Below are 144179 nucleotides of genomic sequence, written 5' to 3'. Positions count from 1 at the left end.
TGAGAACTTAACAAAAGAGAAATCGAGTTTTGAAAATGAAAAACCAAGCACTTCCTGTAAATATGTGCCACCAAAGAAAACCTCATTTTCCCAAAAATACAAACTATAACAATAGTTCTCAATATTATGATCAGGTTTAAAATGACTATTACCATTCTCAACAGAATCCTAGACATTCAAACTATTTTGCTTCAAACTTTTCAAATGTTCATCATTATTAGACAGATACAGGTTACAGACATGTTAACCCTACTACATCACCTTATCCCACATATCTCAGTGACCAAGATATCTATAACTGCAACCAAAGAAAATGTTGCTTTGTTTGTGGCAATCCGGCTCATCTTGCAAGACATTGCAAAAACTGGCATAAGCAACGAAGAGACTTCAATAGTAAGTTTGGTAAACATTTCCTAAGTTTCCTGCTCAAACTAAGAAAATGTCTAACCAAACTTATACTTCAGCCAGTGAGATGGATTTCAGACCCAAAATAACTGAGAAACCCAAGAAACCTTTCTGGCTAACCCCAAGGGAAAGGAAGAGGTTAGCGAAGGGGTCTGAAGCTGAAAACCCCAAGAACCCTTCAAAGGTTTTCACTAAGGCTAGTCAAGAAGATTTTGTGGTTAAGCCTAAACTAAAAAGAAGGCAATCCAGAAAACCGTTTCAAAACCAAGGAAATTATAATTCAAATTCCTAAAGGGATTGCTCTTCAGATTCTGACTCACCAAAGGACTATATTTTCAGAAATCATAAAATTAAACTTGGTGATTTTGTGTTTAATTTTCCCGCTACAAGTGCGTCTCGGGAAACCCTCTACTAACTAGTTGTTCGTGTCTGTAGGGTCAGCCCAGAAGGCTTGCCAACAGTATTTGGTACTTAGACAGTGGCTGCACCCGACACATGACAGGAGACGAGTCACTGTTGTTTGACATCAAACCATTCGACGGCGGGCACATTTCCTTTGCTGGTGACGTAGGAGGAGAGATAACGAAACAAGGCAAGGTCTCCAATGGTACTTTGACCTTTGATGATGTCAATCTGGTGGAACAGCTCAACCACAACCTGCTCAGTGTATCTCAAATTTGTGATAAGAAATTCTCATCCATGTTCACAGAAAATGAATGTCTTATATTGAAACCAGGTTTTAAAGTTTCTGAAGAGTGGATCATGTTGCGTACTCCGCGGCACAATGATGCCTCCATTCTGGACATGAGAAGCAATTATTCCATGCGTTCTGCTTCTTGTTTGATGTCCAAGGTCTCGAAGAATGATTCATCTTTATGGCTTCGACGTTTGGGTCACGTCAACTTTAAGAACTTGAATAAGTTGGTTAAAGGTGACCACGTGAGGGTGATGTGTGTCTAATAACCCTATAATAATGACCCTCATAACTAAGCTTTAATATTAAAACGAAAATCCTAAAACCACACACAACCGGCAAGTGTACCGATCGCAAGTAGTATAGACCTAGGAAGTCCGAGTATCGAACACGTGGACACGTAAGACGCTAACAATTACTAACCCTAGACTAGACCTACCTTAGAATAATATTTAATTGATTTTTGATTTCTTTTAACTTAACTGAACTAACCTAACTAACTGACAAAACTTACCAAAAATAGAAAACTTAACGGAAAACTAACTGTGTTAACTTAGAATGGAGAAAGACGTTTACCTAGGTCTGAATAAAATTGTAGGCCTAACAAGCTAATGGATTGAATGACTTCAAGACACCTGTCCCTAAAGATGACACGACTAAGGATCACTCGGGCTCACTGGATCACCTCTCGGTCTCACTCAACAAGCCTAAACTACTCAAAATCGCCTAAAACGACCAAACCGGAAAACAATTGCTAACGTGTTCTAATGAAGGATCACCTCTCGGTCTCTCCAACACTCGACCCTAATGAAAATGAATACTACACAACCAAGGATAGAGGAACAATTCAACTTAAACTAAAATAGATCAACTAGTCGCTCAAAACACCTAAACCTGACAAGAAACAAACTCGCTCTCGCGCAATCCTTATTCTAGCATGCAAAGGCAATGAGACAACCCTAACTTCCTATCACCTCTCGGTCTCAAAGAAGGTGTTTAACCGCTGTACTTAATCCAAATAATCACGCAACAAAACCCTACGGTGGTACCTACCGCAAACAAACCCTAAACACAAAGTTTAGAATCAAACAATGCACCGATCAATCAATACAAAACTAATCAACCGACACACAAGGTTTATGCAACGAATCACCAATATTTCTAGCCCTTAAACACAACCTATTTCATGTCTAAATCAAACTTTACAATGGCAATTCAAGTCTATCAATCAAACAATCCATAAAACCTATCAAACACTAACAATAATCATCATCCCTAGGTAGAACTAACAAGTTTAGCCGAACATATTATTTGGACAGCAGCATATACTCAATAAAAACACCATAAAACTCATACCAATCATCTCAAAAATCATTCAACAATCAATCCTACTCATAAACACTTCAATCTTTCAATCAATCGCAAAACTAGTAATCAATTGAACAAGTATAAAAAGATGATGAACAATGTTATGAAAAGAAAGGATATGGATGAATTCCGGGCTGTTCTTGGCTGCTACAACTGATGAGAAACGTCCCCGAGGCTTGGTTCTTGTGTCTTCTTCCTTCACTAGCCGTCACACGATCAAAACCTAAGCCGAAAAAACTTTTTCTCTCTTCCTCCCTTCTGCTCCTGCTGCGATCGGCCAGGTAGTAGGCTGTTAGGGTTTTTTTAATTTTTTTATGTTATAATATTGTAAGTAATGGGCCTCCATGATGCATATGGGTCGGGCTTTGAGCCTTGTCTTGAACTTGTATGAGTAAAAGGCTCGTAGAATGCTCGAAAAGCCCGGTTTCCTCTTCCTTGTAACCCATAACCTACAATATGAACAAACTTATGTAAAACCTAAATAAAACGAGTTAAAACACATAAGATATAATATATTACGTAGATAAAAGGTGCGGAAAATACGTGTGTTTTACAACACATCAGAAGGGTTTACCTATAAAATCTTTTCATTGTGCAGGAAAATGTATATCTTGTTCTAAATGCAAACAGTACAAGCTCCCTCACAGACCCAAGACTGTCAATTCCATAAACTCCACTCTCCAACTGTTGCACATGGACCTCTTTGGTCCAATTTAACCATTGGCAATAGGTCGAAAAACCTATTGTCTGGTTATTACTGACGACTTTTCGTGTTTCAGTTGGACATTTTATTTAGGGCATAAGGATAAGACTTCACAATTTCTGCTCAGGTTTATCGTGCTGGTTGAAAATCAAACTGACAAAAGAGTGAAGTGTATCAGGAGTGACAATGGCACAGAATTATGCAACAAATTGGTGAATGAGTTCTGCAACAACAAGGGAATCCTTCGTCATTTCAGTGCACCTTACACTCCCGAACAAAATGGGGTGGCTGAACGACGAAACCGGACGTTGATTGAAGCCGCTCGAACAATGCTGTCATATTCCAAACTACCATTGATCTTCTGGAGTGAAGCCATCAACGCAACTTGCTTTACCCAGAATCGTGTGCTTCTGAACAAAAGACTAAACAAGACTCTGTATGAAGTCTTCTATGGAACGAAGCCAAGGGTGAATTTCTTCAGACCGTTTGGATGTCCCTGTACCATACTCCAAACCAATGCTGGAACAACCTCCAAGTTTGCTGAAAAGGCGGATGAGTGCTATTTTGTTGGTTATTCTGCTGACAAAAGTGCTTATCGGGTATACAACAAGAAAACTAGAGTAATCTTGGAGTCTTTCAACATTGATTGGCAAGAATTAAACCCTACTGATGCACACAACGATCCTGACTGGATGTTTGACTATGAAAGTTTGTTCAAGCAGTTTCGTGGGATGAATGTGACACCTGTAGTACTAATAGTTTCTCTTGTTGTTTCTACACCAGTTCAACCTGCTGATGATCAATCTATCTTGATGCAAGCTGTATTGAGAGGACTTGAAGATGTTAATATAGTTGCTCCTGCACCTGCACTTAATGTACCGCCTATGGCTAATCAACCAGCCCGGTCAATAACGTGCAGCCCTTTGCTGACACCACCGAGATGCCCGTTGTTAAAGACATCACTGATTCAGATACTGATTTATATGTGTCAGCTGGCAACGAACAAAATGTTTAAGTCGAACATGCAGAGCCACCTCATGCAGAACCTAGTATGGTGGAATCCGTCCCCACACCTCACTTAGAAGAAGATAATCAAGGTCCTGCATTGGAGGTTGATGCATCAAATGTGCAAGTTGATCCAACTATGAACCAAGCTTCTGATAACACCAACTCAACCTCTGTTCCAGCCATTGTTGTCCCATTCTATGACAACCTATGGGAAGGTCCCATTGCTCCAGAACACTTGGTTGATCAAGAAGAAGGTGAAATTGATCCTCAATCAAGTGCTTCTGTCCCTGCAACCACCGTTTTCCATCCCATAGAGAGCTTGACTATTCAGCTAGAGGCAACACCAGTCAAGCATGTCGAGCAAATTCCACAGTTACCGATCCATCTTCGACATCCGACTAAGAACATATTTGGAGATCCGTCCACTGGCATTCAAACAAGCAGCACCACTGTTCCTATTAACAAATGTCTTTTTTCTTGTTTTATTTCACAAGTGGAGCCCAAGGATTACAAGGTTGCATTGAAAGAAAATTCCTGGGTGGAAGCCTTGCAAGAGGATCTGTTACAGTTAAAGAAGCTAAATGTTTGGAGGCTAGTGAAGAATCCAGAACATAAGAAGCCGATCAGAACAAAATGGGTGTTCCGAAATAAGAAAGATGACAAGGGAGTAATCATTAGAAATAAAGCCCGGCTTATTGTGCAAGGTTTTTGGCAATGTGAAGGACTTGATTACGATGAAGTCTATGCACCGGTAGCGAGCAATTAGCATCCTTTTGGCATATGCCTTGTACATGAACTTCAAAGTGTATCAAATGGATGTGAAGACTGCTTTCTTGTACGGGAAGGTAAAAGAAGAAATTTATGTTAGTCAGCCTCCAGGTTTTGAAGATCCAGACATCCTGATCATGTTTACCGACTTGCAAGGCACTTTATGGTCTCCACCACGCACCTCGTGCCTGATATGCCACACTGGTAGACCATTTGGTGAAGAATGGTCACAAAAGAGGAATCGTCGATCAGACTCTCTTTGTCAAGAAAGTTAAGGGTGACCTGATTCTGGTCCAACTGTATGTTGATGATATTATCTTCGGGTCAACGAATGAGGATCTATGCAAGGAGTTTTGAGAGGTTATGCATCAGCGATTTGAGATGGGTTCCTTGGGAGAAATGACTTTCTTCCTGGGTTTACAAGTTGAACAAAAGAAGGACGAGACTTTGATTCATCAGGAAAAGTACGTTCATGACATTGTTCAGAAGTTCGAGTTTAAGGACTCATCTGCTCCCATGACACCAATCGCAACGTGACCTGTTCTCGCTCCTGATCCATCAGGAAAACCAGTCGATCAACACCTGTATCGGTCCATGATTGGTTCACTGATGTATCTCACTGCAAGCAGACCGGACATCATGTTCCCTGTTTGTCAGTGTGCCAGATATCAGTCAGACCCAAGAGAATCCCACATGACGGCTGTCAAGCGTATTTTCAGATACTTGAAGGGTAGACCACGTTTGGGTCTTTGGTATCCAAAGGAATCTCCCTTGGAACTTCATGCTTACACCGACAGTGATTATGGGGGATGCAACTTGGACAGAAAATCAACATCTGGCGGATGTCAATTACTGGGAAATCGGTTGATCTTGTGGCAGTGCAAGAAACAAGTCACTTTGTCCACCTCCATAGCAGAAGCCGAGTACATTGCCGCATTCAGCTGCTGCTCTCAAGTGATATGGATCAAGCATCAGCTGCTGGATTACAGTTTGAATTTCTATAGAACCACGCTCAAATGTGATAATGAGGTGGCCGTTGCTATTGTTAAAAACCCGATCCAGCACTCAAAGACTATGCACATCAACATCCGAATACACTTTATTCGTGATTGTTATAATCGTAAGCTTGTCGATATAAAAAGGGTCCATACTGACTTTAACTTTGCAGATCTCTTTACCAAAGCTTTTAATCGTGCCCGATTTTTGTTTCTCATCGAGTCATTGGGCATGATTTCTTTTGAGTAAATTTTATCTTTATTTTTAAAATTGTAAATATTTTTCAAATATGTCACAATTTTAGAGGGAGAAAAATGAGTTAACTTTAACTCACCAAAAATATTTTCTATTTACTTTAGAAAAACCAAAATCAAGTCACTTGACTTAACAAAAAAGATTTTTATTTTTATATATAATATTAATTTCATCTTTACTCCTATTTAAGAAAAATCTCAAAAAATTCAAATAGTATTTTTCCCGTTTAGAGGGAGCTCCTGCGTATAGGGAGTCGGATATTTAAAATCTTTTCAATTAAGAATTTGATCCGACCATATGGAAAGTGATAGTACATTGGTATGTAATGATTCTAGCGCGTTAAAAGAGTAGAACAAAAGGCTACAAAGTCATTCATCGATGTGTAGATAGGCTTGACAAACAAGTAAGTGTTGAGTGATATAAACCAAAACTCTTGTCGATACTAGTGGCTATACGTTTATGAAGTGGTTGCATGGTTCCGTTAAAGTCATATCAATGAAGGAAGAAATGTAATTACACATGTCATACCCAAGCCTCTCTTTACCTGATCACAGTTGTCTTATGAAATAAGTGTCAATTTTTAATTTTATTTGAGTCAAGTAAAGCCTCACAGAAAGACAAGAAAAAGAAAAACAAAAGAGTCAAGAAAAGAAAAAGAAAAACAGAAAAACAAAATGAAAAATCTAGAAAAACAGTCATTTAGGATTTTAAATTCTGCTTTATTTCTTCATTTATTTTGATTCAAGCCTTGGACTTTCTCTGTTTGTAGTCATACAAGATCTGATTGTTAAGGCCCTGAATCTTCTGCTTTATTTTAATCTTTCTAGATCGAGTCAAGTGTGCAAAGCACAAAGTGTCGAGTGTACAAAGTTCAATAAGTCAAGTATGTTAATAAGAATACTGTGATCAACTAAGAAAGGTTTAAGTCAAGTTGAGGTGATATGTCAACACAAACTAGTCTCGAGATATGATGGAATCAGCAACATGTCTAATTAAGTGGGGACCACATGCGTATCGTGCTTAACTGAACCTTAAATGTATCACGTTAACACCAAAACACTTGTCAAGTTAAACATGTGGACAATATCTGTAGTTGATGATGAATTTGTGTCATAATAATTTCAAAATGGAAACGCGATCTAGGGCTTTGCAAACCAATATGATTCCATGTCGCGATCGTTCTTTGAAAATTAACCTAAGAAAAGATCTATGTAAATTAATTCAATATTAGGTTTAACTTCAAAATGTTTTATTTTTTCTTTTATTTTAGTTTTATTTTTGTTTTGTTTTCTAAAATATTAAGCACTTGTATAATTTAATATTTTAAGTTTTAATTTTAATTTTAATTTTTATCTTTATTTTTACTTTATTTTTATCTTTATTTTTTTTATTGTTTTTGTTTATTTTGTTTTATGTTTTTGTTTTGTCAAGGAGATCGTTAGTGCAATAGTTAACAGTAACGAACCAACAAAAGAAAATTAAGAAAAATAAACAAGTGCTTGGATTCGGTGGGTAAATATTTTTCGGGTTTGAAAATGCAAATTTTTTTAAAGATCGAGCACCGAGAGTGTATTTTTAGGTGAATACTCGCGATGTTTTGACCTTATCGCGAGATAGGCTGACCCTCTATATATGGTTTACCAAAAATATCTTTCACTATTCACCTAACACTTTTCACTTTTCTCTCTCACTTTCTCTCTCTTGCTTTACTCTCTCAAACCCTAATCTCTTCTTCAAATTTTCAATGATCCGGCCTATATTATCACGATTTGATGTTGAATCCAGATCCAACTCCGTCGGTATAATATCATAACACCGTCAATCCTTTCATCTTACTGTTTCTGGGTTCACGGAGATCGAGGCGGCGGTTCCAATGAACCGTCGGCTAGATCTGGAAATAGATCTTCGTGATATCTGTTGTGTTTATGTTCATAAACTGTCATTAGGCCTTTAAGATCTTGTTTATCATCATTAAATTTTAGTTTTAGGTTTGTTTGTGTACAGTTTGTAGATCTAAGGTTGTTCAAAGGTTCTGGGGTCCGATTGACCATGTAAACGTAAGGGGTTTTGACCCAAACTTTCCAGAAACATAATTCGGGTCTTGGCGACCATGATGAAAGGAAAAAGATTGAAAAATAGCCAAGGTTGGGTTTTTCGCATGCAAAAAGGTTTTTGCTTCGCATGGTATCATGCGAAGCGAAACATCCTTCTGTTTCGCTTCGCTTGATCTCATGCGAAGCGAAACATCTTTCTGTTTCGCTTCGGTTGATCTCATGCGAAGCGAAAGAGATGTCTGTTTCGCTTTGCTTGATCTCATGCGAAGCGAATTAGATTTCTGTTTCGCTTCGTTTGACCTCATGCGAAGCGAAACATATCTTCTACTTCTCTTCGCTTAGGCTCTTGCGAGGCGAATGGATTGTCTGTTTCGCTTTGCATGACTCTATGCAAAGCGAAATAAGACTTCATGCGAAAAACTTATACTTAGCAAATTTTTCAAAAGTATGAGACTGAAGCTACTGGTGTAACACCCTGAAACCGTAGCGGAAACGTAAACGGGATGCCACAAATACATCTGATATCAACCACATTGTTTATAAAGAAAACTAAATACATTAATATACTTCAAATTACATTATCTCGTATTTCATTACCGTCTAGGTGATACACACATCATACCATACGATACATAATTCTATGTAATATAATGTATCCTAACATCCCACACGCAAATCTTACACACATCAAGCACTTAGCACGTAAGCAATCACTTCATCTTAGTTGTACCTGAAAAGCATGTGAGAAAACGGGTCAACTACGAATAGTTGGTGAGTTTCACAATTTGAGTAAAACTTGATAAATCAATATCATAATATAATATTATCTAGGGACACTGTTAACCCAGTACTGTACCCTTTCCGGGGGCAATGTTAACCCAGAAACACCTCTTTGGACATCTGGGGACACTGTTAACCCAGTACTGTACCCATTCCGGGGGCAATGTTAACCCAGAAACACTTCTAGAGACATCTGGGGACACTGTTAACCCAGTACTATACCCATTCCGTACGATTCCCGTACAATCAAATATTTATAAATACACGCAAATCCATGCGTTCAGCATGTACTTAAACATTTCAATAGTAACATGCTTCCACCCCGGGAAAATATTTGAAAATAATTCAGAAAAAGGGGCTCGTGAAACTCACCTTAGCACATGCAAGCAGGTAACAACAATCATTATCAGTTAACACGTCCAATCTGTAATATGATCCCTACGATCGTTACTATACACTCATTATTAATATAACTTTAACCAAGTTAACCGGTACATCTGGGGACACTGTTAACCCAGCACTGTACCCGTTCTGGGGGCAATGTTAACCCAGAAACACTTCTCCGGACTCAGATTGTGATATCGTTTAGAGTTCACTGGTCAAAATTATTATTAGTCGTTTTTCCCGTTTTGCGTGCCTAGCACGGTTATCCGTTTTTACGTTTCAAAAATGAGTTTGGTCACACACGACCCGAAAATAGTTGTTGACTGATAATTTAGTTAAAGTTGTGAAATTAGAGCTCGGTTTAGACGCCCCGATTGGCCGCGGGACCCGTTTCCGTCTTTGGCGTACCGGAAACTGTTAAATCGGTTAAAAATACCCAAATCATCCGAATTACTTTCGGATGATTCATTTTTACTTGTTTAACTCTATTATATGAAAATAGTTCATTTTTAGGGTTTTTATACACCAGTCAGTTCGTTTAGACGAACTTTACCGGTTTATGCGTTTTAGACTTTAAAAGTTTGTTTTTATCTTCTTTTTAGCACAAATAATTATCCGTTTAGTCTCGGATCTTGAAATTTTGCACAAATCACTTTTTGACAGTGGGGAATTTTATAAAATATTTCCAGAATTAATTTTTATAATTAAAATTTATTTATCTATTTTTAAACACCATTTAAACACTAAATATGTCGTAAATACCAAACGATCTTAGAAAAATCCCAAATTTCTCCTGGATGTCCCCTGCCATCCACATAGTCCCCTGTAATTTTTCCAGAACCAAAATCTTCCTTTACATGCCATTTTCACTAAAACCGAGCTAGAAAACCCTAGAACTCGTTTAACCGAAAAGCCTACTTAGACTTCTCCAACTGACCTAAACTTTTGTGTGTGACTTATTCATGATATAAAAAGCTTATCTGAAATTTTCCAGAATTTTTCATGATATTTAACTATTTTTCATCATTTTTGGCCAAAACCGAGCATTAAATTCACCAAATATTCTTTATCCAAAAATTACCAAAAATTCACAGAACTCATATTTTCATGTGTAGATAATCCCTGTGAAATTTCGTGACCTAACTCTAAACCATCAACAATCTGTCCAAAAACTCCAAAACCGAACACAAACCGAATATACCTTTCGTTTTCCGCCACTACAAGCTACAAACTCGTCTTTCCGCCTTATCTACCACTAAATACAGAACCTACAACCAACATACCACAATACCAAGCAAGTTACACTCACGATCAAGCCATTTCTTTCATGGTTTCTGTTATGATTCAAAAACAAAGATTTAACCGTAAAAATTCGTTTTTGATTCGTTTAATTCCTTTCTTGGACCAAGATCCATTGTATAACCCGTATACATCACTTGATCATGCAAGAATCGGTTTTCATCATTGAAACCTCATTTTCTTGCAAATAAACTCAAGAAACGAAGATGGAAACATGATTAACTCTATTCTTTACCTTGTTTTCTTGCTACAAAATCTCGGTTTTGGATCATGATCTTGAGAGGAAGAGATGGATGTTGATTTGTTGGATGAAAAAAAAGAAATAAAGGGCTATGGGGTTTTCCCCAATCCGATCGGAACTCTTAGGGGGGTGGGGTGGGACCCACCTCTCTATTCTAGGCCACATGTTTGGATTTCGGATATCCGGATAATGTTTTGGATAATCTGGTTCAGTTCGTTTTTCGGTTAAATGTCTAATTCGGCTTAAAACGAGGTTAAAACGGTCGTTTTTCGGCTTAAAACTGAAATTTATATAAAACCGATTTAAAAACTTTAAAAACTTAAACCATGACGTTTATTAACTTAAAACATCATATCATTAGTTATCGCGCATCTTTTTCGGCTTGATTGATCATCTCTTGCTCGGTCTGGTATTAAAGGTTTCGTTTAATGTACCGACGTACCATTAAATCGAAATTCTTTTTCTGTGCTTTAATTCACTTATCCCGAAGCTTTAATACTTCGTAAACATCACTAAATATCATATATCTCGTCTATAATTGAACCCTCGATTCGTTCGGGTTTCAATAACTATCGATCGATTAATCGCATATTCAATACGATGAATTATATATTCACGTACGATCAATACAGTGAACCATGTATTCTCGTATAATTACTATGGTAACTCATGTACCCGATATTAAATATGACGTAACTATTGTCTACCGGTTAGGGTATCGCTGGTTTCTTCGGAATCGTTACATTCTCCCCCCGTTAAGAAATTTCGTCCTCGAAATTTTACACGCCTACTATTCCCTTCCGAGAGAAGGGTGGGGGGTTTTTCCTTCAGAATTCACCCTCGCGTTATCAGGTATAATCTGGTCCTCGCTGTGAATTCCACTTAATCTTAATCAATAAAGCTTGGTGTGTCCAAACTGTTTAGTTTTCCCGTCTACTATCTCAACGGAATTATTTATGATATCAAGTATGTCTTCTATGAGTACTTCCGTTACTAGTACTTTCGTTGCCTCATCGCTTAGGTACTTTTCAATCCGTATACATGGCAAAACATCATGTATAATACTTAGCCCCTGGAGTACTTTAATCGATAAACTAAATGACCAATCATAGAGATAGTCTCATGAGGTCCAATATATTAAGGAGCTATTTTCAGTTTTGGCAAACCTCATATCACCTCTCTAAGGTGATGCCTTAAAAATTCCTTGTCACCTCTTTCCAATGACAATGGTTTCCTATGAATGTTGGCATAAATCCTTTGCCAATCTCGCGCTGCTTTCAACTCATCTTAAATATTATAAATCCGATTGGTTATTTCCCGAATCAATTCAAATCTTATGGCTTGATTGACACCCATTTTCAATTTAACAAATTGGTGATAATTACTTCACCCATAGAAAGCTTCAAGCTCTCGATGCTTCCTTCCCCGCCTTCCAATAATAGAAGTAGGATGCTATTTCGATCTGAGATAATTGAAAATGGTACTCCATGACAAGATACCATTTCACCATCATGAATTTGGGCGAGAATTCATCGTGGTAATCGTCATAGATTGGGATGAAATGCGAGGATTGGTTAATCGATCCGCGATTACCCAAATTGCATCGTGTCTTTGATATATCTTGGGAATTTGAGTCCCGAAACCCATTATAATTTATTCCCACTATCATTGGCAAATTTTCTGTCGTTGTGGCGTTCCCTAGGGTTTTTGGTGTGCAGCCTTATCTCTTGCATAACTTAAATATTCACCAAAATACGTAACCATATCTTTCTCCAAACTCGGCCATTAATGAAATCCTTTCAGGTATTCGTATCATCAATAGTCAAATCCGATCCCAGATGTATGGAATATTTCGATCTATGCGCTTCGTCCATGATTAAATCACGAAGGTCATGGAGGGTCGGGATCCAAACCCGATTTTTGAAATAGAGAATTTCGTCCACGCGCTGTTCGAAATTCTTCTCATTGCCGTGAAATCCCTCCTTTTCCAATTGTTCCTCTTTTAACGCCTCACGTTGAGCGACTCGAATCAGGTCCGAAAGGTTCGACTGGACTATCATCCCCAGCGCTCGCACTCGCAATGGCTTAACCCGATCTTTCCTACTCAAGGCATTGGCTACGACGTTAGCCTTGCCGGGGTGATAACGGATGTCACAGTCATAATCGTTTAACAACTCGACCCATCTTCGTTGCCTCATATTCAGTTCTTTCTGATCGAATATATGCTGCAAACTTTTATGATCGGTGAAGATGGTGCACTTCGTACCGTAGAGATAATGTCTCCAGATTTTAAGTGCGAAGATAACCGCTCCCAGTTCTAAGTCGTGAGTAGTGTAATTTTTCTCGTGTACTTTTAACTGTCGGGAAGCATAGGCTATAACCTTATTATTCTGCATCAACACGCATCCTAACCCTCTACGCGATGCGTCACAATACGCGACAAAACCATCGTCTCCATCGGGGGACTTAAAATCGGCGCTTGGCACAATTTTAATGGTTTCTATCTTATTTGGATCTTTGTGAAATCCTTGTTGCTTTACAACATGACCAAGGGATTATGCCTTCTTTATTCAAAATCACATTTCGAGAACTTCGCGTATAGCTCCTCTTGCTTTAACACTTCCACAATTTTCGTTAACCGTCGTTCGTGCTCTTCTTTACGTTGCGAATATATCAAAATATCATCAATGAATGTTATGACAAATTTGTCTAAATAAAGTTTACAAACTTGGTTCATGAGTTCCATGAATGCTGCCGGCGCATTTGTTAGCCCGAAAGGCATAACTAAGAATTCATAATGGCCGTAGCGAATCCGAAACGCTGTTGTTGCAACGTCCTCCTCTTGGATTTTTCATTTGGTGATAACTATATCTAAGACCAATTTTTCTAAAAATAAATCGCCCTTTGCAGTTGGTTAAACAGATCATTTACTTCGAAAAAGTGAATACCTATTCTTGTTCGTCACTTTATTCAATTCTCCCTAATCAATACATATCCTAACACTTCCGTCCTTCATTTCCCAAATAACACTGGTGCACCCCATGGCGACTAACTAGGTCGTATAAAACCTTTATCCAATAATTCTTGCATTTCAGTTGGCGCAAGTCGGTAAGATGCTTTAGCAACAGGGCCAGCTTGAGGTATTAAATCGATTCTGAATTCGACCTGTCGGGTTGGCGGTAATCCAGGAAGTTCTTCTGGGAAAACTTCTGGATATTTAAGTATCACTGAAACATCTTCTATATGTTTTCTTTTAAATACTTTGGCAATCGCGTTTGTTAAATACACCACGTCTTCTTATCGTAAATATTATAACATCTCAAGATGAGATTAGAGTGGTAACATAATACCGTACACTTTTCTCTGTATCTAATCGCTTCATCGTCCGAAGGAGAGCTTCTAATCATCTTCTTTTCATATTTGATTTCAGCTTCATGTTGAGTTAGCCAATCCATGTTAACTATTACGTCAAATATTCTTAACTTTACTGGTCGTAGGTCAATAAGGAAAGGATTAATCATTCAGAGTAATAGGACAATTCCGAACAATTTAGTTAACCATTAGGGATTTACCGTTAGAGATTCTACCGTATGGGGTTCTATAGTTTCACTAATCGGTATCTTTCCAAATGATAGGAGGTTAGCAGGAACTAACTTCTATCGACGACCGTAAAAATATCGCTGAAGCCCATTGATTTAAAACTACAACATACTTAATACCACCTTTGGATCATGACGTGCTTTATTCGAATTACTCACAAAAGCACGGCTCCTTGCTTGATCCGAGGTTGATGCTTGTCTTGAGGTTCGTCTTCCAACGACACCTTGGTTCAACTTTGGGCAATTTCTCTTGAAACGTTCTGTACTGCCACATTCATAGCAAGTCCAACTGTTTGGCATAATTTGATTTCTTTGGATGGATTGTTATTGAGGTTGTTGGGTTCGGAGTGGTTGTACACGAATGGGTTGGGGTTGCCGGTCCACATGGCTTCAGTTGGTTCTACAATTGGGGCGTTACGTCCATCTTTACCATACATGTGGCCTACTATCACCCGACATTCTTCTTTCTGCCGATAACTATATTTTCCACATTTAAGGAAGGACCCTTTATGCGGTTCATGTTTTCACACCAGAACTAGTCTTAGTATAATTCTGGGTTGTAGGACATACCTACTTATTCACAAGTCTATCTTGCACTATACCTTTATCATTTCCCTTCTTTAACACTCGACGTTTCACCTAACGTCCTTCCATTCCGCTTCCCATAGAATCAAATATATCAATGCTGGCTTGTGACACAACCCTTCCAAAGGTTGTATATTTTACAGGGTTGACTATACTCTTTATCGATGGAGTTAGCTTCCAATATAGCGCTCACTTCGCTTAATTTCAGGAGTAATTAGCCATGTTACCAGACATGACAATTCCTTCAAACGATTAGCGTGTTCTAAGTGATCAGCACACAACATTTCTATCTTTCATAGCTCAGTTTCCAATCTCTGAGTTTAATTACTTGAATAAAAGTGCTCTAGCACAAGAATTTTAAATCCTGACCATATCATCTGAGCAATAATTTTCTAACTATAATTTTGTACCATCGTGTTCCATCACGATACAACATAATCTACAAACATATCTGTAGCATATTTCACTACACAATGTTCTAGACTCTTACCAATATCCTTAACCATTTCGATCTTTTCTATCCACTCGCTAATCTATTCCTCCCTTTACCATCAGTAAACTATTAATATTCCCCTTAACACAACCGATAAACATATCCTTCATACCGGATCTAATTCATTACGACTACTATTCATGTTTAGTTTATAACTAATACTTGTAGTCATAATAGTATTCGGTGGGACATTAACACTCTTAGTAATAACACTAAGAATTGAAATATTCATAATCATGTGATTGTTCGATCTATAAGTCTGCGATCACATTTGCATCAACACTAGCAGTGATCTGTGATACGACATTCGGTATCATCATCTGCTATCCTTGAGCAATCAACTGAATCATATCAATCTCCATCATTGGAGTTACTCATTTTATGTAATTCTGCCGTACTCATCCCGTACGCAGTAATCAATACTAATCTCACCATATAACTCGTTACCAGCTCAATCATAACAGCAGGTACACATACACACCAAATATTATCATACATATTACACATACCAGTATCTAGTATATATATGTCCCACAAATATAATAACACATGGACTTAACCTGACGTCGGTTAACGTTTAAATATGTTTCATAACCCTTGTCACCAACTGACATATAGATCTTTCTCAATAAGGATTAATGTTTTAATATGCTTGATTTCAATATCCTTCTGCATGTCAGCATAACCGATACATGCTCACCGTGAGCACCAACGATTACGTACCACGGAGTTATACTATCCGTGTCTATTTGTATAACCGGCATACACGGTATACCACCTACGAACGAACAACCAACTATGCTATAATGATTCCCACACCTCTTTGTGTACGGGTAATCATTCTATTCGAGAATACATAGGTATAGACATCTAACGGATGTAAGGATAACATAGGGAGTTACAAGGTTCAAGGTAATCGCGCAACATGGGTTGCCTTCAAATATTATCAATTATTATTATGGGAAACTCTATCACTTGTGTTGGTGCATGTTTTGTAACAGATGATCTTTTGTGCTTGTTAGAATTGAGAGCAACGGTCAAAGGGGAGACTGTTGGTGCATTTTGTGACCGTCGCTATGCAATTCTGATCAGCGGAACGCCACAGGCGAAGTTAGCACAACTTCGCCTTAGGCGAAGTTAGAACAACTTCGCCAACGGCGAAGTTAGGACAACTTCACCTTAGGCGAAGTTATCACAACTTCGCCATAGGCGAAGTTATGAACAACTTCGCCTACTGAAGCCCAGGCCCGAGAATGTTTTATATATATACGTGTGTCTTGTTTAGTTTTAGTAATCCAGTAATTCAGAGAGTTGTGTGTTACAGTTCGAGTGTCGAGAGAGAACAAACAGAGAGAGAGTGTCGTTAGGGACGACCCGAGGTAGAGCTCACCTCGGGTCGGACGTGTTTCTGTTTATGTTACGGTATGTAACGTGTTTGTTTAATTATTATTATAAAGAATCTGCAGATTTGTTTATCCCGTTCTTGTATTTGTTCGTGTACGTGTTTGTGTTGTTCATCTTGTACACCATTAACGAGTCTAGGAGGATTCCGCACTCCTAGACATCGTGCGGATCTCGTATCGATCGGCGACGCCCCCTGGGGGGACCTACATGTGGTATCAGAGCCTTAGGCTCTTATGCTATGGTTCGAGATCTGCGTTTTGGTGTTTCTGGCACGTTTCTGTGCGTTTCTGGCCGAACAGCGCCGCAGGCGAAGTTATTGTTCATCAGGCGAAGTTGCCGTCACTGTTCGTAGGGTTTAGGCGAAGATATAAGGTTAAGCGAAGTTATCCACAACTTCGCCTACCTCACAAGTTCGCTTATCAGCCAGGCGAAGTTATGGACAGGGGAAGTTAAGGAGGAGCGATGTTAACTTTAGGCGAAGTTAACAAGTTTAAAAAAAAAAAAAGTATTTTGGTGTTTTCTTCTGTATGGCCAGGTGTACACGATTATTGTGAGACCGGAGATGCTGTTCCGTCAACGAGTGAAACTTGTTATCTCTGGGTCTTACGTGTGAACAAATACGTGTCAACTCTGGATATGGAGTTGAGTTTGTGAATGGGATATTGATTGAAACTGGATATTGACACATATTTGGGTGTTTGTGGGCAATGAAATTGTTGTTGTTCGAGGTTGACCAACTGAAGAAAGTCAAATTGAACTGAAGGTTTTCGTCATTACTGGATTGCGGTCAGAGCATATTATTTATGTTATTTTCAAGGCGTTCGAGAATTGGATCCTGAAACGTGATGCTCATTTATTAGAGTGAAAATTCTGGAACAAGTTGGATTTAATCGGGAATTAAAGTGTTTATGTTCTTGATCGTTATCCCTGGTGATTGAAGATGCTTCAGATTAATTAATGGTCATGTGTTAGATTATGTCAAGGTGGTTTTGTGATGAAATTGATCACTTGATGTTGAGTAGTTGAAGATTAAACCTTATCATATGCCGACGAGTTGGTGAAGTTGTGGAGGACGCCCAACTTCACGTGTTGGTGAAGTCAGATGGACTCACGTGATTGGTTGAGATGATCTATTGGCACGAGGATGCATGCATTTCAAAGACCTCAATCATTATAGTCGGAGAAGCTTACACTGTAGGGGAGATCTGATATGGAAGACGCTGGGTGATTGGGTGATTTGTGAAGCTACAGGACAGTTTCAGACACGGCTGGTTGATGAGCAAATAGAAGATCATCAGTTAAGAGGGAGTCTGTTGGTGCATGTTTTGTAACAGATGATCTTTTGTGTTTGTTAGAATTGAGAGCAACGGTCAAAGGGGAGACTGTTGGTGCATTTTGTGACCGTCGCTATGCAATTCTGATCAGCGGAACGCCACAGGCGAAGTTAGCACAACTTCGCCTTAGGCGAAGTTAGAACAACTTCGCCAACGGCGAAGTTAGGAAAACTTCACCTTAGGCGAAGTTATCACAACTTCGCCATAGGCGAAGTTATGAACAACTTCTCCTACTGAAGCCCAGGCCCGAGAATGTTTTATATATATACGTGTGTCTTGTTTAGTTTTAGTAATCCAGTAATTCAGAGAGTTGTGTGTTACAGTTTGAGTGTCGAGAGAGAACAAACAGAGAGAGAGTGTCGTTAGGGACGACCCGAGGTAGAGCTCACCTCGGGTCGGACGTGTTTCTGTTTATGTTACGGTATGTAACGTGTTTGTTTAATTATTATTATAAAGAATCTGCAGATTTGTTTATCCCGTTCTTGTATTTGTTCGTGTATTTGTTCGTGTACGTGTTTGTGTTGTTCATCTTGTACACCATTAACGAGTCTAGGAGGATTCCGCACTCCTAGACCTCGTGCGGATCTCGTATCGATCGGCGACGCCCCCGGGGGGACCTACAACTTGCTCAGTCAATGTCCTCAGGCGTTCTAGGTTCGCAAAAATCGGTAATTCTCGATCTGGAGGTGGTATGTCTCCTATGTTTGAGAGTGAGAATTACATATATATTTCTATATATTATTTTTATCTGCTCATTTATTATCAATTTTTTTTTAACGGAATAAGAATAGGTTCACGTACAGGTCCGTCCGTACGTGAGGGTTGGCGGTTCGGGTGAACATAGGGGGTTATTAGGATATACGGTACCGGTGTTGGTAGGGTAAGGGATTTATCAATTTTGGTTGGGAGTGACGGTTACTAGATATTTCTGGTTAATGTCAAACGGGATATCTAACTTGGTACTATCATAACTATGGCCCGATAAGTCAGACTCATTATCAACCGATGCTCTAGAAATTTCAGCATCCTCGGTACTTTTATTATTTCATCCCCCGGTTCCTTATCCGGGTCCCATTTCTCAATACATGTACCCACAAGATATGTACATATATATATATATATACACATTAGCACGTATAAATAATATTATATACTTTACACATATGTTGCCATTTTTACCTATTAATGTACCCAGTGACTTCCCCTGAATTCCATCGTGCAGACAAGTCTGTTATTATGTTCCGGACCATAATAACTCACTTGTCCATTCAAGTTCATCCAGATCCCGTCACTATATATTATTAGTTGATATTCAGATTCTATAATACTTGAGCTACTGGTTATATTTTAGGTATCTTTTAAAGACATCCTAAATCTTTATAACCAATGGCTCTGATACCAACTTTTGTAACACCCTGAAACCGCAGCGGAAACGTAAACGGGATGCCACAGACACATCTGATATCAACCACATTGTTTATAAAGAAAACTAAATACATTAATATACTTCAAATTACATTATCTCGTATTTCATTACCGTCTAGGTTATACACACATCATACCATACGATACATAATTCTATGTAATATAATGTATCCTAACATCCCACACGCAAATCTTACACACATCAAGCACTTAGCACGTAAGCAATCACTTCATCTTAGTCGTACCTGAAAAGCATGTGAGAAAACGGGTCAACTACGAATAGTTGGTGAGTTTCACAATTTGAGTAAACCTTGATAAATCAATATCATAATATAATATTATCTGGGGACACTGTTAACCCAGTACTGTACCCTTTCCGGGGGCAATGTTAACCCAGAAACACCTCTTTGGACATCTGGGGATACTGTTAACCCAGTACTGTACCCATTCCGGGGGCAATGTTAACCCAGAAACACTTCTAGAGACATCTGGGGACACTGTTAACCCAGTACTATACCCATTCCGTACGATTCCCGTACAATCAAATATTTATAAATACACGCAAATCCATGCGTTCAGCATGTACTTAAACATTTCAATAGTAACATGCTTCCACCCCGGGAAAATATTTGAAAATAATTCAGAAAAAGGGGCTCGTGAAACTCACCTTAGCACATGCAAGCAGGTAACAACAATCATTATCAGTTAACACGTCCAATCTGTAATATGATCCCTACGATCGTTACTATACACTCATTATTAATATAACTTTAACCAAGTTAACCGGTACATCTGGGGACACTGTTAACCCAGCACTGTACCCGTTTTGGGGGCAATGTTAACCCAGAAACACTTCTCCGGACTCAGATTGTGATATCGTTTAGAGTTCACTGGTCAAAATTATTATTAGTCGTTTTTCCCGTTTTGCGTGCCTAGCACGGTTATCCGTTTTTACGTTCCAAAAATGAGTTTGGTCACACACGACCCGAAATAGTTGTTGACTGATAATTTAGTTAAAGTTGTGAAATTAGAGCTCGGTTTAGACGCCCCGATTGGCCGCGGGACCTGTTTCCGTTTTTGGCGTACTGGAAACTGTTAAATCGGTTAAAAATACCCAAATCATCCGAATTACTTTCGGATGATTCATTTTTACTTGTTTAACTCTATTATATGAAAATAGTTCATTTTTAGGGTTTTTATACACCAGTCAGTTCGTTTAGACGAACTTTACCGGTTTATGCGTTTTAGACTTTAAAAGTTTGTTTTTATCTTCTTTTTAGCACAAATAATTATCCGTTTAGTCTCGGATCTTGAAATTTTGCACAAATCACTTTTTGACAGTGGGGAATTTTATAAAAATATTTCCAGAATTAATTTTTATAATTAAAATTTATTTATCTATTTTTAAACACCATTTAAACACTAAATATGTCGTAAATACCAAACGATCTTAGAAAAATCCCAAATTTCTCCTGGATGTCCCCTGCCATCCACATAGTCCCCTGTAATTTTTCCAGAACCAAAATCTTCCTTTACATGCCATTTTCACTAAAACCGAGCTAGAAAGCCTTAGAACTCGTTTAACCGAAAAGCCTACTTAGACTTCTCCAACTGACCTAAACTTCTGTGTGTGACTTATTCATGATATAAAAAGCTTATCTGAAATTTTCCAGAATTTTTCATGATATTTAACTATTTTTCATCATTTTTGGCCAAAACCGAGCATTAAATTCACCAAATATTCTTTATCCAAAAATTACCAAAAATTCACAGAACTCATATTTTCATGTGTAGATAATCCCTGTGAAATTTTGTGACCTAACTCTAAACCATCAACAATCTGTCCAAAAACTCCAAAACCGAACATAAACCGAATATACCTTTCGTTTTCCACCACTACAAGCTACAAACTCGTCTTTCCGCCTTATCTACCACTAAATACAGAACCTACAACCAACATACCACAATACCAAGCAAGTTACACTCACGATCAAGCCATTTCTTTCATGGTTTCTGTTATGATTCAAAAACAAAGATTTAACCGTAAAAATTCGTTTTTGATTCGTTTAATTCCTTTCTTGGACCAAGATCCCTTGTATAACCCGTATACATCACTTGATCATGCAAGAATCGGTTTTCATCATTAAAACCTCATTTTCTTGCAAATAAACTCAAGAAACGAAGATGGAAACATGATTAACTCGATTCTTTACCTTGTTTTCTTGCTACAAAATCTCGGTTTTGGATCATGATCTTGAGAGAGAGAGATGGATGTTGATTTGTTGGATGAAAAAAAAGAAATAAAGGGCTATGGGGTTTTCCCCAATCCGATCGGAACTCTTAGGGGGGTGGGGTGGGACCCACCTCTCTATTCTAGGCCACATGTTTGGATTTCGGATATCCGGATAATGTTTTGGATAATCTGGTTCAGTTCGTTTTTCGGTTAAATGTCTAATTCGGCTTAAAACGAGGTTAAAACGGTCGTTTTTCGGCTTAAAACTGAAATTTATATAAAACCGATTTAAAAACTTTAAAAACTTAAACCATGACGTTTATTAACTTAAAACATCATATCATTAGTTATCGCGCATCTTTTTCGGCTTGATTGATCATCTCTTGCTCGGTCTGGTATTAAAGGTTTCGTTTAATGTACCGACGTACCATTAAATCGAAATTCTTTTTCTGTGCTTTAATTCACTTATCCCGAAGCTTTAATACTTCGTAAACATCACTAAATATCATATATCTCGTCTATAATTGAACCCTCGATTCGTTCGGGTTTCAATAACTATCGATCGATTAATCGCATATTCAATACGATGAATTATATATTCACGTACGATCAATACAGTGAACCATGTATTCTCGTATAATTACTATGGTAACTCATGTACCCGACATTAAATATGACGTAACTATTGTCTACCGGTTAGGGTATCGCTGGTTTCGTCGGAATCGTTACAACTGGACTGTTTCTGGATAAATGGATTGTTTGGACTACTAGACTGTTTTGGACTTAATCTTTGTACATATTGGACTAAGTAACTTATAAATAAACTTAAATCAACTTTGTACACATTAAAACAACAAATGAAAAAACTTATATAAAATTAATCAACTATATAAAATCAATTAAGTTAATTAATATGTAAATACTTAATTCATATATAAATAACTGATTTTGTTTTGCTTTTATTTTAATGATGATTCTCATGATCTTATGGTCTGATTTTAGAGTCACAATCTGTTTTCTGCTCTCGGGTTACCAAAGGCCAAAGATGATAAAGTTTTCATGTCAATGGTCAAGGGGCTTAAGCAATCACCCCTTGCACATGCTATCACAGCCAACCCAGCTATTTATTAGTGGATTCTGGATTTCTGGGCATTTGCCAAGGTTGCTGATGATGCTCTATCATTTACAACAAAGGTTGCCGTGAAGGAGTTGACCATTACTGAAGGGGATATTTGAAGGGTGTTGAAGATTGCTGATGAGCCAGATTATACATATGAAAAGGGAGACAGGAAGAAGCTGGTTGAGTTCGTGACACAAATGGGGTATGATACTGAGTGGAAGAGCCTAGAGAAGAAACACCTCCCACTATACTGGAGGTTTCTCTTTCACATAGTCACCCATTACTTTGCTGACATTCGTGGAGGTTATGACAGCATGAGGATCATGTACGCCTTGACGACACGGGAGAAGTTTAACTACTCTCGGAGTATATTTCTATGTATGATTGTAAATATCAAGAGTGAGGAAACATGGCTTATGTACCCAAGGTTTGTACAGATGATACTAGATGATTTGATTCCAGATGTTCCAAGGCCGGGGTCAAAGAAAGCCAAAGACAAGAAATCCCTTCCAGAGCCCTATCACGTTAATGAGATCAAGACATCGATTTTTGGTGTGTTGTTAAGCACCAAGGGCAGGGGACACCAGTATGTGGGACCGAGACCGGGGCCGAAGTTTGGTTTGTTTGAAGAGGTTGAACCTGCTGGAGACGAGGCAGAGGAAGAAAGTGGGGAGATAAGAGAGTCTGAGCCAGAGGTTGAGGCTGAGCAAGCTGACTCGTCTGATGAACTTGCTGAGGGCAGAACCAAGGCTAGGCATGACTTAAAAAGGAAGGCTACTGACAATCCTTCTGTTGATGGCACTTCTGGGAATGACAAGGAAGTAGAGGAAGAAGAGGAGCAACAGCCCTTGAAGCGTATCAAGAGACTTGGGGACTCCAAGAAGGCTCCATAGGTCATTGTCAAGATTCCCTTTAAAGGTAAACCCTCTGAACCACCCTTGGTCACAAAAGAAACCCTAGCCAAAGTCCAACAAGACCTAGACGTAGCCAAAATCAAAATTCCAACCTATAGGAAACCCAAATATAGAAAGAAAGCCAAGGCCAAGAAAACCAAAAACTTACTTCATGACTCATCCGACTCATCACCAGAATCCCTACAAATGGACCAACCCATATCCACCTTCCTACCTCAAATACCACCCTCACCACCTCTAGACCAACCTCAAACCTCACCACCACAATCACAGCCACAACCAATAACTCCAACCAAACAACCAATTCAAACCGAACCCGAGCCATCCCAAATCACACCACCACCCATACAAATTACCACTGAACCCACCTTCACTTCAATATTCGCATCGTCCATTTTCAGTTCACCCATCCAATCAACAAGCCTTTGGAGCCAAACTGTTATCACTTCCCCACCTACAAAATCTCCACCAGCATTAAACCTAGAACCCATACCAACCCAATCACCACTCACTTCAACACCTACCACCTTCACAGCCTCACCAGTACCTACCCAATCAATCATCGTACCTTTCCAAATCACCTACGTCCATAACCCCACCTTCCACAGTCTTCTCACCGAAACCCATTACCCGAGGGAACTCTTCGACACCTCCATTATACGCCGATCCTATCCTTGATAGGATCGTCGCACTGGAGGAATCAAATGCAAAGAGGGCAGAACGTGAAATGGTGCTCCTCTCATTTATCAAAGACATGAAGAAGAAAGGGGTTGAGGACGAGAAGGAGAAAGAACAATTAAGGGCAAGGGTTCAGACTCTGGAGGAGGAGAAAGAATTGAATGAGGCTAAAATTGAGAGTCAATGCCTCCTGATCAACACTCTCCACACGCAAATCCAGAATCTGCATGTACTAATGAATCATGAGTCTTCTGAGAGTGCTAATCTGAGGGCAGACCACTCTAAGCTTGGTGATAGAGTGGCTACACTTGAGAGGAACCTACCCGCTGCCACTATTCTAGAAGAAAGATTGTTCAAGAAAGTTGATGACACGGTAACTAAGTGGGACATCAAAAAAGAAGCTACCAACTCTTGAGTCTCTCTGCTTGAAGGTCAGCTTGCCTCCTCTGCCTCTCTCGGGACACTTATGACAGAAAATGCATCTTTCAGAACCGAGATAGATGCTATCAATGCAAAGATCAAGGAGCACGACCGTCTTAACGAACTACAGTTGAAGACTAATGAGGAGTTCGTAAGCAAGCACCTGGCCACCTCAGATCTTATGGGTATTCACGAGGATGATTTTCACGGTCTAGAGGATCGACTTGATGCTGTGTTTAGGGGGTGGAGAAGGTCTGGTGAGAATTCTCAGATTGGTGGATCACAGCCCACCATAGGACCAAGTGTGGCCCTGCGAGGAGTTCAGGTTGTTGGTTTGGAGGGCGAGGCAACTGTTGGTCGTATTGTACAACAGGGTTGCCAAGTCGTCAATGGTGTTAGCACCATCTTGGGTCCTCAACATGTTGAACAACCACAAGCCCAAGCTAGTGGTGTTGAGGAAGAAGATGATGATGAAGACAGTGATGATGATGAGGACGACGATGATGTGGATGACAATGTTCACGATAGCTTTGTGAAGATGATGATGATAATGACGGTGGAGACGCTGGAGCCAGTGCAGCAGGAGGTGGAGGTGGAGTTAACACTCAATCACCTCCACATAATCAAGAACATGTACAAGACCCTGTTGCACATGACTCCGCCAGCAAAGTCAGGGAACACGATTCATGAATTGACAGCATGTATAAAGAATTGTTTCCTGAAGATGATTTTGCAGGTACTATGGATGAGTTTATTGAAGCTGGGAAGGGCCTGTAGACTTACTTGCAGGAACGGAGGAGGCAGTAGACACAACTGACGACTACCTCAATTACTCGCCAAATCCTGACACGCCGCCAGATCAAGTTTCAGAGGCCCATGCTACAGAGCCCATAACTGATCCAGCCGCCGATTTGACACACGAACCACCAAAGAAGAAGAGAAAGACGCACATTGTGTCAAGTCGTGCATGTGCCCGCGTGCTCAACTACCCTTATCATGACGATTCGCTGATTGTTTATGCGAAGTATGATAAGAGGAACAGTGTTTGGGCCATCAAAAGATACAGCGGAGACCTTATTTATCTCGACCACCACCAGCTGAAGATGTTACCAAAGCTTGATATGAATTATCTTCGAAAAGCTATAGGCTGTGGTGAGTATGAGGATACATTGGAGGGCTGGGTCAAGACTCACTTACATCGTCAATCTGACTGGGATACAAGAATTTTGGAGTCAATAAGGGTCGACATTTCAAGAACCCAAGGGAGATTGACCCAACCACCGGAGAGCTACGTACTATGTGGAGGTACAGGGCACCAAAAGACTGTCACGAGATTTATCATGGCGAGCCCTATCTTCCCAACACTCTTCGAGATTTCATTGGTTGGGAATTTGATAATAAAACCGATGAGGCCGTCATCCACTGCCGTGATATGTACGAGATTCGAGTGTTTGATGAGCATGAGCTAATGGGATTACACATTGAAGATGTGAAGAAGCTCTACAACGCACCGTTAGGGACCGTTGAGGATTTGGGTCGTCAGAATACAGACCGGATAGTTGAAGCCTTCAACAAGTTCGTCCGTAGACTTGTTGAACTTCCACTAACCGATGATGAATGTTTGGTCTACGACACCGACGGATATCAATACTAAAGACTAGAGGAGATTGTTAGGCCCCTTTTTGTTTTACTAAGTCTTTTGTATTGATTTTGTTTCTCTTGGACTTTAAATGTTTATGTGTATATGCATGAAGCCCAAGGGAAATGTAAACAAGCCCACTGGGCATTTGGAAATAAAACTATTTCTCATGCATGTTCCTCTATAAATAGGGAGCATTGTTGGTGCATGATGTCAGTAGTTCAGTGTCGAGTGTCTGTAATCGTGTTAGTTAGATTTGAGTTTTGTATGTAAGCGAAGTTACTAACAAGTTCGCTTATATGGGCGAACTTGTTAGACAAGCGAAGTTAGGGACAACTTCGCCTGAACATGCCAGGCGAAGTTGTCGTGTCTATATAAGCTGTTTGTTATGGCTTATTCAAATAGATTAAGAGTTTATTCGTGTATTCGAGTTAGAGAGTTTGTAATCAGTGATCATAGTATCACGTGTTTACGGTTGGAATACAACGTGTGTTTGGTTATCATATCGTGTGTTTGCTCGTATTGTTTTCTATACTCGTAACGTCTTACGTAGGGATTCCGCACCTACGTAGAACGCGATATCTCGTGTATATCCGGCTGGGAACCTACAATTGGTATCAGAGATTTTGCTCGATTGTGTGGTTCGGGATTATCACGCGGGTGTAGAAATCGTTCCGTTCGACTATTCGCGGGACGAGTTTTCTGAGTTTTTGTGCTATACTCTCCTCCTACAATCATAAACAACCCATAACACCTTCACAAACCTCGAAAAACCCAGAAATCTAATCTGCAGAAAGTTCGTGTTCATCAGGCGAAGTTGCCGTCACTGTTAGTAGGGTTTCGGCGAAGATATAAGGTTAAGCGAAGTTATCCACAACTTCGCCTACCTCTTCAAGTTCGCTTACCTCAAGCGAAGTTACCCACAACTTTGCCTACCTCCCAAGTTCGCTCAACTTAAGCGAAGTTATTCTCAAGTTCGCCAATCCGGCGAATTTAAGTAAGTGAGCGAAGTTACAATTTCACGCGAAGTTAAATTTTAAGCGAATTTATCCACAACTTCGCCTATAGTGCTGTTTGAAAATAAATTTTTTTATTTTCGGATTTCATTGAGTTTTGAGAAAATGTCTTCGATAAACATTACCGAACTGGTAAAGATGGAAGTAGAAGCGGGTTCGGCTACAAAGGCACCTAAGATGCTTAAGAAAACTGATTATGTAGCGTGGAAAGATCGTTTTGAACAATATTTCAAGTATCAAGATGCCAAAATGTGGGTGTGCATACAAGATGGTTACATTCCACCTACTGCTGAGTATGAGGGTTGTGATCAGATCAAAAAATACAAAGAGATGGAAGAAGAGGAGAAGAAAATGTATGAGGCAGAAAGCAAAGCTCATGCAGCAATTACAATGGCTCTTCCACAAGAGATACTTCACACCTTCCGAAAGTATAAAACTACTAGAGAGCTTTGGGAAGCACTTGAGAACCAGTTTAGGGCAATGTGGGAATTCGTGCCTCGAAAATTAAACTTCTAAAAACCCAATTCTCGGTCTTCAAGTATCTGAAGAATGAATCACTTATTGATATCATCACTAGATATTATCATCTGATGACTGAACTCAGCAACTATTCAATTGCTTACAAAGAAGATGAGATAGTTGAAAAGCTTCTTGATGCTCTCCCACCGAAATGGGAGATGTATACTGTGTTGATGAGAGAAGACAAAGACTTTGCTGACTATGACCTGGAGACAGCAGTTAACAAGCTAAGAACGTTTGAACTGAACATGGTACGAAAGGAGACACCTACCGATCAGGTTCAAGATCCGGGTATGTATGGTGCAAAGGTTAACTCTGGATCAAGTTCGAAAACTGAATCATCTGCTTATTACTCTAAGGGAGAGTCAGGCGCTAGCTCAACACACGAAGGACATGTATCTCTCAACATGAACGGTGATGTGTGCTTTGTAGCTGGAGGATCAAATGCTTCTCAACCTCAAGCGACAAAGAGTAGTTTCCCAAGTGTGTCAAACAACAACTACTCGAAAATGCCCATGAGTGTTAAATCTGTTGAACAGCAATTTGCTCTCTATGCATCTTTTATTGCTTCGTATGAGAACTACATTCAGGGTAAGATTGTTGATCCTGCAATTTTGGATGAAGATTATGATCAGATCGATGCTGATGATCTGGAGGAGATGGATCTGCAGTGGCAGATGGCTATGATTGTCAGAAGAGTTAAGAGGTTCATGAAGAAGACTGGCAGGAAGTTTGTCGGAGAGAGGCCAGGGTTTGATAAATCGAAGGTACGCTGTTACAACTGTCAGCAGAATGGCCACTTTGCAAAATAATGCAAAAATGAACGTGTAGAACGCAGTCAAAACAGATCTACACAGCAAAGTGGTAGTGGTAATGACTATAGAGCCATGTTTTCCAGACAGAATGAGGAGTCCAACTGGAATCTGCATGTTGAAGAAGTATTTGAACAGGCCAATTTGGCAAACATCGAAACTACAGATAGTGAGAAGAAGGGAACTGGTGAAAATGAAGCTTACATGGCAGATGTAGCAGACCAGCTCTCCGAGGTAAGTACCGAACTCCCTTGTACTAAGTGTGAACATCTGTCTGAACAACTGACAACTATAACTGATCAGTTTGTTAGTTTGGATGCGCAATTTAAAACTTTAAAAGAAGATCATCATTTCACTAAAGCTAGAGAAAATAGTTACAAAGTAAAAATTAAAGCTAGTGAGAAGGATATTAAAAGTCTTAAAGCAAAGCTTGCTGAAAAAATTCAAGTGATTGATCTTAGCTATGAGGTTCTAGAAGAGAAAACCAAAATAATAGCTGAAAGGGAAAAACAGATAGCTGATCACCAGGTAAAAGTGGTGGAACTTAACAGGAAACTGGAGCAATTCTGAAATTCCTCCGCTATACTTGATCACCTCGTTAGTGATCAAGGTTCCCCAAAAAGGGGAGGAATTGGTTATCATGAAGTTACACCACCTTTCAATCATAATTACACTTATGACCCTAGTAATCAGAAATCTGTTGATGTTGACTATGGTCAGACAGTTCCAGTTCAAGTTACTACTAAAGAACCAGAAGTTAGTAAGCCTGTTGCAAGTGTTAAGATTTCTGCTCCGAGTCCTGTCTCATCTAACTCAGACAAGTCCTCTGAGTCGTATGAGACAAAACAAGAGGAAGTGTTACCGAAAAGTGGAGAGAAAAATAAAACACCTGAAAAGAAGTCTCCACTAAACCCGTATGTCCCACCATATGTGAGACAAACGGGCAGTAATACAGCCTCAACATCTAAGACAACTATTGATAAGAAAGTTGAACACAGGAGTTGTTTTAGATGTAATCAAATAGGACACCTTGTTGCTGATTGCCCTCTGAAGCAGAAATTCAGAGGTGTGAGGACTTCAAAATCTGAGAAAAGAACTAACGCTAATCAATACAATGGTAAAAATGAAAACCCATCAAATTTCAGAAAATGGACTAATCTAGGTTTTCAAAAAAATAGATCTCAGTTTTACACTGCTAACAACCAAACCTTAAGTAATAATTCTCTTAATTCACGAAGGTTTGGATGGCCTCATAGTCAATCCACAAGAAGGTATCCTGTTAGGACTCACAGAAATTATTATGATACTAACTTTGGACAGCCAAGGTACGGAATGTATCGACCCAAGACCAATCGGTCTTGGGTCCCCAGATTTTAATCATTTGCTTTAATCGTGCAGGAACAGTTGAACAGGGCTGCCAACAATCAATGGGTTGTGGATAGCGGCTGTTCCCGGCACATGACGGGTAACAAGAAATTGTTACACGACTTGAAACCTGTTCAAGGAGGGAGAGTGAGTTTCGCAGGAGAGAGCGGTGGAAGGATTACAGGAATAGGGACGGTGTCGAATGGAAAGATGACTTTGGAGAAAGTAAATTTTGTTGAAGAACTGAAGCACAATCTGCTGAGTGTTTCGCAGATTTGTGACAAAGACTACACCGTACATTTTACAAAGAATGAAGCGATTGTGTTGTATCCTGGTTTTAAGATACCAGAGGATTGGATTGTTATGAAGGCTCCAAGAGTGAAGAATACGTATATCATGGATATGAGATCGACTGAGATGGCCACAGAAGAATCGTGTCTTCTGTCAAAAGCAACTGAATCGGAGTCCGAGTTGTGGCATAGGAGAATGGGGCACATTCATCTTCGGAAAATGAACTACCTTGTCTAAAATGGGCTTGTGCTGGGTGTTCCCTTGAAGAATTTCAACTTTGAAGACAAATGTTTATCATGCAAAAAAGGAAAGCAACACAAGAAATTCCATCACACCAAGAAGGTCAATTCAATTGTCAGTACCCTAGAATTACTTCACATGGATCTCTTCGGTCCCGTGAATGTAAGAAGTCTAGGTGGAACATCGTATTGCTTGGTGATCACTGATGATTTCTCTCGATATTCCTGTGTATATTTCCTGAAGTCAAAGGATGAAACAGTGCAGATGGTAAAGAATTTGATTACCAAGGTTGAGAATATCATGGGGAAACGGGTTAAATTCATCAGGAGGGACAATGGAACTGAGTTCAAGAACTATGAGATGGAGATCTTCTGCTTACAGAAGGGGATAGAACACCAATACAGCGCACCGTATACACCGCAACAAAATGGAGTGGCTGAGAGGAAGAACGGAACCTTAATTGAAGGAGCCAGAACCATGCTGGCTGATTCGAAACTTACCGTGGTGTTCTGGGCTGAAGCTGTTGCAACAGCTTGTTATATCCTTAATAGAGTGTTCACTGTTAAAAGATTAAATAAAACCTGTTATGAACTTATGCATGGGAGAAAGCCAAACTTGAGTGATCTTGAACCATTCGGTTCCCCGTGTTCGATATTAAAGACCAATTCTAAATTTGGTGAAGTAGCCGACGAAGGAATCTTAGTTGGATACGTTGTTGGGACTCCCAACAGACGGGTCTTGAATACATCGAACAGCAAGGTTGAGGTGGTGTGTAACACTGATATCACAAGTTACAAATCACCAAAACCAAGCTCGGGACCCGCTGGGGTTTTCGACTATGATAGACTTTTTAAATCTTTTAACATACCTTATCTGGATTTTGCAGAAGTTGAGGAAAGAATTGCTACGAAGATGATATGCGATGAGGAAGACACTTTGGTGCAACGACCACAGTATGATGAATGTCAGCCTTCCTCGTCAAATACTGTCAATACCCCTGCTGCCTCTACTAAAGAGGAATTCATCAATCCGTTTCACTCTCAACATCAATCACCCATTGATGAGCTATCTTCGAACTTGGAAGATAATCTGAATGTTAGTTCGGTTCTGACTACGAGAATTCACAAAGATCATCCTTTGGAGAATGTGATAGGTGATCTGTCCGCCGGTGTACAAACAAGACAAAGCTTGAATGAGCACACCTGTGTTTGCACAAGCATTAAAGAATCAGGCATAATCAACGAGTGCTTGTACACCTGCTTTATCAGCCAGATTGAACCAAAGAACTATCAAATGGCTCTTAAGGACAGCTCGTGGGTCGAAGCCATGCAAGAAGAGTTAGCTCAGTTTAAGAAAATGGAAGTATGGAACTTGGTTGCAAAACCAAGAAATGTGCATGCGATAGGCACGAAATGGGTCTTCAAATGTAAGAGAGATGAGAAAGGGATTGTTATCAGGAACAAGGCGAGGCTGGTTGTTAAAGGCTTTAATCAACAAGAGGGATTGATTACAATGAGGTGTTTGCTCCTGTAGCAAGATTGGAAGCCATTCGTTTGTTTTTGGCATTTGCTGCTCATAAGGAGATGAAGGTCTTTCAGTTGGATGTGAAGAGTGCGTTCCTAAACGGTAAAGTCGATGAGGTTGTGTATGTTGAGCAACCTCCGGGTTTTCCTGACCCTGACTTTCCCGATCACGTGTACAAGCTAAGTAAAGCGCTGTATGGACTACATCAGGCACCTCATGCCTGGTATTCAACCTTATCAGATTACTTGCTTGAGAATGAGTTTGAAAGAGGTAAAATTGATAGCACATTGTTCTTCAAGAGAAAGGGGAGCGACTTCCTACTGGTGCAAGTCTACGTGGACGACATTATCTTTGCTGCATCAAAGGTCGCCATGTGTCAGGAGTTTGAGGCCGTCATGAAGAAGAGATTTGAAATGAGTGCTATGGGTGAACTAACTTTCTTTTTAGGATTGCAGGTTGATCAGAAGAAAGACGGGATGTTTATTCATCAGACGAAGTATGTCCATGATGTTCTCAAACGCTTCAAGATGGAGGACAGCACTCCATATGATACTCCAGTCTGCATCAATCACAAATTGGGTGCTGATTCAGACAACGATGTAGACGTGGACCCAACCCAATATCGGGCTATAATAGGTTCTTTAATGTACTTAACTGCTTCTAGGCCTGATATAATGTTTGTTGTTTGTCTTTGTGCACGCTTTCAGGCAAACCCAAAAGAATCTCATTTGAAGGGTGCGAAGAGGATACTGCGATATCTCAAAGGCAAGCTGAAGCTGGGGTTGTGGTACTCGAGAAGAGGAGACTTGGAGCTAGTCGCTTACACAGATTATATTATTGAGGGTGCAATCAGAGTCGGAAGTCTACAACTGGTGGTTGTCAGTTTCTTGGTGGCAGACTAGTGTCGTGGCAATGCAAGAAGCAGACCTCAGTCGCAATTTCAACCTGTGAAGCAGAATACATGGCAGCATCCAACTGCTGCTCCCAGGTTCTTTGGATTCAACAACAGTTGCACGATTATGGTCTGAATTTCTCACTTACTCCTATTTGCATTGATAACACTGCTGCTATCTCAGTAACTAACAATCCCGTAAAGCACAGTAAAACTAAACATATTGACATACGTCATCATTTTATACGGGATTGTGCCGAGAAGAAACTGATTGAGCTCGAAAAGGTTGACACGTTAGAAAATTTCGCTGACTTGTTCACGAAAGCGTTTGACAAAACTAGATTTCAAAACCTTGTTGAGCTGAATGGGATGATCAATCCCGAGTAACCATGTCATATGTTTGTGTGCAAAAAAAAAAAAAAAAAAAAAAAAAAAAAAAAAAAAACGTCACTATCGCTTAGAATTATGTCGGTTGCCTCAGTTTGAAGGACATGTCTTCAGGATATGTTTGGTCCTCATTTCTACTTGTAGAAAATGAGGATAGCCATTAACCAGATGACTGAAAGTGACCGGGGCGGTTTATGATGAGTTTTCATTCTTTCGCTGAAAATTAGTCGATCATACTTAGTTAGAAGGACACATACTAGTATGTGGTCGGTCCAGCTGATCCATTGGATCTTTGGGATAGCCGTTCACCTGAAGACTTTGATTTGGTCGGGGCGATTGATGTTAAAATTTTTTTTCTTTTCGGGAGATGAAATTATTTTTCAAGTCTACTACTTCGTAAGAAGTTACTTTACTATGATTAACAGAAAATTGATTCAACCTTGGAAAATGATAGATATACTGTTTCTGTGTGCTTAACCAGTGAAGTTATTAGGCCTAAAAGACTTTAGGACAGTCATTATATGTCATGGTAGCTTTCTATGGTGCGTAAAAGTAGAAGTGATACTAACTAAATCTACTCAATTTTATGTGGAAACTCCTTAAGAGTTGTGCATGTCTTCATACATATCTTTCCGAATGATAGGCAGAAAAGCGATTACCAAGTCATACACGAGCCCGTGAGTTTTCTGATTCCCGTGAAGATAGCGTGTCAAGACGCTGCAGTGATCCAGATTCGGGACTTGCAGTTATTTTCTACTTGAAGTTGTGTATATACATGTTAGGTTAAAAAAAAAAGTAATTCTAAAATTCATAATGATAATGATTATCAATCAAGACACAAGAAGGTGAACGTGAAGCAGAGTCTAAGATCGAAGAGTAATTACTACTTAATCAGACACTACGGGTTGAGGTCAATTCGGGGTGACTTGGGGAAAGCCTAATACGCCTTGAGAATAGATAGGAGGCATCATAATCTCTGAGTTGTTGCCCACTTAAGTTTTGAGCTTAATTGAACCTAACTCGTATCATAGAAACGATGAAAACCATTTTAAGTAGATTACCTGCTTACAACCTGTTTCTTTATGTCATAATACAGCTGAACACGGATCTGTGTGACAGTCACGAAATTAGTATGATTCCTGTTCGGATCTTTTCTAAAACATGGTAGTCCCTGTCGAGACTGAAATTTGATCCCGTGTACTTTAATTTTTCAAATTTTTGTTACTTTTGTAATTGTTTGATTTTATACCTGGTTACTTGGTCTTGATCGTATCATTTAACGCTTTAAAGGATGTTTTTAAAACTTTATTGAAAATTGTAAAAAGTATAGGGGTTTGTTTTGTAAATACAGGCGAACTTGTTTATAACTTCGCCTGGAATAGGCGAAGTTATTGATAACTTCGCCTGTACTAACTTTGACCCTATATAAAGGAATTTAAAGGTCAAACAGTTTCATTATTTCAAAATCTCAGCGAACTTATCCTCCGAAACCTTAGCGAACTTATCGATCTAAAGCGTCTGTGTTCTTATTTCGATTCCGATCCTTGATTCAAGGTGTGTAGGGTTTGTTTATCATATTATCAATGTCTTTTGAGGTTAATCATCGGTCGTTTCGACTCGATTCTCGACCTCGTCTTTCGAAACCTTAAACACCCGATTTCAAACTTGTTATTACGTGATAGTAAACTACTAGAACGTCTAAAACTTCATAAAATCATGTATTTCGGAGTCCTCGATCTCCGAAATCATTATCTACACGTCGTTCGTAAATCCTAACTGTTGCCGATTCAAATTCGGCGAAGTTACCGTTTAAGCGAAGTTATCCGTAACTTCGCCTGAGGTTTAACTTCGCCTGATTATTGATTTTGAAACAGTTTAAGAGGCGATGTTGTGATTAGGCGAAGTTATCCGTAACTTCGCCTGGACCATTTTACTTAACTATTATCAGACGAAGTTCAAGTTGAAGCGAAGTTGTTTCCCAACTTCGCCTCACCTTTAACTTCGCCTATACAGAATTGATCACAACTTCGCTCATGGTAACAGGCGAACTTGTGATTCGCTTTGAAGTTTATCTAACTTAACCTGTTTGTTGCAAATATGGCTGCTGTTGCTGGAGCAGGTGGTGCAGGCGGTGATGACGGAGGTGATCACCAGAGACAGTTCTTCCCGGGTCACAACATGTACATAACATTAGACCCGGAGGCGAGCGGAGTTGATGATTTCCGCGAAATCATCACATTTCTTTTACGCTCGAGGATATTCCACGCGATTACAACAACTCTGCCAATATCCTTACCCAATATTGAGGATTTCTGGCAGACAGTGGAATACGACTGTAGAGTCGAGCCCCCGGTGATGCGCGCAACAGTCAACAATCAGATTGTTCAGTTCTCTTCTGAACAAATCCGGGCGGCTTTACAATTTGGGAACGAGACAAGGGATGACCCAACAGAGTTTGTAGCTCCTTTCCGTGATGGAGCGTTTTTGAGGATGGGATACTCTGGTCCCTTGGGGGATACGCAGAGGAGGAAAGGCTTTTTACTTGACCAGTGGCGCTTTCTCATGCATGTTATGATCGTTTGCATGTCAGGGAGAAAGGCGGGCACTGATGGCATGGGCACGACCATGCAGTCAGCGATGACTGCTCTGACTTACAACAAGCGATTCAGCTTTAGTCAGATGGTCTTTTATGAGATTGATCGTCAAAGAAGAGCGATGGCGCGTGAGCAATTCATCATGTATCCAAGATTCCTACAAATGATCTTGAATCATGTTGCTCCAACGCTTCCTCAGCGCCGTCCGATCCGATACGTTGAGAGTGTGAACAAACGGATCTTCGCCGAATGTAGATCCTCCAGTGCAAGGAGCAAACCTGAGCTCCGTCCTCGACATACTCCACTCTTTGGGTACTTGATCAACCCAGGGTATGTGCCTGCTCAAGGGGACGAGTTTAGGGACCCGGCACCACAACAGGCAGGAGCACCTCAAGCTATACCTGCTGCTCCTGTTGTGTCACCGGAGGAGAACGTGGACCTTGATGCAGAATTTGGTTGTCAAGGCTTCTTTGATATGGATCGGGTGGATCTAGAGGAGAACGTTCAGGTTCCGGTTGAACGTACTTCGATTGTGAATGTTACTAGGGCAGCTACAACGGTGGCTGGCTCAGATTCTGATGATGAAGTGGCAGAGGCAAGAAGGATTATGGTAACTCGAGAAAGACTACATGGGAAGAGAAAGAGAACTGTTGATGACAGCGAGTCTGATTATGAGGAAGAGGTCAACAGTTGATCCGGAGGTCAAAAAGGGAACGGATAGGTGCAGGATCAGGAGCCGGTGAGAGCTCTAGGGTGGTACGTTTCACTCCACCAGCACTATCCGGTATGACAATGGTTCCCTCATCACTACAGGTTACGAGGCCAAGCGCTACGGTTGTTCCCGTGGTGGCTACCTCGTCTACATTTGGCCTCCCACCCACTACTTTCCAACTTTAGACTCCTGAGATCGTTTCATTGCCGCCTCCGACCGTTACTCCATCGGAGGTCGTGGCACAATTTATAGAGTCGACTGTGGTGGCCACTGCAGGTCTATCGGTGACGATACCACCTGCGGTTACGTCTATTTCTACTTCTGAGGTCCCGGTGACATCGGAAATCCCTCCTCAGTACACTCAAGATATATCACATATGAGGTTCGATTTCGATGCAACCCTATCAGACTCTGAATGAATAGCAGCACTGAAACGGGTTGTGGCTGAGCAGTCAAGGATTAATCTTATCCAGACCCAGGCTATTCAGCGCCTAGTTGCAGAGAATCAGATGCAGTCGTCCCTGCTGGTACAACATGGTAAAATCATAGATGCTTTCAAGGAGTTCTTGGCATCTCAGGGGGAGACGAGCTGTAAAGGCGACGAGTTGAGGACCAAGAGACGAAATGATAGAGACGATGATCCCAATGCATCAAAAGATGCAGGTGGTGAGTTGCCAAGAACTGATCAAGTTCTTGGAACTTCCACAACTCAGGGGGAGTCGACAACTGCAGCTGGTGGTGATGATGTGGTGGTGGTGGATGTAGAAGAGATGGATGATGTTTTGGTTGGTGATGATGATGTACTACCGAGTGATGTGATAGAGAAGATTGGTGAAGAGATTGTGATTGATACAGATATAGAAGAGGGAGAGATAGTTGAGGAAAATATTGAGCATGACATTCCAGATGTTGAGAAAGCAGATATGAGTAAAGAGATGGCAAGTGATGAGTCTGAATGGGAAGAGCAGCCTAGATGGAGGGAAGGCTATGCTCAGTGGTTCGTCAAAACGAAGAAACCGGCGGTCCCTACAATGTTTAAGAAGAGTTACAACATTAAAGGCCATGCTAAAGCGAAGAAAGGGATTATTTGCTGGATATATGATGAGCAGTTGAGGCTCTTCGTGATTAAAAGGTATGACGGTGTTCAGTACTTTAGAAGGATGTTAAGATCATTGAATACACTGCCAAATGTGAAGTGAAAGACTTAGCCAGATTGGGATTGATAAACAGAAGTGACGATAATATGGCTAGAGTCATTGGGAAAATTGTGTGGAAAGAGAGTATAAAAGAGAAGAAATTTGGGCTGTTGAAGCCACAAAAGGGAAAACTTGTTGAAGACAAGGATAGAGGTTTGAGAGCTGATGGAAAGCCTTGGATGATCATGAAGTATAAACCGATCCGGTGTTTGAAAGAAGTACCGATGAAGCTAATGCCCAAGGATGTACTTAAATACATGAAGTGGTGGTTTGTATATTGTGAGACACCTGAGGCAGTGATGGAAGACGAAGATGAACAAGAGGTTCTTAGAGTGTACGATCCGATGCACTTGGTAAACTTATCGCAAGCTGATTTGCAGGTGTTGAATGACAAGAAGATATTTTATATTCCTGCTTGGAAAGACGAAGCGAGGAAATATCAAAGAGTTGTCTCGGTTTGTGTTCGAGAAGGAGTACATGCTTGAAGATAGAAGATTGAAGATTACAAGACACGTGTTTGAAGCTAAAGAGATGAAGCTACTGCCAAGGGGGAGTCTGTTGGTGCATGATGTCAGTAGTTCAGTGTCGAGTGTCTGTAATCGTGTTAGTTAGATTTGAGTTTTGTATGTAAGCGAAGTTACTAACAAGTTCGCTTATATGGGCGAACTTGTTAGACAAGCGATGTTAGGGACAACTTCGCCTGAACATGCCAGGCGAAGTTGTCGTGTCTATATAAGCTGTTTGTTACGGCTTATTCAAATAGATTAAGAGTTTATTCGTGTATTCGAGTTAGAGAGTTTGTAATCAGTGATCATAGTATCACGTGTTTACGGTTGGAATACAACGTGTGTTTGGTTATCGTATCGTGTGTTTGCTCGTATTGTTTTCTATACTCGTAACGTCTTACGTAGGGATTCCGCACCTACGTAGAACGCGATATCTCGTGTAGATCCGGCTGGGAACCTACAAGCATGGCATGAGAAAGAAGAACCTTTTGCCAAATTCTTTAACTTCTCATACTCTTATTTTCTCTCTAGTTCTCTTACTCTCTCTCTCTCTCTCTAAAACCCGAAAATAAATCACAAGATCCGAGACCTCTTAGGTTGCTTAGTGTGATTTCCGCTAGCACTAAGTTAGGTTGATCCAAGAACGTTGTTTGATCCACCCGCCAAGGGACCTACAGATCCATCTGTTGTATGCTATATATAAAACCAGCTTTTGTTAATCGGAAAGTGGTTAGAAATTGTTTTAGAGCATCTTCTTTGATCTAAAGATCTAACGTACATCTCGATCCATGGTGTGCTAGAGGTTGGGTTTACAAATGCAATATTGTTAGGAGTAAAAAAATATAATAAAAGAATATTATTTTTTATTTTATGTATATGAATATATTTAAAAGATAACAAAGTTTATTTTTTTAAAAACGAACAATTTGGCTCGCAAGCCAGCTCAGGCCCACGTTTATAAATGAGCTGCACCCGAGCCCACGTTTTGAGCACGTTAAGATATAAGAGCCGGCTCGGTTTTTAAATGATCAGCCGAGAGCCCGAACCCAGCTCGTTTACAGCCCTACTTAAAAGGAAAATCTGGCAAATCTTCTTCAGTGAAAGCATGGTAGGAGGCCAAGCATGGTATATTTGCAGGTCACAACCCTATAAATATAAAACTTAACATCTCTGTCAAAATGGTGGATGATTCTGAAATAAAAAAAGAAAAAAAAATCCATGTAGAATGTATGGTGATTAAAGAAAATGTATTGGATGTGTGATTGGTTATAAACTCTTTGAATTCAGCAAGTTGTAATCCGGATCATTTTAATATTATCATATGTTAATTAAAATAATTGCAATATATTATTTGTTTACCATTTTAATTACAGTATTTATACCCCGACACTGGAAATCTATACTCACCTCTTTAGCTTGCTTTCTTTCTTTCTTAACAACACCCACTGTTCTTAGATCTTGTCCACTGTTTTACAGGTACAAAGATCTCAATCTAATATTGTAGGGCTCGAATTTTTTTATTTTTGGCTCTTATAAATTGAGTATTTTGCAAACATTTTCATTTTGGTATTGAATAACCTCAAAATCAGTAAGTTTAAATAATATTTATAACTTCATCAACTAGCTGGCCAAAACTGTTGGAACAAGGCAACAAGCCTTAAAAGTAACAGCAATAATTAACTAACCAATAATTTCATTTCATGTCACCAGTTCTAAACAATGTCAGCAGCAGCCGCCACTTCTCCTACCAGGAAATCCAAATCCATACTGTCCTTATCCGGTCAGTTTCATTTATTATATCAATCATATATGGTCATTTGTATCGGAATATTTTTGTCTGCCTCTGAAACATTTGTTATCTCCAGGAATCTTGAAGGTATTACTACTTGTCATCGTTGCGAAGTTTTCATCATGGGTTTATGAAGCAGCTCTTCCACCATCTCCAAAAATGTGTGGATCTCCAGGTGGCCCGCCGATTACATCACCAAGGATACAGCTTCACGATGGAAGACATATATCATATGTAGAATCTGGTGTCCCGAAGGATGTAGCCAAATCAAAATTATTATATGTCCATTGCTTCGACTGTTGCAAGCACCTTAATCCTTTTGCCATAGCCTCACCGGTATGGGCCTCTTTTCCATATAGAAATAAGTTATGGGTCATCTATATACACGCCGTCTACTATACTATTTCAAGCAGCCATCCAGATAGAGGTGGATGACCGTTTTAATAAAAAAAATTTCAAAATTTGGTCGTCTATGGTCAGAGCAATTGTGTGTATTGGCCTAACGATCGTTTCCAACAATAGTTTAAATTTTGACACTCAATGGTCAGGGCAGCCGTACAAATATTATTCAAATGACCGTTAAGACTAATAATTTTAAAAATTTGACTTTTTTGGTCAAGTCATCTTGTGTTTTGTGGATGACTGTTTGATGACATGAAATCAGAAGAGGTCTGTGTAGCTATAGCATGATCAAGTTAATTATTGTAATATTATAAGTCTTACAAACAGGAGGCTTTTACAGGAACTTGTTGAAGAACTAGGAGTGTACATTGTTGCAATAGATCGGCCTGGCTATGGAGAGAGCGACCCAGACCCTAAGCGAACTGTGAAAAGCTTAGCATTGGACATCGAGGAGTTTGCCAATAAATTGAACCTGGGACAAAAATTTTATGTGGCTGGATTCTCTATGGGTGGGCAAGTCGTATGGTCTTGTCTTAAATATATCCCTCATAGGTCTGTTATAAATCTTGATAGTCTTATAAGTTTTAAAGCGTCATTACACTACCTGTTTTGGTATACTTAATTACAAGATTCGCTAAACAGACTTGCAGGAGCGATTCTTATTTCTCCTGTTGTCAATTACTGGTGGCACAACCTACCCTCAAACTTAACCAAAGAAGTATACTCTAGACAACTTCGACAGGATCGATGGACTTACCGTGTTGCTCACTATTTACCATTCTTGACCTACTGGTATAATAGTCAGAAATGGTTTTATGCATTCTCTATTATTGGTGGAAACCCTGAAATTTTATCATTCTCTGACATGATAGTCGTATCTAAGTTGTTAGCTACCATGGATCCAAATCAGGTACTTGCTCTTATTTACATGAATATGAACAAAACAATCACATATGCCATCTCTCACGATTATTATTATTATTATTATTATTATTATTATTATTATTATTATTAAAGTTAGCCCAAATAGAATAGAATATATAGAGTTTCTCTTGTTTTGCATAATGGGATGGATTATTTGTTTTTAAATACATATAGGCCATTTGATAGCCTTTTAATAATTTTATTTAAAGGCTATCTTAAAGTATTTTTGGTTTATTAAAAAGACATCTCTTAATATATAGTTCATAAAGCCACTTAATAGTTAAGTTTCAAAGACATGCTCAATGATCTAGAGATTACCTCTTAATCAGTTAGACATCTTAATAATTCAGAACAAGATTGTAAAACACAAGATAAATCTTTCTATTATTACATGTTGAGGATTAAATGCTAGACTAGAATGCTTTCATGTGTGTTCTTTTAAATTGGCAAGAGATTTTATATTAAAACACTAATTAACTTTGTATGAATGTTATATAATGTGTTAATGCTAATTAAGGGATTAAATGATTTGTAATAGTTAAAATTGTTTCTCATAGACCATTTAATCTTTTCATTTCTATTAAGTTCTTGTTTATTTAACTTCATGTATACGTTTCATCGTATTTAATTGAAGATTGAAAAGTTGGACTTTAATAATCTATGTTTTTTTTTTCTTTTTTTTTTCCAGTTAGGTTGATAATAATCTCATCTAGGAATATTCTTGTCATTAATGTCACCTTTTATACTATTTTTTCTCATCTCAGTTAATTTTTATTTGAATTTTAAACTGAAATTTTAGGGCTTTTGATGGGGGATACGAGTCGATTAAACTTTCCTTGAAAAGGTGCTCAAACAACTAAACGCTGCTTCAATTAGGTTGTTTAAATTTACAATTAGGATAAATCAAGCCGTTTGGAGCATGGTTTTCAAATAAGTTTTACATAAATTGACTCGTATCTCCTTCTCATCAAAAACCTTAAAGCATCAGTTTGAAATTCAAATTCCGTTAAGTTCTTTTTAACGAGTGTGGCAAAAATATTCCCAGGTACGATTATAATTAGCCAACTGCATAAGGGTCAGATTACTAAAATACAATATGATTTTTAAAATTATGAAATCTAATTTAAGCAGGAGGTTATATATTCTACCTAATTGATTGTTTTGGTGTTTTAAAGTTAAAATGGCTGAAATCACAACCAAAACAACAAGGAGAGTTCGATTCCGTCCATCTTGACTTGAATATTGGATTCGGGAAATGGGACTTTGATCCATTGGACCTTGAAAATCCGTTTCCAAATAATAATGGATCTGTTCACTTATGGACGGGTGATGAAGACCGCATTGTGCCAACGACATTGAACCGTTATATAGCTCAACAACTTGGATGGGTCAATTACCATGAGGTCGCTGGAGGAGGACATTTCAATGCTTTTGGAGATGGGATTCATGATGATATTCTAAAAACACTTCTTAAGAAATAACTATTAGCACTACCGAAGACTAGTTTGTCAGCTTTTATTTCTTGCTTGTTGAATTTCGTATCAGTATTTTAATTCGAACTACAAATTTTGTCTTTATAAATTTGATAGATTTTATTCTAAATATATTTTACGTTATTTTAGTTATAAAAGGGGTTGTGAAAGAGCATTTATGGTGTAACACACACTATATCTAATTCGACTAAGGCAAACGTGTCAATTACAAAATTCCAATTATTCGTGCTTTCGAAACTCTGAACTTTAAAATGTTTAAACTTGTAAATTTTGTTACTTTAAATCAAATTCAATAAAACATATACAAAACATTTCGAGGCACATGCTAAAACGTATCCAAATGGCTTAATCAAGAAAATGATTTTATCTTAACTTTTGAATCAGCAAGCTAAAAGATTTACAGTGTTAATCAAATTATTAAAAGACTACTGAGCAAAACAACCAAACCCTACTTATAATAGCAACTCCAAAATTCAACTAGTAAACAAGACGTACGTCCTGAAAGGGTGGATCTAACAACAATCTTGGATCAACCAAACACTGTGCTAGCGGAATATCACACCGAGTCACCTTGGTCTCGGATCTTGGAGTTTTATGTTTGGCTTTTGCGTATGAGAACTAGAGAGAATAAGAAGAAGATAAGAATTTTTATGAAAGCTTGTTTATTCTCATGACATGCTTCCTATTTATAGGGAAGCATGCATGAGAATGGTTTCATTATAAAATGCCCAATGGGCTTATGTACAAGGCCTTGGGCCCAATATGATTACAAAGACAAGCCCAATACACTACCAATACAAAAGACTTATAATAAACAAAATGAGGCCCAACAATCTCCCTCTAGTCTTTAGTATTGGAAGCCATCAATGTCGTACTCCAGAACCTTATCTTCAGAGAGTGGAATCTCAACAAGTCTCTTGACAAACTTGTTGAAGGCTTCAACTATCTTGTCAGTGTTCTAACGGCCGATGTCTTCAACAGTGGGCAGGGGCAAGTTATAAAGCTTCAGGATGTCTTCTTTGCTAAGCCCCATCAACTCGTGCTCGTCATACACTCGCAAGTCTTCCATCGTTTTGCAGTGAATGACGGCTTCACTTGTTGTATTGTCAAACTCCCAACTGATGAAATCATGAAGAAGGTTTGGAGGAAACGATTCTCCATGATAAATGATCTGACTGTCTTTGGGAGCTGCATACCTCCACATCAATCTTCTTTTCCCAGTGACTTGGTCAATCTCTCTCGGATTCTTGTATCTCCGGCCTTTATTCACCTCAAAGTTGGCGTAATCCAACTTTGATTCCCGATGCAGATGACGCTTAAGCCAGCCATCGAGATTCTTTTCACCAACCCCATCTCCCACTGCCTTTCTGAAGTAGTTTATATCCAGCTCGGGCAGAGAATGCAACAGTTTCGAGGATAGGAAGATGAGGTCTCCGCTTGCCCGTCGTATAGCCCAACTACTACTTTCCCAGTGATACCTGGCGTACACAATCAGAGAATCATCATGATATTGGTAGTTAAGTGAGTGAGAACTTGCACGGATTTCCACATAATGAGCCTTCTTCTTTTGCTTCACAGCTGTTTGTGACGAGCCTGCAGTTTGCGCAACAACGGGTTCAACTTCTGGTGCAGACATGGCTTAACTTGAGTTGGAGGTGTATCTGGATTAGGCGAGTAATTGATGTAGTCATCGTCTTGAGTCTTCTCAGCCTGAACAGATGTGACTGGATCAAGTGTAGCTCCCATCTCTATGAAAGAATCCAGCATACCTGCAAAAGTGTCTGCAACAAACAACTCATTAAAAAGTTCGTCAATTCCAGCATCATCTTGTCAAACTTTCTTTGAGGCCTCGTGTGCGGTGGGGTCTTCATGTTGTTCTTGAACGTGTGGAGGTGATTGAGTGTTACCTCCACCTCCACCCGCCGCACCAGCTCAGCTGTCTCCTCCATTACCTCCTTCGTCATCACCATTGTCATCATCAAAACTATCGTGGACATTGTCATCCACGTCATCCTTATCTTCATCATCCTCGCCATCATCATCTTCACTGTCGTCGTCGTCATCCTCTTCTTCAACGCCTCCACCAGCTCCAGCACTTGATCCTCTAATGTTTACTGGTGCTGAGCTGGTACCGACCACACTTGCTGCTTAGCCAATAAGTGGTACCATAAGACCCAATGTTGCCTCGCCTTCAGAACCCACAACCTACTCTACATGTACCGCCACACTTGGATCAGCAGCCACCCATCTGTGACGTCTGCCCTGATTTCCTCCAACTTCCAAAAACTTAGTCAAGGCGAGCCTCGAGCGTGGCAAAGTCGTCATCACGCATTCTGATAAGCTCGGAGGCTGCCTTGTATTTGCTTACCATTTCCTCATTAGCCTTCAATCGGAGCTCATTCAGACGCTCCAGATTAGCAATCTTCGTCTTTATCTCCTTTATCTCGGTTCTGAATTGAGAGTTTTCAACAATAAGGGTACTGAGAGTAGAGGAGGAGGCTAACTGATCTTCTACCATTGAAACACGAGAATTGGTGGCCTCTTGACCTGTGAACCACTTGTACTCGATCTGCCACTTTGGAGCTTTCAGCACGATGAGAAGCGAGCGACAATGCTTCATTGTTAAGCAATTGTTGCTGGTTGTCCACTCGCTTCTGGAGATGTTGAATCCAGGACCTGTGACTATCTATCAACGCCCCTGCAAATCACGGGATTCCTCCAAAATCCCAATCTGGTTTACCAACGCCGCCTTCTTTTTTGCATTCTTGAGCTCCTTTTGTTTTTGTGTCTTGCTATACCCGAGCAATACACGTTCACGCTCAGCCCGTTTGGCGTTTGATTCCTCCAGTGCGATGATCCTATCGAGGATAGGATCAGCGTATACTGGAGGTTTCGAAGATTTCCCGGTGGTTATGGGCTTGGTTGAGAAGACTGTTGACTTGGAGATGGTGGGTGGTGTGTCAGAGAGGATTGGTGGGTGAGGTGGATTGTAGGGCTAAGGTTGTGGTTTGGGTAGGTTGTGGAGATATATAATAAGGGGAAAGTAGGATCTGCTTTCAATATATGTATAGATGAAAGCAACTATTTTAAATCCCAGCCACGTTAAACTACACTTATATGGAAGTGACATTCTCATTGCTTCAAGAAGCCATGGTATTTGAGTGCTTGCATAGTCTCTAAAAACCTGTAATCATTAACCAAATATATCATTTTCTTATAATCAATTGCATCAGCTCGACTTGCTGGTGTTGTTTTGGTTTTGGTTTGGCTTTGGTGGATGTTTTGTTGGGATGGCTCCTTGCTAGTTTGTGTTTTTTATATAATCTTTGTTGGTCTTTCAAAAAAAAATATGAGGAAACAAAATTGATCTATGTGGTTCCTTGGAACGCATCAGGCAGGCGTTTTATGAACAAACTCTGAACACCAACTTCTTTTCCTTGTGTCTCCACATTCACCAGATGCATTCCTTTTTTGTAGAATTGTTGGTTTCAATATCCTACATATGTTATTGCCATACAGTGTATCGATGGTCACATCTTGGCTCTTTAAGAACCTGCCTGAAAGCCTACAACCCACATATCCCTTTATTGCAATCAAAATATAAATAATGTTTTTTGATTACAAAATGCAAGTATATTGTGAACTCCTACTTCTGCTGGAACAAATCATCCCTACTTCTGCTAGAACAAGTCATTCGCTAATTTAAGTTTATGTAATGTTTGGAACAAAAGTTTCATTCTTGAATACAATCTTACCTTACAACCAGCTTTGCCTAAAATTAGAGCAATAATGAAATAAGATTTGTACAATCTAACCTTGAAAAAGTTTAAGTCATGAATAACAACAGGAGTTTCTACCGTTTCTCTTGCTTCAACATTTACTTGTTGAGTAGCAGCCACATGAGCTTTTATACCTACAAGAAACATTACAATAATGAATTTACATGTGTATTCAAATTAGATCATATATATCACAAGAAACCACAAAAGTGCCAAAGAACCTTGTTGGAACCAGTAACACACCAAAAACGTGTCACTAGAAGCTTCCACTAAAGCCTTTTAGTGACACCTTTTTTCTTGCCAATACAAACTTTTGGAATTTTAGTGGCATTATTCGTTTGTCACTAAAACTTTTTGGTCTTTTAATGACATTTTTTCGTCTTCTGCTATAGACTCTGGGACTTTTAGTGGCACTTTTTTATGTTCGCCACTACAAACTTTCTAGGTTTTTAGTGGCACTTTTTCATATGCCACAACAAGCTTTGTGTGCTTTAATGGCACTTTTTTTGTTTACCACAACAAAATTTATGGGCTTTAATGACACGCTTTTTTATTTGCCACCAACTTCTTAGACTTACAGTGATACATTTTTATCTATCACTAAAAACCTTTGGATTTTTAGTGACACTAAATGCTTTCTGGGCATTTTTGGCATTTTTTTCGTATGCCAACATGCAACTACAAACTTTTTAGACTTATAGTGACCACTTTTTAATCTGCCACTATAAAACCTTTGGATTTTATATTATTTAAAATATAAATTTAAATAGAAACCATAAAATATGGAAATTATAATATCTTCATCACATTTAAAAGTCTGATCATATGCCAAATACATACCAAATGTCTAATAATTCTCAAGTTAAGTCTAAATATCGTCCATGTAAAAAAGAAAGCTAACAAATATCTAAATATATAAAAACTGAAAACTTCATTGCGTTCATGAACCTCTATTACCATCTTCAATCTTCATGCCATTCTATCTTTCACAAATTAATCTTGCAAACTTAATCAAGTTCCACTTTAACCAAATTCTCACTTTCAACTAATTCTAATTCTTCTTAGTGAAGTGAAGTAAATTCATATAAGATAATAATAAGTCACAATAACCTGTCATTGACCCGTTACTTCATCCCACCCGACTAGAATTCTGGAATAAAACATTTGATGAACTCACCGCAACTAAAATGTTTTTAGCATACTCATACTCATATTGTGCCTTGAACAACCTCGATCACTTGACGCGAAATATGAATAATTTAAGTTTTTAAACTAATTAAATAACATATAATAAAGGGAAAGTAGGATCTACATTGAACTTGTGTATAGATGAATGCAACTGTTATAAATCCTAGCACATTAAACTACACTTACATGGAAGTGACATCCTCGTTGCTTCAAGAACCCATGGTAATTGTAATGCTTAGATAGTCTCCAAAAACCTGTAATCAATAACCAAATATTATCACTTTCTTGTAATCAATTGCATCAACTCGACTTGCTAAAGTATATGAGGAAATAAAATTGATCTATCTATTTCTTGGAACGCATCAGACAGACGTTTTATGAACAAACTCTGAACACCAACTTCCTTTCCTCGTGTCTACACATTCACCAGATGCATTCCTTTTTCGTAGAAATGAGATCGTTGGTTTCAATATACCACATACGTTGTCGCCATACGGTGTATTGATGGTCACATCTTGGCTCTTTAAGAACCCGCCTGAAAGCCTGCAACCCGCATATCCCTTTATTGCAACCAAAAAAGAAATGTTGTTTTGATTACAAAATGCATGAATATTGTAAACTTCAACTTCTATTGGAGCAAATCATTCCTACTTCTGCTGGAACAATTCATTCGCTAATTTAAGTTTATGTAATGTTTGGAACAAAAGTTTCATTCTTGAATACAATATTACCATACAACCAGCTTTGCCTAAATTAGAGGAATAATGAATTATGATTTATACAATCTAACCTTGAAAAAGTTTTAGTCATGAATAACAGCATGAGTTTCTACCGTTTCTATCGCTTCAGCATTTGGAGAATAATGAATTCAGATGTGTATTCAAATTAGATCATATATCCCATACATAAGGAAGCCTAGTTTCTAAAACTTATTAGGCCTATTATGCCTATACCTCAGACTAGGGTTCAGCTAAATATTATAATCACTAAAGCGATATAGGTTATCGTAAATTAAGGTTTATACTACTAAGTGAGTCTGACATAACCTTCACAATGAGAATTAGAGTTTGGAAACTCATTTACGACTTCTGATCAGAGCGTTGGGACATCGTCTAGGAACAGAATAGGATAATTGATGGCACTAATATCGATGTAAGTTTAGGCAGGGATGGATTGAAATGGCTGCAGGTGGCAACTATTTGTAGCTGAGCTTGAACACCCACGACAGACCGCCTTGAATCGGCCGCGTATTTACGCCGCCTCTTTCCACGTGTCATTCCGCGTCTATAGAATATGATGATTTTGATGATCCTTTCCTTATTTATCGTTATGTATTTGCTTTTATACCTTTGGCTATTCTAGTTTTGAAAGTGAGAACGAATAAAATATCTACCGAATTCTTTATGGTATCGGAGCGGGCATCCCACCGCTCGAACATACCCAAACCCTAACACTTTCCGCCGCTGCCGCTGCCGGAGCTCCGGCCGCCACACAACTGGTTGCTTCAAGATTGGCAGCCACGCAGACCCTCTCCTTCTCTTACCGTTATCTATAACCATCACATTGTTGTCGCTGCAAAAACCTTAATCAACACAAAGCTGCCACCGACATTGTCCCTTTGGAAAAACCTAGATCTGATTTGACCTCAACATTCAAGACATAGATTGTTGCTTCTTTGTGAAGTTTTTCTTTCTTCAAACCAAACCACAAGTCTGCTAATCTTGAGAATAGGTGATAGGTGGGAGAGAAGAATCACAATAATTGAATCCATGGAGGTGTTGCCTTTTGTCAGAGTTTAATGGATATAATTGTTTACTCTATTTTGTTTCAGAAAATAAAAACAAAAAGAAACAAATAGTTTAAAAACAAAAGGGTTATGTTAAACAAAATGATGTCAGACAAGGAAGTTGAAAATAGTCCTATTTCTGGTTTAAACAACAAACAATACCAACAGTTTCTTGGAATATTTGCTACTAAAGATGATTCGGCTAAAACCGAAGCTCCGCCTGTCATCAACATACAAGGTAAATTTGACACCATTAGTAAGTGGGTTGTGGATTCGGGTGCTACAGATTACATAACGCATAGACTTGATTGGTTTGATAATGATCTGAGGAAAACATGTGAGTTGCCTGTTACTATACCTAACGGTTCATCCATTCCAGTGGAAGGAAGAGGGTCATGCATCCTACCCAATGGAATACTAATTAACAATGTTTTACATGTTCCAACATTTACTTGCAATCTGTTATCTGTCAGTCGTTTGGCGAATGATTTGCAGTGTGCTGTAACATTTTTCCCAGCATTTTGTGTTATGTATGCCTTAAACTCGAGGAAGTTAATTGGGGTAGGTAAGTGCAAGCAAGGGCTCTATCAGATGAGCATGGTGGGAAGCGCGAGAAAAGCTATGACAACTGTTAGTGATTTATGGCATAAGCGCCTTGGACTTGCTTCGCATGGGAAACTATGTCTTTTGGACTTTGTTTAAAATGACTCTTTGGGAACAAACGGTACGTTTTGTGATTCTTGCACTAGGGCCAAATTTACCAGATTACCTTTTCCAATAAGTTCAATAAAAACCCAAAGTTGTTTTGAGCTTTTACATTGTGATATTTGGGGAAAATATAGAACTCCTTCACTCACAGGTGCCAACTATTTCTTAACCGTAGTTGATGATTTTAGTCGGTTTGTGTGGGTGTTCCTTTTAAAACACAAGTTGGAAGCGAGTGATTGCTTAATTGGTTTTCACAAAATGATTAATACACAGTTTAATAAAGTAGTCAAAAGAATTAGAAGTGACAATAGAGGTGAGTTTACCTCAAACAGAATGCTCAACTTTTATACTGAGCATGGTATTATTCTAGAGACTACATGCCCACATAACCCACAACAAAACAGAGTGGTGGAGCAAAAACACCGTCATCTCCTTGAAACGGTAAGGGCTATGAAATTTGAAGCTAAGTTTCCCACGCGTTTTTGGGGAGAATGCATCATGACAGCAGCCTACATAATAAATCGGCTTCCTTCAGAAGTCATGGAAAACAAGACCCCTTATGAGATCGTTTATGGACAAAAACCCGATTATGAAAGTTTAAAGGTTTTTGGGTGTCTTGCATATTATCGTAGCACTGAAACGAAGGGTGAAAAGTTTGAAGAACGGGGGAGATCGGGAATATTTTTGGGTTATCCAATGGGCACCAAGGGTCATAAGATTTATGATGTTAAGAATGGCAAGATGATTGTGTCTAGAGACGTGAGGTTTGTTGAAAACACATTTCCTCGTGACTCTGATCAAGAACAAAACGAAGAACCGGAAATTTTTGAGTTTCCACCATGGTATTATGATGATCAGAAGCCACACAAAAACACAAGCAATATACATGAAATGAGCATGCCAGAAATCGATAGCCCAAACAATAATATGAACAAGAATATGCATGAAGGTGATGTTGTCATGCAAAATGATGCAAACTTTGGCAATGTAGCACAAAATGAAGGGCCGGCCCAAGTAGCGGAACCCATGGCCCAGACTGAAGACATTGGGCAAGCCAATGAGGCTGAACCCATGACTCAAACAAAAATTGAAAATGAAGAGCCAACCAGGGAAAAACGAACTAGAACTCGTCCTGCTCGACTCAATGATTATGTTGTGAATCTCCCACCATCTATCGATCAAGCTTCACCAGAGTCTAGTCAACAGTCCTCTACGGTATACCCTATTGCCAATTTTATTTTTTATGATAAATTTTCTGATTTGCATAAAGCTTTTTTAACGGCCATCAGTTTAAATGATGAGCTAAAGACTTTTAAGCAAGCAGCTCAAGATGAAATTGGAGAGAAGCAATGAAGAAAGAAATAAAGGCACTTGAGACTAATGGTACCTGGACCCTTGAGGATCTACCGGAGGGGAAAAAAGCCATAGATTCAAAGTGGGTATACAAATTAAAATACAAACCAAACGGAGAGATAGAAAGATACAAAGAAAGGTTGGTAGCAAAAGGCTTTACTCAGATGGAAGGAATTGACTTCCATGACACATTCGCCCCCGTAGCGAAACTTGTCACCGTTCATACACTCTTGGCAGTTGCAGTAAAGAAGAACTGGATAATTCATCAGTTGGATCTCAATAATGCATTTTTGCATGGTGACCTGGACGAAGAAATTTACATGAAGATCCCACAAGGTTTTGATAAAGGAAAAGAAAAGAAGGTTTGCAAGCTAAAGAAATCCCTCTATGGGCTGAAACAGGCATCCAAGAGTTGGTATCAAAAGTTCGCATCTACCTTGCATGAGTTTGGCTTTGAACAATCCAAGCCCGATCACTCACGTTTTATATTTAAAACAGCAAGTACATTTGTGGCGGCTCTTATTTATGTTGATGATGTTATCATAGTGGGTAAAAACTCGAAGAAAATTGAAGAAACAAAGAGTTTTCTTGATAGAAAATTCAGTATCAAAGATCTCGGTGTTCTGAAATATTTTCTGGGAATCGAAGTTGCATGGACAAAAGATAGCCTTGTCCTCAGTCAAATAAAGTATGTGATGGATATTTTGGAAGATGTGTTATGTTGGGTTGTAAACCAAGTGCTTTTCCTATGGAGCAGAAGACCAAACTTGGTAGGGATGATGAAGCAGTGCCTGTTGATGCTTGTTGATGCTGGCACGTATAGACTATTAGTGGGCCGACTTCTTTATTTACAAGCCACTAGACCCGACATTACTTATTCCGTCAATGTTTTTAGTCAGTTCGTTGCTGATCCTCGACATAATCATATGGAAGCAGCTATAAGAGTTCTCAGATACTTGAAGTCCAGTCCTGGTTAAGGTATTTGTAGGTCCCTATTCGGGTGGATCTAACAACGTCTTTGGATCAACCTAACTTAGTGCTAGCCGAAATCGCACTAAGCAACCAAGAGGTCTCGGATCTTGAGTTTATTTTCGGTCAAGGAAATAAGAGGTTAGAGAGAGAGAGAGAAAGTGATAGAGTTCTTGCAAAAGGTTTTCTTTTTGTATATTAAACTTCAACAACCTTGCTTCTCATGGCATGCTTCCTATTTATAGGGAAGCATGCATGAGAAGTAAAGTACTTCTAATGCCCAATGGGCTTCTTTACAAAGGACCAAGGCCCAAACAATGTACAAAATGACCCATTGGCCCAAATACATAACTTAATCAATAAAAAAGACTAACTATATAAAATGGGGCCCAACAATCTCTCTCTAGTCTTTAGTATTGAAACCCGTCGGTGTCGTGTATCAGGCATTCGTCCTCCGTCAGTGGAAGTTCAACAAGTCTACGCATGAACTTGTTGAAGGCTTCCACTATCCGGTCGGTATTCTGACGACCTCGATCCTCGACGGTTCCCAGCGGCTTGTTGTAGAGCTTCTTTACATCTTCAACGTGTAGTCCCATAAGCTCATGCTCGTCAAACACTCTGATCTCGTGCATACCACAGCAGTGAATAACGGCCTCGCCGGTTGTGTTATCGAACTCCCAATCTATGAAGTCTCGGAGAGTGTTGGGAGGATAAGGCTCGCCATGATAAATCTCGTGACATTCTTTCGGCACCTTGTATCTCCACATAGTGCGAGGCTCTCCGGTAGCAGGGTTTATCTCTCTTGGATTCTTGTACCTGCGTCCCTTATTCGGCTCAAAGTCCTTGTAGTTGACTCTTGATTGTCGCTGCAGATAAGTCGGGACCCAACTTTCCAGCGTACTTCCAGTAGCACCAGGACCTAGAGCTTTCTGAAGATAATTCAGATCAAGCTCAAGTAGAGTCTTCAGCTCATGATGACTAAGATAAATGAGATCCCTGCTGTAGCGTCTGATGGCCCAAACTTTGTTTCGCTGATCATACCTAGCATATACGATCAGCGAGTTATCGTGATATGGATAGTTGAGCACGCGGGCAGACGCACAGCTTGTGACAATGTGTGTCTTTCGCTTCTTCTTTGGTGGTTGTACAATGACAGGATCTGTTGCAGGAGCCTCTGAAGCTTGAGTGGGAGGAGTATCCGGATTTGGCGAGTAGTTAATGTCATCGTCTTGTTCAATCACTGCCTTCTCCGTTTCCGTTCCCTCGATGAACTCTTCAAAGCTCATACCTGCATTAATAAAGTCAGCGATCACACCTGTATTGTCAGTCGGAGAGATGATATCTTTGTATAAGCTGTCAAGTATTGAATCATCCTCTCTGACTTTGCTGGCTGAGCCGGGGTTAGCAGGGTCTTGAGTATCTTGTTGAGAGTGTGGAGGTGATTGAGTGTTAGCTCCACCTCCACCTCCTGCCGTCCCGACCCCTCCATCTCCACCACCACCGTTGCCACCATCGTCATCATCATCGTCAAAGCTGTCATGAACTTCATCGTCGTCGTCATCTTCTTCATCATCATCATCATCATCTTGATCTCCATCATCCTCTTCATCACCACCAATACCGCTAGATTAGCCGCCCTGTTGTACCAACCGACCAACAGTCACCTCTCCTTCTGACACAGCAACCTGTACGCCTCGCATGGTCACAGAAGGACAGGTTGCAAACCACCAACTTGAGAAGTCTCACCGGACCTTCTCCAAGTTCTAAACACGGCATCAAGTCTATTCTCCAGACCATGAAATTCGTCTTCTTGAATGCCCATGAGGTCTGAGGCCGCTTGGTACTTGCTAACCATCTCTTCGTTTGTCTTGAACTGAAGCTCATTCAGACGGGCCTGTTCTATGATTCTTTCTTTGATGGCTTCCATGTCTGATCTGAGCAAATCGAGAGAGGTGGAGGAAGCGAGTTGATTTTCCGGATCAGCAACTTGTGAGTTTGTAGCTTCCTTCTCAACATCCCACCTTCTTGTAGCATCTTCCATTTTCTTGTTTAAGCTCGATCTGAGAGCACTAGCACTTGGTAAGTCTCTTTCAAGTATGGCCAATCTATCTCCAAGTCTAGTATGATCGGCTGGATTAGCGTTCTCAGATGCCTCATGATTCATCAATGTTTGAAGATTTTGGATGCGGGTGTGGAAGGTGTTGGTCAATAACCGTTGATTTTTAGCAGCTTCATCACTTGCTGCCCTCTGGTCTTCCAACACCCGTATCCTTTCTCTCAGGTCCGCCTTTTCTTTTTCATCCTCAAGCACCTTTTGCTTCATTTCTTTGATAAGCTTGAGGAGGGCAATCTCTCATTCCGCTCTTTTGGCTTTTGATTCCTCCAGTGCGACGATCCTATCGAGGATAGGATCAACGTACACCGGAGGGGTCGCAGACATCCCTCGTGAGATTGGTTTGGGAGAGATAATGGTGGATGGTGGGGTGGTGGTTGTTATGGGTGGTGAGGTGGTTGGTAAAGGTAGGGTGATGGCTTGAGTGAGGACTTGTGAGGGTGGTGGGTGGTGTTGGTAGTATTGTAGTTGGTGTGACGGTTTGGGTTGGGGAAGTAAGGATGGTTTTTCTCCATAAGCTTGTAGTTTGTACTGGGGAGCTAAAAACTGAGGAAGTGAATATGGATGAGGTTGGTTGTGCAGGTGGTGTTGAGGCTTGGGTAGGTTCAGGTTGAGATTGTTGTTGAGGTGGTGAGTGTGGTAAGGAAGGTATTTGGGGTAGGAAAGTTGAAATTGGTTGGTCTGTAGGTGAGGGTTCAGGTGAGGATTCAGGTGAGTCATGGAGTAGGGTCTTGGTTTTCTTGGCTTTGGATTTCTTTCTGGTTTTTGGTGGTTTGAGGGCAGGGATTTGTATTTTGGTCACATCTAGGGTTTTGAGGGCTTGGGCTAGGGCTTCTTTGGTAATTTTTGGTTGGTCTGTGGGCTTGTCTTGTGAGGGAGACTTGACATGAGACTTGGTTGACTTCTGGGAGTCTCCATGTCTCCTCAAACGCTTTAAGGGCGGCTGGTCTTCTTCCTCCTCCTCAAGCTCTATCACTTTGCCCTTTTCTGCCAACTTTCCCTTCAAATCGTGTTTGGCCTTGGTTCTATCTTCGGCCGGCTCATCGGACAAATCTTGACTACCTCCAGCTACAAGTTCTTCATCACTTTCTCCTTCACCAGACGCCTCTACTCCAGCAGGCTCTGTCTCTTCAAACAATCCAAACTTGGGCCCAGGTCGTGGTCCTGTGTACTGATGACCTCAGCCTTTGGTGCTCAACAGCACATCAAAAATTCATTTCTTAATCTCATGAACGTGAAATGGCTCGGGGTGTGACTTCTTGTCTTTTGCCTTCTTGTATCCTGGCCTTTGAACGTCTGGGATCATATCATCTAATAACATCTGCACAAATCTTGGGTACATCAACCATGTGGCTCCACTCTTGATGTTCTCGAGCATGCACAGAAATATTCGTCTTGAGTAGTTAAACTTCTCTTTGTTGGTCAATGCGTACATGACTCGAACCCAGTCTGTGCTCATGCTGTCAAAACCGCCTCGAATATCTGTGAAGCAATGAGTAATAATATGGAAGAGAAATATTCAATATGGTGATAGATGGCTCTTTTCTAGGCTCTTCCATTCTGTGTCATACCCTATTTGTGCAACAAACCCTTCCAGCATCTTTTTGATTCCTCTCTCGTACTTGTAATCGGGCTGGTCGTCGATCTTTAACACCCTTCTGATGTCATCTTCGGTGATAGTTAATTCTTGTCTTGTAACAGTCGTGGTGAAGGACATAGAATCGTCAGCAATTTTGGCGAAGGCCCAAAAATCTAAGATACACTTATAGTAGATGGCTGGATCTGCAGTGATGGCATATGCAAGGGGCGATTGCCTGAGCCCCTTGACCATAGGAATGAACACCTTGTCAGCCTTTGCCTTAGGCAACGCTAGAGAACAAAAGTTGTTATGACCCTGAAATTGAAAATCAAAAGATCATGAGAATCAACATTTAGTCAAACCAAAACAAACAAGATATGTATATTGACATGAAGAATTTACATAGTAGATAACTTATATTTAATACTTCCATTATGTACATTTTAGATGTAATAAGTTAATAAGTTAATTTTAGACAATCTATAAGTCAATTGGATCACAATGTACGATGATCAAGTTCAAAACAGTCCACAATTCCAAATAGTGTGTTTAAGTAAAAACAGATAAGTTGCATTGTTTTCTTGAGTTTCTGAAAAATTGGCTAAGTATGAGTTTTTCGCATGAGAAAGTGTTTCGCTACGCATGGTCAAGCGAAGCGAAAGACTTCTTTCATGCGAAAACCTGTACTTAGCCCTTTTTATCCACTTCTTTCTTTACTCAAGATCGCCTTTATGTGAATTAGGTTTCTGGAAGGATTGAACTTGAAGCTCCTATGATTACTAGGTCAATTTGTCCTTAGAACAGATGAACAGAAACTTAAATCTACAAACTTTGTACAAACAACCCTAATGCTAATAATTAATGATGATACTCAAGATTTATAAGTCCAAAAACAGATTATTCATAACATATGAACCAATTTCATATGAAGATCAATTATGAATCGACCCGACGGCTCATCTGAACCGTCATCTCGATCCACGAGAAACCAGAAGACCTGAAGATGAAAGATTTATGAAGTTTTGATGTTATACCGAAGGTGAATACTCTGGATTCAACGGCATATTTGTGATTATGAGGGCCGGATGCTTTGAAGATTTGAAGAAAATCTGGGTTTTGAGTTTGAAGATTTGAGAGAGGAAAGAGTGAAAACTTAAAAGATTTTGGTGAATAGTGAAAGATATTTTAGGTTTCCCTTATATATAGGGTCAACCTATCTCGCGATAAGTTCAAAACATCGTGAGTATTCACCGAAAATACACTCTCAGTCCTCGGTCTTTAAAAATATTTGCATTTTCAAACCCGAAAAACATTTACCCACCGAATCCAAGCACTTGATTGTTTCTAATATTTTCTTTTGTTGGTCCGTAACTGTTAACATTTGCACGGTCAATCTCTTTTGTCAAAACAAAACATAATAAGAGAAGACACTAAAATAAAAAAAAATAAAATTAAAATTAAAATTAAGGATGAGATAAAATAAATAAAAAGTTAAAAAAACTTAAAGTTAAAAGTAATAAAATTAAATTAATTTACATAGAATTTTCTTTGATTAATTTTCAAAGAATGATCACGATATGGAATCATATTGATTTGCAAAGCTCTACATCGCGTTTCCATTTTGAAATTATTGTGACACAAGTTCATCAATGACTGTAGATATTGTCCTCCTTTTTAACTTGACAAATGTTTTGATGCCAAAAGTGATACATTTAGGGTATTATTAGGCACGGTGCGTATGTGGTCCCCACTTAATCGGACATGTTACTGATTCCATCATATCTCAGGCCTACTTTGTGTTAACATATCATCTCAACTTGACTTAGACCTTTCTTAGTTGATCACAGTACACTTATTGACAGACTGACTTACTGTACACATAACACTTTGTGCATTGCACACTTGACTCGATCTAGAAAGATTAAAATAAAGCAGAAGTTTAGGCCATAACAATTAGGTCGGATAATACCATATTATTGGGCAGAGAAAGTCCAAAGCTTGAACAAAAGAAAGAAAATAAAACAAAGCAGAACACTCAGGGCCTTAACAATCAGATCTTGTATGACTACAAACGTAGAAAGTCCAAGGCTTGAGTCGAAAATAAATGAAGAAATAAAGCAGAAGTTAAAATTCCTAGGACTGACTCTTTTTCTGACTTCTTTTCTTTTTCTTTTCTGACTCTGTTTTTTTTTTTTTACTTGACTCAATGAAAATTCACACTGACTTTCATAAGACGACTGTGATCAGGTAAAGAGAGGCTTGGGTATGACATGTGTAGTTACATTTTTACCTTCATTAATATGACTTAACGGAATCATGAAACCGCTTCATAATTGTATATCCACTTGTACCGGCATTAGTTTAAGTTTATATCACTGGACACTTACTTGTTTGTCAAGCCTACCTACACTTCAATGAGTGACCTTGTAGCCTTTTGTTATATTTTTTTAACGCGCTAGAGTCATTACAAACCAATGGACTATCACTTTCCAATTAGTCAGTTCAAATTCTCAAAATTTGAAAATTAAATTATCCGACTCCCTATAAGCAGGAGCTCCCTCTAAACGGGACAATTCTTTTTGAATTTTCTTGAAATATAAAAATAAAATCTTTTTGTTAAGTCAAATGACTTGGCTTTGTTTTACTGAAAGTAAATTTAAAATCTTTTTGGTGAGTTAAAGTTAACTCATTTTCTCCCTCTAAAAGTGTGACATATTTGAAGAATATTTACAGTTTTAAACTAAAAGATAGACGATAAAAATTTACTGAAAGGAAATCATGCCCAAAGACTCAACGAGAAACAAAAATCGGGCACGACTGAAAGCTTTTGTAAAGAGATCTGCAAAGTTAAAATCAGTATGGACCCGTTTTTTGTCGACAAGCTTGCGATCATAACAATCACGAATAAAATGTATCCGGATGTCAATGTGCTTAGTCTTTGAGTGCTGGACCGGGTTTTTGACAATAGCAACGGCCGCCTCATTATCACATTTGATCGTTGATCCATAAAAGTTCAAACCGTAATCCAGCAGCTGATGCTGGATCCATATCACTTGTGAGCAGCAGCTGGATGCGGCGATGTACTCGGCTTCGGCTGTGGATGTAGACACAGTGACCTGTTTCTTGCACTGCCATGAGATCAACTGATCTCCCCGGAATTGACATCCACCAGATGTGGATTTTCGGTCCAAGTTGCATCCCCCATAATCACTGTCGGTGTAAGCATGAAGTTCCAAGGGAGAGTCTTTTGGATACCAAAGACCCAAACGTGGTCTCCCTTTCAAGTATCTAAATATACGCTTGACAGCAATCATGTGGGATTCTCTTGGGTCAGACTGATATCTGGCACATTGACAAACAGGGAGCATGATGTCTGGTCTGCTTGCAGTGAGATACATCAAGGAACCAATCATTGACCTATAAAGGTGTTGATCGACTGGTTTTCCTGATGGATCAGGAGCGAGAACAGGACGCGTAGCGATTGGTGTCATGAAAGCAGTTGAGTCCTTAAAACCAAATTTTCGGACAATGTCATGAACAAACTTTTCTTGGTGAATCAAAGTCCCGTCCTTCTTTTGCTCAACTTGTAAGCCCAGGAAGAAAGTCATCTCCCGTAAGGAACTTATTTCAAATCGCCTCTGCATGATCTCAGAAAACTCTTTGCACAGAGTCTCATTCGTGGACCCGAAGATAATATCATCAACATACACTTGAACGAGAATCAAATCATCCTTCACTTTATTGACAAAGAGAGTTTGATCAGCAATGCCTCTTTTGTATACATTCTTTACTAAATGATAAGCCAGTGTGGCATACCAAGCACGGGGAGCTTGGTGAAGACCATAAAGTGCTTTGTCAAGTTGGTAAACATAGGCAGCATAATTTGGGTCTTCAAAACCTGGTGGTTGGCTCACATAAATTTCTTCTTTTACTTTCCCGTACAAGAAAGCAGTCTTCACATCCATCTGATATACTTTGAAATTCATGTACGAGGCATAGGCCAAAAAGATACGAATTGCTTCCAATCTGGCCACCGGTGCATAAACTTCATCGTAATCAAGTCCTTCTCGTTGCCAAAAACCATACACGACCAACCGGGCTTTATTTCTTATAATCACTCCCTTGTCATCTTTCTTGTTACGGAACACCCATTTTGTTCCGATTGGCTTCTTGTGATCTGGTTTCTTCACTAGCCTCCAAACGTTTAGCTTCTTGAACTGCAACAGTTCTTCTTGCATTGCTTCAACCCAAGAGTTTTCCTTCAAAGCAACTCTGTAGTCCTTGGGCTCAACCTGTGAAATGAAACAGGCAAAAAGACATCTGTTAATTTTACCAGAGGTGCTGCGCGTTTGGATGCCAGCGGTTGGATCTCCAATGATGTTCTCAGTCGGATGTCGGCGATGTATCGGTAATTATGGAATTTGTTCGACACGCTCGACTGGTGTTGCCTCAAGCTCAATGGTTAGGCTCTCTATGGGATGAAAGACCGTGGTCACATCGACAGCGGCATTTGGTTGGGGATCTCTTGCATTTTCTTCTTGATCAACCAAATGATTCTGAGCGATGGTGCCTTCCCATAGGTTGTTGTAGAAAGGTACGACGACAGCAGGTACCGATGATGAGTCAGTGGTGCGAGAAGTTCCAACAGGAACGGTGTCATTCTGCACATTCTCTTGAATAGCTTCCTCAGCAGATCCATGAACGTCTTCTTCAGAGGAAGGTGTAGGAACTGATTCAACTATACTTGGATTATGAGCTGGGGAAGTTTCCAATTGGTGGGTTTGTTGATCCGCCACTTGAATGGTCTGGTCGTTTCCCACATTGTCAGCTGACATAAATGAGTCGGTGTCTGAATCATCTGTGTCTTCGACAGCGGGCATTGCTGTAGATTCTGCAGATGTTTGCATATTCACTTCCAGGACAGGTTGATTAGCCCCGTGTGGACAATTGAGTACGGGTACGGGTGCAGCAATCTGAATATCCGTCAAACCTTTCACAACGGCGTGCATCAAGATTGATTGATCAACAATTGTCGGAGATGGTGCAGGAACAACAGGAGACATCACTGGTGCAGACGGTGGTACATACATTCCTCGAAACTGCCTAAACAAGCCTTCATAATCAAACATCCAATCAGGACCATGGTGTGCATCGGTAGGGTTCAGTTCTTGCCAATCAATATTGTAGGACTCCAAAATCACTCGGGATTTCTTGTTGAACACACGATAAGCACTTTTGTCAGTGGAATAGCCAACAAAATAGCACTCATCCGACTTTTCAGCAAACTTTGAAGTTGTAGCAACATTTGGCTGAAGAACTGTGCAAGGACATCCGAATGTCTTGAAGAAATTAACCCTTAGCTTGTTTCCATAAAAGACTTCATAAGGTGTCTTATTCAGTTTTTTGTTCAGCAGCACATGATTCTGAGTGTAGTAAGCAGTGTTAATGGCTTCCCACCAGAAGAATAAAGGGAGTTTGGAGCATGACAGCATGGTTCTTGCAGCTTCAACCAGTGTACGATTTCGTCGCTCAGCCACTCCATTTTGTTCAGGAGTGTAGGGTGCACTGAATTGACGAAGAACCCCCTTGTTGTGACAGAATTCGTTGACGGCTTTGTTGCAGAATTTTGTTCCATTGTCACTTCTGATGCACTTGACTCATTTATCCGTATGATTCTCAACCAACACGATGAATCTGATAAGAAACTGAGATGTCTCATCCTTGTGACCTAGCATAAAAGTCCAACTGAAACGCGAGTAATCATCAGTAATAACCAGACAATAGGCTTTTCGACCTATTGCCATTGGTTGAACGGGACCAAAAAGATCCATATGCAGCAGTTGAAGAGTGGAGTTTATGGAATTGACAGACTTGGAGGGTGAGGGAGTTTGTGCTGTTTGCACTTAGAGCAAGATAAACATTTTTCAGCACAATGAAAAGATTTTACGGGCAAGCCCCTCACATGGTCACCTTTAACCAACTTATTTAAGTTATTAAAGTTGACATGCCCTAGACGTCGATGCCATAAGGATGAGTCGTTCTCCGAGGCCTTGGACAATAAACAAGAAGCAGTCTGCACGGAATAATTGCTTCTCATGTCCAGAATGTAAGCGTCATTGTGCCTCGGAGTACGCAACATAATCCACTCTTCCGGGACTTTGAAGCCTGGTTTAAGAATAAGACATTCATTTTCAGTGAAAAGAGTTGAAAATTTCTTATCGTAGACTTGAGAGACACTGAGTAAGTTGTGGTTGAGTTGTTCCACAAGATTGACTTCGTCGAAGGTCAATGTGCCATTAGAGACCTTACCTTGTTTCGTGATTTCTCCTCCTATGTCACCAGCAAAAGAAACATGTCCACCATCGAATGGTTTAATGTCAAACAACAGGGACTCATCTCCTGTCATGTGTCGGGTACAGCCACTGTCCAAGTACCAAATACTGTTGACAGGCCTTCCGGGCTGACCCTACACACATGAGCAGCTAGTTAGTAGAAGGGCCCCGAGACGAACTTGTCTCGGGAAAAGCAAACAAAAAGTCACCCAGTTTTATTTTATGATTCTTGAAAATTTAATCTTTTGGAGAATCTGAATCTGAAGTGCAATCACTCGAGGAACTTGTGTTAAGATTCCCTCGGTCCTGAAAAGGTTTTCTTGATTTCCTTCGTTTTGGTTTGGGTTTGATTAACAATTCTTCTATGTTTGCTTTTGAAAATGGTTTAGAGGGGTTTTTAGGGTTTTCAGCTTCTGACCTTTTGGCTAACCGCTTTCTTTCCCTTTGTGTTAGCCAGAAGATTTTCTTTGGTTTGTCGGTTCTTTTAATTCTTGAATCCGTCTCATTAGCTGAGGTACAAGTTTAATAAGACATTTTCTTAGGTTGAACACTTAACTCAGTAAATGTCTGACCAAACTTACTGTTGGCGTCTCTTTGTTGCTTATGTCAGTTCTTGCAGTGTCTCGCAAGATGAGAAGGATTCCCACACACAAAACAACATTTTCTTTTGTTACAATCATAGACGTGTTGATCACTGAAGTATGTGGAGTGAGGTGATGTGGTAGAGTTAATGTATTGATAACCTCTATCTGTGAACACATTTGAATGATTCGATGCAAAGTAATTTGACTGCCTAGGTTTATGACAAGAGTAGTAATAGGTACTATCAGGTTGATCATAAAATTGAGAACTATTTCTATTAGTAGTATTTTGTGAAAATGAAGTTTTCTTTGAATGCACATTTTTACACGACGTGCTTGGTTTTTCATTTTCAAAGACATTCTTGTTTTCGTAAGTCCTCTGATCAGTTGACGAGCAACTAGAATTTGTCTGTTCATCAACTTTAGCCACATTTGTTTCATCAAAAACAGTTTCACACTCAGAATCAGACGAAGAACATTCACTTTCATTACACACTTCTTCACAATTTTCTTCACAATTGGTTTCACAAAATACAGGTTTTGATTCCGACATTAAACATTCCAACATGGATTCACAAACTTTGTTACAGGCAGGGTTATTAATACTTTTGGTTAGACCCACACATGACCCAAAACATGGTTCTAATCCTCCATTTTGCTTAAGACCCTGATTAACTTTCCCACAATCACCATTGTTTATATCACCTGCTTCACAAGACACATTGACGTTAGATATATCAAATGATTGAATTGGAGCAGCAGTTTGAGATGCTGCGGGAACAAATGTCACAGGTTTTGGTATCCTACCAACACCGTATGCCATTTCTTCATCAGGAGAAGTATTATAACTAAAATGGGGCAAACTGGTGTAGTTATCATTGAATGGTGGTGGTACGGCAGTGTAGTCGTACCCCAACCCCGTTTTAACTTTAGTACTTCTCTGGGCTCCAATAAGATCATCTAACTTCTCAGATGACGCCTCAAACCTTTCGACTTGTTTTTCCTTTTCTTTCTTATTAGTAACTTCGAGTTTTAATTTCTTAATCTATTCTTTTAAATCATTGATTATGTCCTTATAGTAAATGACATTATGTTTTTCTCGAAAAATTTCAAGTCTAAGATTGGCTACATCATCGTGATGAGTTTTGATCTTTTCAATGTAGATCTTATCGGCTTTTACATATTCAGTGTTCAACTGACGAAGTTTTGCATTTTTTTTCAAAACTTCGTCGTGTAAGTATCTATAGTATGTAACCTTGTTAACACATGCTTCCGTGCAAAGATTTCGTTTTACCTCATCAAGGTGTGATGCACTAGAACCGGCAGCAGAAGATGAAGAGGCTTCATTGTTTGCAGTGAAAGCCATGCTAGCCATATTCAGCGGATTCTGCAGCTCTTGAAACTGTTCGTCCCAATCCATACCGGTGTGAACTTCTGTTTGAGAAAAAAGGGCTCTTGAGTTTGAGCTTGAGCTGCCCTTGTGTGGACGATTCCCGATTCTTGGAGAGCCTTTTGATCCTCAGCCTCTTTCCAGCAGCTTTTGCATTCTCTTCATCAGTTACTTCTGTGACCTGTATATCGTTTGCTGGTTTGGGAGGATTTGTGCATTCTCTGGCAAAGTGATCCATCTCTGCACAATTGTAGCATCGAAGCTTGCTCTTGTCAAAACCAATTCGCTTTCGATCAGAATCGTTGAAGCTGTCTTTTCCGTAGGTTTTGATGAAGTTGGTGGCCCTTTGCACAGCCATGGCCATCTGATACTTGATGTCCATTTTCTCAAGATCCTTTTGATTGATGTCTTTCAAATCACCTATCTCAAACTGAGCCGGTAATAGATTCCCTTGCAATAGCTCTTCATGACAAGACAGAAAAGCTTTAACGAGTGTCACATTTGAATCATTCAGCATGGGAATGGCTTCACAATAGCTGGAATGCTTGTTTGCTTGAGGTTTTGTTGCAGAAATTCCATGTGCCTTCAGAGCTTGAACAACTGCACTGTCAACTGCTTTTTGAAACGAACTTGCACTGGATGGTGTTGATGGGTTGCTGGTGGAGATAAAAGCTATTGATTGCGATGGAAAAGTTGGTGAGTACTTGGGATTGGTCACGGGATATACAATTTGTTGGGTTTTGCTGACAAAAGCTGTTGGCACACTTGAAGATGTAGTGCTTACTCCGGCTTGATTCAGAGAATTCATGTGATTGTTCATCCTCATCTGTTCATCCATTTCGAATGATTTGATAGTGGATGTTAGTTCACCGTTAGTCATCCCATTCAGATTTGTGGTTCTCTTGATAGTTATTGTGTTTACACTCCAACTGTAAGGCAAAGAGTTCATCAACTTGTGATTCACCTCAGTGTTGGGAATGTTAATACCTACAGCTCTTACTTTGACCATGAGCTTCTCAAACCTCTTCACTAAGTCTAGCACAGCCTCACCCTGACGATGGTTGAACATGTTGAATTCTTCCTTCAACAGTGCTTTCTTGTTTTCTCTAATTTCAGCATTTCCTTTAACCATCTCAACAAGAGCTTCCCATAATCCCTTGGCACTTCTGTGTTCCCGTAGTGTCTCTGTGATTTCATTTGAGAGACAAACTGTCAGCAACAGAAACGCTTTCTTGTCTTGTGCTAACTTATCCATATCATCTTGATCATAATTCTCAGGTGCCTTTGGTTGTTCGCCAGCATCAGTGCGAGTTACTGGAACGTAAGGACCCTCTTCAAAACATCTCATCAATTCAGTTTCAGTTAATGAGATGAAATTCATGAACCCCCATTTGAAATCAATAAAATTATCATCTAAGGTCATAAACTTAGAAGGTTTTTGAGGTGTTCCCACTTGATTTTCTAATAGCAAATAACCCTTCAACAATTCTGAATCAGTACTAGCCATGGTGTAAATCTTCAACAAAGTTTAATCTTCAAAACAGTTAACGTTTTCACTTAAACAGCTTCAAGCGAAGCGAAATGGCTTCAAGCGAAGCGAAAGCATCCCAAGTGAAGCGAAAGAACCCAAGCGAAGCGAAAGGATTCCAAGCGAAGCGAAAGAATCCTAAGCGAAGCGAAATTTTTACTTTTCAAACTAACAAACTTGAAACCCGTAAACACCACTTTTAACACTTAAGACTTTCACCAAGAACATTTCTAAGACATATTATGAAGTTTTTTTTTTTAATTCTTTTTTTTTATTTATGATAATTTTCTTTGTCAAGAACACTTGAACACTTATTTTCTTCTTTTCAAGATCAAAACCCAAGGTTGTGATCCAAAAACCCTCAACTAGTGAGCCGAAGCTCTGATACCAATTGTAGGTCCCTATTCGGGTGGATCTAACAACGTCTTTGGATCAACCTAACATAGTGCTAGCGGAAATCGCACTAAGCAACCAAGAGGTCTCGGATCTTGAGTTTATTTTCGGTCAAGGAAATGAGAGCTTAGAGAGAGAGAAAGTGATAGAGTTCTTGCAAAAGGTTTTCTTTTTGTATATTAAACTTCAACAACCTTGCTTCTCATGGCATGCTTCCTATTTATAGGGAAGCATGCATGAGAAGTAAAGTACTTCTAATGCCCAATGGGCTTCTTTACAAAGGACCAAGGCCCAAACAATGTACAAAATGACCCATCGGCCCAAATACATAAATTAATCAATACAAAAGACTAATTATATAAAACGGGGCCAAACAGTATTTTACTTCCGAATAGTGGTGGGGTGAATCTCATTGGGTATACCGATTCGGATTGGCTTGGTTGCCAAGATACAAGACGATCACGAACCGGTTATGTTTTACTTCTAGGAGGGGCTCCTATTTCGTGGAAATCAAAAAGGCAATCAGTTGTATCCAGGTCTTCCGCTGAAGCTGAATATCGGGCTAGACAGTCAGTGAAATTTTATGGGTTCGATGGCTCTTGAATCATTTAGATGTCTCCCAGACCGGCCCAACACAATTATTTTGTGATAATATAGCTGTCAAACATATTGCAAATAATCCAATTTTTCATGAGCGCACAAAGCATGTCGAAATGGATTGCTATTTCTTCAGAGAACGTGTGGAGTCGAAGGATATTAAGCCATTATATATTGACACTAAGGAACAAATTGCTGACTTGTTCACGAAAGCTCTTGGTGCTAGACAGTTGCGATTTCTACTCAACAAGTTGGGCATTTGTGACCTCCATACTCCAACTTGCGGGGGAGTGATGATTTTGATGATCCTTTCCTTATTTATCGTTATGTATTTGCTTTTATACCTTTGACTATTCTAGTTTTGAAAGTGAGAACGAATAAAATATCTACCAAATTCTTTAGCGTCGATTGGTCACTAGCCACGTGGCATTTGTTGATTCATTTCCTTTACGAGCACGCAATAGTCTTCTATATTTCTGGCGGGCCGTCGACTATCTAACGCCTGTCTGTCGGGATTTCCTTTACAAAATTTTTAAGTTTAGTCTCTGGACTTACTTTGGTAAAATGAACAAATGGCCATTCTACTTTCAAAGTTGTCAAAATTGGCACGGAATTTTTTCCAGGATGCTACAAACTTATGAACAAAAGGGTAAGAAAAAGATTGTTTTTATACCTACCGCAGTAATCACCTGAGCATGTCCTCGAATAAACACTTAATGATCCCTAACTTCGTGGGAAACCAACTGCAACGTAAGCAAGAGGTTGAAAGGGCGGAACGAAAAATGATAACTCAAATTATTTGTAAATAGAAGGAAAGCGCGGAGCAAGAGGATACAAGTATACAACACCACGTGCGAAGTAAATCAAATGGCAAGAGGCTGCTTTATTAAGTTACAAAGATGGCTTTAAAAGTTGTAAATCCTTGCTACAGTGTTTTATGTGAGATAAAAATGCTTTTTAATATATAAATATAACATAATAACGTTATTGCTTCGAATGCAAAGAAATTATATACTTATGTATTATAGGATTAAGTTTTATTAACTATTGTAACCCTTTATTGAAACATTCCATTCATTTTGGCTCTTTTTAAATGAATAATGATCTTGTTTGAAAAGCAAAGGTTTCCATCAAATTCATTGCGATGTTGTTTATTTTTTCTCTAAACAAGCGACCTTAAGATCCTAAAACTGATTGTGTTTTTAGGTACAACTACTCTATATAAAAACTTAAACTTATAAAGCAAGTCGTTGCAAAAAGGACAACTACATTAAAAATTTCGTCACTGCAGTATCATGCAGGTTACTTGCTAGTGTGTATATATTATTATATTATAATCTTTATAGTAAGTTAAGCCTCCATGTTTGCTTATATATTTGATTAATTTAGAATGAAATTGTCTATCAAAATTAAGGATGAGCAAATGGTATCCTCTTGCTCTGATTTATTTAGAATGAAATTGTCTAGCAAATTGTCTCCAATTTGGTGCCCACTTTTGACATTTTTCGGGATCGGTACCGAGCACTCTTGTAATTATTAGTATTGGTACACATTTTGGTGATATCGTTTTAGCATATCGATACTTTTGGTAAGAGTATTGTTTTTTTAAGGACGACTCACACGCTTCTATTCCTAAATTACGTTAATAATATACATCATTTAAAGAGTTGAACTATAAGAGCCTATATTACCAAGCTTAGACTGTAATGTCAAAAATTATCATGTGATAACCTTCAGAATTATCGACGAATGATAATTATCTTATATATTTATAGGAGCTTATTGATGTATTATTACAACCTTAATATTTTTTATTCCATAATTTTATTGAATAAAACTAGAAAGTATAATTAAATTGAAGAAGAAAACAAACAGATAACAAGTTGCGACGTCACTTTTTTTAAATTGCAAAATCTAATTGATCTTTTAGAAACATGGAATATTACTTTGCAAAACCCAATCGATCTTTGAAAAACATATGAAATATTACTTATCGGTTTTAATTTACAAAGGCCACAAATGATTCCTTCACCAACAACTAAAATACAAATTCAATAATATCCTATGCACTTTCTCTCATGCCGTTCCAAAAAGAAAGAAAAAAAATTATTCTCTCCTTTATTAATGCATGTTCGTGAAACATGCCATGCATATCCACACCTATAGTAAACCGATTGATGTTAAAAAGGACGATCGTCCCACATAATAGACTAGGGCTGACCTCATCAACATACAATAATACGACGGATGCTGGATACTTTACAAAAAAAAAGTTGTTCTTCAGAGTCAAAACGACAGTACGGTTCACACTGATTGGTGGTTCTTATTTTCTAGATGAACGTCAATTTTATACGACGGTCAATTTTACATGGCATAAACTGTTCGACATAGACATACTCGAACGGTGGGTTTCCTTCTTTTCTGTTTAAAAATCATTTTTTCGTTACTTTTTAATTAAATTTGTTTACGGTTGCTTTGTGCATCATGATTTGGAATTCGATCCATTGAAACATCCATAGAGCGTAAGTCGAAAGGATATGACCACAATATGCACTTATTGATAAAACTAGCTTCACTTTATACCTTGCAAAACAATCTATTGGATGAACATATTGATCACACATGTCTTACAACCATTTAATCCAAACGCTTCTCAGTATCTAGTTCTGTAGCATTATTTTGTACCAATCCAACAAAACGAACAGCATCTGTTACAACCCCTAGGAACACTTCCTTATATTCATGTAAAGATATTCTACCTTCAAAGAACAATGAGATCCAGTATCCTGTGGGTAGAATGGGCTTCTAAATAGTTTAAGATGCCATGCTTCATTTTATGGTGTCCGAAGTCTTTTTGTATTCTTGGTGGCTGTAAAAAGTAAATGGTAACGATCTATGAGGAATTGCCAATAAACAACTTCTCTCAGAAGTTAGTGTTTAATTTGTTATATACTCATGCAAAATTTGGACAGACTCTTCGGCATTATTAATTTTTCTGTATTGCTTATAACACCTCCTTGTTGGCACAATTGTTGTTTGGCCCAAGTGTGAGGCCCAGGCCAAGAATTATTAGGGTTTTATTATATTTGGTAATGTCTTGGCTAGTAAGTTTGGTTAGTCAATATAAGCCGAGTTATGGTTAGACATTAGAAAAAGAGAAGTTGGTGCAACCGAATTTGGGTTCATCAAGAGTCAAACCGAGTTAGGGTTTGAGAGTTGTAATCAGTTTTTTGAGTTATATTTTCTGATTAATATAAACGAGAGTTAGTCGTTTAAGTTCGTGTTTGATTATCGATCTGGGACTTGAATTGGTATCAAAGCCAAGTTCAAGAAATCGATAATCGAGTTAACTTTGATCGGCGGTGAGGCGGATCACCGGCACAGTGATCGGAGGCGAGCTGGGTTTTCTAATCGGAGTTCGGAAACCAGCGACGAGTTTACGAGCGGAAGAGGGTAAGTCGGACCTGCAGCGTCTTTGTTTATTGTTTGGAGGCAAAGATTTGAAGAACAAGAAGATCTGGTGATCGGGGTTTTTTTTTTTTTTTTTTGTTGATATTGGGTTCTGCAAATCTTACGAAAAGGTGATTTAAGGAAAAAAAAAAAGGTGTTTTTGACTTTTACTCCTCACGTATCTTTCTTTGAAGGTTTGTAGAAAAAGGAATTGATTCCTTTTTGGTTTATTTGCTGATCAAAAGAAAATAATAAGCTGGTTTATTATTATAGTTTTTTTTTTTTTTCAAGAAGGTTGTGTGTAATTGTTATTCGGGTTGAACGAGTTTGGTTCTAACCAAGTTTTTCACGGATCAAAGTGGTGATTCAGTTTTCGAGAGGTATACATAACCGGGTTTTTGTGAGCAAACGCGGTCGGTTTTGAAAAGTTGTTCAGACTTTTTGGTTTATATTTGCTCCAACGAAGTGGAGCAAAAAGGGTTCTACGTCAATGGCAGGTGACGAAGAAAGACCGGTAATCTAACCTAAAGAAAGTGGGGGGATTTCGTTACAGGTTCCAAAGCTGAATGGAATTAATTACATCACATGGGTGATTGTGGTGGAAGCGATATTGGATGATCAATACCTATGGGAAGTTGTTCAACCAGAAGAGGGTACGGCTATTGATGCGAAGAAGAATAAAACGGCAAGATCGTTTTTGTTTCAAGTGGTGGATTGTGACATTCTTCTTCAGATTTCTCAATACAAGAATGCTCGAGATATATATGGACGGCTTTGAAGGCAAGGTATGTAGGGGCTGAGTGAGTTCAAAAGGCTCGACTACCAACGTTGAAAAGTGAATTTGAGAAACTCAAGATGGCAGAAAACAAGACAGTTGACGAGTTTGCAGGAAAAATAACAAGTATGGTTTCAAAGGCAACGAGTCTAGGTCACGTGTTTGAGCAAGATGTCTTGGTGAAGAAGTTGTTGGATGCGGTTCCAGATAAGTACTTTCAACTCATAGCCTCAATCGAGCAAAGTGTTGATCTTGATAGTTTGATGTTTAAAAATGCTATTGGAAGACTTAAGGAATTTGAGGAATGTCTACGAGGGAGAGAGCGCACTTCAAATTCGCAAGGCCAGTTACTTTTTAATTGATCGGAAAGTAGTTATAAAGGCAAGTCATATGATAAGCACGGTAGCCGAGGTAAGGGTTGGTCGAGTTCACAAGGGCGTGGAAGAGGCCGTGAAACCGGAGGTCAAGATCGAGACAATGAGGACCAAGATGGTTGCAAAAACCGAGGTGGTCAAGATCGTGGATTGGGTCATAAGGGACAGAGAAGAACGAATGATCGTCAAAGGGGTAGAAAGGATACATCACAGGTTCAGTGTTACCGTTATGATGAGTTTGGTCACTTTGCGACTATGTGCCCGGAATGTATGAAGAAAAAGGAAGAATCTAATTTGAACAAAGTTAATGATTTTGATTCATCTTTATTTATGATTAAAGGTAATCAAAAGACAGTTTTACTGAATGAAGGCGGAGTGATTCCAAAGCGTTTCGAAACCGAGCTGATGGAGAAAGATGTTTGGTATCTCGACAACGGAGTATCGAATCACATGAAGGGAAATAAAGCGTACTTTTATGAATTGAATGAACAAGAAACGGGAACGGTGAAGTTCGGAGATGAATCTTGTATTGATATTCGCGGAAAAGGGTCAGTCTTAATTGAAGGGAAAACGGGGGAGCAGCGCCTATTGATCAATGTCTACTACATCCCGAGCTTACAGTACAATATCATAAGTCTTGGTCAAGCAACGGAAGGTGGATGCGAAATTCACATGAAAAACGATTTGCTAACCATTAAAGATGATACAGGTAAGCTTTTGATGAAGGTGACAAGGACCAAGGACCGATTATACAAGATTATCCTCAAGATAACAAGTCCCGATAAACGAGCTATCATTGGAATGAAGACTCCTCTCGCATGACTTCCATGAAACCCCTAACAATATTTCTACTACTACTACAATTGATTTCAAATGAGAAAATAGAAACTATGTATGAATCAAGATGAATACGTACAAGACGGAGTTATTATGTTCTAAAGCATTTGTAGCCTCAAAAACACAAACTCCTATTAAAATAAACATTATGTTAAATGTCATAATACATAGATTCACAAGGATAAATATGAACAAGCGCACCTATATTAAACGTGCTTCTTGAAGAACCACAAAGGGTGGAATCTCTACAGCATGAACGCGTTAAAGACATCTTTTTCTGGCAAACTCAAAGAGTCTCAAATTAAAGGAGTATCTCAATAACTCTGTTTGAGAGTATATTTTCTAATCAGAAGATCCAAAATCTTCCATCTGTTGTATGCTATAAAAGCTGGCTTTTGTAAACCGGACAGTGATTAGAAATTGTGTCAGAGCATATTCTTTGATCTAAAGATCCAAAATCTCAATCCGATCTTTTGTATTTAAACACCCTGAACCCAAAGGTGTGTTAGAGGTTGGGCTTACAAATGCAATATTACAATTTTCTTGTAATTATTTCAATGAGTTAGGACTAAAAAATATAATAAAACGATATTATTTTTTATTTTTATGTATATGAACATATGTAAAAGATAAGAAAGTTTATTTTTTTAAAAATGAACAAGTTGGCTCACAAGCCGACTCAGGCTCATCTCGTTTATAAACGAGCTGAACCCGAGCCTACGTTTTCAGCATGTTAAGATAAAAGAGCCGGCTTGGTTTTTAAATGGTCAGCTGAGCCCGAACACAACTCATTTACACCCCTACTTAAAAGGAAAATCGTGCAAATCTTCTTCAGTGAAAGCATGGTAAGTATGGTATATTTTCAGGTCATAGCCCTATAAATTTAAAACTTTAACATCTCTGTCAAAATGATGGATAATTCTGAAAACACAAAAGAAAAGAGAAAAAAGAAAAAAGTATCCATGTGGAATGTATGATGATTAAAGAAAATGTATTGGATGTGTGATTGGTTATAAACCCTTTGAATTCAGCAAGTTGTAATCCGGATCATTTTAATATTCTCACATGTTAATTAAAATAATTGCAATATATTATTTGTTTATCATTTTAATTACAGTATTTATACCCCGACAATGGAAATCTATACTCACCTCTTTTGGTTCTTAATTTCTTTCTTAACAACATCCACCGTTCTTAGATCTTGTCCATTGTTCTTCACTGTTTTCCAGGTATATATATATATTTTGGCTCTCATATTTTGAGTATTGTGCAAACATTTTCATTTTGGTCTTCAATAACCTCAAAATTAGTAAGTTTGAATAATATTTATAACTTCATCAACTAGCTAGCTGGCCAAGCCTTAAAAGTAACAGCAATAATTAACTAACCAATAATTTCATTTCATGTCGCCAGTCCTAAACAATGTCAGCAGCAGCCGCCGCAGCCGCCACTTCTCCTACCAGGAAATCCAAATCCATACTGTCCTTATCTGGTCAGTTTCATTTATTAAGTCAATCATGTTCATATGTATCCGAATATTTGTGTGTGCCTCTGAATGTATCATTTGTTATCTCCAGGAATCTTGAAGCTATTACTACTTGTCATCGTTGCGAAGTTTTCATCATGGGTTTATGAAACAGCTCTTCCACCATCTCCAAAAACGTGTGGATCTCCAGGTGGCCCGCCGATTACATCACCAAGGATACAGCTTCATGACGGAAGATATATGTCATATGAAGAATCTGGTGTCCCAAAGGATGTAGCCAAATCAAAATTAATATATGTCCATTGCTTCGACTGTAGCAAGCACCTCAATCCCTTTGCCGTAGCCTCACCGGTATGGTCCTCTTTCCCATATAGAAAAAAGTTATGGGTCATCTATATACACACCGTCTACTATACTATTTCAAACAGCCATCCAAATAGAGTTGGCCTAACAATTATGGTCAGAACGGTTGTGTGAATATTGGCCTAACGATTGTTTCCGACAATGGTATAAAGTTATGGTCGACAACCGTACAAATATTATTTAAACGACTATTAAGACTAATAATTTTCAAAGTTTGACTCCTTTGGTCAAGTCGTCTTGTGTTTTGTGGATGACCGTTTGATGGCATGAAATCAGAAGAAGATGGTGTAGCTATAGCATGATCCAGTTAATTATTATAATATCAAAAGTGTTTAGATACAACGTTTAACAAAGCTGTAGCTTAGGTCTTACAAAAAGGAGGGTTTTACAGGAACTTGTTGAAGAACTAGGAGTGTATATTGTTGCAATAGATCGGCCTGGTTATGGAGAGAGCGACCCAGACCCTAAGCGAACAGTGAAAAGCTTAGCATTGGACATCGAGGAGTTTGCCGATAAATTGAACCTGGGACCAAAATTTTACGTGACTGGATTCTCTATGGGTGGGCAAGTCATATGGTCTTGTCTTAAGTATATCCCTCATAGGTCTGTTTTAAATCTTGATAGTCTTATAAGTTTTAACGCATCGTTACACTTTTTTTTGGTATACTTAATTACAAGATGTGTAAATTAACAGACTCGCAGGATCGGTTCTTATTTCTCCCGCTGTTAATTACTGGTGGCATAACCTACCTTCGAACTTAACCAACGAAGCATACTCTAGACAACTTCGACAGGATCAATGGACTTACCGTGTTGCTCACTATTTTCCATTGTTGACCTATTGGTATAATAGTCAGAAATGGTTTTATGCATTCTCTATTATTGGTGGAAACCCTGAAATTTTATCATTCTCGGACATGATAGTTGTATCTAAGTTATTAGCTACCATGGATCCAAATCAGGTACCTGCTCTTGTTTACATCAATATGAACAAAACAATCACATATATATACCATCTCTCACGATGCCTATTATTATTATTATTATTATTATTATTATTATTATTATTATTATTACATGAAGGAATATTAAAAGACTTAGCCCGAATAGAATAGAATATATATAGTTTCTCTTCCTTTGTGAGTGGGATTATTTGTTTTTAAGTACAAATAAGCTATTTGGTAGCCTCTTAATGATTTTATTAAAAACTATCTAAGTGTGTGTTTGGTTCATTAAAAGGCATCTTCTAACTGTTCATTAACCACTTAATAGTTAAGTTTCAAAATGCTCAGTGATACAAGTGATATAGAGATTAATTCTTAATCAGTTAGACATCTTAATTATTTAGAACAAGATTGTAAATCATCTAGTGTAGGTCCTGAAACCGGATCCGATAACGAACAGCTTTGTTCTTAATAAGTGCTCGAGACGGGTGCGGTAAATCAAACGACCGAACATAAATAATGCAGAGATAAGATATAAAGAACGACCTCGTTGTCGGTTAAAAGATTTATATATTAAACTAGAACCGACCCCACCCAACCCCCTTGGGTGGTTGTTTACACACTAGAAAAGCACACACATAAAAGTAAACAAATGTTCTCTATTTATAACTAAACACAAATCTTCTAGAAGCTTTCTCCATTGAAGTTCAACGCGTGCATTGAAGCTCTCGTCTTGTGGCCGGACGTCTCGCCGACATTAATTATTATCTGGACTGTGAATAAATGATGGCTTTCGTAATTTGATATCGCAATTCACAAATATTGGCCTTACAATCACTTCCTTGACTTGTGATCTCAAAACATCGTCGAACCGTGTCTCGCATTTACGCAAATCATCCAGATAACCGAAGCTTCTTCAATCACCCCCTCAAGGTATGATCCACCTAATTCATTCATGAAGAAGTTCTCGCTTTTTTATCCATCGCGGATCTTAAGCAATATAGGTTCAGAAGAGCTTGACGAAATACCGGGGACAATGATAAAATGATAAAGCTTATTATTTCCGTGAATGAAGTTATTTAAGTAACTCACCCCTGATAAATAAATATACTAGATACTCACATCCCACATTTTCAGGTTAAGAGCTTAAATAAATTAAATTCCCTATCAAATCCAACTTTTTCAAAAATTATCACCTTAATAAATAAGCATCTCGGATGCTCGTAGTCACGTTTTTAAGATGCAATTCTCAAACGCCTTGAACATAACATATAAATAATAGCATGCTTTAAACACGATCCAACAATAACCTTAAACCCGATTAATTTTGACTTTCTTCAGTTTGATCAAACCGGATCACAATGCTTTCTCTCCCCCAAGAAAAAGTCACGTAATCAGCCCAAAAGTAATCAGCTGGTCTATATAGAATTGAGTTTTAGCAGCCAAAAAAGAATTGTATGATTCATATTAGTCAGCCAAAAATGATAAACTTAGCTGGCCAGAACATGATTTAAAATAAGCATACTAGGCCCAAATCACCATCCATTTCAGCCCACAAAAAATAAACTAAAAACATAGTCTAGAGAAGTGAGAACTCAAACCCTAGCATGCCATTATGTCAGCCGTCATCTTACCAAGACCACTGCTGGAAAACACGTCGGAGCTCCGGCACCCATTTCCGGCACCGTCTGAAATTATGGACCGCTGCAACCTTCGACGTTTGAACTCCAGATTTAGTCTTTATTTCTTCAAGCATTCATATTTTCCAAAACAAACAAACAAATCTGTTCCCATCGGAAAAACGAGATCCAACGACACACCCGCTACACAGCCGTCAACTGATAGACCACCCAGCCGTCGCCGTCTTCCACCATAAATCGCTAGAAAAAAAAACGTTCTGACCACCTTTCACAACCACCAACAAAGACATGAAACTACCAAACCGGAAAACCATATTCCAGCCAATCACCTGCTACTCAACATCTGTTGCCATCATTCGTTGGAAAAACGAGCACCGATCATCACCCTTAAAAGTGTCGGTGAATCCAGATCTACGAACAAGACGAGCTTCAAATACCTTTTTTTTTCTCATATCTTCAAACTTTATTTCTAAACTTCTAACTTTATTTTCTAAACTTCAACGGAATTAACGTCTCGGTTCGGGTAATAGCGGAAATAGAACCCGAATATCAAGAGCAAAGTTGAATCAGTTGATTCGACCCACTCTGATACCAATTGTAGGTCCCAAAACCGATCCGATAACGAACGGCTTTGTTCTTGATAAGTGCTCGAGACGGGTGCGGTAAATCAAACGACCGAACATAAATAATGTAGAGATAAGATATAAAGAACGATCTCGCTGTCAATTAAAAGATTTATATATTAAACCAGAACCGACCCTACCCAAGGTGAGCTCCCCTTAGGTGGTTGTTAACACACTAGAAAAACACAAACATAAAAGTAAAATATAGTTAGACTAAGACACAAGATAAATCTTTTTATTATTATATGTTGAGAATTAAATGCTTGACTAGATTGCTTTTAGTGTGTGTACTTTTAAATTGGCAAGGGATTTTATATTGAAACACTGATTAACTTTGTATGAATGTTATATAACGTATGAATGCTAATTGAGGGATTAAATGAATTGTAGTAGTTAAAAATTTGTTTTTCATAGGCCATAAATTTTTCATTTCCATTACCTTCTTGTTTGTTTAACTTCATGTATATGTTTCATCAAATTTAATTGTAGATTGGAAAGTTGGATTTTAACAGTTGGTTAATGTTATTGTCATAAATGTCACCTTTTACACTATTTCTTCTCATCTCAGTTAATTTTTATTTGAATTTTAAACTAAAATTTTATGGCTTTTGATCGGAGAGGAGGATACGAGTCGATTAAACTTTCCTTAAAAAGGTGCTCAAATAACTAAATGGTGTTTCAATTCGGTTGTTTAAAATTCCAATTAACATAAATCATGCTGTTTGGAGCACTGTTTGAAAGTAAGTTTTACATAAATAGACTTGTATCCTCCTCATCAAAAACCTTAAAGCATTAGTTTGAAATTCAGATATTCTGTTAAGTTCTTTTTAATGAAGGCGTAACGAGGGTGGCAAAAATATTCTCCGACAGGATTATAATTAGCCAACTGCATAAGAATGCGATTACTAAAATACAATTTTCCAAAAAAATTGAATATGATTTTTTTAAAATTTTGAAATCTGATTTAAGCATGAGGTGATATATTTTACCTAATTGATTGTTTTGGTGTATTAAAGTTAAAATGGCTGAAATCACAACCAAGACAACAAGGAGAGTTCGAATCCGTCCATCTTGACTTGAATATTGGATTCGGGAAATGGGACTTTGATCCATTGGACCTTGAAAATCCGTTTCCAAATAATAATGGATCTGTTCATTTATGGGCGGGTGATGAAGACCGCATTGTCCCGACGACATTGAACCGTTATATAGCTCAACAGCTTCGATGGGTCAATTACCATGAGGTCGCCAGAGGAGGGCATTTATATGCTTTTGGAAATGGGATTCATGATGATATTCTAAAAACACTTCTTACAAAATAACCTATTAGCACTCTCGAAGACTAGTTTGTCAACTTTTATTTCTTGTTTGTTGAATTTTGTTTCCGTATTTTAATTCAAAGTACAACTTTTGTCTTCATAAATTCGATAGATTTTATTCTAAATCTATTTTACGTTATTTTAGTTCTAAAAGGAGTTCCGAAAGAGCAGCTATGGTGTAAGTAACGCACGTCATTTCTAACTCGACTAGGCAAACGCGTCAATTACAAAATTCCAATTATTCTTGCCATTAAACTTTAAAATGTTTAAACTTGTAAATTAATTGTTACTTTAAAACAAATTCGATAAAACATATACAAAACATTTCTAGGAACATGCTGAAACGTATTCAGATGGCTTAATCAAGAAAATGATTTTATTTGAACTTTTGAATCAGCAATCTAAAAGATTTACAGTGTTTATCAAATTATTAAAAGACTACTAAACAATACAACCAAAACCCTACTTATAATAGCAACTCCAAAATTCAACTAGTAAACAAGGTAAACAAGTACTAAAAGATATAACAAAGTTATGGAAAGTCTTCTTCCGGCTTCTCCTCCATCTCGAATCTCCAATCGGCTCACATTGTCACCCTTCGAGCCCAACCTTGTTTTCCAGAGTACTACAAGAAATGAACCTAAAAGCCACCAACCGACAACATTTGATCGTCACTATAAATCCAGTTTTCTCAAAGACATTTCGTCAAGATAGGGTATATAACCTGAAAATTAGTCGTCTGCATTCCTACATCGATGACATCTCGTGGAAATGATTTTTTGGAGGAATTCATGAAAAAGCGCGGGCCAGGTGAAAACCTTATTCTTATTTACATCCGTTGATGAATTAAATAAAAAGGGCACAGCATCATCTAGAGAACCCTATTTTGACGACATGTCGTTGAGATACGGTTTTTAATTTTTTCTTATCTTTTTTGTTTCTTTAATTGGTTAAATCAAGAAGCCAATGCTTAGGGTGGGCTATCTCATCTGCATGTCCCCGAGACATGCGTCAATGATATTTTACCTCCATATCATCATCATGAGATTCTTATTGATGTTTGAGAATTATTATTTATTGTATGGAGATCTTTCACATAATTGGGTTTTAAATTTATTGAAATGTTTTCGCCTCAAAATTAAAACACACAAAAATAGGCAAGTATATCTATCCATAGAATATACTATTGGTAAGAACTAAATATCGATCTACGTACATGGTAGATTTTAATACTAAACATTTGCCAATGTCTAGATTATTAATCAAAACTTGGTGTTTTTAAATAGACTGAAATGCCCAATAAAAATAACTATTAAAACACTCTTAACGCCGAAGAAAATAATTCAAAGGAAGATATCCGTTTAATCTCGAATCCACTTAACTCTTGTTGATGACAAAATTCACAAGCATGTTATATACCCACTTATAAATAAAAATAGAATAATCTCTAATATTCAGAGATGATCAATCTCATGACTTTTTAGAAAAATGGCATGAATTCTTATAAACTAATCACCAAGATGCCATACAAATATGAGTGAGATAATTATGTGAAGCATAAAATGTTTAGATTCTATTTCCACATTGAACATCAAATCTAACAATCTTTCAGGAAGACTACGAACAACATATAATCCACCTAAAACTAATTGATTAGTTTATTCAATATTCATGCCTTCTTTTAACTTATAATTATTTGTCACACCCCGACTAGCACAATACGGAAGCGTAAAACGGGAATGTAACAGACACCTCTGGCATCAACACATTGTTTATAAAGAAACATTACAAACTAATTTACAATATATTACATTTCTTTGTTCTATCATTGTTTTACAGTCTAGGTGATACAAACCAAATTAATTTGTTAACTATACGATCTTACTACTAACACCCTTGCCTCTATTCACATAGCATCAATCACACATCTTGGGCAAGTAACAGATCACCAAATCATTCCGATTTAGGTACACATGAAAAGCAGTTTAAAACGGGTCAACTACTAGAGTTGGTGAGTTTCATGAGTTTCAAGAAAACAGTAATGAGTATTCACAAGTCAACACTTGTAATCATGAAATAAATATGTATGTATGTAAATGATGTAATTATGTTAAGCTACAGTGAAGCCTTGACTGTATGTGCTGCGTGCATCCATTTTCCACGCTCCATCAACCACTGTGGCCCCTTTCCGCCCACAACATGCCCCGATAGCTATGTCTAACATTACATAGCCTGTTTGTATAAATATGGTCATGTGCAAACGGCGCTATGTGACACAACAACCAGGCCGATTCTGTTTGGGTTTGTCAAACCAATAGTACTATTCACAAGCCACCGGCTCGAAGTTAATCACTGTGTTAGTGGGGACTTTCGTGTGTTAGCACTTAGATAATTCACATCAATACATGTTTCAGGTATGTATATGTAATCAAACATGCTTTTCACCCCAAAAGTTTGTAAAACTGTTTAAAGAGTGGGGTCATGAAACTCACTGTTTAGTAGATAATCAGTACTATATCAACTCGTGGTTTGTTCGGTCCGCTATCAGTAGTTCCTATAATCAATATTATAATAATATTAATATTTTAATATTATTATAATCTCAACACTAAACTGGGTTGTATAACTAATCTGGGTATAGCTGGAATGCCCAGAAAGTGGCAATAGGCTTAGGTTGTGATGTTGTTCAATGTCTAATACTTAAAACCGAACTTGGCTCAGATTCCCGTTTTCCCAGCTAGGCCAAGTTGTTCTTTTATGCGTTCAGAAAACAGTAATGGGAAAATAAGCTTGGGTAAATGTATTGGTTAATAAAATGATTAAGTTATAAAGAAGGATCACATACTGGGGTCCCGGATTAGCCACGAGGCCCGTTTCCGTTTATTCAGTTTGATTTAAGAAGAAACGCGCACAATCCATCCGGATTGTCCAGGTTTTTCATAGAAAATTTCATTTTCATTTAATTAGTCCAAAAATTTGATTTTTTATCACTCTTGGTGTTTTGATATTCCCGCAGGTTCGTTAGTCGCGAACTTGTCGGTTTTTACATAAACTGAATTTGTCTAATATTCAAATTAGCATAATTAATTAACCATTAATCATTAAATTATGAAAATTTAACCACTTATCAATTAAAATATGTATATTTTTATAAAAATATTTTTGGAATTAATTACTGATTTATTAATTTATAAAAATTCATTTTATCAGCTATATTTCGCCTAAAAATCATCCGTTTACCCCAAAAAATTTTCAAAAATTCCACAAAATTTCCTGAATTCTAAAATCATGTTCTAAATCAACCTGTATCAATTCCATAATGTAAAAAGCTTGTGCGATGTTCTTTTCGGCCCAAATTCGGCTATAAAAATTCACACGAACACAAATAAACAAAACACCTTTAAACTTCTCCAAATGATCCCAAAATTCATATGTGATCAAAATACATCAAATCTGAGTTCCCGGAAAAATTTTATAATTTTTGAAGTATTTTAGTTAGTTTTCCCAAATAAACATTCCAATTCGGTAATAAATTCACCAAATATTCTCGGATGGTCGAAAAATTACCAAATTTGAACAGGGACTCATTGACATGGTCCCTGATGCCCCTGAAAAATGTCAAGGCCTAATAATATGCACATCACAACCTTAACCTAAATAGCCCGTAAGCGAGTGTTTCGGCATTACCTTAGCGGGTTTGGCTTGTTTCCGACTTTTAAATCAAGTTTTCAGGTTCTTGTGCTTCTAAGAAATCTAGGTACAAGTCCTATATCACAAACCAAGCAATTTTTCATCAACATAACAACCCTTAACTTAGGGTTTCGGCTAGTGCACAAAAACGAACTTTTGAACCGTAAAAACGCCGTTTCAACCCTTTCATCCGTGTTTATGGCCAAAAAAACTATCAAAACAGGTTCCTTACCATGTGTATGATCAAAACATGTTTATGGACCATTTTTTGGGATTTTTACATGGTTAGGAATGATTTTTAGTAATTAAGACATGTTTTTATGGTATTAAAGGAGTTTAAACAAGCCGAAAATCGATTATTTAAGACCTCTTTACCTTGTTTCTTGCTGGTTTCTGGCTGGAGCAGAACTTGTGTCCAGAGTTTTCAAGAAATGATGTTAGAAATATCTTGTATCTAGTTTATATGTGAAAGGAAAAATAAGGGGGTGGGGTGGCGGCTGCGGCCGGAACCCATGGGCCTCCCCTTTGGGCTGTTTTGGCCCAATAACCTGGTTTCTCAAGCCCAAATACGAAAAGCCCGGTCCAAATTTAGTTTGGGTTCGGTTTTTGGAGCGAAAAAACTTATCGGGTGCGTTAAACAGTGCGAAAACGAGTGTTTTTCGGCTAGTTTTGTGTAAAATTATAAAAACATACTATATGTTTGTAAAAATCAAAAATATTTTCACGGATCGCTTAAAACATTTCAAACGCTATTCCTACCACAACTTTAAACGCTAGTCCCCACGATACATGCAGTCAAAACCCTCGCTGACCACCACAGAGAGCTACCATACTTACTAGATCTAGCCGGAAAAAGTGAGATTTAACCATCACCTTCTCCGCTTGGGTTTATACCGACACCGCCGCTGCAAAAGAAGCCGGCATGAAGTTGTAATCCACAAAACCTATTACTTGAGTATTAACCCTTGTTCCTTAATAGGCTTTCTTCAACAAATTCATCGTCCTTAATCTACTCGAAACCCAAAACTCCAGTCATTCAAAACCCCTTCCACCGCCACAGCCCCGCATCCTAACACAAATACCCCACAACATGCCGGAGCCAAAATTTCAAGAAAATTAGGGGTTAATATAATTTAGTTTTTCAAATAACATCTAATTTTGGGATTGATTGTCTTAAAAGGTTAGGGTGATGGTCCGATGGATCATGAAGAAATGAGTGGATATGTGGTGATGAATTTAAGAAGAGGAAGACGATGTAGTGCTGTGGCCTTAACTAGTTTTGAATAAAATTATTTATTTGTTTTTTTATTTAAGGTAGATTAGAAATTACTATTCTGCCCTCATAGCTATGGCGTTAACAAAATTTTAGGATGGCAGTTAGTCTAAAGGACAAATATCAAATAAACATGTCATGTAAAGGACAGCGCCTGAAAGTAAACTTTTTAAAGGACTTGATCCGTAAAATCAGATATGTTTAAAGGACAAAATTTGTATTTCAATCCAAGATTAATTATAACTAAGTATTTATTTTTCCAAATACAACCCATGGATATTGCAATTAATAACTTTTCAAGACTTTCTCAACCATGTATAATCTAAAGAGCACCACAATTTACATGCATACATACAATTTGTAAACAAATGCTATAAATCTATATTTTTCCAACATAATAAGATAATATCATTCATCAATCTTGATGTTATTTAGAAAAGTTTTCATCAAAAGATAATCATAAATATGTTATTACTACACAATATTATATCACATGTAAGAAGTTAAGTTTCATTAAAAGGTGATAATAGAGGTTTAGGTCATAACAAGCATGGATACAACATTAAAACTTAAAAGATAAACAATACTTATGGCTAAAATCAAAAGAATTAAACCAAGAATCCAAGTAAACGTGTTTGATGATGATGGACCCCCTCCCTTCCCCTTCCTTAATGATGAAAGACCTTCAAATATGCAACAAGTGGGCGAAAATTGTAAAGCTAACCACACCCTTTTCTCTCCAAACTCATCTTCTTATAGATTGTTTAGAAGGAGAGGCACGTGCTGTGCCAAGTGAGGCACGCCCCGTGCTGGGACGAAAACTGCTCCTCGGAGTTTTGTTGAGTTCGTATGTAGAGAAAGTTGAATGCGAGGTGTGTGGACTGAGGCATGACCCATAGTACCCTAATTAAGAGACATTGTACTTTTTATCTTAATCAAGCGCACGGGGATGTGCCCAGCGAAGCATGAACCATGCTTTATCATGAGGCATGGGTTGTGATGAGTAGGGTACGGAGCGTGCTTGGCATATAAACTTGCAATTTTCTTCGTGTTTTAGCTTGTTTGCTTGTCTAAGGCCGTATGGTTTCTGGAAAATAAATTAAAGTAATAAATATTAATTGTACCCAATTTTTCCGAGAAACAAATATAAAATGGAGTATTTGATGTATAATTTATGCATATTTTTGTATAAACCAAACATCTCCACACTTGAACCTTGTTTTTCCTCAAGCAAATTATCGATAAAAACACTCCCAATGATAACACGAGACAAGTCAAAGCTAAATAAATCCCAAAAAATTGGAACGATCCCTAAGAAAGACACAAGCAAACGAATGCCAAAAAACACTTATGATTGTATTTAGTAATATCCAAATGAACAATGGTTTGTTTTAAGAATTTCTTATCATGCATAATACTAAATTACTCATAATTTTCACACGCACTTGGATAAATATATAAGCATACATATAATGGTGTATGTACAAAACACTCTATCGACAAAAATGAAACATACGATGTCATAAGCTTGTTATGGGATTGAATCTCCACCAACTTACATGAGACGGTTGCGTAAATCAACAGTTCTTGTGTGGGTCACAACTTGGTTTAGGTAAAGGTGTGAAATTGGGAATAAAAATTGACTAAAGGGGTGTTTGGGATTTCTTATTTAATTGCAAAAGGACTTTTTATCAAAATTTAGTAAATCATAATATCCTGACTTATTAACTTATAACTTACAATATCCTGACTTATAAAACACCTTATGAACTTATCAACTTTCTTCTTCTTCTTCTTCTTCTTCTTCTTCTTCTTTGAAGGAAACTAAGTATGTCGACCTAATTTTCATAAACATTAAATTACAAAAGGAAATAAAAACTAAACTCGTGCAACCTTGCGCCGATACGTGTTTAACGTGACACAAGATAGTGACCGGTGCCGGTACGCACGTAACCTAGTGTGGCATCCATCATTTTCAAAACCCGAAAACCCGACCCATTTTAAACTTTGTTATATTTCGGGTCTTTTAAAAGAATGTTTTTCATGTTATAATCATCACCCATACTTTTCTTGTTGTTTCAGTATCTTTAACGGTGTTTAATTCGCTTATCTTATACTCTAAATCGAGATAAAATAAACTATAGTGACCAATAATGCCAAAAACCAAACCTTGGACGGACACCACCACCTTGCGCGGAACAAGAGCGAGGCCTCAGCCGTCTTGCATTATTGTTGAAGATACATGCTTAATCGGTTGACTTTGCTTATTCACCGACCTTTGACTCGTCTTCCTGATTGATCCTTTCACTTTCCGGGTAAATTGTAAACTAAGAAATCGTTCATATATATTCTCTAGTCAATAAACTTCAATCAAATTTGGTGATTGAAGGGTGTTGACTGGTCAATCCACTTAAAACTCGTTAAAGATCAAAAAAGTCAACAAGTTTGACTTTACGTTTACTTATACTTCTGGTCAGATTCAACGTTCGGTCCAGAAGACTTTTATTCTTGTAACAAAATTTTAAGGCTACTGACCAAAACCCGACTTCCGACTCGCTGTTCGGATTCTGGTCAATACCAGCTCGCTTAAATATTTAATTAAACATAACTAGAGTTCTAGACGTCCGTTTGGATCGATTCCAGCGGCATTAAGTTCGTTTTTACTTATATTATCATATCTCAAAGTTTCAGGTTCTGATTGCTATCTCGTTCGACGCGCTAGTGGATGACTCGTTTAAATCGTAGTTCATTTATCGTATTTATTTATCACTTGCTTTCCATCTAAGGTGAGTTTTGTCATTCCCCTATTTTACTAAGTTTTTCTAAACGTTTTGGGGACATATGCATATTTCATATGATATATATATCTCAAAAATTAGCAAATTGTGTGTGATTGATCAAATATACTTGTTATGTGTTTACTTGTTTTTGTGCACATTCGCATTCGGAGAGATCCAACAAATCCCCCTGTATAGGGTTCCCATATTATTTACCCGTGTCTGATTCGCTTGGCAATGGTTAATTGACAACTTATTTGCTCATGGTTTATTTATTTACCGCATTTATTACGTTTTGGTTATTTCTTTTATTTATTATATTAATACTATATCATTGCAAAAACTGGTGGTAAACTCACTTAACATGTGTTGTTGACAAACTCTATTTTCTATGCATATGCAGGTTGCCATTGAATTAAAGTTGAAGTATGAACACTTAGAAAGACCTTAGGGCTTTAATGAAGACAATTATTATTTAAATCTTGATTGTATTACCTGTATTACTTAGTTGTGTTTTGAATATTTGTGTACTGTATTTGAAAATAATTAACTTAATAAATATTGTCACATTTTATATATGATAGTATCTTCGACCTGTGGACAATCATGCTCACGCCCCGGCTTTTCCGCGTTAGGTTGGGGTGTGACAGATTGGTATCAGAGCCGAAAGTTGTAAGATAGGTCGTTAGAAATTGTCCTAGTCATATGTTAGGTCCCTATACGTGCTTATCTAAACTGCCTTATGTGCTATTTAAATTGTTTACAGCTTATATAGGTTTATTATTTTAATTTATATTATATTATTATTATTATATATTTTGCACACACACACGAACTCCGAGGTTATGCCTCACCTTTAAAATATTTTTAAATCCTCTTATTTTTAGTAGATTGCCTTTTATTTTAGGAAATTCTATAAGAATTCCCATGTTTTGTTTTTACTCCCTCTCCTTAGGGCATGGGAGTATGACAAATGTCATAAGACCATAACTCTAAGTGGTAAATGTAACTGGCTAAACGGTTGCACTCCATTTTATAAAAACCGAATTCACGGTGGTTCGAGGCTAAATTCGGGAAAATTTCCAAAATTGTTTTTTTAATTATTTTAAAATGCTTAGTTGGGTGAAAAATCCATATAAATCCATGGGCACTCCAACTATCCATTTCTCAACCCGTTTTCAAATTGATTTTTTGGTTGGAACGTATCGTCCGGGGTGGTTCCCGAGATAAACAAATTACTCATATTTAACTCGTTGATTCGGTATTTAGTTGGGTCGGTTAAATGCCATGTAACGCTCATGGTTCGACCAACTCAATTGATTTGCTAATTCGTTAATTAGTTGGATCAGTTAAATGCCATGTAAACGCTCATAGGCTGACAAACTCAATTGTTTGTTACTCATTATTTTAATTGGGCCAATAAACTGCCATGGAACGCTCATAGGAGGCCCAATTCGCAAAAATTTATGTTTCTTTATTTAGTTGGGCCATTCAAATTGCCATGGAAAGCTAATGGGAGGCCAACTCATTGAATGTGTTTTGTTATTTAAATTGGGTTCTTGAGCTACCATAGGAAGCCCATGGAAAGCCCAACTCAATAACATTTTACTTTTGAAATTTTTATAAACATTATTTATTAAATTAAATATCTCAAAGATTATTCACATTATTGTAAATTCCGACTCATCCTCGAGTCATCACTGGCACGATTCTATCACATTTCCCCGTCATCTCATATTGACTCATTTACACAACTTACCCATCTTCTCGTACAGTTTCATCTTTGGTCCTCATAGAATGTCTTCCCTAAGAATTCATCATCGTGATCAACGTTGTTCATCTACTTCTCACGATCGCCGTCTGACTACTAGAATCGCCAAGGAGTTTGCCGCTGCTATGCCATTGACTGAACAATCGCTAACCTCAACGAAACCAAAATGTCCTGAACAAGAAATCTTATACTAACTCTTACCCGTTATAATTATCTTCTCTCATTTATTTCAATCCTTACCCTCAACTTTAAACTATAAATATTTTATTACCTTTTGTTTTTCTTCAATCTCATGTTACGTTTCACAACTTATCTTCCATATTATAATTCTTTATTGTTAAAAGTCAAACATTGTAATTAACTAAATTTTTCATCCTCTAAATTCAATTTCCATTTTTTAAATAAAAATAAATAAATAATAAAAAAAATCTCCATTAATTAATTTAACTTTTACCATTAAAATTGACTTTTTGATTGAAATTCATGTATAACTCGATCACTTACTTTATTAAGTTTCGTTATTTAGTTGAAATTAAACGGTGGTTCATAAATATTTCAAACCCCTACTTTGACTTTTGATACATTTTGAAAATTTTGAATGTTTTAATGATAACTTCGTAGTTGTTAGAATAGTCATGGTGATGCATGTATTTCTAGTCTCGCATATATCTTATTTTATTATATTATTTCACATCTTATTTTTGGTATCACAATTAATTTAATATTCATTATTTACTTGAATTTCCATTATAAAACATCGATACTTCAATTTATCTATTTCATAATATTTATACTGATTTTGTGGAAAAGGGAGATTCCTCGTAATTTGTGGAGTCTTCAATTACCCACCTTATATTTTATATAATTTTAAAATATTTAATTAGAATAGGATTATCTCGTTGATTCGGGAATATCCGCTTCCCAAATTAGTTGATTAACGATTGATTTGAATACGTACATTTTAATTAATATTTCAAATTATTATCTACTAATTACTATAATATTTTAGTTTTGTTAAACAAATTAATCTCATCTCAAAAATCACAACTTGAAAAGCTATAGCTTTATATCAATTTCCCTTTAATTTCATAAGTCTCTCAACTAACTAAACTCGAATCACCAAAATCTTCGTTTAAACTTATACTCTCGATCTTAAGAATTTAGTTCCTAATGTATACGATCTTTAAAGATTCCACATGTTATTAACTATTTTAAGATTTGTAGTAAATTAAACTTTTACGCATTTCATATCCTGAATAGAGTTCCTTTCATCAAGGTAGACTTATTAGAATATTGTACCTCTATCTCAATTCCTTATTCTCGATTATCACAATTCATAATAACATCTGTTTCAAGAAATTCGTTTCCTTTCAATCCCTAAAAACTTTTCTTTATAAGCAAAAGATGTTTTAGAACTTACACTGTTAAATTAATCAAACTCGAATATTTATTGATTATCTTTTGAATTTATAATTAAATAATCAAAACGTTTGCTTTCTCTCAAAATTTTAGTTTACAATGTTTTATAACCCACATGATGGGACAGATTATGCGGACCATCTGACGATAAGAGTAATTATGGATGCATACATAATTATCCGGGTTCTCGCATGGAAATCATAATACATACAATTGTGTATCATGATCTAGAACCTAAAGTAGTTTGAGTAACGGTACAAATTTTAGGATGAGAAGGTGTCTCACCCCGACTAGCACAATGCGGAAGCGTAAAACGGGAATGTAACAGACACCTCTGGTATCAACACATTTTTTATAAAGAAACATTACAAACTAATTTACAATATATTACATTTCCTTGTTTTGTCATCGTTTTACAGTCTATGTGATACAAACCAAACTAGTACGTTAACTATACGATCTTACTACTAACTCCCTTGCTTTTATTCACATAGCATCAACCACACACCTTGGACAAGTAACAGATCACCAAATCATTCCGATTTAGGTACACCTAAAAAGCAGTTTAAAACGGGTCAACTACTAGAGTTGGTGAGTTTCACGAGTTTCAGGAAAACAGTTATGAACATTCACCAGTTAATACTTGCAATCATGAAATAAGTATGTATGTAAATGATGTAATTATGCTAAGCTACAGTGAAGCCTTGACTGTATGTGCTGCGTGCATCCATTTTCCATGCTCAATCAACCATTGTGGCTCCCTTTCTGCCCACAACATGCCCCGGTAGCTATGTCTAACACTACATAGCTTGTTTGTATAAATATGGTCATGTGAAAACGGCGCTATGTGACACGGCAACCAGGCCGATTCCGTTTGGATTTGTCAAACCAATAGTACTATTCACAAGCCACCGGCTCGAAGTTAATCACTGTGATTGTGGGGACTTTCGTGTGTTAGCACTTAGATAATTCACATCAATACATGTTTCAGGTATGTATATGAAATCAAACATGCTTTTCGCCCCAAAAGTTCGTAAAACAGTTTAGAAGTGGGGTCATGAAATTCACGATTTAGTAGATAATCAGTAGCACGTCGGTTCGAGGTTTGTGTAACTTGTAACCACGGTTTCCTATAATCAATATTATAATAATATTAATATTTTAATATTATTATAATCTCAATACTAAACTGGGCTATATAACTAATCTGGGTATAGCTGGAACGCCTAGAAAGTGGCAATAGGCTTAGGTTGTGATGTTGTTCAATGTCTAATACTTAAAACCAAACTTGGCTCAGATTCCTGTTTTCCCAGCTGGGCCAAGTTGTTCGTTTATGCGTTCAGAAAATAGTTATGGGGAAATAAGCTTCGGTAAATGTATTGGTTAATAAAATGATTAAGTTATAAAGAAGGATCACATACTGGGGTCCCGGATTAGCCACGGGGCCCGTTTCCGTTTATTCAGTTTGATTTAAGAAGAAACGCGCACAATCCATCCGGATTGTCCAGGTTTTTCATAGAAAATTTCATTTTCATTTAATTAGTCCAAAAATTTAATTTTTTTATCACTCTTGGTGTTTTGATATTCCCGCAGGTTCGTTAGTCGCGAACTTGCCGGTTTTTATAAAAACTTAATTTGTTTAATCTTCAACTTAGCATAATTAATTAACCGTTAATTATTAAATTATGAAAATTTAGCTACTTATCAATTAAAATATGTAGATGTTTATAAAAATATTTCTGGAATTATTTACTGATTTATTAATTTATAAAAATTCATTATATCAGCTATATTTCGCCCGAAAATCGTCTGTTTATCCCAAACAATTTCCAAAGATTCCACAAAAATTCATGAATACTAAAATTATATCCCAAAAGAACCTTCATTAAATCTAGAATGTAAAAAGCTCGTGCAATATTCTTTTTGACCCAAATTCGGCTATAAAAATTCACACGAACGCATATGCACAAACCACCTTTAGACTTCTCCAAATGATCTCAAAATTCATATGTGATCAAAATACATTAATTTGAGTTCCCAGAAAAATTTCATAATTTTTGAAGCATTTTAACTATTTTTCCCCATTAAACGTCCCAATTCGGTAATAAATTTGCCAAATATTCTCGAACGGTCGAAAAATTACCAAATTTGAACAGGGACTCAATGACATGGTCCCTGATATCCCTGCAAAATGTCAAGGCCTAATAATATGCACATCACAACCTTAACCTAAACAGCTCGTAAGCAAGTGTTTCGGCATTACCTTAGCGGTTCTGGTTCGTTTCCGCCTTTCTAATCAACTTTTCAAGCTCTTGTGCTCCTATGTAGGCTAGATACAAGTCCTATATTACAAACCAAGCAATTTTTCATCAACATAACAGCCCTTAACTTAGGGTTTCGGCTAGTGTACAAAAACGAACTTTTGAACCGTAAAAACGCCGTTTCAACCATTTAATCCGTGTTTATGGCCAAAAAAAACTATCAAACCAGGTTCCTTATCACGTGTATGATCAAAAATGTTTATGGACCATTTTTAGGGTTTTTACATGGTTTGGAATGATTTTTGGCAATCAAACTATGTTTATATGGTATTAAACCTAATTAAACATGTTAAAATTGATGAAATCATGAAGTTACCTAAGTTTCTCTTGAAGTTTTGGCTAGGGAATTGGTTGAAGATCAGATTTCACAAGTTTTCATGTTGCAAAATATCTACACAAGTTGGTATAAAAAAAAAGAAACCCTTGGGGGGGGGGGGGGTTTCTTTACTTGCGGCCGGACCAACTTGGGCTTATTTTTGGCCCATTAACTGATTTTACAGGCCCAAATGCGAAAGCCCAATCCAAATTTAGTTCGGGTTCGGTTTTTGGCACGAAAAACTTATCGGGTGCGACAAACAGCGCGAAAACGAGTGTTTTTCGGCTAGTTTTGTGTAAAATTATAAAAACATACTATATGTTTGTAAAAATAAAAAATATTTTCACGGATCGCTTAAAACATTTCAAATAAGTGTTTGGTAAGTCTTTTTCGGCTTAACAGATGATACAATGCTTGGTTTGTAACTATCTTTCGCGTTTAAATCTATAGCGGGTAGTTAAACGAGCATGTTTTCACTCAGGCCATATTACTAATATTTTAGCTTGTATTAAACGTATATCACTTATAGATGCCCCCCCCCGGAATATCTGGGTCTTAACTCGACCCGTTCGGTTAATCGTTTGATTGATACACTAAAAGCGTTTATTTGCTTAATCGATAAATACGTACTGAGGTGTACCTTGTTTTGGCTCAAATATCACAAAAGGACATGGTGGATACGCCGCTGGTACATCCTATATATAAGTGCCCTTATCGGATTGTCATTTGAAGCGTTGCTTCGATTATTAGAAGTTCTATGTTATGATATTTTCCTTAAAAAGTTTAATTATTTTGAAAACGATGATGTTTTAGTTTTCCTTAATTTAGGGACGAAATTCCCTAAAGTAGGGTAGACTGTAACATTTCGGATTTTTCAAACCCGTATTCGTTTACGTATAACTTGATCCAAGAACTTATTCGGATCCTTATTATTAATAATATCAAATATATATAAGTATTTAAGAATTTTATTTTCATTTTACACCCTTTGAGTTCTTAAAGTGGTGCATGTTTTGTTTTAACTTTCAAAATAAACAAGAATTAGCAAATTTAGAAAGTTCAAGGGCTTAAGTTGTCAAAAACCAAAAATTCCCTCCCTCCCTCCAGGGGCGCTGTGCGACCAGCCAAGGGTCTCACCATCACGCGATGCAGTGACAAACCTGATCAGATTACATGCACGATATTGTTTCCTAGTTCATTTTTAGCATCCAAATCGCTTATTTTTGGAATAAATCCAGTGAATTAAGGTACAAGAAAAGGAATATAACTAAAATACATGTCCATATACATAACTCGTTGATCAAGCACGAAATTTACTGCATATAATATTGATTTCGTCATTAAATGCTTATTCGGTTTCCTAAACGAGTGAATTAACTAAATATAGTTCGTGTTAGTGTTTCCTATATAAACAACTCTTATTTTCTCTGCCAAAAACTTTACCTAAACCCTATTGAAGCATTCTCAGCCATCAGCTCTCTCTGTGCCTTATAAAATCCTTCGGTTTTTGCATTATTGTTGAAGATACACGCTTAATCGGTTGACTTTGCTTATGCACCGACCTTTGACTTGTCTTCCTGATTGATCCTTTCACTTTACGGGTAAGTTGTAAACTAAGAAATCATTCATATATATTCCTTAGTCAATAAAATTCAATCATTTTCGGTGGTTGAGGGGTGTTGACTTGTCAATCCGCTTAAAACTCGTTAAAGGGCAAAACAGTCAACGAATTTGGCTTTACGTTTTCTTATACTTCTGGTCGGATTCAACGTTCGGTCCATAAGACTTTTATTCTTGTAATGAAATTTTAAGGTTACTGACCAAAACCTGACTTCCGACTCGCTGTTCGGATTCTGGTCAGTACCAGCTCGCTTAAATTTTTAATTTAACATAACCAGACTTCTAGACGTCCGTTTGGATCAATTCCAACAGCATTAAGTTTGTTTTTACTTATATTATTATATCTCAAAGTTTCAGGTTCTTATTGTTATCTTGTTTGACGCGTTAGTGGACGACTCATGTAAATCGTAGTTCGTTTATCGTATTTATTAATCACTTGCCTTCCATCTAAGGTGAGTTTTGTCATTCCCCTATTTTACTAAGTTTTTCTAAATGTTTTGGGGACTTATGCGTATTTCATATTATATATATATATATATCTCAAAAATTAGCAAACGTATAATTGTTTAATATACTTGTTATGTGTTTACTTGTTTACGTGCACATTCGCATTTGGAGAGGTCTAACATATCCCCTAGTATAGGGTTATCATATTTTTTACCCACGCCCGATTCGCTTGGAAATTGTCTTATTATTTGCTCATGGTTGATTTACCGGCGCCCGATTCGCTTGGCAATGGTTAATTGACAACTTATTTGCTCATGGTTTATTTATTACGTTTTGCTTATTTCTTTTATTTATTATATTAATACTATATCATTGCAAAAACTGGTGGTAAACTCACTTAACATGTGTTGTTGACAAACTCTATTTTTTCTATGCATATCCAGGTTGCCATTGAACTTGAAGTTTGGACACTTAGAAAGACCTTAGGGTTTTAATGAAGACAATTATTATTTAAATCTTGATTGTATTGCCTGTATTAAATTACTTATTTGCATTTTGAATATTTGTGCACTGTATTTGGAAATAATTAACTTAATAGATATTGTCACATTTTATATATGGTAGGATATTCGACCTGTGGACAATCATGCTCACGCTCCGGCATTTCCGCCTTAGTTTGGGGTGTGACAATTCCCTTATTAATGGTGGTGAAAGGAGGTGGTTAAAGAGAATTTAGTGTTCTTCAAGGTGTAGATGGTATGCATTCAATGAAGAATGGCAAGGTATTTATAGGCTTGTAAGAGCATGAAATGTCTTGTTATTAGGTCTTGTGATGTTAGGTCAAAATAGCATGTGATGTTGAATTGTAACTTGTATGTTAATGTCTAACACAAAAAACTTATGCGCCGCATAACATATGCGCATAAGTCCCCAAGCAAGCCTATAAATAGGTTTCTTGGCCTTTGTGTTCATTTGTCCTTCTGACCTCCTGGTTGAGTTGGTCTATGTTGTACTTGAGCTTTACATTATCACATCTTATGTACCCATCACTACTATGAATGAATAAATGAGGAGATTAAAGAAATTTTTTCGTGTTTTTCACTTTGTTATGATTTTCGCTCATTGCATCGTAGGGTAGATCTGGTCGTGGATGTTCTTACACGTCACTCTGAAGACCTATCCTAGACTTTTATTTTATCTACTTATACTTCAAAGTGCGAAATCCATTGAATTTGAAAACACACAAGAAACTTTAATCTCCATTCACATTAACTTCAGAGATCAATCAGATACAGATTTGGCAACGTCAAAGTACAATGCTCTCTCACAAATCTCCAAAAGTCCCTGTTTAAAACGCATAAGTCTATCGTATTTATAGACTTGAAAATCTTCATATGGAGCGCATATGTTATACGGTGCATACCTTATCGCATAACTTATTCGGACCATATGATGACTTACGCGCTATATACGTAAAACTTTAACATTAACAACCAAATTTAATACATACAAGACTATAGCGATAAACGTTTAAGCACCAACATCCCCTATTGAAGAAATTGAAGTTACAACCCAAGAATAAGAGAATCGGGTAACGCAATTTGTTCTGATCAGTCTCTATTCAATTCGATTGTAATCCTTCCTCTAATTTCATTGCTTGTATAGAAATCCAGCCCTACTCTACCCATTGTTGCTTGCGAATTTCTTCTACGAAACTGATGGACTACTCTATGTGAACCCTTCAATGACCTAAGCTATCTAAAATCGTGTATTTATCAGCCTGTTTGTTTTAACTTCGTTTCATGAACCCTCACCTTAACCCTATAAATGACCAGACCTACAAATGAATAAACACATTGATACGCTAGCAGTAACATCATTCACAATCCTTACTTTTGACTGTATGTTAAACACCTTGAAACTAAACATTCGAGATACAAAGCTAAACCATTCTTTATATCTTATAAAGTTACAAGAATACATTTAGAGCCTGACTAGTTTGTAAAACCCAAAACTGTAACACACGTTAATTTTCGGTTTAAAGATTTTAAAGCTTGTAAAGTATGTATACTTCTCGGGAGTTATCCAGCATTTCTCGATGACCTTACCATCTTTCTGATACGTTAAATTCATTTAACTTTCCACCCAAGTTGCCTCACACTTCATTCTTGAGGGACTAGAATGTAAATTGTTGTTTAATATCATAAAACTAACCCTAACCCTCCCCCCTTCTGCGATCGGCAGCTTCTCCAGCCCCCACACCCCCGATTTGTCTTTTGTGCAGCCAAGCTTAAGGTCCAAAACCCCAATTGAAGGTTAGTACTATGTCCCTACAAGTCTTTTACACCTTAATTGGTCGTTATAGCACGCATATTGATCGATTAATGGCTTGTTTTAGGCTAACCGGGTGGCTGTCCAATTGAGAATTTTCGGGACTGTTTTGATTGAGGTTTTTACACCAAAATCTTCCTAGGTATGTCTAGTATAACATACATTAAAATAATGTTCATTGGTGTTCGTTTGATTGGTCAACTAGTTGTGATTTGAAAGATTGTTTTCGGTTGACTAGAATTGTTGATTGTTGCGTTTAACGCAAGGGTTAAGTGACTAACGACCAATTCTGCTCGGGTGAACTTGGTTTGATGTACGGGCTGTTGAAAAATCATTTTTATAAGTTATGGGGCTGAATTGGTTGTCGGTTACTCAAATGGGTCGGTACAACGCGCATTTGCGTTTATTGAATCGTTGGTGCGTTGTACTTGCGTATTACCGACCCATTTGACTCGTGTAGCGTCGTGTGGACATGTTGGCTGTGAATTTGTCATATTGGGTCCACACGGGGCTGAGTTGGATGTTAATTCCCTAAACAACTCTTAAACGTGTGTGCTAGTGTCACCTAGCGCTTCCGGGGGTAATTTTGGAATTATATATTCCCGGGAGTATCTAAGGGTCGTATTGGTGAATGTAAGGCTCCGGGGGCTTTTATGGTTGAGTTTGATGATGTCGAGGCTTTAGGCAACTCGAACCATGTTAGAACGTCTCATAGGATAAACGAGTTCTTTCGAGGACATTAGTAATGATTGTGTGTATACCGATAGGCGTTTGAGTTGTTGGGATACTTAGGAGTTCTCTAGCTCGTGGTGAACTCGTTCCTTGTGTCAGGTGAGTTCATGATGCCTTTTTTTTTCTCTTCTTAAGTTTTGGGCTAGCATGCACACCTAAGCGATTTTGCTTGATGACTTATTTAAAATATTTTGGATGGGCTTACTTGTATAGGGTAGGCTTTGAGATATTATTATTGTGTGTTGTATGAATGTTTATACATATATTAATGTATGGCCAATAATTGGCGATGTTTAGTACTCGTTATCGACTACGGATGTTTACGTATGCCTACTTCGTGTTTGCATACGTTGGATGAGATGTTACATGTTTGGGTTGTACGTATGCTCGACCCTGATGTTATTACTTGGATGATATATATATATACATACATATATATATATATATAGATGTGATTATGAGGATGTATATATATATAAGAATGATTATTTATTGATGATGATGGCCTAACTGTTATATCCCATTTATTTTAGAACTTTTGAAATGACTATTATGATTATTATTATTGATGTTATTTATTAAAACCTGAACTCACTCAGCTCAAGCTGACTTCGTGTGCATGTTAGTGTGAGTTTCAAGTTAGGAGGAGGATGTATTACCGCTTGGACGTTCACGGAGCTACTTGGACGATGAAGGACATACTTAGACCGAAGATTTAAATATTGAACATTTCTTTTTAAAGTTTTATCAAATACATTTAAATAGGTTTTGGGCATAATTCCCGGGTTTTGGGGACTTATTTTATTAATTATGGTTTTCCGCTGAATTAAACTCTGAATTGATGATTTTAATGGGATGGACTGTTTTTAAGTTAAGTATTTTTGTAAGTATTTTGTATGAATACCAATTGTAGGATTCCCGGGATTCGGGGTATTACAAGTTGGTATCAGAGCCATGGTTTGAGGGATCCGCGCATCCCCGAATGCTTGGACTCGAACTGTAAGAGAATAGACTAGTAAGCCCACCGCGAGTAGCTGCACGCCAAGAGGTAACTTTAAATTATTTAGTCATTCCTTTGAAGTTAAAAGTTCCAGTATGTGATTAATTGTTTAAGTGTTAGATAGAATGCTAATGTGGTTAGGGGCAGGGGTGATTAGGACGGGCGGGTAAAGTAAACGACTAATTACATCTGATCAACGTCATTAGCAGTTTACCCTTACCTTACATATTCTAAATGCCACTTGTACTTGACTGTGTTAAAATTCTGTCTTTGTAGAGATAAGTCATGGTTAACACTCGTGTAGCTAAGAGAGGCCGTCCTAGTGTTCGTGGTCGTGGTTGTAAGCCACATGCCGAAGCCGAGAGTGAGATCCCTACTTCCTAGTAGGAAGAAAACCCAATTCATGAGGAGGGGGGTAATCCCGCCTTAGATCCTGCTATGCGCGCGGCTATCGCGGATGAGGTTTACCAGGTGCTCCATAGCGCTATTCCCGAGATCGTTGCTGAGGCCGTTAGGGCCATGGAGGAGTCTTTGGTTGGAAAGGGTTCGGATAAGAAAAGGAAGGGTAAGGAGACGCAGGTCGAGGAGGAAAAGGTTTATGTACCGAGTGAGGATGAAGAGGAGGTTCGTGCTATTAGTGTATCTACTCGGGGTTGTTTATATGGTGATTTTAAGAAATGTGATCCTCCTTCTTTCGATGGTACCAAGGATGCTTTGGCAGCACATCAGTGGGTGAGGGAGATGGAGGCCGTTTTGAGAGTTAGCAAGTGCAAGGGGGATGACATGGTGACCTATGCTACTGCCTCGTTTCATTCCGAGGCACTATGTTGGTGATATAACTTGGCGCAGGCTATGGGTGATCGTTCGATTAGGAGGATGACATGGGATGAGTTGAAGAAATTGTTTCTTGATCAGTTTTGTCCTCCGCATGAATTAGATAAGATAGAACAGGAATTTTTGACCTTGGAGGCGGGTAGTTTGACGCATCAGGAGTATACCACAAAGTTTAACCAGATGGCCCGTTTATGTCCCGATTTGGTTACTCCCGAAGCCAAGAGGATTAAAAAGTATGTGAAGGGGCTTCCGGCAGATATTCGTAGGGGTGTGGTGACCACCGACATGAACTCTTTTCACTCAGTGGTTACCTTAGAAGGTACATTGTATGATCAGAGGGAGAAGTTACCGCCGACCGAGACTAGGAAGACGTGGAACACAAATTCGTACGGTAAGCGGCCCGGGGGAAGCAATTTTAATTCGTCTGAGAAGAGGGTAAAGACTGAGACTTCGGATGTTAAGAGAGATGCGGCGTTTGGTAATTGCAAGAAGTGTGGGAAACCGCACAAGGGGTAATGTAAGGTTGGGTCTTGCTCCTGTTTTTGATGTGATAAGGTTGGACACCCCCATTTCGAGTGTCCGACGTTGATTTGTTTCCGCTGTAAGGGGGCCGGTCACTTGGCATCAAACTGTCCTACCAGTAAGGCGGGGGGGGGGGGGGGGGTCCGGTCAGGGGACTTCCTCGAGGGGGAAGTGGAAGAGAAGCCGAAGGCTCGCTCTTCAACATCTCCAAGAGAGAGACGAAAGATGATGCGGATGTCGTTTCAGGTACTTTTCTTTATTCATCTTTATATTCTACCGTTATAATTTCTCATTCTTTCGGGATTATATGTGTGATCGGGTAGTTAAGCAGTAGTGTAATATTATCCCAGGTACCTTTTTACTTGATGAATTACAGGCATCGGTCTTATTTGATTCAGGTGCCAGTAGAAGTTTTTTGTCTACTGCTTTCTGTTCCTCTTTGAATAAATCACCTGAGCGCGTAGTCGACGTGTTTGAGGTTGAGGTTGCCGTAGGGATGTCCTTTTCCGTGTCTAGGGCTATTCAAGGTTGTTCCATCGAGTTGTCTGGACATAGATTTCCGGTGCGGTTGTACCTGATGCCGCTTGGCTGTTTCGATGTGGTGCTTGGGATGGATTGGCTCGCAAGTGTTGATGCTCAGATCGTTTGTGGTCAGAAACTTGTACGTTTAAGGGCCCTGGATGGGACCCAAATTACGGTCTTCGGTGATTGGAATGGTGCGACGCCACATATTATATCTATGCTTAAGGCGGGAAAACTGATACAACGGGGGTGCGGGGCGTATCTGGCGTATGCTATAAACGTGAATACCGAGGTGGCTACTGTCGGTGATGTTCCTATTATTCGGGATTTCCCGGATGTTTTTCTAGATGATTTGTCATATGTGCTGCTGGATCACGAGGTCGAATTCCAGATAGACCTTGTACCGGGCGCCAAACCCGTTGCTCGTGCCCCTTACCGTCTAGTACTGAATGAAATGAAAGAACTTATGTCTCAATTGGAAGACTTGCTCGACCAGGGCTTCATTCGACCGAGCATCTCACCTTGGGGTGCCCAGTCCTATTTGTTAAGAAGAAGGACGGTAGCATGCGGATGTGCATTGACTACCGTGAATTGAATAAACTCACTCTTAATAATCGGTACCCTCTCCCAAGGATCGACGACTTATTTGATCAGCTCCAAGGAGCTAGTTGGTTCTCGAAGATCGACCTTAGGTCCGGGTATCATCAGTTGAAAATTCGTGAGGAAGATATCCCTAAGACTGCCTTCCGCACTCGTTATGGGCATTATGAATTCCTCGTGATGTCTTTCGGTTTGACCAACGCACCGGCTGCGTTCATGGATCTTATGAACCAGGTGTGTAGGCCGATGCTCGATCGTTCGGTTATTGTGTTCATCGACGACATTCTTGTGTACTCCAAAAGCGAATCCGATCACGCCGGTCATCTTACGGAAGTTTTGGAAGCTCTACGAAAGAACAAGTTGTATGCGAAATTTTCTAAGTGTTCATTATGGTTACGCGAGGTTTAGTTCTTGGGTCATGTTATAACCCGAGTGGTATTTTGGTTGACCCTGCAAAGGTGGAAGCCGTAAACGAATGGGAATCTCCTAAGTCTCCATCCGAAATTCGTAGTTTTCTGGGCTTGGCGGGGTATTACCGCCGCTTTATTCCCGACTTTTCGAAAATTGCTTCATCATTGACCAAGTTGACCAAGAAGAGTGTTAAGTTCGTTTGGGGTACCGAGCAGGAGGAGGCTTTTCTCGAATTAAAGAACAGGTTGACCCATGCTCCGATTTAAGCATTACCCGATGGCACTGACGATCTGGTTGTTTATTCTGACGCCTCTTACCAGAGGCTTGGGTGTGTTCTGATGCAGCGAGGCCGATTCATCGCATATGCCTCACGGTAGTTAAAGCCTCATGAGGCGAACTATCATACTCACGATTTGGAGCTGGCGGCGGTTATGTTTGCGCTTTAGTTGTGGAGGCATTATTTGTACGGTGTCCCTTGTGTTATCTATACCGACCATAAGAGCCTAAAGTATTTCTTTGAACAAAAGGAACTGAATGTGCGGTAGCGTCGATGGTTGGAGTTGATTAAGGATTATGATTGGAGATTATGTACCACCCTGGTAAGGCTAACGTGGTAGCCGATGCGTTGAGCTGGAAGGAGAGACCAAAACCTATTCCTGTGAAATCTTATCAGCTTATTCTTAAACCCGATATTCTAAAGCAGATAGCCAACGTTCAGAACGAAGCTTTACAGGTGGAATGGATTATGTCGGAGCGTATTTGGGGTCAAGAAAAATTGTTGGAAGACGTTGGTGATGGGGTGAAGTATAAGGATGGGCGTTTATGGGTACCCAGGTATGGGGGATTCAGGGGTAAAATATTGGATGAGGCACACAAGTCGCGCTATTCCATTCATCCGGGCGCGACCAAGATGTACCAGGACCTGAAGAAAAATTATTGGTGGCCTGCGATTAAGTATGAGGTGGCTCAGTACGTGAGTAAGTGTTTGACGTGTCTGCAAGTTAAGGCCGAGCACCAGAAGCCTTTCGGAAAACTTCAGCCCTTAGAAATACCTGAGTGGAAGTGGGAGCATCTTACGATGGATTTTGTGACTAAACTGCCTCGTACTCTTAGGGGTAGTTATGACCATTTGGGTAATCGTTGATAGACTGACCAAGAGCGCTCATTTCTTGCTGATCCGAGAAACTTTTAATTCCGAGCAGTTGGCCGATGTATTTATTCGTGAGATTGTTTCTAGGCACGGGGTGCCGGTATCTATTGTTTCGGATAGGGATACGCGTTTTACCTCCAGGTTTTGGAAGAAGTTTCATGAGGAGATGGGTACCAAACTTTTCATCAGTACCGCTTATCACCCGCAGACGGATGATCAGTCCGAGAGGACCATTCAGACTCTCGAGGATATGTTGCGAGCTTGCGTAATCGATTTTGGTGGTAGTTGGGATCTTCACTTACCGTTAGTCAAGTTTTCTTATAATAACAGTTACCACGCCACGATTGGGATGCCACCGTTTGAGATGTTGTATGGAAGGAGGTGTAGGACTCCAGTATGTTGGGGTTCCATTGGTCAGAAACAGTTGGGTAGTTTGGAGGTGGTTGAGGCGATGACTAAGAAGCTCGATAATATTAAGGCTCATATGAAGGCCGCTCAGGATCGTCAAAATTCCTACGCGGATAAAAGGTGAAGACCTATTGTCTTTGAGGCTGGGGATCGGGTTATGTTGAAAGTTTCTCCTTGGAAGGATATTATTTGTTTTCGTAAGAGGGGGAAGCTTAGTCCGAGGTTCATTTGTCCGTTCCGTATATTGTCCCGTGTTGGTGAGGTAGCGTATAGACTGGAATTGCTGATGAGCTCGCGGGGATTCATCCTACTTTCCACGTGTCCCATTTGAGGAAATGTCTAGCAGATGAGGAGGCCCATGTGCCTCTTGATGACATTGAGCTTCATAGTAAACTGAACTACATTGAAGAACCTATCGCTATTCTGGACCGTCAGGAAAGACGTTTGAGGAATAAAGTGGTTAGGCAGGTAAAGGTGCAGTGGAAGCACCGCAGGGGTTCCGAGACTACTTGGGAGTCCGAAGATGAGATAATGAAACTCTATCCGCAGTTTTTCCTGTCGCATCGGGATTCGGGGACGAATCCCCTTGTAATAGGGGTGGACTTGTAACACTCGTTAATTTTAGGTTTAAAGATTTTAAAGCTTGTAAAGTATGTATACTTCTCGGGACTTATCCGGCGTTTCTCGATGACCTTACCATCTTTCCAGTATGGTAAATTCATTTAACTTTCCACCCAAGTTGCCTCACACTTCATTCTTGAGGGACTAGAATGTAATTGTTGTTTAATATCATAAAACTAACCCTAACCCTCCCCCCTTCTACGATCAGCAGCTTTTCCAGCCCCCACACCCCTGATTTTTCTTTTGTGCAGCCAAGGTTAATGTCCAAAACCCCAATTGAAGGTTAGTACTATGTCCCTACAAGTCTTTTACACCTTAATTGGTCGTTATAGCACGCGTATTGATCGATTAATTGCTTGTTTTAGGCTAACCGGGTGGCTGTCCAATTGAGCATTTTCGGGACTGTTTTGATTAAGGTTTTTACACCAAAATCTTCCTAGGTATGTCTAGTATAACATACTTTAAAATCATGTTCATTGGTGTTCGTTTGATTGGTCAATTAGTTGTGGTTTGAAAGATTGTTTTCGGTTGACAAGAATTGTTGATTGTTGCGTTTAACGCGAGGGTTGAGTGATTAACAACCAATTCAGCTCGGGTGAACTTGGTTTGATGTACGGGCTGTTAAAAAATCATTTTTATAAGTTATGGGGCTGAATTGGTTGTCGGTTACTCAAATGGGTCGGTACAACGCGCATTTGCGTTTATTGAATCGTTGGTGCGTTGTACTTGCGAATTACCGACCCATTCGACTCGTGTAGCGTCGTGTGGACTTGTTGGCTGTGAATTTTTCATATTGGGTCCACACGGGGCTGAGTTGGATGTTAATTCCCTAAACAACTCTTAAACGCGCGTGCTAGTGTTACCTCGTGCTTCCAAGGGTAATTTGGGAATTCTTTATTCCCGGGAGTATCTAAGAGTCGTATTGGTGAATGTACAGCCCCGGAGGCTGTTATGGTTGAGTTTGATGATGTCGAGGCTTTAGGCAACTCGAACCATGTTAGAACGTCTCGTAGGATAAACGGGTTCTTTCGAGGACATTAGTAATGATTGTGTGTATACCGACAGGCGTTTGAGTTGTTGGGATACTTAGGAGTTCTCTAGCTCGTGGTGAACTCGTGCCTTGTGTCAGGTGAGTTCATGATGCCCTTTTTTTTCTCTTTTTAAGTTTTGGGCTAGCATGCATACCTAAGCGATTTTGCTTGATGAAATATTTAAAATATTTTGGATGGGCTTACTTGTATAGGGTAGGCCTTGAGATGATATTATTGTATGTTGTATGAATGTTTGTACATATATTATTGTATGGCCAATAATTGGCGATGTTTAGTAGTCGTTATCGACTACGGATGTTTACGTATGCCTACTTCGTGTTTGCATATGTTCGATGAGATGTTACGTGTTTGGGTTGTACGTGCGCTCGACCCTGATGTTATTACTTGGATGATATATATATATATATATATATATATATATATATATATATATATATATATATATATGAATGATTATTTATTGATGATGATGGCCTAACTGTTAAATCCCGTTTATTTTAGAACTTTTGGAATGACTATTATGATTATTATTATTATTGATGTTATTTATTAAAACTTGAACTCAGTCAGCTGAAGCTGACTTTGTGTGCATGTTAGTGTGAGTTTCAGGTTAGGAGGAGGATGTATTACCGCTTGGATGTGCACGGAGCTACTTGGACGGTGAAGGGCATACTAAGACGGAAGATTAAAATATTGAACATTTCTTTTTAAAGTTTTATCAAATACATTTAAATTGGTTTTGGGCATAATTCCCGGGTTATGGGAACTTATTTTATTAATTATGGTTTTCCGCTGAATTAAACTCTGAATTGGTGATTTTAATGGGATGAACTGTTTTTAAGTTAAGTATTTTTGTAAGTATTTTGTATGAATACCAACTGTAGGATTCCCGAGATTCAGGGTCTTACAAAAACGAACCATAACCGGTGATTCCGCGTTACCCTAACCACCATGTTCACGTGTAAAGTTGATAAAGACCATGAAGTAAACTTATCATCATTCATTTTATAACAAGAAACAAAATATTAACATGATCATGAAACTCTAAAAGCTACACAATGTTCAGTCCCCAAAACGACTGCAAATTCATAGCCATCCGATAACTTGTTTAAGCGAAAACTGGTTTGAAAACAAACCAGATAGATTACCTTATTAGCTGCTGAATACCAGAAGTTAAACCTACTTATTAAAGTCATTTAAATGGTATTATCACACCCCACCCTAACGGCAGAACATGACTGGGCATGACTAAATTTGTATCATAGCTTAAAGATACTAAACATAATAATAAGTGTCAATATCTAAATTTATTTATTAACAACAATCGTAAACAGATATAATTCAAATGAAAAAGAAATTAATACAACATTTAAACTTTTATAATTTTAGACTAAGTCCAAACTAATTCTTCACTTCAATTCACTTAATATAGCAACTTGCATTATGCGTTAAAATAATTTGTCAACAACACATGTTGAGCGAGTAACCACGGTTTAGTATAATAATAATAATACTAATAATAATAATAATAATAATAATAATAATAATAATAATAATAATTTCTAATGCGCATAATGTCCCCAAAACAAAAAAAATAGGAAAAAAGGGATGTTATTACTCACCTTTAAAATAAGGTAGATGGCAATGAGAGATGGTAACGGTTACGGTGAAGATAAGTTAGTTCCAGAGGAATCTCGACGATAAGTCCTAATTAAAAAGTACAACTAAAATAAATATTGAAACGATAAAAACTAACAAGTCACGATATCATGGGTTTATAACGGATTTGAGATCATTAAGGCGTCAAATATACATTAAAATCGAATTAAAAGCATAAGCGATTAAAATATCATTACTTTTTGGTTTTTAAACAATAAAAAGCTAATATATAAATACTAAACGAAAACTTTGTTTGAAAGTTTTGAGATGATCGATTCATTTAGTTGAGTAAAACTATTCTTAGTTTAATTATTTTATTAGGTTAAATCGAGAGAAAATATTTGTAGGTTTAAAAATATTATATGCATTCATACATATATATATATATATATATATATGTGTGTGTGTGTGTACACACACATATAGATATTCACGCACATATATACATATACAAAAGGTTTTAAAGGAGAACATACTTTGAGGGTTTAACTTTGTTCGCTTCGTTAAATGGGTGAAAATAACATGAGTTTTATTATAGTTATAGTTTACATAGTAGAAATTAATTAAAATAAAAGAAATAAAAAATACAAAAAAAGCGGGTGTTATGAGGCTCGAGCCCGGGCAGGCCGGTTCAACCTCCAAACACACACTGTAACACCCCGTCAAACTTCCGGTTTAATGATTTAGCGCGTGTAAGTGTGTATAACTCTCGGGACTTAACCGACGTTTCTCGGAAGCCTTTACGTCATCCCGGTACGTTAAAGAACCTAACTCTTCCTTCCATTTTTCCTTAAACTTCAATCTGGAGGGACTGGAGTGTAATATCTTATGTTATAATATAAACTAACCCTAGCCCCCTTGTGCTGTTGCGATCGGCAGAAAGAACAAGACCCAAGACCCATGATTTTCTTTTTTGCAGACAATTCTAAGCCTTAGAACTTCAATTCAAGGTACGTACTACGATTCCCCAAGTCTTTTACACGTTAATTGATCCTTATATTGCGCATATTGATCGAAAAACGTCTTGTTGTAGGCTAACCGGGTGGCTGCCTAATTGAGCTTTTCCGGGGCTGTTTTGAGTGAGGTTTTCACATCAAAATCCCACTAGGTATGACATGTACATCATATTATAATTACATGGCCAATGGAGGTGTTTAGGTCGGTCAATCTATTTTAGTTCGAAAACTAGGGTTTACCGGGTGTAGGATTGGCAATTGTTGAGTTTGATGCGTTAATTGATCGGATGACCGACCGAATCGGTTTGTATAGCCCTAGGGGGGTTTAAGGGCTGTGGAAAAATTAAATTTTTGATGCTCGGGGCTGTTTTGGTTAGTGCTTCGTCAATCGAGTCGGCGGTGCGTGAATTTTCGTTTAAATGTAAAATTGAGAGTTGTAAAAAGGAACCGTCAACGCTATCAACTCGGGTGACTTAATTATGATGAATGAAAAGGTTTAAAATGGGAATTTGGTCCATTTGGGGCTGATTCGTTTAACAAATGGTTTTAAGGTTTATTACGCGCGTATTCGACTCGATTTGATTAGCCTTGGGCCAAGTGTTGGGCCTTGGGCCAAGTTGTTGGGCCTTGGGCCAAGTGTTGGGCTTGAATGGCCCATTAGACAAGAGTGTTCTTACGGTCTAGCTTAGTAACACGTTGTGTATACTTTACAGGCCCTTGCTTGTGATTGTGCACTTAGGGATTTCCTAGCTCATTGCAGTTGTTCGATTGATTTCAGGTGAGTTCATGATGCCCTTTTTACTCTTTTAAATTTTGGGCTAGCATGCACACCTAAGTGTTTTTCCTACTGGATGAAATGTTTTTAAACGATTTTATATAGGCTTGCTAGAATAGGGTAGGCCATGGAATGTTAACATATATACATATATATAAATTATTTTTTGGCCTCTATTTGACGAATGTTGTAGTCGTTTCAACTACTGAATGTTGTGCATGCCTACTTTGTGTTTGTATGCGCTGAATGTTACGTGTTTGTTTTGTACGTTTGCTCGACCCTTAATGTTATACGTGAATGTTATATATATATATATATATGTTGTTATACATATATGGATGTATTTAAAGGATGTTTACATATGTATGAGAATGTCTGGTCTTCGGTAATGATGACTTAATGAATGTACTCTTTTATTTTTACTTTAAAAACTTTGGTATGATTATCATAATTTCCGTTACTGATAATATTTATTTAAAACTTGAACTCACTTAGCTCAAGCTAACTTTGTGTGCATGTTAGTGTGAGTTTCAGGTTAGGAAGAGGATGCCTTATCGCTTGGACGTGCATGGAGTTACTTGGACGGTGAAAGGCATACTGGAATGAAGAATGGTTTATGAACATTATATTTCAAAGGACTTATAAAAGTTATATTTAATTTGGTTTTGGGCAAAATTCCCGGGTTTTGGGACCTTGTTTCATTTTTCATGTTTTCCGCTAAATTGACACTCTGATTTGTTCGTTTTAATGGAAGAAACCGTTTTCAAGTTTAATTATTTTCGTAAGTGTTTTGTATGAATACCAACTGTGGGGTTCCCGGGGTTCGAGGCCTTACACACACACTCTTCCAAACCACACTAACGTGATTATATGTTAAGCTTCGGATTTGATTAAATATATACATGTGCTCAGAAAAACCCCAAATTCCTATATAAACCCTAGAACTTGTATTCCAAATTGATGGCTGAAATCCCTTTGTCAATCAAAATTGATAGATGGATTTCGTTTAGAGCAAGAGAACAAGGAAGATACATAAAACAATTACCCAAATTGAGTTTGGATTGAATGAGAACGACCATTTAGGGTTTCGGCAATGAACATTATCCAATTCTTGATTCAAATGGAATTCTAGGTTAAAATTAATATGTGGGTAGGTTTTGGAATGATGTGGGGATGGTACAGGTCCATTTAATTGCATTAAGATCATGTTTTTATAGGGTTTTGGAGTTGGATTAGAGTCGCGGGTTGATATGGCCGGGATTGGTGTTCATTAGCTGTTGATTCACCGATGATTTAGACGTGTTTTCATTCGGTAAACGATATGGAGATATTAATTCCGTGATTTCTGGCATGATTAATAGATTCAAGATCAAGGGGGCGCTGCCGTGGCCGACGGGAAAGAAGGGGAAAAGAAAAAGAAGAAAAGAAAAAAATATGTATATTAATTTTGAACAGTTTGCACTCTAGCCCCTGGAGTTAAATCAGTTAAACGAGTTAGGTTAAAACACAGACACGGGTGGTTTTTGCAATAGTTTATAGTTTAAAATTCAATTAACGAATAAAATTTAAAATCGAGTGGCGGGGAATGAAATAAGTGCTCAAAGACCAATTAAAATAATGCATTATTGATTTTTATTATTAAATAATAAATGTCCGAATAATATAGTATAAATTTTTAACAGGCCGGCCGGGTTTTTGAGTCAAAAATTACGATTGTTACAGTATTCACAATTTTTTGGGAAAATTCGTACCAAAATTAAAATACAAGAAAATTTACAATTACAATAACCATGAACACAAAAATCATTTCCGCAATAAAACAACACACATATTAGAATGACCCGAAAAACGCTACAAATGGATAATATGATAAGTCCACTTATATATAGGATGTACCAGCGACATGTCTACCATGATCTTGTCATATTATATATCATTTGTACTATTTTCCTATAGTCCCTCGGTTCTGAGTTGTTCGCACACCAACTACCCGCCATGACTTCCATTCGAGGATTTTAGTAATTATGTGTGCACTCATAATTACTTATTTCGTCGCGTGGTCCACATCCCTCGTTCTGTTGGGTGGGTTTAGAATTATACATAAACTGTATTTGAAAATCAGGTTAAAACTTTGAATAATAATGAAACAAAATTTGACGGCCATTAAAACCAAACTAAAGAAAACTCTTGAAGTCAAATAATATAAAGCCAAGGTTAACAATAACCAATAAAATAAATTTAGACAACAAAATTTTAGAATTAAAGATTATCAAGATAGAATGTTGAATGCTAAATTAAATAAATGGAGTGTTTAAGTCAAAAGAAAACGCATGATAACCACAAGAAACTATCAAAACGATCGTATTTATGAGAACAGTTAAATTAAATACATGAAAGGTTGGGGTCATGAAAGATGAAGATTAGTGAAAACACATGATAACCACAAGAAACCATCAAAAATTAGGAGTTAAATAATGACGCAATGATGTTAACGATATTATTCTCAGGGAATTTCAACCGTTACGGGGAGGGTTTAAGTTAAGGACGCTCGCTTTGAGATGTCAAATAATTTCAAATCAGTTATAAAATCAATAAAATAAATTAAAATAAATGCATAGGGCTCCTACTAGATAGCTATGCCTTAACCAAGCACACGACCCCGGTTCAAAGTGATTGGTCATATGCAGCTCAGATTACGGTTCCTATTAAACAACCATTTATATAGTCATGCACATGGTCTCGATTACCACAAACGATTGCATTTGAGGTCACCGGTCATAGGTTGTTAGATTGAGTTGAGCATGAGTAAACAAATATAATTTTATAGATAATGTAAGTAATGCGACCGATTCTTGTATTTTCCTTCGAGTTTTTGTTTTATTTTAGCTTCTTATTAGTTTTTATGTTTTGGATATGTGGAAACCAACCTCGGTCTCATACTGCGTCACGAACCAAACCAACACCAGACTTTCACTTAAGTTGATGTTTAAACAAACAAGCACATATTTTATATTTGGCTATTGTTTCATTTTGATGCTTATAGTATTCCTCATGCTTTCGACATGTTGGAACCGAACTTGGTCTCATATCAAATTTTGGGCCGACTAAACTGAACACTCACTTAAACTCGAGATTTGGAGTTTTAATTGATAAAACCCTCAAACTTGAGTAAGCTACTGACTTTTATGAGTTATCTCATACATTTTATCATTAAGGTAAGTCGGGTTTGGTTTTGACATATAAGCTAAATTGTATTTGGTTAAGACATGGTTTTGCACTTAGAAACTGATTTAGTTAAATTTTATTTTTATTTTCACATTTTGGATAAGTTGGAACCAAACACGATCTAATATTGAGTGTCGAGCCAATAAAACCGAGCAATCTTAGAAGTCGCGTTTTGATGTTTTCATTTCGGGATTGTGTAGACTTGCATTAAACCAATTCCCCTATTTTAAATTCAACAAAAGTTGAGTAACACTAACAACAAATATCACAAATCGATTGTTTTATAGTCTTATTCATTCAATTCGATTGTTTACAACTAGTTCTTCTACTCGGTGCGCTGCGCCGGGGCAGCTGATAAAACTCAAGCATTGAAACACGAGTGTTAGTAAAACTAGAGCGTTGCGACGATGAGTCAACGCGAATTCATTCTGCATTGGTTACGTTCGTTTGAATGTAGACATTGTTGGTAAAGTTTGAGCGTTAAAGCCCAAAAATTTAATTCTTCAAATTAACATATAAAAATATTAACATATAAAAAAACAAAATATTTAAAACGATGATTATTTGGTCGGCAAACCCAGGAGGTGTAAAATACAAGTGTTGTCGGTCTTGGGCATTGTGGCAGTAATTCGACATGAATTCGATCGGTTTTGATTACGCTCATTACGAAAATGATGCTAAAAGCTGAAAGAAAAAAAATATATATATATATATGAAGCTGGACCAATGGCTAATTTGTTGGGGGGGGGGGGTAAACTTGCGTGTTGATAAAACCCGAGCATTGTCAGTCACAAGCGTTGAGGCGGCGAGTCTACTCGAATTTGGTCGGTTTCCGTCAGCTTCGTTATGGTACCGGAACTAAAACAAAAAAAAAAGTTAACATTTGGTCGGTTTCCTTTACGTTTGATATGATAACTGAACAAAGAAAAAAAAACAAAAAAACAAAGTCACAGACTAATACGGTGCTGCATATGGGCCCAATAGGGCACTTGTGGCACCAAAGTCCTTATTTATATATAGTAGTAATCCGTTGATTTCAAGATTTATAACTTAATATCCGAAACCCTAAAACTCAAGCCTTTTTATTTAATTACTATTTTTTTCATTATATTATCATTCCCAAATCAATGTATAAACTCAAGCTCTTACAACTCAAGACTCGCCAAAGGACCAACTCGTCTTTTTTGCCCCTTGTTTCATTTCCTAGTGAGTAATCACAATCCCCTTTTTACATTTTATACTTTTGGGGATAGCATGCATAACCATATTCAACTACATTTTTAAGACCACAATACTAAATCCACAATTTAACAATTATGTGTTTATACGAATAATTTCTCGATCACTTGTTTATGCCTCATTTATGATTACATGCACGAGTATTTAATTATTGTTATGGTCTGGCCTTATTAAGTTTGATTATACGCCTACCAAACTATTGCGGCTTTGTTCCAAATAGAATAGGGCCTTAGTTACATTCTCCTTGTAATATGGTTGTCACGTATTAGAAAAGAGTTGCGATGTTCTATTTACACATATGAATTGTGACTTTGCCTCACTATATACATATATCAAAACTGTAGGTCCCGAAACCGGATCCGACAATGAACGGCTTTGTTCTTAATAAACGCTCGAGACGGGTGCAGTGAAACAAACGACCGAACATAAATAATATAACAATAAAATAAAGGAACGATCTCGTAATCGGTACGAAAGATTCATAATATTAAAACAAACCGATCCCACCCAAGGTGAGCTCCCCTTGGGTGGTTGTTTACACTATAAAAACACACACATAAATGACAAACAAAGTCCTATTTAAAGCTAAACTAAAAACATTCTAGAAGCATTCTTCCCGTTAAAGTTAAACGCGTGCCCGAAGTTCTCGTCTCGTGTCCGGAATTCTCGCCGACATTAATTATTATCTTGACCATAAATAAATAATGGGTTTCGTAATTTGATATCGTAAGTCACAAATATTGGCCTTACAATCACCCCCTTGACTTGTGATATCAAAACTTTGCCTCACCGTGTCTCGCATCTTCACAAGTCACCCGATAAATCGAAGCCTCTTCGTTTCAATTCACCCCCTTAAGGTATGACCCACCTATATTTAATGTTGAAGTAGTTCTCGCTTGTATGCATGAGATGAGCTCGAATTTCTACAAATCAATCTCGAATTACCAGCTTCATCGATCAAATGAAAAAAACTTATTATTTTATTCGAAGTTCACCTTTCGGATCCAACTTCTCGAACGCCTTAGAAATAACAAGGTTTGAACACGGTTAAACAATACAAAACCCGAACAAATTTGACTTTCTTCAGTTTGGTCAAACCACAAACAATTATTTCTCGGCCCGAAAACATCTTGCAAAAATGTGGCAAAAAAAAAATATTAATCTCAGCAGCCCAAATAAGAAAGAAGTGGACTGGCCTGTTTCTTGATCAGTTTGGGCAGCCCAAGTTAGTGATTAACTTCTGGCCATATCACACACATAAGCCCAAGTGTTCTCAGCCCAATTACCAAATAGGGCACAAAACAGGTATAGATAGAGCACTTAGTTCCGGTCGCCATCTGCCATCTGAGGAAGTCGGTCGCCTGAAAATCCGCCGGAGCTCCAGTACCTACCAGAAACCCTATTACCGGCCACCAAAGCCTCCATCTATCTCACCTCCTCCGCCGTAACTATCTCCACCGTCGGCCACATCCAACATCATATCTCCAACATCATCATCAAACAATCCCAGCCGGCATCCTCACCAACCGGCGCCGGAAAAATGTTTTCCTGCCTCCGGCCACCTAGCACAGCCGCCCTCCTTTCTTCTTTATTTCTTACGCCGTTCACTACCGCCATCATCCTCCACCATAAGTACCGATCACCGGCAAACAGCCGCCGGCATACCAGGCTCCGGCACCACCTATCAGTGGTGGTCACTCCACCCATATTCACCATTAAACGCTGCCACCATCTACCACCCACCACGAGCCGCCGCTGCCGTAGCTTAGTTTTGGCCCACACGTCACCGAAATACCGACCTCATTGAATAAGCCGAGATAACCGACACTCATGTCGGAGTTTCATTTTTTACATCTTCAATCTCTAGAATCGTCGCCGGAGAAGAACCTAGGCTCGTTGGACTTTCGGAGCATGGTGGAACGGTCCCGAAACACCGGATCTACAATGATGAACTTCAAACACCTTTATTTTCCCAAATCTTCAAACTTTATTTCCAAACATCAAACTTTATTTCCAAATCTTCAAGAAATTTAACGTCTCGGTTCGGGTAATAGCGGAAATAGAACCCGAATATCCTAAACAAAGTTGAATCATAAGATTCGACCCGCTCTGGTACCAATTGTAGGTCCCGAAACCGGATCCGACAACGAACAGCTTTGTTCTTGATAAATGCTCGATACGGGTGCGATGAAACAAATGACCGAACATAAATAATATAACGATAAAATAAAGGAACGATCTCGTAATCGGTACGAAAGATTCATAATATTAAAACAAACCGATCCCACCCAAGGTGAGCTCCCCTTGGGTGGTTGTTTACACTATAAAAACACACACATAAATGACAAACAAAGTCCTATTTAAAGCTAAACTGAAAACATTCTAGAAGCATTCTTTCCGTTAAAGCTAAACGCGTGCCCGAAGTTCTCGTCTCGTGTCCGGAATTCTCGCCGACATTAATTATTATCTTGACCGTGAATAAATAATGGGTTTCGTAATTTGATATCGCAAGTCACAAATATTGGCCATACAAAAACTAGAGTATTGCTAATCAGCATTCGTGTTAATTAAAGTTAATTTTATTAATGCTACATGAATTATATAGGTTGATTATGAAGACTTGAAAACATGCTTAGTTATACCTTTAGGATATCTTTATGAATTAAACAATGTGGTGTTGTTCTTTAGATTATTGGTTTTGATATTTTTGAACAATTTGTACTTGATGTTGAATAAATGAAATGAGTTAATTAATTATTGTCATTTAATAGTGTCATTGTGTTCATGTCCAATCAAACGTCTCGCACCGACATGTTCCGCCGCCTTTTGGTCGAGGTGTGACACATGGCATGAGACGCGCAACCATTGTTAGGTCACGTGCAACCAACATTAAACAAGCTAATAGACACCACACAGGTAATTGGCACCATAATGCGTGTAACTGTCACTAAACACTAGTATCCGAAGTCTTGCATTACCGGCACTGGTTAACTACTTACCTGGGTTGGGTTACGTGCGTTACATGGCTTGTAACACGCGTTTCCTAGTCCGGTAAATGTAACGGCTTCTGCACACATGTTGTAACCGGCACCAGAATGCAAATAGCCGAGATTAAACTCTCATAACTGTTGTCGGTTACTTTTGTGGTGCGTTGGGTTAAGTGATTACCAATGCCGGGTGACACGTGTTATGTTGCTGAAGTTGGTACATGTAACCAGCTAAAATGTAGAGTAATTAAAAAAAAAACAAAAAGAAAAGATACATTTTTTAATCCAACCCCATTTTATCAAAAACTCGTTCTAACCTAACCCGTTCTGGCAAAAATCAATTTGGCTTGTGGCCCGAACCCGTCCATTGCAGGTCAGCTTGACCAAACGGTGGAAATCTCGTGTCGTTGTTTATTATACTTTTCGTGTGCGTGTGAGAGGTTATATCCCGGTGCGTAGTTACTCGGATTGATACCTAGAGTGAACAGGACATAAAACGCCAACTAAAGAAAAATTTACGATGGACTTCCAACTAAAGAAAAATTTGGAGATTGAAGGCAGTCAAGTATGGAAGGCTTGAAAATTGGATACCTGTGAATTAAAAACTTATATGCCCGTCAATATTGAAATGCCCGTCAAAATGGTGCATCGGTCCAAACAGAGAATATATTAATGATTTAATGAAAGCGACATGAACTTGAATTCCATAGCTTCTAGTTATATTTTCTTTGAAAATTTGGATATGAAATTATCTATAGAATTACAATGACCGACTAATTATGACCTCCATCTAAGATTCTTGCATGGCGTCCACAATAATTACACTATAAATATCACAGAAGTGAAAGACCATACTCATCTATTTTCCTTGCTTTCTTCCATAACATACCTACTATTCTTAAATCTAAGACTTCTCCTTAATTGTTTCCCAGGTACAAAGTTGGCTCTATCGTTCTTTTGTATTATTCATTCATATCTCTTTGCTAATATCCGGATGGCCGTTCTAACCTAGACGGTCAAACTTTCGAAATTTTTGTTTTACAAAATGACCGTTCGACGTCTATCCAAACGATAGTCTATAATGATGTGTGTATAACTGTCCCCTTTAATATTATATCATTATCTTGCGTATTAGCAGAGCATAAATGACAGAACTGGTGAACGAAAAGGCTTCGGCAACTACAAAATTCAATTCGGATACCTCCTCTGGTCAGTTTCATTTTTTAATCCCATGTTTCTAAAAGATCTTCAGATCTTCTTTCGCATTTGAAGGACTTTAATAAAACTTTTTTTTTGTTCTAGGACTCTGGAAAATATTACTACTCATCTTCGTCGTGTGGTTCTCTGCATGGGCTTTTAAAACAGCTCTTACATCACTTCCTAACAAGTTGGGATCTGCAGATGGCCTTCCCATTACATCCTCAAGGATACAGCTTCGTGATGGAAGACATTTGTCATATACAGAATTCGGGGTTCCTAAAGATGTTGCCAAATCTAAAATAATATACGTCCATTGCTTCTTTTGTGGCAAGGAACATAATCCTTTAGCAATCACAGCTTCACCGGTGCGCAATCTTAATCTAATTTTTTGCTGTCCGTCCATTGTTTTTATCTTAATATATTCTCAGAGCCAGTAATAACACCCATCTTTACAGGCCGTGGTAGAAGAATTAGGGGTGTACATCGTTGCCATAGATAGACCTGGTTATGGAGAGAGTGACCCTGACCCTAAGAGAACTTTGAAGAGCCTAGCATTAGATATCGAGGAGTTTGCTGATCATTTGAACCTGGGACCGAAATTTTATGTGGCTGGATTCTCTTATGGTGGGCAGGTTATTTGGTCTTGTCTCAAATATATCCCTAACAGGTATGTTATAATAATGATAGTTGTTCTAAAGCACCATAACATTATCTTTTTAGAGTAAGCGAACTATATGTAATTTATATTTATATTTATATTAAATGTTCATGTTAAATTTTGTTAGTTGAATTTATTATCTATTATATATAGTTTTTATTATTTACAAATTTATGTTTGCTTGTTACTAATTATTTTATCAGTATTTGGTTTCAATAAGTTTCTAGCACCAAACTTAGTTTGGTAGCTTAGCATTATCCTTTTCATTGTAATGTATCAATACGAATATATATGTTTCATTATACGATAAACATAAAACAATAACAACTAAAATGACCTTTCAATTCTTTTGAATTGTTTCAAACAGGCTAGCAGGAGCAATTCTTATTTCTCCGGCTGTCAATTACTGGTGGCATAACCTACCTTCAAACTTAACCAACCAAGCATACTCTAGACTACTTCAGCAAGATAAATGGTCTTTACGTGTCGCACACTATATTCCATGGCTAACCTATTGGTGGAACACTCAAACATGGTTTCCTGGTTTTTCGATTATTACTGGAAACCCTGCAGCCTTATCTTCATCAGATATTAAAATTGCACCAAAGCTAATGTCAATCATGGATCCAAATCTGGTATAGTAGCTCTCTCTTTATTGTATCAATATGAACTAAAAAAATCACATGCATGATCATTTGTGTACCTATAATACTCTTTCATTATATATTTCCATTATAATAAAAAGGGGGGAATGTGTCCGAATTTAAACATATCTTGACCCATAATCTTCATTTAGCACCAAATCCCATTTGTTCAACAATGCTATACAGAAAGTTAAAATTTATTGAAATACATGTTTGAGTTTAACTTTAAAATTTCTTTTAAGTTTTTTAATTGGGCCAAAAGTGAGTATTTGTTTTTGTTAAAATTAGATAGTCAAGAATTTGTCTGCCGCTTACTTTACAAACAATTAGTGGGCCAAAACACATACGCTTGCGTTAAAGGAGAAGATAAGACAGATTTTATATAATAAAATAAGGTATCCACAACATAGTTACAATATCAGTTTGAAGTATGCATGTGTATGTGCATAAGCACACCAATATACATATATTTGTGTTTGTATAATATACGTATGCCGCAATTTTTGTTTATTAAAAGAAAATTTGATGACATCACAGGCAATACAACAAGGAGAATTTGAGTCTCTCCATCGTGACTTGAATATTGGGTTCGGGAAGTGGGAATTTGATCCCCTCGATCTTGAAAACCCGTTTCCAAACAATGACGGATCTGTTCATTTATGGATGGGAGATGAAGACTTGATTGTGCCTGCCATTTTGCAAAGATATATAGCTCAACAAATTGGATGGATCAATTATCATGAAATCACGGGTGAAGGACACACGTTTGCGTTCAAGGATGGGATGGGCGATGCTATCCTGAAAGAGATTTTATACAAAAAGAAGTAGTCTTGCAATGGTGCTGAAATGAAAGATCATAACTCTTTGTTTCTGAAGTTTTTTATGCGTATTGTATTCATTATTGGAGCTTATACTAGTTTAGGCTACCGTTTAAGCATGCAGCCGCTGGGAGCTGGTGCTGAGTATACAATGACCGAGTATGTTCTATTCGTTTGTTTATTTTGCATTGTATTTACCTATTCAATAAGATAAGTTGTTAATATTTGATTTCGTCTTTGTTTCCATTTGTACGTTTCATATTTAAAGGCTATTCTTTATTGTAGTAATCATTCAATCATTTGAAAAAACCTCTCATATTATTAAACCGATATTCCAACATAGTAGTATCAGAGCCACAATTGGTTTTGATTTTATCGCCCTTATTCTTGTGAAGTGTTCAAAAATACGTAGATTATCAATGGCATTCAACATTAACATTAGTGGCACTACTAGAAAAAGGGCTTCCATGACATGCGCACTGTTACACCCATTTTGTTTATTTTAATCTTTTGTATTGTAATTATATGTAGTGGGCTTTGATAGTTTTTTTTGTATGTAATGGCCAAAGGAAAAAACTTATAATCAAGCCCATCAGGCATTATGGAAATAAAGAAACCTCTCATGCATGCTCCTTTATAAATAGGGAGCATGCCATGAGAAGAATAGTCTTTGCAAAAATTCTCTAACACACACACATCTTTCTTTCTATCTCGTCTCTCTCTCTAAAACTCGAAATAACATCTCAAGATCCGTGACCGCTTAGGTGGCTTAGTGTGATTTCCGCTAGCACTAAGCTCGGTTGATCCAAGAACATTGTTAGATCCACCCACCACGGGACCTACAATTGGTATCAGAGCTTCGGCTCACTAGTTGAGGGTTTTGGATCACAACCTTGGGTTTTGATTTTGAGAAGAAGAAAGCAAGTGTTCTTGTAAAAAAAATTCACAAAAATACAAAAAGATTCGGTCAAAAACTTCATAAAATGTCTTAGAATGTGTTCTTGGTGAAGAACAACAAGAGTACTAGCCTTAGATCCAAAGGTTTTGGGTTTAAAAGTGTTAAAGTTGGTGTTTACGGGTTTGAAAGTTGTTAAAATTAACAAGTCAAAATTTCGCTTCTCATGGCATGAAAATCAGTGTACCAACCTTTGACCTAGTACTGACAAGTTAGGTAGAACAGATCTCAAGAAAGATTTCTTCTAGAAAATCTGTACTTTTTCGCATCACCTAGTTTTTCGCATCGCTTAGCTTTTCGCTTTGCCTACTTTTTCACATCACCTACTTTTTTGATTCGCTTGGAGATTCGCTTCGCTCAGAATTTCGTTTCGCCTATTTTTACGCTTCGCATCACTGTTCATCTGCACAACTTTTTCGCATCGCTTGAAAACTTTTTCGCTTCGCTTACTTTTTCGCTTCGCATAATTTTTCGCTTCACTGTTCATTTAAATTTTTCGCTTACTTGGAACCACTTTTTCGCTTCGCATAGAGCCTGTTTCGCGCGAAAAAGGTGCCTGTGTTGATTTTTGAGCTGTTTAAAGGTTGTTAAGTGTTTGAGACTGCCAAGACCATGATGAGCACTGATTCTGAGTTGTTGAAGAGGTATTTGTTGTTGGAAAACCAAGTGGGAACACCACAAAAACCTCCTAAATTCATGACCTTAGAAGATAATTTTGCCCACTTCAAATGGAGGTTCATGAATTTTATCTCATTGACTGATTTTGATTTAATGAGATGCTTTGTACAAGGTCCTCATGTTCTCGTGACTGTCACTCAAGCTGGGGAACAACTAAAACCTCCTGAAAGTTATGACGAAAATGATAGGACCTTGGTGGAACAAGATAAGAAGGCATATCTTACTTTAACATTTTGTCTTTCAAATGAGATTACAAAGACCCTACAAGAACATACAACTGCCAAGGGTTTGTGGGATGCTCTTATTGAGAAGGTTGAGGGAAATGCTGAAATTAGGGAAAACAAGAAAGCCCTATTGAAAGAAGAATTCAACATGTTCAATCATCGTCAAGGTGAAAATGTGTTGGATTTGGTGAAGAGATTTGAGAAGTTAATGGTTAGAGTCAGAGCTGCAAGTGTCAACATCACCAACTCTGAAGTCAATCACAAGTTGATAAACTCTCTGCCATACAGCTGGAGTACCAACACAATTACAATCAAGAGAACCACAAATTTGAATGCCATGACAAACTCCGATTTGATCTCAACCATCAAGTCATTTGAAATGGACAAGCAGATGAGAATGAACAATCATCTGAGTTCTCTGAATCAAGCTGGGATGAGCAATGCATCAACAATTCCAACCGCTTTCTTAAGCAAAACCCAGCAGAATGTGTACCCTGTGAACACTCCAAAGTACTCCTCAAGTGTTCCTCCACAAAACACTGCCTTTATCTCAACGGGAAATCAATCTGGATCATCTGAGTCTAGCTCATTTCATAAGGCAGTCGATAGTGCTGTTGAGCAAGCTTTGAAGGCTCACGGAATTTCATCATCTTCAAAACCTCAACCTAGCAAACCTTCAAGCTACTGTGAAGCTCTCCCGTTGTTGAATGATTCAAATGTCTCAATAGTTCATGCTTTTTTATCAAGTCATGAAGAATTATTGCAGGGAATTCTATTGCCACCACAATTTGAGATCGCAGATATGAGAGATATCAATCAAAAGAATCTTGACAAGATGGATATCAAGTATCAAATGGCAATGGCCGTGCAAAGAGCTACAAACTTCATGAAGATGTATGGGAAGGATAGCTTCAAGAATTCTGACAGAAAAAGGATCGGGTTTGACAAGTCGAAGCTACGATGTTACAACTGCGGTGAGATGGGTCATTTTTCATGAGAATGCACGAATCCGTCAAAGCCAGCCAATGATATTCGTGTGACAGAGGTGACTAAGGAAGAAAACAGCAAAGCTACCGGAAAAATGCATGAGGTGTAGAAGCCAAGCAGCTCAGCTCAAAGAATTGGGAATCATCCACACAAGGGCAATTCAAGTGAAAAAACAAAGGCCCTTGTCTCCCAAACGGAGGTCCAAGTTGGTGTGGATTGGGATGATCAATTTCAAGAATTGCAGAATCCTCTAAACATGGCAGGCATGGCATTCATAACAAACGATGAGGCATCCTCATCCACAGCTGCAAGTTTTGATAAATCACCTATTGATAAGGTAAATCATAATCTTTGCACTCAAGCTTGCATAAATAAGGTTACGTATTATAGATATCTTCAGGACGAAGTTTTGAAAGAAAATGCAAAACTTCGTCAATTAAATGCTGAATATGTTAAAGCCTACAAGATTTATGTTGAAAAGATAAAAACTCACCATGATGATGTTGCAAATATTAAACTTAAAAATTTTGTTAAGGAGCAAGATGCCATCTATTACAAAAATATAATTAATGAGTTAAAAGATGAAAATGAAAAATTAAAACTTGATGCTTCTGATAAAAGAGAAAAGGAAAAACAAGTTGAAAGATTTGAAGCATCATCTGAGCAATTAGATGATCTTATTAGTGCACAAAGAAGTACTAAAGTTAAATCAAGGCTAGGTTATTATTATTCAGCGGTGCCTCCACCCATGAATGATAATTACACTAGCCTGCCTCACTTTAGCTATAATGCTTCTCCTGATGAAGAGATGGCTTATGGAAGTGGTAAAGTATCAAAACCAGTGAAATTCGTTTGTCACACCCCGCCTTCGGGCCTAGGCGTGTGACTCACAGTTGGTACCGATTCTGTCAATTTATCAAAGTTTGTAGCGGAAAATGTAAATTTAAAAATATTTTCTTTCATTACAAAGTCTGTCAATTTATTAAAGTCTGGCATATCCATCTCTATACCTTACTCTTGATTACCTGAAAACAGTTTGAAAATACGTCAGCTATATGCTGGTGAACACGCTGACTCAAAAATGTTTTCACAATTCATTAAGACACAACACCAATAGTGTTCAACGACTCAGTGGGTCTCAATCCCATCTCATCGGAACTAAACATACGCACAAACCACATAATCGGACTTCACTCGCCCTAGAGACAGTCACTTGCCTCATGGTCAGTATGTTTGTAGTGTGCCCACTACAGTACATATATGTAAGGATCCAGACACATGTGTATTTTAGTCTGAGTGTTTAGTACTACCTTGTATCAAAACGTTTTAGAGGATTTGAACCAACCCTCATGCAAATATTTCCATAACTCTTTTACATATGGATAACAGTCCATAGTTTTAAAGAGTAAATATCTTATCAAAATATACACTACATAGACGTATTCACGTCATAGAACATTTCACACTATAAAAATGTTTGGATGTATTCACCTTTTTGATTTCAAGATTTCTCACCAATATATGCCTAATCTTTATCCCGGACCTATAGTACGAGAATAACATTCTATGAATAACTAGATCTAAAATCTAGCCACAGACCTTAAGTCCATTTGCATAACCTTTTCCTTGATATGCATTTCATTTTATAAAACATTTATATACTACGTTTCTTTATCATGAAGAAACGTATATATACATCCCATTTCATAAGAAATATTTATATAAGAAAGAATAATATTTTATTCATAACCTTAACTTATGAAAGCTACATTTCATTTATTATCTGATCAAGGTATAGACTATACCCTCGACTAGGGTCTTAGCTATATATAATAAAATATTCGGGCAGAATCCCTACCTTGTATAGCTTATCTACGAAATGCTTAAACTTCACGTGGGCAGCACTCCTACTTGCACGTACTTCTAGACACCGAGCGTATCGGAATTGTTGGGGTAACGGCATGGAAACCGAGGTAAAGTGTGAGATGTAAGGTGATGGAGACTTCATCCCCATGGCCGGCTATTTATATCCTGAATCTGTGCATCTTCACGTATCGCGAAGCTGCTTCGCGTATTGCGAAGCTGCTTCGTGTATCGCGAAGGTGCACTAGCCTAGGTGAGTCATCGCGTAGGCTTGCCACGTGTCACTCCGGTCTGCCAAGTGCGCCATCAAAGCACCACATTGCACCCATCGCCCTTCACCCGAGCCCGTGCCCGTGCCCGTGCGCGTCGGGTGCTTCGCACCCTCCGCTAGGACTAGTGAGAGTGGTTAGCCATACAAGAACATTATCATGGAAAACTCCTTCCTTATAAAGTGATTTCATTTCTTTCCTACTTTCCATGTGGGATGGAGTTTTCCTTACTTATTCCCTTAGCATAAAAATGCTTTCTTTTCTTTACCATACTTTTCCCATTACTTATCTCATAAATATTTTTGTCCTTTAACTTTATAAACTTGTCAAATTTAAACCAAAATTTTGTGGGTGTTACATCCTCCCCACCTTGAAATGAATCTCGTCCTCAAGAGTCGCTAGAACAAATGTGGATCTTTCTCATTTCTGATTCCAATTCCCAAGTATATTCTGGTCCTCTTCGGGAGTTCCACCTTATTTTGACTAACTTCAGCTTTCGTCGTTTAAGTCTCTTTACTTGAAAATCTTTAACTTGTAGAGGGTTGTTCTACAAATTTTAACACTTCAAATGGTCCTACAAAACGCGGACTTAGTTTTCCTTTCTTGCCGAATCGTACAACACCTTTCCATGGTGAAACATTTAACAAAACTTTATCGCCTACGTGAAATTCTAATGGCTTACGGCGAATATCAGCATAATTCTTTTGTCGATCTCTTGCCGTTTTATGTCTTTCACGGATTTGTAATATCTTATCTGTTGTTTCTTAGACTATCTCAGGTCCAGATATTTGATTATCTCCTGTTTTAGACCAACATACCGGTGTTCTACATTTCCGTCCATACAATGCTTCAATTGGTGCAGCCTGAGAGTGTGTGATAACTGTTATTATACAAGAATTCCATCAAAGGAAGATGATCATCCCAACTTCCTCCTAGATCAATCACACAAGCTTGGAGCATATCTTCAAGCGTTTGAATTGTTCTTTCGCTCTGCCCATCAGTTTGAGGATGATAAGCAGTGCTAAGATTCAATTGAGTTCCTAACGCTTGTTGGAAACTTTTTTCCAAAAATGAGAAGTAAATCTACTATCTCGGTCAAATATGATAGATAATGGCACACCATGCAATGATACAATATTGTTCACGTATATTCGTGCCAATCTATCCATAGAGTAAGATTCATTGATAGGTATGAAATGAGCAAACTTAGTTAACCTATCAATTATGACCCAAATAGCATTATGCTGACGGGTAGTCTTAGGGAGTTTCGTAATAAAATCCATTGTTATCATCTCCCATTTCCAAACAGGTAGTTCAGGTTGTTGAAGCAAACATGAAGGTTTCTGATGCTCAGCCTTAACTTGTAAACATGTTAAACATTTAGCTACGAACAGAGCAATATCCTTTTTCATCCCGTTCCACCAATAATTAAGCTTAAGATTTTGATACATTTTATCACTACCGGGATGCATCATATATTTAGATCAATGAGCTTCACTCATGATCCTTTCACGTAAGTCATCAATCTTCGGTACCCAGATTCTGTTTCCAAGTTTGAGTATGTCATTATCTCCTTTGACTAAAGAGTCAATTGTACCATTACGTTTTTCTTCGGAGATTTTATTTTCTTCGATTGCCTTCTTTTGAGCCTCCTTGATTTGTGCAATTAAATATATTTGTAGTTCCAGTCTTAAGGCTCTAACCCTTTTGGATTTTTCATATTCTTTGCGACTCAACGCGTCAGCTACTACATTTGCTTTTCCTTCATGATAGATGATTTCACAATTATAATCATTTAGGGTTTCCATCCATCTTCTTTGACGCATATTAAGTTCTTTTTGATCAAAGATGTGCTTTAAACTCTTATGATCAGTGTACACGATAAATTTAACTCCATATAAATAGTGTCTCCATAACTTTAGGGCAAAAATTTTGGCACCCAACTCTAGATCATGAGTTGTATAATTCTTTTCGTGTACTTTCAATTGTCGAGAAGCATAAGCTATAACTTTGTTTCTTTGCATTAGTACACAACCCATACCTGAATGAGATGCGTCACTAAATACAACAAACCTTCTGGCAAGGCCAGTATAGGTGCATTTGTAAGCTTTTGTTTGAGTAAGTCAAATGCTTCTTGTTTCTTGGTTCCCCATTCATACTTAACGTTCTTTCGAGTTAAAGAAGTTAAGGGAACTGCTATACGGGAGAAATTCTCAATGAATCTTCTATAATATCTAGCCAAACCTAGAAAACTTTGAACTTCGGTTGGCGATTTCGGAAGTTCCCACTTAGCTATTGCTTATATCTTGGCGGGATCTATTGAATTCCATTTGCATTAATAACATGACCAAGAAATTGTATCTCATGAAGCCAGAATTCACACTTGGAAAACTTAGCATACAATTTCTCATTTTGAAGTAGTTCAAGCAAAATCCTGAGATGAACCTTATGATCCTCTTCCGATTTAGAATAAATAAGTATATCATCGATGAACACGATTACAAATTTATCTAAATAAGACTTACAAATTCTGTTCATCATATCCATGAATGCTGCGGGAGCATTTGTAAGTCCAAATGGCATAACCGTGAATTCAAAATGTCCATATCTGGTTCTAAATGCAGTCATTGGGATATCTTCTTCTTGAACTTTTAATTGATGATATCCCGAACGTAAATCGATCGAAACAACTTGCTCCTTGTAGTTGATCAAACAAATCATTGATTCTTGGGAGCGGGTACTTGTTCTTAACTGTTACTTTGTTTAGCTCGCAATAATCGATGCACATTCTCATCGATCCGTCTTTCTTTTTCACGAATAAGATCGGAGCTCCCCACGGTGAAGAACTCGGTCTTATAAATCCTTTCTCTAACAGTTCATCTAACTGTTTCTTTAATTCGTTCGTCTCCGTTGGAGCTAGTCTATACGAGGATTTGGCAATTGGAGCGGTTCCAGGCACTAAGTCTATTCTAAATTCAACTTCACGCTCTGGTGGTATTCCTGGTAATTTTTCTGGGAAAACGTCAGGAAATTCTGAAACAATTGGTACGTCTTCTAATTTCTTTTCTTTAAGTTCTTCTGTCATGTACACCATGAATGCTAAGCATCCTTTGCGCAAACATTTATTAGCTTTAATCATCAAGATTAATCTAACATGACTTCCATCTTTGTCTCCAGTAATTTGAATAATTTCCTCGTTTACACGAATTTCGATTGCTTTCTTCTCTCATGAGATACGGGATTGATTATTGGATAACCAGTCCATACCTAAGACAATATCAAAGCCTGCCAATGTCCTGGGTAACAACTGGACAGGTATGACATGTCCTGCTAGTAGAATTTGACTCTTTTACAAGACTTCAGATATTCTAACCTGATTACCATCAGCCGTTTCTACTACAAGAGATTTGTCTAACTTAACTAAGGGTTCATTCAATAGGCTACAAAATTTCTTATCTATAAAACTTTGGTTTGCACCCGAGTCGAACAAAACTCTAGCATAGATATTATTGACGAGAAACGTATCGGTGATAACTTCCAGCATCTCAGCTGCCTTCTCGGTGCTGAGCACAAAAACACGTGCATTTCCTTTTCTACCTTCATTCTTGGTGCCACTACCACTTGCACCTTCTCCTCCAGTCTTTCTCTTCGGACATTCATTTTGAAAATGTCCCATCTCTCCACAACCATAACAAGCAATCTTATTCTTCCAGCAGTCAGTTGTTGCATGACCCACTTGTTTACAATTGATACAGGTGACTGGCTGATTAAACCTGCTGATGTGCGTCGGATAACCCTATAATTATGACCCTCACAACTAAGCTTTAAAAATAAAACGAAAATCCTAAAACCACACACAACCGGCAAGTGTACCGATCGCAAGTAGTATAGACCTAGGAAGTTCGAGTATCAAACACATGGACACGTAAGAACGCTAATAATTACTAACCCTAGACAAGACCTACCTAAGAATAATATTTAATTGATTTTTGATTTCTTTTAACTTAACTGAACTAACTAGACTGACTGACAAAAGTTACCTAAAATAGAAAACTTAACGACAAACTAACTGTGTTAACTTCGGATGGAGAATAACGTCTACCTAGGTCTTATTCAAACTGTAGGCCTAACAAGCTAATGGATTGGATGACCTCAAGACACCGGTTCCTAAAGATGACACGACTAAGGATCGCTCGGGCTCACTGGATTACCTCTCAATCTCACTCAACAAGCCTAAACTACTCAAAATCGGTTAAAACGACCAAACCGGGAAGCAATTGTTAACCTGTTCTAATGTTGACTCACCTCTCGGTTTCACCAACACTCTACCCCAATGGCAATGAATACTACACAACCAAGGATAGAGGAACAATTCAACTTAAACCAAAATAGATCAACTAGTCGCTCAAAACACCTAAACCTGACAAGAAACGAACTCGCTGTCGCGCAATTCTTATTCTATCATGCAAAGGCAATGAGACAACCCTAACTTCTTATCACCTCTCGGCCTCTAAGAAGGTGCCTAAATGCTGTACTTTAACCTCAAACTCACGTAACAAAACCCTCCGGTTGTTCCTACCGCAAACAAACCCTAAACACAAAGTCTAGAATCAAACAAGCACCGATCAATCAATACAAAACTAATCAACCAACGCAAGGATTTTATGCAATGAATCACAAAAATTTCCAGCCCTTAAACACAACCTATTTCATGTCTAAATCAAACTTTACAATAACAATTAAAGTCTATCAATCAAACAATCCAACAAGCTCATCAAACACTAACAATAATCATCATTCCTAGGTAGAACTAACAAGTTTAGCCTCTAATCATATGTGGACAGCCATGAATAATCATTAAAAGCATCATATAACTTATCTCAAACATCAATTCAATCATTCAATGATTAACAAATATCATAAACAATTCAATCTCTCAATCAATTGCAAAACAAATCAACAATTAAGCAAGAAAATCAAAGTGTATGAACAATGTAAAAAATGGAAGGATATGAGATGTTCCTGGCTGCTCCTTGGATGTGAAAACTGATGATGAATCCCGAGGCTTGTTCTTGACTCCTTCTTCCTTCCTTATCTTCCACACAATCAAAACCCTAGCCGAAAAAAAGTTTTTCTCTTCCTCCTTGCTGCTGCCAATTCCGATCAGCCTAGCGGCTGCCTCTTAGGGTTTTTTTTTATTTTTGTTATATTATAATATAATAGTAAGTCTTGGGCTTCCATGATGCATATGGGCCGGGCTTTGAGTTGTTTATTGAAATCTCATGCGTATAAGGCTCGTAAACTGCTCAAGAGGCTCGGTTTCTTCAATCTTTCACCCATAGCCTACAAGATAAAGATTAATATGTAAAACCAATCTAAAACAAGTTAAAACACATAAAATATAATATAATACGTAGATAAAATGTGCGAAAAATAAGAGTGTTTTGCAACACATCAAATATCCCCACACTTAAGATTTTGTCGTCCCTGAAAAAGAATACTACACAGGATCATAACCGAGTTCAACCGACCACTATTAGTTTTATTTATTTATTTATTATTATTATTATTATTATTATTTCTTTTTAAAGTATTAGAACAAGTGACTCGTTACCCAAATATTTCTTCCAACTTTTAACTTTCACCTAATAAGCTAGATTAGGTTGATTGCCGGTATTGCTGTCCACTTAAATCCAAGCCCCCAATACTTACCGAGGTAGATATGGCGTGACAATTTTATTCGTTTGTATGACTAAATGGGATCCACACTTGAAAACCCTGCCTCTACTTCACCATGTTCCATTATGGTTTTACCAGGCCGAGTCACCCCAACTTGACTTAAACCTATTGCCACATGATCAAAACATTTTCGACTCATATACAACCTATAAACTCTAGCTTGGTCCTTGATCGACCGACAATAGTTTCCTACATGGTGGTTTTTATTTGAAATATTTTTTTTTCTGCCTTTTGGCTTTTTGCATTTTTTTTTTTGAAAAGTCCACCATGTTGGACAATATTACAGACTGCTTCAAGGCTCAAGTCTGCGCCACCGCGCAAAAGAGGGCCGAGCAAAACTGTCTTCTGCTATTTGCAGGAATAAATACGTATACATAAGATTATACATATAAGTACGTATACAAAAATTAGGTTTTTATATAAAGGTGATCATATGACTCGAGGCTTGAGTATAACCCGGCTTTTCATTCCAGTCCTGTTACGGGCTTAGTCAAACAAACAAAACTCTAAAATGTTTCCCACTAAAGTCAGGCAATTTAAAAGGTTCAATTAGGTCAACAACCAAACTGCCCTTTCATTCTCAATGGCTGAGCCTACCAGCACATCGATTACTGAGTCTAAAGTGTTTGGTTTCCATACATTACGTGCGGGTCTAATGGGCACTGTTCTTATTTATTATATATATTTTTTGAAAACACCAAGAATTTATAAAATAACCACTACTCGGTAATAATATCATTTCCTGTTTAACGTAGAAAAAACAAATTTCAAGGGACTATTTTTTTCAAAATTTTTGAAATATTTCTACAACTAAGTAAAATAAACCCCATCCCCACACTTAGAACGAAATCGTCCTCGATGAGTACAAGGAAAAGAAATAAAATAAAATAAAAATAAAACATAAAGTAAAAAGACAGTATACAAGACTAAAACAAAGAATGGGTTACTCCCCTGGTTTGTGTGCAGAATCTTCAATAGCTGAGTAGTAACCAAGCGACCGTATAGCATTTCATTCGCGGCCACAACCTCGGGAGAACCTGTTCCAAAATGCCATCGTTACAATCATCCGCACAATACAACCTGTAAAAGATCAAACTCACTCGCATGTAGCGGCGTACAAAACGGAAAACAAAAACATAAACAAATAGACGTATTTTTTTTATAAAAGAACACCCCTTAAATCGACCGACTTGAATGGAGATTGAGTACGAGTGGTTTCATCTTGGAACATCCTGAAATAGACAAAAACAATGGAAACAGATAGCACACACAAATAATAGAAATACAAACTCTACAACTCAGGCAGTCTCCCGAGTGATGCATCCACACGTCTACGTCTCAGAGAGCGAGACAAGGTAGAATACCTTGACCTTCTGATCAGTCATCGGCTCGCCAATGTGGTGCTTCAGTCTATGACCGTTCACCTTAAACGTCCCGCCTTTATCTTTTATCTCAATAGTGCCATACGGGAAAACCTCAGTAATCGTAAACAGACCTGACCAACGCGATCTTAACTTTCCCGGGAATAACGTCAACCGGGAATTATACAATAAGACCAAATCCCCACACCTAAACTGCTTATTACCCTTCAACTTATGATCCTGCAGTCCCTTCGCCCGCTGCTTATAACTATATGAATGCGCATAAGTATGGTCCCGTAACTCCTCCAACTCATACAACTGATGAAAACGATGATCTCCGGTAGATAACTCAGAATCTAGGGAGGACGACTCAGTGTCAACATCAAAGGGTTGTTCAGTCAAGGCGACCATCTCAACCTCTGGAGTCTCCCTATCTAAAATCTATGTGTCTGAGGCGGAGCCTCCACGAGGTCACTGGAAAACTCCCCCACATGAGTCATGATCGTATCAATGAAGTATTGGGAGTCATCAGTCGATGTGGGATGCTTAAGTGACTGTCGAACGTCAAACGTGACGTTCTCATCCCCGACTCGAAGAATCAGTTTGCCATCGCGAACGTCGATCAACGCATGCACTGTGGCTAGAAAAGGTCTGCCCAGAATGAGTGGAACATTATCATCCCCGTTCATATCAAGAATAACGAAGTCCACCGGGAAGATGAACTTACCAATGCGAATGAGCTTGTTCTTAACAATCCCACGCGGATACTTCACGGATCGGTCCCCGAGCTGAATGCTCATCCTAGTGGGTCTTGGTTCGCCCAGACCTAATCTATGGAAAACAGAATACGACATCAGATTAATACTGGCCCAAGGCCAGTGCATGAATCACTGTATCATCACTCAAGATGCAGGGAATTGTGATACTCCCTGGATCGGCCATCTTCTCTGGTAACTTCCTCTGTAAGACAGCAGAACAACTAGCATTCAAAGGGATGGAAGCTACCTCAGCTAACTTCTCCTTATTCGAGAGAATATCCTTAAGGAACTTCGAATGTTTCGGCATCTGGGTAAGTGCCTCAAGGAATGGAATATTAAGGTGAAGCTGCTTCAAGAGATCAAGGAATTTGGAGTTCTGCTCCTCATCTCTATAGCTGCGGAGTCTACCGGGGTATGGCACTCTAGGTTTGTAGACTCTCGGTGGCTCGCTCGGTAACTACTGTCTCTCGGCCTGTGCTGAACTCCCTGGGCCGCTCCTCTGATGCACCTGGGCTGGTGGAGACTCCATCTGAATCTCCTCATCCACCTGCTCCTCTCCATCGACTGCAGGCTGCTCGACAACTTCTCGTCTGGACCTCTCCTGAATCACGGGCTCGTCTTGTGCCCCTGCACCACTCCTAGTAATCACAGCTTTCACGAATCCTCTCGTGTTTTGCTTGGAAGTGTACCCGATGGCCTCTCATTTAAACGACTAGCTATCTCTCCCATCTGCCGCTCTAGATTCTGAATCGATGCTCCCTGATTTTTCATGAAGGTTTCGTGCTCACGGAATTTCTCTTGGGTTTCTTTATAATGGGAATCCTCTCATGTCATGAGCTGGGATAGGATCTGTATCTGATGTGCCATCATCTCCTCTAAAGTGGGTTTCTTCTCCCCACTGCTGCCTCCCTCACCGGCATCTTGGAATAAAATCTGACGCTGCTGAAACCCGGACTGATTACCACTCCTCCAGTTGAAATTCTGATTGCCTCTCCACCCCGAATTATAAGAATTGAAAGAATTTGGATTTCGGTTTGGATTTCCTATAAAGTCTACGGCCTCCTCCTGCGAACTGACTGGGCACTGAACGGTATCATGCCCTCCTCTGCATATCTCGCACAACTTGCTCTTCGTCTGCAAGTTCTTCACAATCTGTGCTAACGCCTCTACCTGTGCCGTGAGTGCGGTGGTCGTGTCCACCGAATGCATGCTGCGTGATATGGATTCGACGGTCTTACCACCCTTGGCGGGTGGTCGCTGGTATCCACTCATAGCTAACCCATTAAACAAAGCGATGCACTCATCCGGGTCCTTCGTCGTCAGCAAATTTCCTCCGGCCGCTGTGTCAAGCATGTTCTGCATCACATATGTCACTCCATTATAAAACTTCTCGACAACCACCCAATCTTGCAAGCCGTGGTTCGGGCACAACCCAAAAAGATTCTTAAATCGCTCCCATGCCTCGTAGAAACTCTCGGTATCCTCCATCTGAAAAGAATGAATCTGGTTACGCAAACGAGCTGCCTTAGTCGGAGGATTGTATTTCTCAAGAAATAGGGTCTGCATGGCGGCCCAAGTGGCTATTGAGCCCTGTGGAAGGGACTCGAGCCATAGACTCGCTTTATCGATGAGCGAGAACGGAAAAACGCGGAGTTTCACGGCGTTTTCGGATACGCCGACAAGATGGAAAGTGCCGCAGATACGCACGATACGAGCGAGATGATGATGCGGGTTTTCGTGAAGTAACCCGTGGAACTGAGCAGAATCAGAAATGGTGTTCAGAATATTCGACGGAATCTGCCAGTTCGCGTTAACTCCAATGGCGGGTGGTGCGATGCTGGATCTCGCGCCAGCATTGGCCGGTAGCGCCCGGTCTGCAACTGTCCTCCTCGGTGGTAGATTGTCGCCCATGATCCTATCCCTATCGTTGGAGTCAACGGATGAAGAAGCAAAACAAAACAAATAAGCAAAACAAAAAAAACAAAAATAGCTAAAGTATTGTAATAAATAAGCAAAACAAAACAAAAATAATTACAAGTAGCACACAAGGTAAATACTAACTCAAGTCGCTCTCAAAATGCCTAAAACCTTGTCCCCGGCAACGGCGCCAAAAAGTCGATGTGCGTCGGATAACCCTATAACAATGACCCTCACAACTACGCTTTAAATATAAAACGAAAATCCTAAAACCACACACAACCGGCAAGTGTACCGATCACAAGTAGTATAGACCTAGGAAGTTCGAGTATCGAACACGTGGACACGTAAGAACGCTAATAATTACTAACCCTAGACAAGACCTACCTAAGAATAATATTTAATTGATTTTTGATTTCTTTTAACTTAACTGAACTAACTAGACTGACTGACAAAAGTAACCTAAAATAGAAAACTTAAGGACAAACTAACTGTGTTAACTTCGGATGGAGAAAAACGTCTCCCTAGGTCTGAATCAAACTGTAGGCCTAATAAGCTAATGGATTGGATGACCTCAAGACACCGGTTCCTAAAGATGACACGACTAAGGATCACTCGGGCTCACTGGATTACCTCTTGGTCTCACTCAACATGCCTAAACTACTCAAAACCGGCTAAAACGACCAAACCGGGAAGCAATTGTTAACCTGTTCTAATGTTGACTCACCTCTTGGTCTCACCAACACTCGACCCCAGTGGAAATGAATACTACACAACCAAGGATAGATGAACAATTCAACTTAAACCAAAATAGATCAACTAGTCGCTCAAAACACCTAAACCTGACAAGAAACGAACTCGCTCTCGCGCAATTCTTATTCTATCATGCAAAGGCAATGAGACAACCCTAACTTCTTATCACCTCTCGGCCACTAAGAAGGTGCCTAAACGCTGTACTTTAACCTCAAATTCACGCAACAAAACCCTACGGTTGTTCCTATCGTAAACAAACCCTAAACACAAAGTCTAGAATCAAACAAGCACCGATCAATCAATACAAAACTAATCAACCAACGCAAGGATTTTATGCAATGAATCACCAAAATTTCCAGCCCTTAAACACAAGTTATTTCATGTTTAAATCAAACTTTACAATAACAATTAAAGTCTATCAATCAAACAATCCAACAAGCTCATCAAACAATAACAATAATCATCATTCCTACGTAGAACTAACAAGTTTAGCCTCTAATCATATGTGGACAGCCATGAATAATCATTAAAGGCATCATAACTTATCTCAACCATCAATTCAATCATTCAATGATTAACAAATATCATAAACAATTCAATCTCTCAATCAATTGCAAAACAAATCAACAATTAAGCAAGAAAATCAAAGTGTACGAACAATGTAAAAGATGGAAGGATATGAGATGTTCCTGGCTGCTCCTTGGCTGTGAAAACTGATGATGAATGACCCCGAGGCTTGTTCTTGACTCTTTCTTCTTTCCTTAGCTTCCACACGATCAAAACCCTAGCCAAAAAAATTTTTTTCTCTTTCTCCTTGCTGCTGCCAATTCCGATCGGCCTAGGGGCTGCCCCTTAGGGTTTTTTTGTTTTTGTTATATTATAATATAATAGTAAGTCTTGGGCTTCCATGATGCATATGGGCCGGGCTTTGAGTTGTTTCTTGAAATCTCATCCGTATAAGGCTCGTAAACTGCTCAAGAAGCTCGGTTTCTTCAATCTTTCACCCATAGCCTACAAGATAAAGATTAATATGTAAAACCTATCTAAAACAAGTTAAAACACATAAAATATAATATTATACGTTGATAAAAGCTACGGAAAATAAGTGTGTTTTACAACACATCACCTGCACCTTCCAAAGTGTCTCCGGTTGCATATCTTACACAACGGGATTGGTGATTGATAATTCTTTTTCTCTCCACGATATTGTTTCTTATTGTCCCTTTCCTTTTTCTTAAACACAACATCCTTCTTGAAGGTATTTTCTTTCTTTTCTTCTTCACGGGTTCTGATCAACCCATTCATCATGTATCCAGCCAGCTCCATGGCTGAATCGAAAGTTTGAGGTAGAGACGATCTGATCATATCTCTAATCTCCTTTGGCAAACCCCAGATATAACGAGTGACCTTGTTATTTTTTGGTGTTACCAAGTGTGGTACTATCCTACAATACTCCCAAAACTTAGTATTGTAGTCCATGAGATTTGTCCCAACAACTCTATGATTTAAGAACTTGATTTGAATTTCATCTTTCTCGTTCATTGGGCAAAACTTCCTGATTACGAGCTCCTAAAATTCTTCCCAACTCAGTTTGTACATGTTTAATCTACCCTTAGCTTGTATAAGGGAATTCCACCATTGCAGAGATTCGCCTTTAAATGATTGGGAGGAATACTGAATTGCTTCTTCCTCAGAGCACATACTAATAACATTAATGGCTTCCATTTCTTCAAGCCATCCCAGTGCAGCAATAACATCATTGCTTCAATCAAAATTCTTGGGTTTAAACATCTGGTATGTCTTATAACTATAGCCTTTCTTAGTCTTCTGTTTCTTGGTTTTCTTCTTCTCATAATCACTATCAGCATTAGAGCTGACATGTTCTTCTTCTTCTTCTTCTTCCCTTTTAGACTTGTTAGATTTCTCATTGCTTGATGTTTCCTTCTTTCTCATAGTCTCGAGCATAGCTGAAAAAGCTTCGGCAATTCCCCTTGCGATCAGTTCTTGCATATCTTCTTTTCTCACGAATTGATCACCAACGGGAGGGGTAGCATTTTCTTCTTGATTATTGACAACTTGTTTTTCGACATTTTTCTTTAGTCTCCCTCTCGTATTCCTTGAGGGTCTACTATTGACTTCAACGTTGGAATTTCCTCTTTTTAACATTCTATTGATGAGAAATAGGAGGTAACTATTAGTTGCTATCTCTAAGAATTTACCAATAGCATATATATCTTATCCGTACTTTCATACACCCCGCCTTCGGGCCTAGGCGTGTGACTCATAGTTGGTACTGATTCTGTCAATTCATCAAAGTTTGCAGCGGAAAATGTCAATTTAAAAATATTTACTTTCAATACAAAGGGAATTAAACTCCCTTGTATGTTTTACAAAATTACTTGTTTAAAAACAAGTTATATATATATATATATATATATATATATATATATATATATGCATCATTACAAAATTTGCTGAGCCACCAGCTGCATTCTATGCCTAATGATCTTCTATCTTCATTGGCATATCTATCTCTATACCTTACTCTTGATTACCTGAAAACAGTTTGAAAATACGTCAACTATATGCTGGTGAACACGCTGACTCAAAAATGTTTTCACAATTCGTTAAGACACAACACCAATAGTGTTCAACGACTCAGTGGGTCTCAATCCCATCTTATCGAAACTAAACATACGCACAAACCACATAATCAGACTTGACTCGCCCTAGAGACAGTCACTTACCTCATGGTCAGTATGTTTGTAGTGTGCCTACTACAGTACATATATGTAAGGATCCAGACACATGTGTATTTTAGTCTGAGTGTTTAGTACTACCTTGTATCAAAACGTTTTAGAGGATTTGAACCAACCCTCATGCAAATATTTCCATAACTCTTTTACATATGGATAACAGTCCATAGTTTTAAAGAGTAAATATCTTTTCAAAATATACAGTACATAGACGTATTCACGTCATAAAACATTTCACACTATAAAAAGGTTTGGACGTATTCACCTTTTTGATTTCAAGATTTCTCACCAATAGATGCCTGATCTTTATCTCGGACCTATAGTACGAGAATAACATTCTATAAATAACTAGATCTAAAATCTAGCCATAGACCTTAAGTCCATTTGCATAACCTTTACCTTGATATTCATTCATTTTATAAAAAATTTATATACTACGTTTCTTTATCATGAAGAAACGTATATATACATCCCATTTCATAAGAAATATTTATATAAGAAAGAATAATATTTTATTCATAACCTTATATTATGAAAGCTACATTTCATTTATGTTGGGACTTGACCGACGCATCGAATTATTATTATTATTATTATGGGTGAAAATAATTAATATTTTTGGTCTTAACCAACGGTGGACGGCTTGAAGATCAAGACAAGCTAGACTAGTATAAATAGATGTATTTGTTAATTTTTCTAGCATGAGTGTATTGTGTATTGTGTGAGATCTAGGGTTTTAACTTTTAGAGAGAGCCGCCGCCTCTAGGATGAGCTCTCCTGGAGGTGGCTGATCTTTACTGTATGTATGTGTGTATGTATGAGTGCTTTGTATGACAATCTTTTGGTTAATGAAATCATACTGCCACCTTTTTATCTTTGTGAATCGATTGCATATGTTTGTTCATCCAGTCTGTTGTTCATTGTAATCAATTCAGGCTCTCTCCCAAAACACCACTCATTCGTCCAAAACCCCTTTTCAAGAGTGAATATGATTCGATCCCAGCTCATACCCGAGCTCCACCGTTAATAACGACCATTATTCACGCTTCCGCACCGGGGCTTGGATCTTACAAGTGGTATCAGAACCGGGTTGCAAAATCGTTCAGACTAACCGCTGAATCTGATTCATCTCGCTCTTGAATCCACCATGGACGTTAAACCAATGAGGTTTGTTTAAAATTTTTTTAGGTTTTGAAATTATTTGATGATTTGATTAAAATTTATGTGGATTGATGTTTGGGTTGATTACTCATTCGGATATTCAACATCAATTTCATGGTTTTTTGGTCATATCGGTCCAGATCTGATGTAACAGTGTTTTAGCTCGTTTTGGGGCAAAACTGTTAATAAAGATGATTTTCAGATCTGTAACGGCTGTTGATAGATTGAAGATAGATGGTTGATATTGAGATGACTGGGATATTGCTACAGCGATTAATTTTAGATGAAGAAGCTTGGTTCTTGATCTGAAAATTAGGGTTTTATGTGCTTGAAATTGTTCTGATATGAGTGTGCTGCTTGAACAGTAAAGAGAATATTGAAGAACATTGCTACTGGTACAATCTGATATGTAGAGGTTAAGAATGAACAGGTACTAAGAGCAATCTAATCATTGTTTGTAGCAGCAGATGGAAGATGCAAATGGAATATTCAAGCAGGTTCTGTATTGGAAAATCATTGATTGATGATGTAGAAAAGAAGTCTAGATGTCTCGAACATGATAAGAATGGTCTCGAGTATGTAAAATGACTAAGTGTTTCTTCGAGCACAGCTTTTCTCGAGCATATCTTATATCGAGCACATCAAGTTTGTATTCGAGCACATGAACCCCGAGCACATCCTGGTTTATCTTAGAATCTATCTTTTGGTCTCGATCACACTTTGTTTTACTTGAGCAAACCTTCTTCGAGCACACTTTGGCTCCTGAGCATGCCCATGAAAAGAGAAGAAAAATACAAGTGTTTTCGAGTACACTTTTGCTTTTGAGCATGCTCAGGAAAAGAGAAAAAGACCAAGTAATTCGAGCAAGGTCTCGAGCATGGTCTTGAGCATGCTTGATGAAACACCAAGTAATTCGAGCAAGGTCTTCAGCATGGTCTTGAGCATGCTGGATGAAAGACCAAGTAATTCGAGCAAGGTCTCGAGCATGGTCTTGAGCATGCTTGATGAAAGACCAAGTAATTCGAGCAAGGTCTTGAGCATGCTTGATGAAAGACCAAGTAATTCGAGCAAGGTCTCGAGTATGGTCTTGAGCATGCTTGATGAAAGACTAAGTATTTCGAGCAAGGTCTCGAGCATTCTCGAGTAACGACAGAAAAATACAAGTGTTTTCTCGAGCAAGGTCCATGCTCATGTAAAAAAAAAGAAAAATTGAGCACGCTCGATTTAAAAAAAAAATTATTATGAGTGTGCTTGTGAACGGATTTAAAGGACTTGTGTGCTCGTGAACCGATAATCCATGCTCGTGAATGAATTACACTTGAGATTTTTGGTGCCGTTGACCGTTTGACTAAGCTGAGCTATATGGAAGATATATACCAAGGGCATTTTGGTAAATTTTATCCAATCATCAACAATCAAAAGGAAATCAAAGCCTTATCAATTTTTCACAAACTTCATCAAAGAGCTTTACAAGAACAAGTGTTGACCAAGCTTACGGATTTTATCCCTTATGAGTGTCAACCAACATAATGTTTTGTTTATTACAGAATCAATAATCTTGATATGGATGGTCAAGGTTGTTTCACCCATACTTGATTTGAAGACACAATTTTCAAAGACAATTGCAACGAAACTGGGGGAGTAAAAATTCTTGAATTTCATTGCAAATTGCTCGCTTCAAATCAAGTGAAAAGACTCAAGTTAAGGAAAAGTTGATCAAGATCGATAATCCAAGATTCTTTAGAGATGTTTCAATGTTTGTGAGTTTTCAGATTTCCTAGTACGGTTGAGAAGATAGAGTCATCACTAGTAACATGGTGAACGGATGATCAGTAGAGTTTAACCTCCTATGAAAACAGTCACTTGACAATCAAGAATGGGTTATGGTTGACTTGAATGCTATCTTGATTCAGGGAATGGTTTGAAGATGACTTACAAGGAGAGAAACAAGTTTGAAGAATGGAAGATTATTTGATGATCACGTTGAGTTTATTTCTTTTTGTGATGACCTTGCTACTTGAAGTTGATCTTTGAAGTTCAAAGCCTCGTTCATATGCCCATACAACTGTATCCAAAAGTGATATAAGAGATATGATTTGAAATGAATGATGGGAGAAGCTTAACGTGAGGGGGAGAAGTTCAACGAAAAATAACGGGTTTTTGAGGTGGTCAGGGAAGAAAATTCGATGGCATCGGTCTAAGGGGGAGATTGTTGGGACTTATATTTTAGACCAACGCATTGAATTATTATTATTATGGGTGAAAATAATTAATATTTTTGGTCTCAACCAACGGTGGATGGCTTGAAGATCAAGACATGCTAGACTAGTATAAATAGATGTATTTGTTAATTTTTCTAGCATGAGTGTATTGTGTATTGTGTGAGATCTAGGATTTTATCTCTTAGAGAGAGCCGCCGCCTCCAGGATGAGCTCTCCTGGAGGTGGCTGATCTTTACTATATGTATGTGTGTATGTACGAGTGCTTTGTATGACAATCTTTTGGTTAATGAAATCATACTGCCACCTCTTTATCTTTGTGAATCGATTGCATATGTTTGTTCATCCAGTCTATTGTTCATTTCAGGCTCTCTCCGAAAACACCACTCATCCGTCCAAAACCCCATTTCAAGAGTGAATACGATTCGATCCCAGCTCAGATCCGAGCTCCACCGTTAATAACGACCATTATTCACGCTTCCCCACCGGGGCTCGGACCTTACAATTTATTATCTGATCAAGGTATAGACTATACCCTCGACTAGGGTCTTAGCCATATATAATAAAATATTCAGGCAGAATCCCTACCTTGTAAAGCTTATCTACAAAATGCTTAAACTTCACGTGGGCAGCACTCCTACTTGCATGTACTTCTAGACAACGAGCATATCGGAGTTGCTGGGGTAATGGCACGGAAACCGAGAAAGTGTGAGATGTGAGGTGATGAAGACTTCATCCCCATGGCCGACTATGTATAGCCTGAATCTGTGCATCTTCGCATATCGCGAACCTGCTTCGCGTATCGCGAAGGTGCACTAGCCTAGGTGAGTCATCGCGTAGGCTTGCCACGTGTCACTCCGGTCTGCCACGTGTCCTGTGACGTGTCCTGATCTTTTGGTAACTTGCCATATCTTGATTTCGTCTCATCATCCAAAAATACAAAAGGCGGCTCTTAAGCGGCTCGCGGTGATGCGAGCGTGCGAAGTGCAAAGTGCGCCATCAAAGTGTGACATTTGAGCCAAAACAAGGTACACCTCAGTACGTATTTACCGATTAAGCAAATAAACGCCTTTTGCGTAACAAACGAACGATTAACCGAACGGGTCGGGTTATGACCTATAAATCCCGGGGGGGGGGGCATCTACAATAAAGATCAGCCACCTCCAGGAGAGCTCATCCTAGAGGCGGCGGCTCTCTCAAAGAGATAAACCCTAGATCTCACACAATACACAATACACTCATTACTAGACAAATTAGCAAATACATCTATTTATACTAGTCTAGCATGTCTTGGTCTTCAAGCCATCCACCCTTGGTTGAGACCAACAATATTAATTATTTTTCACCCATAATTATAATAAGATGCGTCGGTCTAAAATATAAGTCCCAACACAAATTATCAAAGTGTGAATTTTGGCTACAAGAGGTACAATTTCTAGGACACGTTGTTAACCGACACGGTATCCATGTAGACCCAAGCAAGATTGAAGCCATCAAAAATTGGCAAGCCCCAAAGTCACCGAAAGAAATTCGTCAATTTTTGGGTTTAGCTGGGTATTATCGGCGTTTTATTGCTAATTTTTCCAGCATAGCCCAACCTTTAACTCTTTTGACTCAAAAAGATCGTGCTTATGTTTGGGGAGAAGAACAAGAAGCGACTTTTCAATTACTGAAACAGAAACTATGCCAAGCTCCGATACTGAATCTTCCAGAGGAAACTGATGATCTGGTAGTTTATTGCGACGCGTCCCGGAAAGGTTTAGGGTGCGTACTTATGCAAATAAACAAAGTCATAGCATACGCTTCTCGATGGTTAAAGGTGCACGAGAAGAATTATACCACTCCTGATTTGGAACTGGGCGCGGTTATTTTTGCACTTAAGATCTGGAAGCACTATTTGTATGGCACCAAATGTACAGTATACACCGACCACAAGAGCCTACAGCATATTTTTGACCAGAAAGAACTGAACATGAGGCAGAGAAGATGGGTAGAGCTGTTGAATGATTATGACTGTGAGATTCGATACCATCCGGGCAAGGCTAATATAGTAGCAAATGCTTTGAGCAGAAAAGACAGGATCAAACCACTACGGGTCCGAGCACTTGGAATGATCGTCCAAACTAGTCTCACCGAACAAATCCGTATTGCCCAGAACGAAGCTTTAAAAGGAGATCACTTAGAAAATGAAGACTTACATGGGACCGAGCAAAACTTTGAAGAAAGAACCGACGAAATTTTATACTACAAGAACCGAGTTTGGATTCCCACTCTCAACAAATTGCGGGACTTGATCATGGACGAAGCCCATAAGTCCAAATACTCCTTCACCCTGGAACAGATAAGATGTATAAGGACTTGAAGGAGTATTATTGGTGGCCCGGTATGAAAAAGGATATAGCCACGTACGTCAGTAAATGTTTAACTTGTGTGAGGGTTAAGGCTGAATATCAAAAACCTTCGGGAATGTTGTACCAACCGGAAATACCACAATGGGAATGGGAACAAATTACCATGGATTTTGTAACTCACCTCCCTAAAACTTCCCAAGGAAATGATGCAATATGGGTGATAGTTGACCGACTAACCAAATCCGCACACTTCCTTCCAATCCGAACCACTTACACAACCGAAAAACTTGCTCACATTTACATAAATGAAATCGTATCCCGACACGGCGTACCCGTTTCAATTATTTCTGATCGTGATAGCCATTTCACCTTTCGTTTCTGGCAAGCCGTACAAGAAGCTTTGGGAACCCGAATTGACCTAAGTACCGCCTACCATCCCCAAACCAATGGTCAATCTGAGCGAACCATTCAAACCTTAGAAGATTTGCTTCGCGCTTGTGTACTAGACTTTGGTGGGAACTGGGATCAACATCTTCCACTGGTTGAATTTTCGTACAACAATAGCTATCACAGTAGCATTCAAGCGGCACCATATGAAGCGCTGTACGGGCGGAAATGTAGATCACCCTTGTGCTGGACTGA

The 144179-nt window shown here is 38.3% G+C and overlaps 1 protein-coding gene across 1 annotated transcript; it reads left to right on the top strand.

The window, feature by feature from the left end:
* Window positions 1-40571: 40571 nt before the first annotated feature.
* Window positions 40572-119560, top strand: LOC143575624 (uncharacterized). The gene is made up of 13 exons (XM_077059946.1): window positions 40572-40633; window positions 40719-40978; window positions 41385-41596; window positions 41687-41933; window positions 43144-43371; window positions 74872-75030; window positions 75434-75645; window positions 75737-75983; window positions 79266-79493; window positions 117615-117791; window positions 117882-118093; window positions 118452-118719; window positions 119266-119560. Exons 1-13 carry the CDS (start codon window positions 40573-40575, stop codon window positions 119554-119556), a joined length of 2802 nt encoding a protein of 933 aa, XP_076916061.1. The 5' UTR covers window position 40572; the 3' UTR covers window positions 119557-119560.
* Window positions 119561-144179: the final 24619 nt, after the last annotated feature.

This window comes from Bidens hawaiensis, unplaced genomic scaffold (assembly GCF_021521415.1).
Source record: "Bidens hawaiensis isolate Kalapana, Puna unplaced genomic scaffold, B.hawaiensis_p1.1 tig00001412_1, whole genome shotgun sequence".
Taxonomy (NCBI): Eukaryota; Viridiplantae; Streptophyta; class Magnoliopsida; order Asterales; family Asteraceae; genus Bidens; species Bidens hawaiensis.
The sequence above is the reverse complement of the archived record's forward strand: the minus strand, read 5'-3'. Positions and strand labels throughout refer to the sequence as shown.

Excerpts from the sequence above, each read along its gene's own strand:
- LOC143575624 (XM_077059946.1), top strand. The coding sequence starts at position 40,573 with ATGTCAGCAGCAGCCGCCACTTCTCCTACCAGGAAATCCAAATCCATA. Across the intron at positions 41,934-43,143 it reads TAGTCGTATCTAAGTTGTTA|TTAAAATGGCTGAAATCACA; the intron begins GCTACCATGGAT and ends GGTGTTTTAAAG. Across the intron at positions 118,094-118,451 it reads CTCAAATATATCCCTAACAG|GCTAGCAGGAGCAATTCTTA; the intron begins GTATGTTATAAT and ends TGTTTCAAACAG.